The 138446-nt window shown below is 43.2% G+C and overlaps 1 protein-coding gene across 1 annotated transcript; it reads left to right on the top strand.

Moving 5' to 3' along the window:
* The first annotated feature begins 51216 nt into the window (after nucleotides 1-51216).
* Nucleotides 51217-125833, top strand: LOC149444173 (B2 bradykinin receptor-like). Its single transcript, XM_089654854.1, has 2 exons — nucleotides 51217-51336; nucleotides 124638-125833. The coding sequence occupies exon 2, from the start codon at nucleotides 124644-124646 to the stop codon at nucleotides 125751-125753; it is 1110 nt and encodes a 369-aa protein (XP_089510980.1). The 5' UTR covers nucleotides 51217-51336; nucleotides 124638-124643; the 3' UTR covers nucleotides 125754-125833.
* The last annotated feature ends 12613 nt before the right edge of the window (nucleotides 125834-138446 follow it).

The raw sequence follows: 138446 nt of genomic DNA, 5'->3' as shown, positions 1-138446 counted from the left end.
GGCTCTCTGCTCTGCCCCTCCAGTGTTTACTGGAGGGCTGGACTTTGGAGGGGGTGGGAGGGGCGTATCGATGAGAGGAGAGGCCAAATCAACTGCCGGTCCAGGAATCTGGGTGGATCCCAACATTAAAGTCAGGAACGCTCCGGGGCCTGGACTGGATGAGTGACCTGGGTCGCAGGAGTGCAGAACTAAGTGCATTTCTGTGACCCACAGGAGAAGTAGGGCCAAAGGAGCTTTGGCCCTACTGCTCCTTCGAGTTAAGATCAAAGACAGTATGGAAATTGCCAGGGGACCCCATCAAAATTTCACTTTGGGGCCTCATCATCCATGGTTACACCCCTGTCCTGAGTAGAGTGAGCAGGACAGGGGTGGATACTTCACCATCCAGACATCGATCAGAGCAGGACCCACAGTCAGTGACCTGTACTTTATATTACATGGATAACTCATTCAGACCTGCAAAAGGATTGTCTTTCAGCAGCAACTTCCTTTTCAGCTCTGTGAAGTCATGTGATTAAATACCACGTTCCACAAAGGAAGCCAGTGCTGGAAGTTATAAAAGGGTCTGTCCCTGTAAACCTTTAGAAACACCCACCTTTCACCATGGCCATCAATCAGTGATATGAATGTCATTGTTTTAGTAGTACATTTTCTTTAGCAAAAGAAAAAACACGGGAGGCGCCACCACCTAAGTGTAGTATTATAAATCCAGGAGAGATAATATTGAGAATTGTATTCATATTTATTCAGAAGGTAAAAGCATAAAACATCCTCTGGAGGACTGCAGAGCTCTGTAGGGTTGCGGTTGGGTTGGTAGAGCGAAGCCCGGAGGCACCTGGAAATACCATATGGACGTCCTTGTGAAAGCGCTGGTAGTTTCCGATGGTCAGAGCGGGTACAGTTGGAGTGAACCGCGCCTTCCTCGGGCAGTATGGAATATGCCATCTATGAAGAGCTGGTAGATGGTTTGATAAAGGGGTGGTCCTTGTTGCCTCGAAATGCATAAACATGCCCCCATGCCTCCCATTGAAAGTTCTCTGCATCTCCAGCCTACCTCCAGCTCTTCACTGGCCGAATGTTCTACACCCCCCTAGGAAGGCATGGTTCACTTCGGCTGTACCCAGCACTACTAGCGCTTTCACAAGCATGGTCCACATGCTTTTCCCAGGTGCCTCCGGGCTTCGCTCTACCGACCCAACCGCAACCCTGAAGAGCTCTGCAGTCCTCCAGTCGATGTTTTATGCTTTTACTTTCTGAATAAATATGAGTCAACTCTCAATGTTATCTCTCTTGGATTTATAATACTGCACTTAGGTGGTGACACCTCCTGTACTTTTGCTACAGAAATGAGTGTGCATCCAATCCTCTTCCAAGGAGCTGCAGCCATGTTATAGTGGAGCTGTTAGTGTCAGGGCTCCAGGTATGACCAGAGGTGTGTGGACTGACACAGGGAAACGCAGGCTTCAGATATGGTATAAACAATATAATTTATTAAGACTAACAATACAAAACGCAGTGCAAAACTAAACATAAACACAGTGCAAACAAACCAAACCACCCACCGATAACAATACATACAATACAAAGAGTAGTCAGGCGGGCCGGGTCAGTAGCAAACGGCAAACGGAGTATCAGGAACAGGCGGGAGAGTGGTCGGGGTCACAAGCTGGGTTTAGTAACTCACGGGCAGCGCGGTACAGAGGGTCGGGCAGAGAATGGTCAGGGTCACAAGCCAGGGATCAAGCAGGAAAAGTCAGCAGAGGTCAGGATCAGGATGGGTTGGCAACAAGTCAGACAGGAACAGGAATACAGGATACAAGGTACAGGGGCCCATGGAAAAACACACACCAAGGCCCTGACTGTGAGTTTGGCCTATCCTTAAATACAACCCCCGCAATCTGTTTTAGGTGTTTGGCTGATTGCAGGGGTGAGTCTCTGATTGCTGAGAGCACCCGCTGGCCAGCCCTGGTACTGCAGCCCATAAGGCAGGTGAGTCCCACCATTATTGTCAAGTCCATTCCTGACAGTTAGTGACCTATACATACATCACATGATTCTAATTTTATAGGAATTTTTCTCTATGGGTCTATCACTAGACCCTTCCATCCATATTGCCCATTTTGTCACCCCAGTCTACCTAGCACCATATAATTGTTTTAATTGAGTACATTTTCTTCAGCCCACAGAAATCTGTCCTTACCATCAAAGTGCCACATGGTAATATTCACCCCGAAGGCCAAAAACTTCCAAAAGGCCTGTTTTTTTGGGGTTTTTTGTATGCTTAAAGAAACCTTTAATCTATTTAAGGGTGATAAACTACCACTAGACAATGAAGTATGGCATCTAGAGGCAGAGCCAAACCGAGGAATGGGCAGAAGGGGATTGTAAAAAAGGGCAGAACCTGCAATCTATGTTGCTAAAGTCGTTCACAGCTCATGGGTGGGGATGCACCTCAGTCTTTTCACCTTGGATGCCGAAGAACCTGGAGCCCCCAAATCTCTGTTAAAGTAAGCCGTCAAGGTCCACTTAAACCACTTGCTGACCGATGTACGTATATAAACATCCTGGCAGCAAGTAGTTATTAGAATGTCATGGCTGGTCATGATCTTGGTATTGTTTTTTCAGCTGGCGATCAGTGATCTGGACCAATCAAATTTACAGCACTTTGCTGAAAATTTGCATATGATAATTGGCATAATAAATTGCAACAGCCACCATTTTATTCTCTGGGGCTTCTGCTTTCAGAACATATATAATGTTTGGGAGTTCTAAAAATGTTTCTACCAAAAAATGCTCCTGAATTAGAGTGCCCTACTCTGGAAGAAGGAGCACAGGGGGCACCTTTGGACAGCAGCGTTGTCAGTCTGGGGGGAGGGGAGTGTTAGAGGTACTAGCAGATTTAGACACGCTAACAAATTAAAGCCTAACCCCAGCTATTTTTTTATAAGCAGTTACAGCAACACATCCTTTTCCTTTTATATATAAATAAATAAACGCTGATCATTGTAAGCACCCCTGCCAGTAGCTTGTATCCTCTCTCTAACTGCTACATCTGCTTGTTCGTTTGAAAAACAACAGACTTGCTGAAAATAAGGGGAAAAAAGACTAATAAATAAAACGAATGCAGCTACCACATCTAAGAATTGGTAAGCTGCAATATAATAAACATTTTCTTTTGGGTTTATAGCCTCTTTAAAGGTGGTTGAAATGGATTAAAAATTGCTATATGTATAATCCCAGGACAGCAATAAAACTAGACAGGGCTTCTAACCTTTTCCAGTCTATCCATTTAAAAAAAAAAAAAAAGGTTTGGCTGGACATACACTTATAACTCTTCTTTGTGTTTTACATTTTGTAACCTAATTTATATTTTGCTGTTGATGTTGAATGCTTTATTTTTTTGTAAATAGTGTAATAGTTCCTTCTATCCTGCAGGTGGCGCTGGTGTTATTGATATCTCCATAGATGAATATTGTATAGATAATGTATAGTTGAACTGTCACAGTATTTATAATACAGTAATCATTATATTTGCTGCCCCTGATCTCTTTTAAACATCTTTTATCTCTGATTTACCATTGATTCCCAAATGTTCCTGGACTTGACCTTTTTTAAAAATGTACCCTACTGCATATTTATGATCCTTGGCATTATGGAGTTCAGTGGCATTATTTTAGGAAACGTATTTCATGCATTCAAAAATAAATGTAGTTATTTAAACATAATATCGTCTCTGTGCTTCATTTCTTATTAACCTGATGATCTTGTTACAATTTCTGCTATGGCTTACCATTAAAGTACGTCTCTCATTTACTTAGAATTTATTTTAACACAAAGTACAATGCTTGATCTATTTATTGGGTCATTCACCCAAAAGTAATGTTTAAATATAGGTTGGACCTAGTGGGTAAGTCATTCTTGGGTTCCCGTAGGTCATCTTGGATACTCCAACAGTGAGATCTCTCCATTCCTGTCCACCTTCAAGTTTGAGTTGTTCCTACTCAACATGGGCGTTGCATCAGGGGTCTCAGGGGTCACAATTGTGACCCTGCTCATGCTCCAGGGTGGCCTATGTTGTCTCCCTGTCACTATGACAGGCAGGCAAAGCAGAATCCAGAGCAAAGCGGAAGCTCTGAGCTTTTGGCTCCATTTTCAAGTCCTGACCCGGAGAGTAGTGGAGGAAGGACAGGGTGAGGCAAGCCCTGCTGGATGGGAAAGTGTCAGTGCTGACATTCTGGCGGGGATGGCCACCTGGCTGAGCGAAGGAAGAAGAGGAGAGCACCATCCAGGAGCTGGTACTGCTGTCATTGGGGGGTAAAAAGATACCGGTTGGATCCGTGCAGAGAACAGACACAAACCACCCCATCCCTCCCCACAACTCCTGCTGACACTCACACAAAAATTCTCACAAAATCCTCGTAACCCCTAACACCTCCTGAGGGGCCCCCGAGGGACTACGAGCTCCAGAGGCTGCAGATTTTACTGTGACAGTTTGAGCAGGATGAGCAGAGGAGGAGCTGGATGGGGAATCTGTCATTGTCAGCATAGAAGGGGGGGGGTAATGTGACATTACCAGAATGGTAATGTCACATTAATGTCAAGGGTTGGGAGTCAGTAATTCCCTGGGGGGGCCATATGTCATTACTAGGGAGGAGGGCACCTGAAGGTGGGGGTCATCTGTCATTACCTGGTGGGAAAGGAGGTCATCTGCCATTACATGGTGGGGGAGGGGGCAGGGGCGGACTGACAACTCATGAGGCGCCCAGGCAATAGGGAATCATGGGGCCCCTGTGTCCTTGCCCAAACTCAAAAAAGCCTATGAAAAAGGTAGCAGGGGCATCTCATGGGCCCCCTACTGACCCCGGGCCCTCGGGTGCCCGAGTTTCCAAATGGTCAGTCAGCCCTTGGGAGGGGGTATCTGTCATTACATGAAGGGGGATTGGGGAATCTGTCATTACCTGGTGGAAAAAGGAGGCCATCTGCCATTACATGGTGGGGGAGGGATATCTGTCAATACATGGTGGGGGAGGGGGTATCTTTCATTACATGAAGGGGGATGAGGTCATCTGCCATTACATGGTGGGAGAGGGGGTATCTGTCATTACATGGTGGGGGAGGGGGTATCTGTCATTACATGGTGGGGGAGGGGGTCATCTGCCATTACATGGTGGGGGAGGGGTATCTTTCATTACATGAAGGGAGATGGGGGTATCTCTCATTACCTGGTGGGGAAGGAGGTCATCTGCCATTACATGGTGGGAGAGGGGTATCTGTCATTACATGGTGGGGGATGAGGTATCTGTCATTACATGGTGGGGGAGGGGGTATCTGTCATTACATGGTGGGGGAGGAGGTATTTGTCTTTACATGAAGGGGGATGGGGGAATCTGTCATTACATGGTGGGGGAGGGGGTATCTTTTATTACATAAAGGGGGATGGGGTATCTTTTATTACATGAAGGGGTATGGGGGTATCTGTCATTACATGTTGGGGGAGGGGGTATATGTCATTACATGAAGGGGGGTGGGGGAATCTGTCATTACCTGTTGGGGAAGGAGGTCATCTGCCATTACATGGTGGGGGAGGGGGTATCTGTCATTACATGAAGAGGGATGGGGGAATCTGTCATTACCTGGTGGGGAAGGAGGTCATCTGTCATTCCCTGGTGGGGAAGGAGGTCATCTGCCATTACATGGTGGGGGAGGGGTATCTTTCATTACTTGAAGGAGGAGAGGGTATCTGTCATTACATGAAGGGGGATGGGGGAATCTGTCATTACCTGGTGGGGAAGGAGGTCATCTGCCATTAAATGGTGGGGGAGGGAGTATCTTTCATTACCTGGTGGGGGAGGGGGAATCTGTCCTTACCTGGTGGGAAAGATGGTCATCTGCCATTACATGGTGGGGGAGGGGATATCTGCAGTGGCACACTGTCTGGTCAGCCCCCCACTCAGCCCAGTACAGTACCCCCCTCCCGCCCCTGCTCAGCTCTGCATGTGCACACATGTGCATGTGCAGGCAGGCCTCACTGTGAGCTGCTGGGTGAAAGCGGTGGGCTTGTACGTATGTGGATCGGAAAGTCAGAGGGCCCGCTGAGTTTCCTCTTTTACATACAAACCTACTGCTTTCACCCGACAGCTCAGAGTGTGGCCTGTCTGCCCCCACCTTGTGTGCACGTGCAGATGACAGCAAGAGAGAGAAGAGAGAGACAGCCACCATACAGCTATCATATCTTGGCGTGCAGTGGGAGCATCTTGATGCATGGTGGAAGGCAGTGGGGGGCCCCAGGTCCACTTTTGCATCGGAGCCCACAAGCTTCAAGCTATGCCTCTGCTGCTCACCTTTGTTTGGTCCTCCTGTTACACTCTCCATAATATAAAATTGATCAAATCTAGCAGGCAGCGTTGGAGCCTTTCATTATGAGTATACAGTATCTCACAGAAGTGAGTACACCCCTCACATTTTTGTAAATATTTTATGCATTTTTAATGCGTTTTGTATTTTTTTTGCCATGTGAAAAATGCAAAACTCAGAGGAAATGTGTAAAAAATGCATAAATAAAATGCAAGTGCTGGACTATTTTGTGCTCTACACAAGACCAGCTACTTGCCCCCCCCCCCCCAAAAAAATTTTTTTTTTAAATAAATAAAAAATAAATTTTTAAAAACAGAAAATATTACATCAACAAAACATGAAATTGTCAAATGTCTTTTAATGTGCAAAAATAAGTGCCATGAAATACCACCAGCACCAATATTAACCCCTTGGCGCCGGCGCCTTCTGGCCCTTTAAGGGTTCCAGAAGCCGGGAGGTGGGGCAGGGTTTTAGAATCATGTGACCACCATGATTTGCTGTCACGCGGTCACATGATCGGGAAAGGTCCCGATCAAAAGAGGAGATCGGGACCTTTCTGAGAGTAGCGAACGTGAGTGCTGGGAGTGTGCAGGGAGTGTGCTCTCAGCACATATTTTGTTTTAAATAGAACGCAAATGTGCGGCCGCTCGGTGTCTAGGCCCAGATGCAGGGAGGCCACACATTTGCGTTCAGCCGGCGCCAAGAGTTTAAAGATAACGTCAGTGTCATGGGTGAACTGTATCTGTGGCTGGCAGTGGCAGAGTGACAGTTGCAGTGAGTGAAGGATGATGGGTCCACACTCTGACAGATCCCAGGCTGGAATTCCCCAGGCAATGGGGGGAGGTAAAATGCTGTGACAGCAGGCAGCCGAACTGAGCGATCAAACACAGTGACAGATCCAACACAACTCACCAGCACCAACACTGACACAGATCAGCAGGCACTAGGCTGTGGGATGGAGATGATGTCATCACTCACTGACACATTGCACATGTGATGGATGGCCGGCCGGGTCACGCTCACATAGACATGAGACATCAGTCAGACATTACCTTTGCACAGCTCCACCTCTGCTGTTGAATGGGAAGAGATGGGCTGGAATTGCACAGCCGGCAGCCAGCTGGCTTGCAGTAAGGGACTGAGTCTGAGAGGAACACTGGAAGGAGTGTCAGCTCAGCTGCTACACTGGCCCCAGACACCTGGCATCTTTCTCTGTCCTTTCTTCCTTCCCTCAGTCACCCCTCCTCTCAGCTGAAGGATCATTCATGGCGTGGCGGAATCCCACACAGAGAAAGTGCCAAGCTGTGCTGCGCCCAGGTGCCCCTATGTGGCAGTGCACCAAAGGCAGCCGCTTAGTTTACTTAGTGGAAGCACAGGCCCTGGTGGTTCTTTTGAAGTCTTTTGCACCAAAAATGCAATCTGCTGCAGGAAAAAAAAAGTCCCTGACCCTTTCCAAGAACCCCACAGGCCCAAAACGCACAGATGTGAACTAGAATCATAGCAAATCATGCTAAATGGACCGTGGTGCATTTCTACAAACCTGAAAAATGCATAGGTGTGAATCTAGGCTATACAAATACAATCATATATGAGAGAATGCTCATTTGATCATGCTGTGATACTGGTACAACCAGACAAATTGTGGTGCGGTGGGCTAAACTGAGCCAAAAAGTGCCCCCCCCTCATCTATTTAGTGCAAAACACAGGGGAGCCCCCCTTAAACAGAAGCTATCTACAGGTCTAACTTCCACCACAGATTCAATAAACAAGATTAGTCTTTATTTTAAGATAGAGGTTGGAGCCATGCAAACCATTCCTTTCTGCCCCTATGGCCAACTGTAGATCCAGAACGGCTGGTTTGTACTACACACAGGGGCGGACTGACCATTTGAAAACTGCCCGAAGGCCCAGGGTCAGTAGGGGGCCCCATGAGATGCCCCTGGTACGTTTTTCATATGCTTTTTTGAGTTTGGGCAAGGACACAGGGGCCCCATGATCCCCTATTGCCCGGGGGCCCCATGAGTTGTCACTCCACTCCTGACTACACATACAGTGTAATAACAAGCCATGGTTACCAGACACTGCACTAATGAGGGCCAACTAGTCTGAAACAGCTGTATGGAGTTTAGAATAAATGGCTCTATAATAATGACTGTGCAGGAGGTGTGTTGTACCTCTGCAGAGAGACAACTGCTTCCACAGTGAGAGCAAGGGTCCTTCTATGCAGCGTGCTGGCAGGGGATGGGTTTTTCTACTCAGGCTGTGGCCGCTTTCCAAAGAAAATTAACTGCGAGATTATTACCACCTTTTTATGCACCTTGTGTGTATTTAATTAATTTAAACTCAAGGTTCAGTTAGGCGTTAGTGGTTTTATAGAACTACACTTTCAGAAAAAATCTGTCTGGAGCTTTAACATACATACTATCTATCCTGGATTTGCTAGGACAGTCGCACATCATGGCCCTCCCGCCAATACTGTGTCCTGGGCCATGCTGCAGGATCACAGCATCAACCTTATTTGAGTTACTATATATATGTAGTAATTGAAAAAAGCATTAATGAGGGAATCAGGTTTGCAAGTGGGTTGAGCCCACACATTCAGAGGTGTTGTTGGGATGGACCCAGCCCATACAGTGGAAATAATAGGTGGTCTCTTAATTTTTTTGAGGTATGGTCTGGGCGGGACCAACCTCAAGAGTGGGCATGGAAATTGGGCATACCCAGGGGCGGACCGACCATTTGGAAACTCGGGCACTGCCCGAGGGCCCAGGGTCAGTAGGGGGCCCCATGAGATGCCCCTGGTACCTTTTTAATAGGCTTTTTTGAGTTTGGGCAAGGACACAGGGGCCCCATGATCCCCTATTGCCCGGGGGGCCCATGAGTTGTCAGTCCGCCCCTGGGCATACCCAACTGGAATGTGGGCAGGAAAAATTGTGAATGTGTAAGCAGGTTGCAGTTGAACTAGTTAGGTGCTACCCTGGATGAGAGGGTAACTGATTTTCTCTTGGCAGGCTTTTTGAATCTGGTCCACTGGCCTTGTACCTATAGAGAGGGACAATGATCTGGAGCTGAGTGAAGTTGTAGCTCCCTGCTACGCTGCTGCCTGCTGACACCTTACTAACGTCTGAGAGACTGCCATGTAGATGGCCATTGGGACCTGGGGTTCACCCTGAAGATGAGAGCCACTGGAGGATGCCACCTATGGACCTTTAAAATCATGGACTCTACCTTCGCAGGTATGCCAGCGCAGCTTACAGCCTAAGTTAGGATTAGGGATGTAGGGACAAGAACAGCTGTTGGGTCACTAGCATATTGGGGAAGAGACAGCACTTAAGAGTCATCCTGGTGCAGTATAGCAAGTGGTTACCATGAGTAATGGAAGTCTACAGTCAATAATGCAGCCTGCCCATAGTGTGTACCTGTTAGAGGTGGAATGGCCTTTAGCAGCAAGGGAGATGTTGTATATATATGTGATGTGTTATAGTCAGCATTCTTTTTGCCAGTGGTCTGTCTCCCAAAGCAACAGGAGTGGACTTGCACTGGAGGGATCCCCATTTTGTACAAAGGTACGGAAGTTCAAGAGTCAAGTCAAGTGCAGATATGGAGCCCATGCTAGGTGCATGGTGGAGCCCCATTCCACTGCTGGGGACGTAGTGGAAAATGCTGGATAGGTGGATGTGAACTAGGCTCAGTGTATCCCTCCTAATTGTAAATCTATAGTGAGGGTGTAGTTCAAGAGTCAAGTCAAGTGCAGATATGGAGCCCATGCTAGGTGCATGGTGGAGCCCCATTCCACTGCTGGGGACGTAGTGGAAAATGCTGGATAGGTGGATGTGAACTAGGCTCAGTGTATCCCTCCTAATTGTAAATCTATAGTGAGGGTATACATTGTTAGGGGGACCCAAGGGCCAACTGAAGAACAATTATGGTGCAAGTGTACACGGTGTATGGACATCTCTAAGAGTGGAGGCCTCTAAAGTTGAGCATTCCCTCATGGTGGCCTTGGCTTTGTTCCAGGGCACTGATAAAAATGAGACACAATAAAGGTACCCCATGTGTGAAGTAGAGATTCTGTTACAGGTGCCTAATATATCCCAGGAGAACCCACCCTGGGGTATGGCTAAAACCGTGTCGGCTGAAATGTGTGAACTTTTTGTATTTGCAATTTTTACACTGTGGTCTTCTAATAAATGCAAGATTTTAAAGCGTAACAATGGTAATGTAGATCCTTTTCTACCAGGCCTCTTTTTTTTTTATTCATCTTTTTATTTAGTAATTATACAAACATCGTTAAAACATTTTCTCATACAGCATATACTTTTCCCATTTTCCTGTATTAATAAACACTTCCACCAGTCCAACAGGTTAACAACCCCAGTCCCTACAAAAGGGGCTAACAGTGTCCCAAGATCCAGGGCCACAATGTTGATAAGTATGTTTTAAAATAATCTGCAGGTTATGCAAGAAAATTTTAACATTTGCCAGTAGGCACATAATAAATATCAGTTTTGTCTTGATATTTTCGTTAACATATCGGTGAGAAAAATCCGAAACAGAAAGTCCTTCCTTCTTATGTAAAAACTCAAAATGGATTTAATAATAAAATTGCAGACAATTACATGTAAAATATTATAATACAGAAAGTAATATAATGTCGAAAAATGTAGTAATATTCTTGAGATAGAAATTGTGTGTATAATTATTTGTGTACTTGTGTGGCTGTGGGCACATTAGCCCAGCTGGTAATCCCCTCCAAGCCTCGTGAAAATTCCTCCTAAAAGGTCTCTATAAGGAGAAATTCAGCCCCCACCTTCGCCTAAAAGTGGGCTGGTTCTCCTGCTTCTTATAGTCCCACAATAATATCTAGTGACAGATGTATTGAACAAACCTTCAGTCTTACTCCCCCTCCCCTAGGCCAGAGTCTGTTTTCTGAAATGTAATACTCAGGAGTGGACCTCTATTCAGAACTACACCGACATTCCATCAGTCAGGGGGGATGGAATGTGTTACATATATATATATATATATATATATATAAATATATATATACCAAAAGTATTCTTAATAGAAAGTTATATCTCATATAAATATCCTAATCAAGAAATACTACATTATACAACTTGTATGCTTAACGTATATGAAATAGATTCCTACACTTCTATTAGCCTTTCTAGAGGGAAACTGTAGTTCCTACCCACGGAGATGGGGGGGATGAAAGCTAGCCATATCATGACTAATTACTACCACATGTTGCTAAAGTGTGCAGAAAAAAACCAAGACATTATTATTATTATTATTACTACGAGTTTATATAGCGCCAAAGGGTTTGCTCAGCGCTGTACAAGACATATATTCACATACATATATATTCGCATTGACTATAAAAGTCTGTTCATCTTAAGTTTTCCAATCTAGAACAAATAGAAATATAACAACTCAATTATTCTATTAAGATGCAAACACATTCATACATATGTTAGTAATGTTAATAAGCAGATATTAGATTAGGGAAAGCTTCTAACAGCACAATGCACTTTTCAAGAGCCTGCTCAGGCTTTAATGAACAAGATAGGAAATTATATTACTGTCTTTACAAAGCTGTCTATTTTACTGACCTCTTTTCAATACCACATTTACCAGAATGTAGAGGTTACCCACATGGAACAAAAATATATTTGAAAAACAATTGTAGTATTTCAAATATATGTCAATATATTTGGGAAGAATATTTATAAAATATATTTCAAATATATATTTCTTCCATGTGGGTATGCTCCAAATCATATGAGCCTAACTTGTGGCTTTTTCCCTTGTAGGGACTCCATCATCCTATGGGATTTGTAGTTTTTCAAGAGCTAAAATAGGAGCAGCTGGACACTCTTAGAAAGGAAAACTGTGTACAAAATAAACCATGTAAGGAAATGTAAAGGAAGGAAATCCTTGCAGATAAAAATAATTCAAGGGTCAGGTACTGATGATTCAGCTAGGAAGTTGATTCAAGTGGCTGGAAGTCAGGCTAAGTACCTCCTTATAGTTAACCTGTGTGAGACTCTGACAGTATAACTCAACATTGCGGCTGGTAGATATAAGCTGTTAAATCAAACCTGTTTGATGGTGAAGTGCCCATCCAGAGCAGTCTGCTGCTGAAACCCTTATACAGATACTGGCATTCTCTGCTTGGACATTTGCATATAAATAATTGCACAGTCAACCACCCTCTTCAAGTATGAACAAATTTGTAGATTCACCCTGTAGCAATCGTGCGCACAAATATGGACGCGAACATCCATGTTTCTAAGGATCCTCCATCTTGTGTCATTCTCACTCCAAAATCAGCCCCCTTCCCGTTCTGTGGAGTGACATGTGGTCTGTGTGTGTGCTGAGTTCAGGAGTGCACAGGGCACAGCCGGATACCCTTGATGGTTGTAAACCCAATTAGCTGATGCCAGGGTGTCTGTCCCACTCTTGCTCTGAAGCTGATCTTAAAACTATCAACCTGTTAGTCACTGGACTTCAAAAGCATTCCGGGATAGCAGTAAAACATATATCCCATGTGAAAACACTTTTTCATACAATTTCGTAATTTCTCGTAGGTAATACATACAATAAAACAAGACATATATTCAGAGAGGTCATTTTAATACAAGTCACCTGATACCTTACACCCCTAGATTACGTCTACCCGAGAGCAGAAAGCGATATCTCCTTAACTGTCACAGCCAGATATGTCATGTGATGTCTGGACGTTCAGAATATCGTTCTGCATATTATCCTGCCAGTGGATAGGATGCTACATGTACCTAGGGAAGGTTATTGACCATGGTATAAATTGCGAGGGATTTAGTCATAGCCTGAGTTCCCCACCTAAACACCCCTCCCCAAATGAGGCGATTGGTTCTCTGCTTTAAGGAGACACCCTGCTGGGTTCCTAGAAAAAGGCTGTTATGCTTGGAGAAGTAAATTGAAGAGATCTCCCTTTTAACATCAGGAACCAACTTTGGGAGAAAAGGCACCCTTTTGTTCAGGACACTTAAACGCAGCTTAAACCAGGACTTGTGCAAGTATTCTACCTTCTTAAACTTATTTCTTTATCTCTCTGCTGTGTTATTGCTCTCTGTATTTATATATATATATTGGCTACATCTTTTTCTGTAAATATTTTTATTGAACCATTTTGACCTTTTTAATAATAAATCCTATTTTCTGAAAAGCGTTGAACTGTTTCTAAAGCTCTTTAATGCAAACTAAGAATCCCTGTCCCTGAAGAGCGCTACTGTGTGTTTTTAAACTTCTGCATACATCTAAGAAAAATTAATAATAGCGCCTATGGTCAAAATTATATAACTTACTAATAGTGTACCAGCTGCAAAAATTCACCATATATAAAGTGTACCAATAAATAAATAATTTGCGCTAGTAAATGTGTATAAAAAGAAATCATCAAATCATAAGTCCAGAAAAAAATATATATATGCCAATACCACAAAAAAAATTAAAAAAACTTTCAAGTGCAAAAAACTTTTGTGCAAAAAAAGTGTCTAAATATGAAAAATTTTCACCAAAAAACCTTGATAATATAATGGCAGATCATCCATAAATATATCTTCAGAAACGAAAACTCTGCAACACATCGATCCTCATCGATCGAAATAACAGGATGAAAAACTTTGTAGTTAATCGAAAATCCACTTCTCCAATAGATAAAGGACCACCTTCAAACGTATCCATGGGGGGAAATGCCAAGCACTCAAGAGAAACAGAAAGACTTCATGGTGCAATATTATAAAAACCAATTCCTTTATTAGGTACTCATTGCACTTACTCAAGAGGTGTCCCAGCCGACACCAGCATCAACAGCATAACAGCAATCACATAAACGAGCCTGGCTACTCAGCACATGCGCAGTAGCTGGCAGCCGAAAACGTAATGACGTCACATCAATCAAGCTCCGCCCTACGCGTTTCGTCACCGACATCCTCACGGAGCGGATAGATGTGAGACGTCTCAACCTCCTTAAATATTCACTCACAGGAAACGAACAGCTGACATCAATGGGGAATCAAGCAAAGCAAGCCGCCCCACAGATGACAGGAGTCCACAAAGGATATACAATGTATCCAATATATTTGCCATCACAAGCAAAAAAACTTTAAAACAAGAGAACAAAAATAGAATAAAAAGAAATTTGAATAAAACACTAATGATAAATAAATTAAATAAGTAAATACATTAACGGGCCAGCACCCTCTAAGACTGTGTTTCAAAAAGGGAACTTAAAGGGCCAGTAACACTTTCAACACAAATAAAGAGGAACTCTAGTAATAATACAAAAATAATGCAAAAATTGTACAAAAAACATACAATCTCCCATATATCATCTTTAAACAGTTACCTATATAAAAATATACTTAAAATAGCATAAAAATTAAAAATTAAAAATTTGTGAGAAAACAATTCAAATCTATATCCACATTTAACCCAAATGGTTGCAAGGAATTTAGTTCATAAATCCAAAACGTCTCTTTTTTGGAAATCTCATTAACCAAATCCGAGCCCCTCCAATGGGGTTTTACCATCTCGATCCCATAAAAGGTAAGTAAGCTCGGATCACAATTATGTACCAATTTGAAATGTTTGGATACACTATGTTTATCAAATCCTTTTACTATGTTTCTTATATGTTCGCCTATTCTTGTTTTTAAACATCTCCCAGTTCTCCCAATATATCTCAAATGACATGGACATTCTAAAACATAAATCACATGTGTAGAATTGCATGTAATCAGGGATTTAATATCATATTCTTTTTTGGAAAATGAAGAGCAGAATGACTTTCTTTTTTTATTATTACCAACTTTTACAGTCCTACAAACTTTACACTTCCTACAAGGAAAAAAAACATTTAAATTTGGAAACAGATCGAACTTTTTTGGGGGTTCGATGACATTGCGAGCCAGTTTCATCCTAAGAGACTTATTTTTCTTATAAATGAATTTAGGAGTTTTAGATAAGAATTTATTTAGTATATCATCTTTTAACAAAATGGGCCAATATTTTTTAAAAATTCGTTCAATATTTTTGTATTGCATATTATAGTTAGTAATAAATGGTACATTATTTTCAAATCCCAAATGAGCCTTTCTATTTCCAAGAAACGTCTCCCTATTTTTAATACCAATCGAATTTCTCTCTTTAATCAAAAAGGTCTTATCATACCCTTTCTCTATAAATCTTTCAATTAACACCTCAGATTGGTCGAAAAAATCTTTGTTAGCGCTACAATTTCTTTTTAATCTGGTAAACTGACTTTTTGGAGTGCTATATAACCAATTTGGATGATGTCCACTAGAAATAGGTATATAGCTGTTTTTGTCCACTTCCTTGAAGTAAGTTTTGGTACAAATTTGGCCATTATCTTTGTATAGGACCAGATCCAAAAAATTAATTTGCTCAAAATCACTCATAACAGTGAATCTCAATCCATAGCGGTTCATATTAATATATTCCATAAAGGAATCGAGCTTTTCTCTGGATCCATCCCATACCATTATAATGTCATCAATATACCTCTTGTATAGCGCCATCTCTGGCCATTTATTGAAAATACTTTCTTCCTCCCATTTATCCATTACCAGATTTGCCACACTGGGAGCATACTTAGCTCCCATGGCAACACCCTTACATTGCTGAAAAAAAGTGTTGTTGTACCAAAAGAAATTGTTATTCATCGCAAATTCAAGTAATTCAACAACAAATTTCCTCTGCGATCTTTTCAGGAGTGATTTATGTTTAAGGGCCCATTTTACTGCATTAATTCCATCATTTTGATCGATGTTAGTATATAAAGATTCTACATCTATAGTAACCAACATACAATTATCAACATTATGTAATTCTTTAAGGATGTTAATAAGATGTCCACCATCTCTCAGAAAAGCCCTATTTGTCATAACAATGTTTTTCAGAAAAGTATCAACATATTCACCAACTCTTGCAAATAAAGAATTTATCCCACTCACAATGGGTCTCCCCGGTGGGTTCTCCTTATTTTTGTGTATTTTTGGTAAATAGTATATAGTAGGTATTTTCGGATGTTTAATCAATAAATATTTTGCTTCTTTTTCAGTTAATACCCCCAACTTTTTTCCTTTGTTAATAATACACTTAAGTAGTAATTTAAGTTTCTCCGTGAGGATGTCGATGACGAAACGCGTAGGGAGGAGCTTTGTGGACTCCTGTCATCTGTGGGGCGGCTTGCTTTGCTTGATTCCCCATTGATGTCAGCTGTTCGTTTCCTGTGAGTGAATATTTAAGGAGGTTGAGACGTCTCGCATCTATCTGCTCCGTGAGGACGTCGGTGACGAAACGCGTAGGACGGAGCTTGATTGATGTGACGTCATTACGTTTTTGGCTGCCAGCTACTGCGCATGTGCTGAGTAGCCAGGCTCGTTTATGTGATTGCTGTTATGCTGTTGATGCTGGTGTCGGCTGGGACACCTCTTGAGTAAGTGCAATGAGTACCTAATAAAGGAATTGGTTTTTATAATATTGCACCATGAAGTCTTTCTGTTTCTCTTGAGTGCTTGGCATTTCCCCCCATGGATACGTTTGAAGGTGGTCCTTTATCTATTGGAGAAGTGGATTTTCGATTAACTACAAAGTTTTTCATCCTGTTATTTCGATCGATGAGGATCGATGTGTTGCAGAGTTTTCGTTTCTGAAGATATATTTATGGATGATCTGCCATTATATTATCAAGGTTTTTTGGTGAAAATTTTTCATATTTAGACACTTTTTTTGCACAAAAGTTTTTTGCACTTGAAAGTTTTTTTAATTTTTTTTGTGGTATTGGCATATATATATTTTTTTCTGGACTTATGATTTGATGATTTCTTTTTATACACATTTACTAGCGCAAATTATTTATTTATTGGTACACTTTATATATGGTGATTTTTTGCAGCTGGTACACTATTAGTAAGTTATATAATTTTGACCATAGGCGCTATTATTAATTTTTCTTATTTTTAGTAATTTCTCTTTTTAGAGGGATTTTATAATTGGCAGCCATGGATATTTTTGGATATATGGAAAAAAGAAAAGTTGATCTTAGTGAAGTTTTCAATCCCATGGGTATTTCAAATAGTATGAATTTAGAAGAAAATTTCAAAAGTTTAAAATATCTTTTGGAGAAGCAAATTAAAATATGGTGGGATGTGAATACTTTGGAACTCTATCTAAAAGAGAAAATTACTCCCAGGAGGTTGAGATGGGATATACCTGCCAATGATGGGATGGATGATAGAGAATTAGTAGATGAGTGGTTTCAGTTTTTTAACCATTGTGAAAGCAGTTTATTGGAATTAATTATAAAAAGGCGACAGGTTAAATTGAGGAAAGTAGACTTTAAAATTAAAGAGTTGAAGGATGTGATGTTACCTTTTGCAGATACCAATGATTATAAAGATCGATCAAAGAATTTACAGGATCATATTGTTAAAGTCGATAAGGATACAAAAAACAAAAAGGTTAAAAAATATAAAAGAGACACTGAAGATTATAGGAATAATAGAGTGTATAAATGGCAAGATAAGATCACTACAGATGGGTGTGACTCCCAACTTTCTACACCTGAAAAAATTATTATACCTAATTTAAAATCCCCAACGGTTAATCAAACCACTATATCTCCTTCTAAACAAAAAGTGACATTTCAAAATTCTGGCAATAGAACACCTGAAAATGTTCATGATAAATCACCTCATCAATATGAATATAATGGTAGACCTTCAAGAGGTTTTTCCAACTATAGAGGTCAAGGTGGATATAGGGGTAATGGATATAGGAGAGGAGGTTATCAAAACCAAAATTTTTTTCCATCGAGGGGGGGTTTTTCATACCATCACCGGGGGTGGAATATGGCACCAAGGGGTTACAGACCACAGGAGAAAGATTGGCGAGAACAAGGGAATTATGGCAGAGAAGAGGGAATAAGAAATACAGAGGCAAAAGAGGAGGAAGGAGACAAAAAGAGAATAATAGGGGCAGGAATCTATAACTTGAGTGATGTTACTTTTTCTGAAAGAGAAATTAAAGTTTTGGACCTTGGTTTGAAATATATACCTAGGACGAATTTAAATAAATTCGATGTTTTTATTGATTTGCAAAAATTTGTGAGAAAACTTAATATTAAAAAATTTTTTGAATTAAATAAATCTCAAGGAAACAATCCTACTTCATCTTCTCATGGTTTTCAAAATAGTGGTTTAAAAAATGCTTCTACATTTAACCCCAAGATTTCTGGTAATGCTTTTCTGGAGGTATTTAAAAATATGGTAGAAAATGAGATTAAGAGTATTAATGTTAAAAATTCGTACTGTATTCCACCAGATATAAAATTGGGTATTGAGGATCTTGAAAAGAGAAAGAATATAGTAATTAGAAGTGCTGATAAAGGGGGAAGTATTGTTGTTTTAAATAAGAATGACTATGAAAAAGAAATGAAGAGATTATTACAATCTGAAGACACATATAAAATTTTGCAAAAAAATCCCACTAAGAAACTTAAATTACTACTTAAGTGTATTATTAACAAAGGAAAAAAGTTGGGGGTATTAACTGAAAAAGAAGCAAAATATTTATTGATTAAACATCCGAAAATACCTACTATATACTATTTACCAAAAATACACAAAAATAAGGAGAACCCACCGGGGAGACCCATTGTGAGTGGGATAAATTCTTTATTTGCAAGAGTTGGTGAATATGTTGATACTTTTCTGAAAAACATTGTTATGACAAATAGGGCTTTTCTGAGAGATGGTGGACATCTTATTAACATCCTTAAAGAATTACATAATGTTGATAATTGTATGTTGGTTACTATAGATGTAGAATCTTTATATACTAACATCGATCAAAATGATGGAATTAATGCAGTAAAATGGGCCCTTAAACATAAATCACTCCTGAAAAGATCGCAGAGGAAATTTGTTGTTGAATTACTTGAATTTGCGATGAATAACAATTTCTTTTGGTACAACAACACTTTTTTTCAGCAATGTAAGGGTGTTGCCATGGGAGCTAAGTATGCTCCCAGTGTGGCAAATCTGGTAATGGATAAATGGGAGGAAGAAAGTATTTTCAATAAATGGCCAGAGATGGCGCTATACAAGAGGTATATTGATGACATTATAATGGTATGGGATGAATCCAGAGAAAAGCTCGATTCCTTTATGGAATATATTAATATGAACCGCTATGGATTGAGATTCACTGTTATGAGTGATTTTGAGCAAATTAATTTTTTGGATCTGGTCCTATACAAAGATAATGGCCAAATTTGTACCAAAACGTACTTCAAGGAAGTGGACAAAAACAGCTATATACCTATTTCTAGTGGACATCATCCAAATTGGTTATATAGCACTCCAAAAAGTCAGTTTACCAGATTAAAAAGAAATTGTAGCGCTAACAAAGATTTTTTCGACCAATCTGAGGTGTTAATTGAAAGATTTATAGAGAAAGGGTATGATAAGACCTTTTTGATTAAAGAGAGAAATTCGATTGGTATTAAAGATAGGGAGACGTTTCTTGGAAATAGAAAGGCTCATTTGGGATTTGAAAATAATGTACCCTTTATTACTAACTATAATATGCAATACAAAAATATTGAACGAATTTTTAAAAAATATTGGCCCATTTTGTTAAAAGATGATATACTAAATAAATTCTTATCTAAAACTCCTAAATTCATTTATAAGAAAAATAAGTCTCTTAGGATGAAACTGGCTCGCAATGTCATCGAACCCCCAAAAAAGTTCGATCTGTTTCCAAATTTAAATGTTTTTTTTCCTTGTAGGAAGTGTAAAGTTTGTAGGACTGTAAAAGTTGGTAATAATAAAAAAAGAAAGTCATTCTGCTCTTCATTTTCCAAAAAAGAATATGATATTAAATCCCTGATTACATGCAATTCTACACATGTGATTTATGTTTTAGAATGTCCATGTCATTTGAGATATATTGGGAGAACTGGGAGATGTTTAAAAACAAGAATAGGCGAACATATAAGAAACATAGTAAAAGGATTTGATAAACATAGTGTATCCAAACATTTCAAATTGGTACATAATTGTGATCCGAGCTTACTTACCTTTTATGGGATCGAGATGGTAAAACCCCATTGGAGGGGCTCGGATTTGGTTAATGAGATTTCCAAAAAAGAGACGTTTTGGATTTATGAACTAAATTCCTTGCAACCATTTGGGTTAAATGTCGATATAGATTTGAATTGTTTTCTCACAAATTTTTAATTTTTAATTTTTATGCTATTTTAAGTATATTTTTATATAGGTAACTGTTTAAAGATGATATATGGGAGATTGTATGTTTTTTGTACAATTTTTGCATTATTTTTGTATTATTACTAGAGTTCCTCTTTATTTGTGTTGAAAGTGTTACTGGCCCTTTAAGTTCCCTTTTTGAAACACAGTCTTAGAGGGTGCTGGCCCGTTAATGTATTTACTTATTTAATTTATTTATCATTAGTGTTTTATTCAAATTTCTTTTTATTCTATTTTTGTTCTCTTGTTTTAAAGTTTTTTTGCTTGTGATGGCAAATATATTGGATACATTGTATATCCTTTGTGGACTCCTGTCATCTGTGGGGCGGCTTGCTTTGCTTGATTCCCCATTGATGTCAGCTGTTCGTTTCCTGTGAGTGAATATTTAAGGAGGTTGAGACGTCTCACATCTATCCGCTCCGTGAGGACGTCGGTGACGAAACGCGTAGGGCGGAGCTTGATTGATGTGACGTCATTACGTTTTTGGCTGCCAGCTACTGCGCATGTGCTGAGTAGCCAGGCTCGTTTATGTGATTGCTGTTATGCTGTTGATGCTGGTGTCGGCTGGGACACCTCTTGAGTAAGTGCAATGAGTATCTAATAAAGGAATTGGTTTTTATAATATTGCACCATGAAGTCTTTCTGTTTCTCTTGAGTGCTTGGCATTTCCCCCCATGGATACGTTTGAAGGTGGTCCTTTATCTATTGGAGAAGTGGATTTTCGATTAACTACAAAGTTTTTCATCCTGTTATTTCGATCGATGAGGATCGATGTGTTGCAGAGTTTTCGTTTCTGAAGATATATTTATGGATGATCTGCCATTATATTATCAAGGTTTTTTGGTGAAAATTTTTCATATTTAGACACTTTTTTTGCACAAAAGTTTTTTGCACTTGAAAGTTTTTTTAATTTTTTTTGTGGTATTGGCATATATATATTTTTTTCTGGACTTATGATTTGATGATTTCTTTTTATACACATTTACTAGCGCAAATTATTTATTTATTGGTACACTTTATATATGGTGATTTTTTGCAGCTGGTACACTATTAGTAAGTTATATAATTTTGACCATAGGCGCTATTATTAATTTTTCTTATTTTTAGTAATTTCTCTTTTTAGAGGGATTTTATAATTGGCAGCCATGGATATTTTTGGATATATGGAAAAAAGAAAAGTTGATCTTAGTGAAGTTTTCAATCCCATGGGTATTTCAAATAGTATGAATTTAGAAGAAAATTTCAAAAGTTTAAAATATCTTTTGGAGAAGCAAATTAAAATATGGTGGGATGTGAATACTTTGGAACTCTATCTAAAAGAGAAAATTACTCCCAGGAGGTTGAGATGGGATATACCTGCCAATGATGGGATGGATGATAGAGAATTAGTAGATGAGTGGTTTCAGTTTTTTAACCATTGTGAAAGCAGTTTATTGGAATTAATTATAAAAAGGCGACAGGTTAAATTGAGGAAAGTAGACTTTAAAATTAAAGAGTTGAAGGATGTGATGTTACCTTTTGCAGATACCAATGATTATAAAGATCGATCAAAGAATTTACAGGATCATATTGTTAAAGTCGATAAGGATACAAAAAACAAAAAGGTTAAAAAATATAAAAGAGACACTGAAGATTATAGGAATAATAGAGTGTATAAATGGCAAGATAAGATCACTACAGATGGGTGTGACTCCCAACTTTCTACACCTGAAAAAATTATTATACCTAATTTAAAATCCCCAACGGTTAATCAAACCACTATATCTCCTCCTAAACAAAAAGTGACATTTCAAAATTCTGGCAATAGAACACCTGAAAATGTTCATGATAAATCACCTCATCAATATGAATATAATGGTAGACCTTCAAGAGGTTTTTCCAACTATAGAGGTCAAGGTGGATATAGGGGTTTCTTTTTATACACATTTACTAGCGCAAATTATTTATTTATTCTTCATACATCTGCCTGCGGTGACAGTGTGTATACAGACGCTTATTCAAACATCATAGTGTTACTGCTAAGATTGGTGAGTTTCCTTCTTCTCTGTACAAAAAGGCAGTGGTGGCAGTGTGAAGGGTTAATTGCGTAATTAACCTGACCCAGTAACAATCGCTCTCAGGCTGCAGCACATAGATTGTGGTCCAGTGAGCTTGAAAATCTTTGTGCAGGGTGCAGCTGAGCATGGCATTGTTACGCACATGACAGCGTGGTTTTAGATTGGCTAGTCCTTCAGTCACAAGTCGGTGAGAAGGGCTGGGGGTGTGACACCGCGCCCGTCACACACCCCCTGTAAGTTATTTCAGAGGGAAAGGATTAAGCATTCTTCTTATTGACAATTGAGGTAAAAATAATTACAGGATAAAACAACCAAAACACAGACAGATGGGTCTAATAGACTAAGTCTGGCCATAGATGGTTCGAATCTCAGGTGGTTCAGCAGAGATTGGCCAAAATTCGAACCATGTATGGCCAGGCTGAATGTACCCAACTTGATCGATCGGTCAACATGGGTACAACCAGCCTGTCGGATTTTCCATGCAACTATAGCTAGCGACTATTATAGCCCCTAGCAATAATCACTGTGTTCTCCCAGTGGGGATGGCTCTTTTAGCCGGGAGAACTTAATGGCTGTGGTTGCAGGAAAGAAAATCGCTTCATCTTTGGCTAGCTAATAGAATTTTCTAAAAAAAAAGATCTGTGAATGTCTTCACACAGCCCTTACAAATAATCTCCATAGCTTTGCCTAATATATATATTTCCTAGGAAGATCAGCTCCATTCAGTGGTCATAATGCTGTATTTTCCTAATTGAGGTATTTTAAGAAAATACTACACGATGGCCACTAGAGGGAGCTGACAATCATAGGAAAGAAACATATTAGGCAAATTATGGGAATTATTGAATGTGCGAATACTTGAGACATTCGCACAGCAAATCTTTTATTATTATTATACAGGATTTATATAGCGCCAACAGTTTGCTCAGCGCTTTACAATATAACGGGAGACAATACAGTAACAATACAGTTCAATACAAGAGGGATAGGAGGGCCCTGATCCTGGGAGCTTTTATACATAGAATAGTAGCCATGAACACCCAATACTAGCTAGCACTGTTCCTGATTTCAAGCATTGCTTGCAACCACATGGCCATTTCCTACCTCCCATGGGCTGATGACAAAGGACTCCAGTGATCAGAGGAACTCATCATCACACAAGCTAGGGGAAGCTACACAGAACATTTTTAACTGGTATCAAGAAAGCACAACATTAATTAAAGAGACCCTGTTGTCAGACTTTTTACAAAAATAATTCCCATTTGATTATATGTGCATTTACCATGTTTACCTGTAAAAGCTCCTCTTGTGTAGACATGCAAAAGCCCCGAGACTTCTTAGAAGCAATGTCAGCAGCCCCAGTAGACTCTGTTACTCAAGCCACACTCTGTTGTTCTCCCTTTCACTTTTCCCCAGGCAGCTACAACAAAAGGTTATGTAGGGAGGGGTATAGGAGCTGGGCCAGCACAAAGATCTTAGTTAGGCAATCCCAAACAGGAGAAGGCTATAAGAGGCAAGGAGGAAAGAGTCTGGCTAAGAAGTGGACTTTTCTAGAAGGTTCAAGCACATTGCAAGTGAATAAAATAATTTATGGATAGGAAAAACACTGAAATTAAACATTTCAATTTTTTTTTTGTGATTTTACCTACATTTTTCACTTATTGACAAAGTCTCTTTAATAATGGGTGGAGGTACACAAATATCAAGCCAAAGCTATAAAAATTGATGTGCCCAGAATCCATCTTTTACCAGCTGTGGGCAGTGGACATTCTACCCACACCCGAAAAAAAAAAAAAAACTTCACTGAATTACATGGTGTGTGCAGTATGTCCTGTCCTGCTGAGTTGCCCCCCTCCCCCTTCCTGGCATTTTTTTCCTATCTGTCAAAATGATATCTGGAAGTCACAATGTAAATACAAAAGCTGTTGAATAAAGGGGACCTTCTGACAGTGTTTGAAGTAGGCAGACAGATACATTTCTTTTTGAATTGAAAGTTTGTTCCTAACCCCTTATTAACCCTTTTTCACCCTAATCAACCCTAATTTACTCATACTCCCTTCTCTTAACTATTATTTTTCTGTTGACTTCCTTTTTTTTTTTTATTAATTCTATTTTATTGAGTTTTAAAAAATAACAGAGAAAAAATTCATTACAAAGCTACAAACAAGTTCCTGGCCTGGAACAACCGGAAGCATTTTCTTGGTGGTTGTCTCACGTATTCACACAGGTCCATCACTTTCTCACATCTCGCATCTTTCCTTATGGTCCCCCATCCAGGTGACCCATGGAGCACAGTCTGTGGAATTTTTCCACTACGTTCAACTCTGCCACAGGGTGACCTCTGTCCAATGCAATTCCACCTATCCTTTCCAAAAATCAGCTTTTGAACATACCTGCCAACACCCTCCTGGTGCCCCAAGCACTATCTCTATGATTTACTCTTCTCTGAATGCTATTGACCCTCCCTCTTCCACCTCCAAAAAGTCCAGTTGGGAATGAGATCTGAGAATCTCTATCAATCCTGAGGAGTGGAGTGAGGCTTGGCCTTCCATAGCAAAATGTTCTTTATACACAACCACTCTGGAAGCAGCACACAAACTCCTTTTAAGATGGTACTGGGTCCCAGCCGGTATTGCAGGTTTGAACCAATCTTACAGAGATAGGTACTTTAGAGGCTGCAGCCAAAGCAGTGATGTAGTTCATATCTGGTGGTCCTGCCCACATTTAATGGGGTTCTGCTCCAGGGTTTTTTGGCTCCTCTAAACCATATTTAATGTGCCCATTAATAAAGATGCTAAACTCGCTCTACTACATTGCTCAATTCAAGACCTATTCTCGTACCAGCAAAAAGCTTGCAACTTACCTGTTCATTGCCGCCAAACGCGCTATAGCTAGGTCCTGGATGAAACCTTCTGTCTCATTTGCAGCATAAAGAGCAATCTGACCTCCCTGATGATACATGATTCCCATGCTATATTTGTTAAAGTGTGGACCCCTTGGTGGTCATATGCTCTCCCCACCCATCACCCAGCCATCCTGGATAACCTATAGTTGATGTTATTTCTACCCAAGCCTACAGGAACCCACTATGCCCCTTTCCTCATTTCCCTTCCCTTTTTCTTTCCCTCTGTTGGCAATCGGTTTTCCATTTCACTCCTTCTGTCTCTTCATGGTATGTCCCTAGGCCCTCAGGCTTAGACAACTTACAGCTTACGGCGACAGTACAGTCGTCCATTTTGACATTTTGTATTATAAAACTGTTTAGATGCTACTTATGCCTTTTTGCCAAGCTTTTTGCTGTATGGGTGATCAGTTGGCATGTCATTCTTGTGTGCATCAATAAAAATGTTTGTACTGAAAGCTACAAACAAGTCCATCTACAAAGAAACAGAGAAAGCAACAAAAAAAATCCATACCCCTGTCAAGATTATGGATAGAAGACAATATACTACTTTCCTAGATCTTACACAAAATTAGTGGGCTGTATGAACTAAACACCATGTTGTAATCACAAAGAAAAAGTACCACCACAAAGCAAACATCAAGTCCCCAAACAACAGAGGACAAGTCCCATAGAAAGCCTCCAGAAGACCCAATGAAATTCAATGTAATTTGGAAAAGGAGACGCTTAGAGAAGGATCCTCATATGTTGAGCAATGCCCTACCTCGGAAGCAGGATGTAAAAGGAAGTCAAGTCGTAATTGCAGGATTGGGGTTCCCAAGCCATGGGGATCACATTTTATCAAATTTGGAAGGGAATCCTTTACTGATGTACGTGGCTGTATACAATGGAAGAGCATTGTTTACTATTACCTAGTCGGTGATGTAGGGCATTTTCAATGAAGAACAATTGCTCCCCTGGTGTAAATACGTAAAATACCAAGCAAGGTTCTGCTGACTCTTTCTTTTCTCTAAATCTTTTTTCCTAAGGTTAAAAAAATGGAGCTTCAGATACAGTGTGTATAAACGCTCTTCAGATCGGTTTCATTGGTTTTGCAGATATGTTACGTAAGGAGTACAGCTTGATGAAAAACAATTTGACACCACATCTTAAATTCAAAATGTTAACACAAAGAGAACAAGAAGAAAAGGAGGACATTTAAAAAATTACAAAAGATTTCTTTATCTATATTAAAGTATTAAAGGATGAGATAAAATTATTCCATGCAATCAATATATTATCCCTGAGGCGCTAATGCCTGCTTTGTCCCATCCTGCATATATATATATACCAACAGACTATAGCACATGCAAATTACGACAAAAAGGTATCAAAAAAAGATAGGGCAACAATGCAGGGTCATAATGATAGGTTATGACGTGTTTCACAGTTTTATGCTTCACAGGAGACCCTAATGCACCAAGGAATAAATAACAATTAATACAATTAAAAAGTAAGGTTGTTTGTCCTTTTCTTGGGGTTATGCAGAACACCTCAAAGCAGAGCTCCACCCAAAAGGGAAGTTCCGCTATAAGGCTTTTGTAAGGCAATTGTAAGTGGAAGTTGTTCTTCCCCTTGAAGTCTTCTGGGACATGTGACAGGTTCCAGAAGGCTAGGGGACCAATCACGTGCATGCACAGTGGGCACCCAGCTATGAAGCCGCAAGCTGGGTGACCACACTGTGCCAGGGACATAGGAACTCGGCTGGTGTGAGGACACCACAGGATCGAGAGGCAGGTAAGTGTCTGCTTTTTAAAAGTCAGCAGCCACATTTTTGTAGCTGCTGCCTTTAATTTTTTTTTTTTTTTTTACTAGATCTTCGCTTTAAAGTCCCTTTTTTCTCCTTGTTCTCTTTGTGTTAATATTCTTTTGAAGATCATCTTCAGATCAAAGGTTCCCATATTCTGCATATGATGTCATTTAAAGTAACCTGTCAGGTAAAAAAAAAATGTTCCCATGTAACCCCTTATTTCCTCTTTGTTTGCCCAAATCAATCCTAATTATCTCCTTCCCATTCTCTCTTTAGCTATTTTCATACTGATTTTTTGTTTTTGTTATGTTTCATTAATTGGTAATATTTTCTAGTGTTGAATTAAAAAAGCACAACATTGAAAAAGAAGCATATATATATATATATATATATATATATATATATACATATATTTTATTTATTTATTTGTATATTTGTAATTAAGTTTGCAATGCTTTGTCCCAGAATCAGAATTTTAGTTTTAAACAGGGCAAATTATACAATAAAATGTATTCATTTTATCTAAAATAATAATAATGGTTTTTTTTTCAAACTAACACTGATCAAGTTAGAAAAAAAGTGCTTATGACTTGCACATCTATTCTATGATTATTTTCCCTAAAATTGTTTCCATTATATTAATTTAGAGAATTGAATTGCTATGTACTGTCTATTGGTTGGAACACCATGAAGGAGTTATTGTTACATCTTTTTGTCCATGGATTGCAGAAAAATATTTTTTACAAAACAATATCACCAATGGAGTCTTGTTCTTCCTAGAAAAAAACATTATATATAATTATTTATATACTAAATTATGTTACATTATATATAAACACTTATACAAATGCTTTGTTATCTCCAGTAATGACAAAGTTACTGCAGAATAAACAGGCTCATAGCAGAAATGTGAAAGTGACTGTGGTCCACAGGGATGTACATACCAGATCTGGACTGATTAATTTAGTTGTTTTAGTAGTAGTGTCTCTGGATGGAATCTAATAATATGGCAATCTGGAGGCAGACCACCACATATTAGGATCAGGGGCGGACTGGCCATTTGGAAACTCGGGCACTGCCCGAGGGCCCGGGGTCAGTAGGGGGCCCCATGAGATGCCCCTGGTACCTTTTTCACAGGCTTTTTTGAGTTTGAGCAAGGACACAGGGGCCCCATGATCCCCTATTGCCCGGGGGCCCCATGAGTTGTCAGTCCGCCCCTGATTAGGATGTAACCATTTCACATGTATTTGTCAGCTCTGATCCTCACATCAGGATAAACAGAGCAATATGCCTTCCAGGAATTAAATACAACGCATTGTGACTGAAAGCATGACAGAATTTCCTCCCTACATTGTTCTCTGGTCTGTGTAAGAACCTGTGATCCTTAGATAAATATTTTAGAATATAGAACATTAACACATCCCCTGTTTCTGTGTGATTAAGCATTAATTTTTCTACAAAGTGATTGTTAGAAATGTGTGTACATGTCAACCAAGGAGCCAGCGTGTTTGTGGACGGTGAAGACAATAAAAAATGTCCAGAGCCACTGCCAGCTTATGAATACTCTCTGTCTACATTCCACCTGGTAGAAGCACTAAACAATGGGGGGACAGGGTGAAATATAATTCAGATTGTGTTTATAGATGGGAAATCATTAGTTAAATACAGTATAGAGCAATGGTTAAAAGGTCAGTCCAACCAAAAAGTGATGTTATTGTGCTGGGTACATGTTGGAGAGCTGAATCACAGTCTGGATTGTGCTTGATTGTTCTTCTTTCTTCATAGATTGCCTAAAGGTGGATAGAGTAGGAGATAGACAAACAGATTGGGGTAGGGAGTTCCGTAGGAAGGGAAGGGCTCTGGAGAAGTCCTGGAGGAGAGCATAGGAGAAAGTGTTGAAGGAGCTAGAAAGCAGGAAGTCTTAGGAGGAGTGAAGGCTGGTAATATAGCTCTGGGCAAAGTTATGGATTTCTTGCCTCTCGGGGGATCAGGAAGGAATTCTTTTCCCAGCAGGAGCAAATTGGATCATGCTTTGCTGGGTTTTTTTGGCCTTCCTCTGGATCAATTGTGGGTGTAGGATTATAACTTTTTTTTTTCTATGGTTGAACTGGATGAACTTTTGTCTTTTTTCAGCCAGACTAACAATGTAACTATGTAGCTTTGTGTACTGTTGAGTGTATTTTAAATTTTATTTGTTGGGCAATCGTAAGCCAGTGGAGGAGATTGACACTGATTGGTCAGTGAAGTGGATGAATCTGGCAGCAGCTTTAATGATAGACTGAAGTGGGGATAGCTTGTGCAGAGGTAGGCCAATGAGGAGGAGTTACAGATTGCTGGTGCCATGCAGGTCTCCTGCAGGTCTGTCAGTATATTTACTTGCCCGTACGAGATGTACGAGCAAGCAGATATAATGACAGGAAGATTCAATTAAACTCTTACCGTCTGGCCCATGTAGATAAACAGCCAGAAGGGAGTGCTGCCAATGCAGGTGGACATTTCTAAATGTCCTCCTGCATCCATTGCCTGTGCACGCTCCCTGGGAGAGCACAGCACTGTGATTGGTGCCCGCTGTGTCCGGAGATCACTGTATGGGACCTCTGTGTGAGGTCCTGATTCATGTGATCACTGATTGGCCAATCAGTGATAACATGAATAGTATTAAACAAGATGTCACTTCCTGACATCATTGCTTACTATGTGTGAAATCTGTGAATGATCACAGAGGTCACATGGTACAAGGCTATTCACAACAGCCTTGTACCATGTGACAAGCTGTGACCAATCACAGCTCTCACAATATTTCTCAATGGCTGCAGCCAGAGAGAAGGTGAAATGATTGCTTTTACAGCCTTTATGGGTGTAAAAGCAATCAGTGTAGCTGAATAAATTGTGGCCAAGATTTATGAAGAAAGATTATTTATTTGCAAAATATTATAAGAAAAACACTTTTTTTTCCAAATTTTTGGACTTTTTAATTTATATGGCAAATAAAATAAAAATCCCAGTGGTGAATAAATACCACCAAAATAAAGTTTTATCTGTCTCAAAAAACATGCTAAAAAAAAAATCATATGGGTACAGTGTTGCATGACCGCGCAATTGTCAAAGTGTGATAGCGCTGAAAGCTGAAAATTGTCCTGGACTGGAAGGGGGTGAAAGTGTCCGGACTGGAAGTGGTTAATTTCATTGATAACTACAAGCCACCAGCCACTAAGGTTGTAATTTCTTATTCACAGAGGAGTGATGCGTCTGTGTGAGCTGAGCCCATCACGGCCATGTTTTTTAACATTTGACAGCTGGAGGGGAGGGGGGGGGAGATCCCCCCATAGCTGTTAAAGTGAGTAAGTGTCAGGAAATAGGGGCCGGTGCTTTCATAACATCTTCCACCCTAACTATGGGTGTAACATGTAATGAAAGGTATACTTATCCATTAAGCATTTTGTGCAGTTCTTGAACAAATGTTGATTTTTCAATTTCATGGATGGCAGATTGAATAAGGAATACGTAAAGTGCAGTGATTTTCACATCCGAGAATCCAGAGTTAAAATAGTTTGATTGCGTTAATAGCACACTTTCCAGCAAGTCAGGAAACAACAGTACAGACCGTCCGACAGGAGGAAAATCCAGAGGTGACAGACAATTCACACAGCATGCAAGTATTGAAAAAGATAAAATCCGGAATTACATGGGAAATGACTTATGACAAAATGCTAAGTTACATGTGGAGGAGGGATCAGGGGCGGACTGACCATTTGGAAACTCGGGCACTGCCCGAGGGCCTGGGATCAGTAGGGGGCCCCATGAGATGCCCCTGGTACCTTTTTCATAGACTTTTTTGAGTTTGGGCAAGGACGCAGGGGCCCCATGATCCCCTATTGCCCGGGGGCCCCATGAGTTGTCAGTCCGCCCCTGGGAGGGATACAGGTTGGAGACCTTATTATTATTAAACAGGATTTATATGGCGCCAACAGTTTGCTCAGCGCTTTACAATATAAAGGGAGACAATACAGCAACAATACAGTTCAATACAAGAGGGATAGGAAGGCCCTGATCCTTGGAGCTTACAATCTAGGAGACCTGATTTTTTTTCTTGCTGTAAGTAAGAAACATTCACAGGTCTTGTTCCTTTTCTAGTCTGTAATTGGACAGTGAAGGAGAAGCAGAACAACGATGAGCCCATCTCTCTGTCACTTGGTTCTCTCCTCCTATCAGCATGCTTCCTGCACTGCAGCACAATTGATTGTTTCCTTTTGCTGCTCCCCCCCAGTATGAGCCCTGCTGTACAGGGACTGCAAGTGGCTGAGGTCAACTTCAGATATTTACACTAAGAGAGAACACTCATTTATGATGTATTAATGATTACAGACCTACATTATATAGTTACGGGAGCGGATGGCACTTTGTAGGAGGGGGATTCAAGGGGCATCAGGGCTGGGTGGCAGAGGGAAGGGAGGAGTGAGAGGAGCTGGGGGACTAGCCATCAGGCTCCGGGAAGGGAGCCAGGTGAGTGATATAGGCAGCACTGGTGAAGCAGAGAAATGGTTTCATTCAGGAGAGCTGTGATGGTGAGTCTCTCTCTCTCTCCTGGGAAGGGCTTGGGAGACGACCAGATTTTTGTGTTGCCTAGGGCAGAACAAAACCAAAATATACCACTGGAGTCATTGGCATAGGAGGTGGGGTTTTTCAGATTGCAATGAAGGCCAGACCCAGAGGTGGAAGCGGTCCTGTTGTATGACCATCTAGTTCCTTACCACTGCCAACTTGCTGCTGTTGTGCCACCATCATCACAACCACCATCATCGCCACCACTACCACCACCATCATCACAACCACCATCATCACCACCACTACCACCATCATCACAACCACCATCACCACCACCATCATCACCACTACCATCATCACAACCACCACCACCATCATCACAACCACCATCATCACCACCACTATCACCGCCACCACCATCACCACAACCACCATCATCACCACCACTATTACCATCATCACAACCGCCACCACCATCATCACAACTACCATCATCACCACCACTACCACCGCCACCATCATCACCACCACTGAGCTTGCAGGCTCTGTAATATCAGCAGATGAAGTGGGGACAGCAGAAGAAGGTAAGGATCAGAGCAGACAGGATCAAACATCCTTTTCACACAATGCAGAGGATTAGCCTCTTAGGTTCCACAGTGAGTATAACAAGCATGCTTTACTACATATACAGACTGATTTCACTGTTGTGGGTTTAGTAACACTTTAATTAAGTTTCCCCCTTCTCCCTTACATCTTTTTACTGAGTATTTTTCACCTCTCCCAGAGATCACAGCAACCCCCCTAACAATGGAATTATCTGTTGTTTTTTCCAGAAGGACAGAGCCATCTTTGTTCAGACATCATCCAGGGTCACTGTCCTTTTCCTGGACTGAGATATTGGCTCAGATCAGCCCCTGCTGTAGCTACTCTCCTTGTGACTTGCTACAAAGCTGCAATCTGATCACTGAGGGAGAGGAGACTGAGGAAATGCTTCTTCCTACATGCAACTCGCTGACATCTTCTCAGTCTAGGCAAAGCAACTGACTGGAGTTCAGAGATAGCTTTTAATAAAACATTTTAATTCTACTTTTTCTGTATATTGTGCCATGTCAGTAATTCATCCATGCAGATTTGTGAAGTCACTGAAAGCTCCACCTGGCATTCACTACAGGTACACATTAGGTGAGAGAGGTTGTCGAAGGCTAGGTTCACACCTATGCGGTTTGCGTTTGATCCATTTCTGCAGTGCGTTTTTGCTGCGTTTTTCCATTTTTTTCTTTTTTCAACTTGTTGCTGGGTGGAATAAAATGCAACAAAAATGCACTACATGCTTTTCTGCAGCGTCTCCACTGAAGTCTATAGAACCAAAAATGCAACTTTTTGACTTTAAATCAGTCCCTGACCCTTTCCAAAAAACGCACCGGGTGAAAATGCAGAGATGTGAACCTGTCCCATAGGAAATCATGTTAAATGGACTGTACTGCGTTTGTGCAAAATGCAAAACACAGCAGAAAACACGTAGGTGTGAACCTAGGTGAAAAGTTAGAAAGTCAGGCGTTTCCATATATCTGTCCTAATTTCTGATCACACAATAAAATGGTCTTGTTAACACAGGACTCTTTCCACATTCTGTCAGGAAACACTTGTGGCTTTGGATGACCTTCAGGTGGAAATTCTCAAAGTTTTACTGTATAATAAAGTGCAAATCCCTACTACAGTGTTATGTCCGCTGCACTGCAAATAAATAGCTGCCCTCTGGCGGTTGCAATCTTCATATTAATCATCGTGATAAAACGTGATACGACCGGCATGAAATATTGGAAAGTCAATGTCCAGCACAGCTGAATTCCAAGCAGATATAAAAAAGATACAAATCAGCTAGGGTTGCACTGATACCGAGTACGTGTACAAGTATTCGTTCTCATGCAAATGCTCCTGATACCAAAACCGATACCTTTGCAGTGTGATTTGAGCCCTTTCATTTTGTATGCACTGCAGAGAATTGCAAGCGATTAGAACAAGAATGCTGTACGATTCCTATGCGAATTGCATGCGGTGTCCTGCATAGCTCCTGTGCAAATCCAGGCGTGGCATAGTGACTTTGAGCCTGACTTCACACAGGAGCAGTGCGGGAAATCTCCCTGCGTGACGGGTTCCACCAGCTCTGGATCCCGATCCCACTGTGGACATCAGCGGCTGCGGCTTGGGCTACTCTTGCTTCTCCCAAGGCTCTCTCCCCCCCCAGCCTCCAGCAGCTCTCCCCCCCAGCAGCTCACTCCCACCGAGCCTCCAGCGGCTCTCTCCCCCCCATCCTCCAGCGGCACTCTCCCCCCAGCCTCTAGTGACTCTCTCCCCCCCCCCCTGCCTCCAGCGGCTCTCCACTACCCAACCTCCGGCGGCTCTCTCCTCCCCAGCCTCTGGTGGTTCTCTCCCCCAAAGCCTCCGGCAGCTCACTTTCCCCAGCCTCCAATGGCTCTCTCCCCCCCAGTCTCTAGCAGCACTCTCCCCCCAGCCTCCAATGGCTCTCTCCTCCCAGCCTCTAGCAGCTCTCTCACCCCCAGCCTCAAGAAGTTCTCACCCCCCAGCCTCCAGCAGCTCTCTCACCCCAAACCTTTAGCGGTTCTCTCCCCCCAGCCTCTAGTGGCTCTCCCCCCCAGCCTCCAATGGCTCTTTCCCTCCTAGCCTCCAATGGCTCTCTTCCCCCCAGCCTCCAATGGCTCTCTTCCCCCCAGCCTCCAATGGCTCTCTCCCCCCCAGCCTCCAGCGGCTCTCTCCCCCACAGCCTCCAGCGGCTTTCTCTCCCCCACAGCCTCCAGCGGCTTTCTCTCCCCCACAGCCTCCAGCGGCTTTCTCTCCCCCACAGCCTCCAGCGGCTTTCTCTCCCCCACAGCCTCCAGCGGCTTTCTCTCCCCCCAGCCTCCAGCGGCTCTCTCTCCCCCCAGCCTCCAGCAGTTCCAATAGGGTTGCCACCTCATCCCTTTAAATCCAAACACATATTAATTACACAGGTTCTGAGGATAATTTAATGCACATAAGGTACTGGGTGAGTTTAATTATCACCTTAATCAGCCACAGAACCTGAGTAATAAATATGAGTTCGGTTTTAAAGGGATGAGGTGGCAACCCTAAGGCTGGCCATACATTTTATAATCTTCTTGAGAATTTTTCTTTAGATTTACCAAAAACCATATAATATGAGGTCAAACCTGAACAACACTTTCAATTGTATTCAATTAGGCAGACCCTTGCACTATATAGTTGAAGGTAAATCTAAAGGAAATCGGGCAGAAATTGGACAGAAAATTGTATAGTGTATGGCCAGCCTAAGTTCCAGTCATCCACTAGACACCCTTCCCACCCCCACTGTACCAAATTGCGTATCCCTGTTTGCTGATCCGCTGCTTCATAGATCGGGGGATTTGAAATACCCCCAGCTTTCTCTCCATTCCTTGCAGTACTGACAATACAGGCTAGGCGGCTTCTGATTGGTCAGCACCATCACATGTAAGCTCAGACTGGAAGAGGGAGAAGCAGCACAAGGAGTCAATTGGTTGTACTGCAGAGCTCATGTGCAGGCAAGCAGCATGCTGATAGGAGGAGACAGCAGAGTGACAGAGAGATGAGCTCATCAGTCTGCTGCTTCTCCTCTCACAGTCCAGTCACAAGCTGGGGGAGGGACAAAACCTGAAAGTTTTATGTAACTGCAGCAGAGAAGAAATCAGGTCTCCTGCTCTGGTAGACTGGTCTGTGTGACTGAGCTGTGTGAATCTCAGAACTGAAAGGACAGAAACACCAATCCAGAAATACAAAACAGGTAAATCAGTGTCTCTACATATATTCCATCTGTATATTCATCTTCATACAAATATCCAAGAAATAAATATTTACTGAAAATTGATGGTTGTTCTTCATAAAAAGTAAAATCATTCACACAATTATAAAGCAGTTGTACGCAGCCATTCCTTGGTTTTATCATTTATCTTTTGGTTTGCTCCCAAAGCTGTTTTATCCCCACAGGGTGACTTCTAATGGAATAATGAGAACAGTGTATAGTAAACAACTCATTTCACTGGGTGTACAACAATTTATGTGGATGATAAGAAGGCTACTGAATTATTCATAGCGATTATTAAATGCATGATGTACCGAAACTAGAAAATCGCTCCCATTCATTGGATCCTGCCGCTGTGAAGGTTGGAAGTTGCCTAGGAAAAGTTTTTTTAGGCTCCGTTCACACCAATGCATGCATTTGCATTTTGCAGAAACGCACTTGTAACGGAATCAGACCCCGACTGCACTTGGTTACTTCCGTTAGGATACCGCCTCTCCATCCGAACACCGACAACAGACACCACAGCCGACCATACAAGACTAGATGACACCAGTCTCAAAGTAAACCAGGAAGTAGACTAGTTTATTTGAACACAGATACAAGATATATACACTCAGGGGACAACCCCCCCTCCCTGCATAATGACACAGGGTGGGGCAATCTACATTTAGTAACAAGAGACACACCAACAGACAGTCCCATTGGGGGGGAGGGCTGCTGGAGACACACCCCCCCACCAAGCCAATACACAAACACATAATGTCAGGGCTCCGGGAATGACCAGAGGTGTGTGGACCGACACAGGGAAACACAGACTTCAGGTATAGCGTGTAAACAAGATAATTTATTAAGGACAACACAAACATAAACACAGTGCAACAAACCAAACCCAAAACTAACACAAATACATACAACAAGGTGAAACAAACCCAAACCTAAACTGATATATATATATGTATATATATGTGGAGCACAACGTAGTCAGGCGGGCCGGGTCGGTAGCTAACGGGCAAACAGGGTACCAGGAGCAAGCGGAAGAGTGGTCAGGAATAGCCGAGGTCAGGACAGGCGGAGTTTGTTCAGAGTCAGGTTCAGAGTCAGGATCAGGCAGGAAGCAGACAGGGTACAGGGGCTCATGGGAAACATACACCAAGGCACTGATCACAGGCCTGGTCCTGCTTAAATACACCTCCTGCAATCAGCCTCAGGTGATGGCCTGATTGCAGGAGTGAGATTCTGGCTGCTGAGAGCACCCGCTGGCCAGCCTTGGCACTGCAGCCCACAAGGCAGGTGAGTCCCACCACCATTGGCGAGTCCATTCCTGACACATACATCCCATAATAGTTTGCTCCCAAGCAAGACACACAATAGAACAATGGGATGCAACCACATGGCATTAAATAATCAACAAACCCCCCACCCAATTATTAGGACAGATCGCCCTATACCCCTAACAGGCACAGGGTGACTTACACATAATAGTGATATGGGGAGCTGAGACAGGGGTCTCCCCACCTCTCCAAAGTGAGCTGGGTTCCATGGGCCCCCCCACCCAAAGTGACTCCCGTCACAGCACTACAGTTCATTTAACATAGATCTAAACCTGATCACTAAAATCGCATCTAAGCTTTAAATTATTAATGTCATTTCAGGAGATTAAAGTGATTTTTTTAAGGCTCTGTTCACACCAAGGAGTTTTTTAGTGTTTTTTGCAGAAACTCACTACAGTCCATTTACCATGGTTTCCTATGGAACAGGTTCACATCTATGCTTTTTTGAGCTGCTGCGTTTTTTGGAAAGGGTCAGGGACTTTTATAAAAGCAAAAAGCAGTGTTTTTGCTACAATGGAGTTCAATGGAGAAGCTGCTGAAATGCATGGTAGTGTGTGTTTGCCACTTTTTTGCTGCATTTTGCATTTTAATTCTGCTCAGCAACAAAAAGAATTCTACTTTAACAAAAAAAAAAAAAAAAGCTGAACAAAACAAGGGGAAAAAAAACAGCTGTGTGAATCAGAACATTATCATCTTGGTCAATGGCGTTGTCTTTAGGAAACAATGTCTGCACCATGGGGTGGACATGGTTGGCCAAAATTTGTACAAAGTCGCTGGCAGTAACTCTTTCAAAGTGATGATGGGGCCTGCAGAATACCAAGATATGGCTGCCCAAATCATGATTGCGCCACCACCATACTTTACCATTGGTGCAAGACAGTCCTGGTGGTAAGGTTGGGAGGGTGTGCGCCACACATAAACACGTCCGGTGGTTGGGAAGAGTGTGAAGCTTGATTCATCGGACCGAATTATTCTTCCATTGATCTATAGTCCACAATTTATGGGTGTTGCACCACTCTCTCCTCTTCTGAGCATGAATATTGGTCATTAATGGTTTGGCAATTACAGCTCCCCCCCCCCCCCCCACTCACCTTTGTTACTGTACCTCGCAACACGGCAAATAAATTGGCAACTTCAGTCAGAAGCACCAGCTAAGCGACACCAACAGTTTGTCCTCTTTGAAGCTCAGTAAGCTCTGACATGACTCCGTATTACTAGCAGAGCACGCAGTGAATGATGAAAGTGAGGCTTCCCACCTGTTAGCTAGGTGTCTCATCACACAGCAGAAACAAAAGAATGTTACATCACTTCCGCTTTCAATGCACAACATGTAGTCAGTTTCACACGTCGCAAGTCATGTAGTTTTTCCATATTATTACCTAACCCCTGTAAAGCATAGAGACATGGATGGATGGGGGAGTTTGTTTTGAATATTAAAAATGAGTCCTATACAAGCAATACTGGACTATGTACACAAGTGATCTGGCTGTTTCTTGTCCCTGCAAAGCAGGGATAAATAACAGGCAAATGTCTTAGTAGAAACAGCACATTTAACACATATTTCACTTGTTAGGCACACATTTAACGGTTTGATTGCCCCTTGGTGTTAATCCCCTCCCAGCCAGTGTCATTAGTACAGTGACTGATACAGTGATTCATGTTAATACTGTACACTGTGTCAGTTAGTGCACCTCCCAGCCAGCGTCAGCTAGCACCAGATTGCCGGCCACACTATCACAGTCCCACTAAAAGACGCTGATCACCACCATTACCAGTATAACATCATAGCTGCGTAAATTTTAGTATAGATACCATAGTTTGTAAAAGCTATAACTTTCACACAAACTAATTAATACACACATTGGATTTTTTTTTATTACCAAAGGCATGTAGCAGAATACATTTTAGTCAAAATTGTTGAAAAAATTTGATTTTTTTTTATTTTTTAGTGAATATATTTTATATCAAAGTAGTTGTTTTAATGTTTGATTTACATAAAAAAAATAGAAAAATATGATTCAAATTTCATTTGCATACAGTGTTGCATGACCAAGCAATTGCCTTTTAGTACAGCTCTGAAAAGCAAAAAATACCCTGGTCATGAGAGGAGTTAAACGTTCTGGAGGTCAAGTGGATAAAAAGGATAAGATTCTGTTCTGAACATATGTGCAGGTAAGGCTCCATGAACAATGGGCTTAAAAAAACCCGCCAGTTTTTTTGGCAGAGGTTCCGCCATTTGGAGGCCTACAGTCCCCCAACAGCCACCATGTAGGGAGATTGGACCATGCTGTATTTTTTGTGATGTGCCTTTTATTCTTTTGTGAGTATACTACTTTTTATTCAATAAATCTCATTTTTAGAAGGTAATGCACTAGGCCCTTGCACCCTCTGCTTGTTTCTTTGCAACAAAGTAAGGGGTGCTCATAGATTTGGTGTGATTGTTGGGTCTGCTATGCAGAAAACAAAGAAATATACACTCACCGGCCACTTTATTAGGTCCACCTGTTCAATTGCTTGGTAACACAAATTGCTAATCAGCCAATCACATGGCAGCAATTCCATGCATTTAAGCATCTAGACGTGGTGAAAAGGACTTGCTGAATTTCAAACGGAGCATCAGAAAGGGGATTTAAGTGACTTTGAATGTGGCTGTTGCTGCCAGACGAGCTGGTCTGAGTATTTCAAAAACTACTGATCTACTGGGATTTTCCCACACAACCATCTCTAGGGTTACAGAGAATGGTCCAAAAAAGAGAAAATATCCAGCGGCATTTGTGTGGAGGAAAATTCCTTGTTGATGTCAGAGGAGAATGGGCAGACTGGTTCGAGATGATAGCTAGGCAACAGTAACTCATGTCAATATGGACCAGGGGCGGACTGACAATTCATGGGGCCCCCGGGCAATAGGGGATCATGGGGCCCCTGTGTCTTTGCCCTAACTCAAAAAAGCCTATGAAAAAGGTACCAGGGGCATTTCATGGGGCCCCCTACTGACCCCGGGCCCTCGGGCAGTGCCCGAGTTTCCAAATGGTCAGTCCGCCCCTGATATGGACCAAAACCTCTGTGAAATGTTTCCAACACCTTGTGCCACCTATGCCACCAAGAATGAAGGCAGTTCTGAAGGCAAAAGGGGGTCCAACCCGGGACTAGCAAGGTGGACCTAATAAAGTGGCCAGTGAGGAAATCAGGAAAGGACAACAGGGACACCCTAGCCGGAATCTTGGGGCTTCAGTGCCTATAGTTGCGCATGGGTAGCAGTAAGCTTATAAGGGTGGGCATATTGAATCCACGTAGTCCACGTTTTAACAAAAATTCTCATGAATGACTAGGAGAATGTTGGTGAGCTTTGATTAAATCAAATTTTATATTTATTGCTGAAATCTGCCTGCTCTCTCCCTCAGAAATATAGGTCTATCCAAAAAGGCTTAACTGCCTCCCACCCACCATATAAGGTAATGACGGGCGCACGGTGGTTCTCTTATTCCGGGAGGATGTCATATAAAGTCCTCCCACTCCAATCACGCATGCACGCCCCTGGGGGTGCGCAGAGATCGGTGGTGCGCTGTGTCCCTGGGACACAGTGGATCACCGATCAGCGGAAAGAGCCGATGACTTTGGCTCGGTCATGTGATCAGCTGTGTCCAATCACAGCTGATCACGTAAATAAGGAAATGCTGGTTATCGGCATTTCTCTCCTCACGAGCTGTCCCGCTGACAGAGGAGAGCCGGTAATCAGCATTCCGCGGAGGGGACATCTACACTGATCATCAGGGCACTGATGATCAGTGTAGCCCCATCAGTCCCACCTGTCAATGTCCATCAATGCCACCTGTCAGTGCCGATCAATGCCACCTGTCAGTGCCCATCAGTGCACATCAATGCCACATATCAGTGCCCATCTGAGCTGCCTCTCAGTGCCAACTATCAGTGTCACCTATCAGTACCAGTCAGTGCCGCCCATGAGTGCTGCCAATCAGTGCCGCCTATCAGTGCCAGTCAGTGCCGCCTATCAGTGCCATATATGAGTACTGCCTTTCAGTGCCCATCAGTGATGCCTATCAACGCCCATCAGTGCCACCTGCCAGTCCCCTTCCAGTCCAGGCCAATTTTCAGCTTTCAGCGCTATCACACTTTGAATGACAATTGCGCGGTCATGCAACAGTGTACCCTAACTAATTTTTTTGCATTTTTTGGAGACAGATAAAACGTTAGTTTGGTGGTATTTATTCATCACTGGGATTTTTATTTTTTTGCTATATAAATGAAAAAGTCCAAAACTTTTTTAAAGTGTTTTTCATATACAATTTTGCAAATAAATAATCTTTTTTCATAAGTCTTGGCCAAAATGTATTCAGTTATTTTTTTAGTACAAAACAAAATAATAACCCAAATTAGTTTATAACCATAAATTATAATTTTTCACATTTTTTTTTTTACATTTTTATTTCTTTTATATATTATTATTTATGTTTTTTAACATACTGTCACCCTAGCAGTACAGGGTCACCATGGGGACACTGTACTACTGGTGGGGTGTGATGAAGATTTTTTTTTCTTTTTTTACACTAATTGCTTTTACACCTATAAAGGCTGTAAAAGCAATAATTTCTTTTTCTCTCTGGCTGCATTCTTGCAGCCATTGAGAAATACTGTGAGAGCTGTGATTGGTCACAGCTTGTCACATGGTGCAAGGCTGTTGTGAATAGCCTTGTGCCATGTGACCTCTGTGATCAATCACAGATTTCACACATAGTAAGCAATGATGTCAGAAGTGACATCTTGCTTACTACTGTTCATGTGATCACTGATTGGCCAATCAGTGATGACATAATCGGGACCTCACACAGAGGTCCCGGACACAGCGGGCACCATGCGCTCCCAGGGAGCGCGCACAGGCAATGGATGCGGGGGGACGTTTAAAAAACGTCTACCCGCTTTACAGCGCTACGTAGATAAACAGCTGGACGGGGTTAATTCAATTGGCCAGAATTATCTATTATTCTGGCCAATTAAATGATTTAACGCCCAAATGCTTGATTCAGCTAAACGCGTCTAAACACTTTAAACGCGTTTACAAACGTTAAACGTTTTTTTTCTGCCAAAATGCAGCTGCCAGGAGGAACAGCAACTAGGAGAGATAGAGAAATGTCCAATGTGCCTAAAAGCTGTGCTGAGATTCTTTATATGGTGTCTCCCTTCTATATGGGAGGAAATAACCCCATAGTCATGTACACGGGACACTTCTGAACGATGGAAACTGACTGCTAGAAAACGGAGGTTAAAAAATGCCTGTTTAGCCGCGTTTGCATACCGCGTTTATGAGCGTTTTGTGTTTAGAAGTGTTTTTTTAAAGATAATCTCAGGAGACCTTCCAAAATGCCCAGAATGCACTGAAAAACAGTACAAAATTAACTATTTCATACATTTTGAGAGAAAGAGAGAGAGCAGAAGCAGAGAGAGCAGTATGTGTTGAGATTAGCTGTCTTTTTTTTGTAGTGTTTGGATGTGTTCCGGCTCATTTCTGTGCAGAAATTATCGCAGCCGTGTCTAACATATTTTCTCAAAGTATGGTGTACCGGGTCCATTTGAGTACCGGAAAAATGCTTTGCATGCATTTTTCATGATGAAACAAGGCTCTGGACAGCATCTGGAAATGGAAGAGTTAAAAAAAATTTCCAAACGCAAACGCTTATAAATGCGTTTACAAGCGTTTGGCATTTGAAACGCCGATAAAATCTACTCCCGAACGCAAATTTGGTGCGTTAAAAAAAAAACAACTGTAAACTCAACTGCCTGTAAATGACTGTAAACGACGATGTGTACATGGCAGGGGCGGACTGACCATTCGGGCACTCAGGCACTGAACGAGGGCCTGGGGTCAGTAGGGGGCCCCATGAGATGCCCCTGGTACCTTTCATAGGCTTTTTTGAGTATGGTTTGAGTGTGGGTGAGGACGCAGGGGCCCCATGATCCCCTTTTGCCCGGGGGCCCCATGAGTTATCAGTCTGCCCCTGGTATATGAACACACAGGAAAACATTAGGGAGAATTCAGGGGCTGCTAAAAAATAAAAAAACACAGAAAAGCTCCTAAATGTGAGTTTATCAGCTGCAGTGTACATGGAGCCTAACAGTGTAGCAGTTCATGAGAACACGCAGCTCATTAACTCTACAAAAGTTTATCCAAAAAAAGGTCTTCACGTAATTATGTGATTCAGTAAGCTAAAACATTTTGGATTTGTAAACCATTTCTAGGATTTATGATTACAGGAAAGTCAAACAGTCAAATATTACAACTATTCCGCCTCTGCATTCCATACGGAGGAGAAATTTATAACAGATGACAAAATATCATAATCAGCGCCACAGTCCAGCCGACAATCCTGTGTCCAGCTATAGAGCTGCGATGACAAATGCTGACAGCTTTACTAAACACAATCTGATGGGAAACTCTGAGCAAAGCTGGAAACTTCCAGGATAGATAGTTAAATAACCAGCAGTTCTGGTGCTCATCCATATAGCTGAATCTTGCTGTCAACCCCGGCGCGTGATTGGACGCTGGAACATAATGCATTTAATTAGTCAACTGCTGCACATCCAATTACTCTCTTGGACATAAAATATAAATATATACGCTACTGTGCAAAAGTTTTAGGCAGGTGTGAAAAAATGCTGTAAATGAAAATGATTCTAAGGGCTTTTTTTTGTTTTGTTTTTTTAATAACAAACATGTCTATACCAGGAGCGGACTGACCATTTGGAAATATGGCACTGCCCGAGGGCCTGGGGTCAGTAGGGGGCCCCATGAGACGACCCTGGTACCTTTTTCATAGGGTTTTTTGAGTTTGGGCAAGGACACAGGGGCCCCATGATCCCCTATTGCCCAGGGGCCCCATGAGTTGTCAGTCTGCCCCTGGTCTATACTTACCTGCTGTGTGTAGTGGTTTTGCACAGAGCAGCCTGGATCCTCCTCTTCTCGGGTCCCCCACTGCCACTTCTGGTCCCTACCTCCTGTCGGATTCCCCCATAGCAAGCAGCTTTCTATGTGGACACCCGCTGCTCCGTGTGTCCATTCACATGGAGCCTCCCCCTCTCTTTTCTCAAAAATCTGAATATATTTAAAAATACATATATATATTTTTAAGATATATTATTCAGATTTTTTTGAACATATAAAAAAGTCATTTAACATATATTTTTACATATATTAGTAAATGCATTCCAAAAATGTAGATTTGTATTTTTAAAGACCTACAGTATACTTGAAAATGTATTTTTAAAAATATTTTTCATATATTTTGTAATAAAAATGCATTTTAACATGCAGTACATATATATATATATTCACATACATTTATTGAAATATATTTTGAAATACCGTATTTTTTTCGCTCCATAAGATGCACTTTTTTCCCCCAAAAAAAGGGGGAAAATGTCAGAGCGTCTTATGGAGCGAATGTAAAGAGGCCAGTCCGGTATTTCTGCCGCCACCATGTCAGAATACCGGGCCGGCCGCTCAGCTGTTCTCTCCTGCAGGACCTTACCTGTTCCTCACTCCAGCGCTGCAGTCTTCCCGCGGCGGCTTCTGTGACAGCCGGGTGCCCACTGCACATGCGTGAGAAGCACTGCGCTTTGTCAATGGTCCGGTGTCTTCTGAGACACATGACAGGTCCCAGAAGGCTCCGGGCCATTCACAAAGCACAGCGCTTCCCACGCATGCGCAGTGGGCACCTGGCTGTCACAGAAGCCGGCCCGGGAAGAAGAAGGAAGGACAACTGCGTGGAAGTGGGAGTGGGTACCTGTCAAATTCAGGTACCCGTTCCCCCTCCCTCCCCAAAGGTCCGCAGTCTCTGGTAATCTCCTTTACTGTCTGCAGTCTCTGGTCATCCCCTGCACTGTCTGCAGTCTCTGGTCATTCCCTGTACTATGTCCGCAGTCTCTGGTCATTCCCTGTACTGTGTCCGCAGTCTGTGGTCATCTCCTTTACTGTGTCCGCAGTCTCTGGTCATCTCCTGTACTGTGTCCGCACTCTCTGGTCATCCCCTGTACTATGTCCGCAGTGTCTGGTCATCCCCTGTACTGTGTCCGCAGTCTCTGGTCATCTCCTGTACTATGTCCGCAGTCTCTGGTCATCTCCTGTACTATGTCCGCAGTCTCTGGTCATCTCCTGTACTGTGTCCGCAGTCTCTGGTCATCTCCTGTGCTGTGTCCGCAGTCTCTGGTCATCTCCTATACTGTGTCCGCAGTCTCTGGTCATCTCCTGTACTGTGTCTGCAGTCTCTGGTTATCTCCTGTACCGTGTCCGCAGTCTCTGGTCATATCCTGTACTGTGTCCACAGTCTCTGGTCATATTCTGTACTGTGTCCGCAGTCTCTGGTCATCTCCTGTACTGTGTCCGCAGTCTCTGGTCATCTCCTGTACTGTGTCCGCAGTCTCTGGTCATCTCCTGTACTGTGTCCGCAGTCTCTGGTCATCTCCTGTACTGTGTCCGCAGTCTCTGGTCATATCCTGTACTGTGTCCACAGTCTCTGGTCATCTCCTGTACTGTGTCCGCAGTCTCTGGTCATCTCCTGTACCGTGTCCGCAGTCTCTGGTCATATCCTGTACTGTGTCCACAGTCTCTGGTCATATTCTGTACTGTGTCCACAGTCTCTGGTCATCTCCTGTACTGTGTCCGCAGTCTCTGGTCATCTCCTGTACTGTGTCCGCAGTCTCTGGTCATCTCCTGTACTGTGTCCGCAGTCTCTGGTCATCCCCTGTACTGTGTCTGCAGTCTCTGGTCATATCCTGTACTGTGTGTGCAGTCCATTGGTTCAGAATATTTTTTTTCTTGTTTTTCTCCTCGGAAACCTAGGTGCGTCTTATGGTCAGGTGCGTCTTATGGAGCGAAAAATACGGTATATTGAATACGGCCAAAATTGTAGTATTTCAAATATATGTCAATATATTTGGGAAGACTATTTTTAAAATATATTTCAAATATATTTTTCTTCCATGTGGGACTGGCTTCCATGGCCACTAGTTAGGGATCACTGCGTGGGGGAATGCGCCCCTTCGGATCAATAATCCTCAGAAATGTATGAATGCTGGACGGAACGTTTGTTACGCCAGGATGCCTTCTAAATCTCAGCTCAGTGCTGGAGTTTCACAAACTACAGTTGTGCAAGGTAGTACTGAGCTCTGTTTATGACCTGGGGAGAGAAGTAAGTGGAGCCGGGACCGGGGTCTAAATGGTTCACGTCCCAAATATTCAGAAAATGTGCAATCTCAGGACTTACAGTGTGGGAGTCATGACACCAGAAGCTCCATCATTAATTACAGAGCTACAATCAATCTTATCAATGAATTCCCTATGTTAAATCGCCACGCTACATTATTTAATTGCATTTTTTTTAGTCTTTCTGTTACAGGGTGGCTATGTTTGTTCTCCATGGTCCCACTGTATGTAGGAATGTAGCTGCCCTCTCTTGCTCGCTACTTAGAGGGACTATGGACCAGGGGCGGACTGACCATTTGGAAACTCTGGCATTGCCCGAGGGCCCGGGGTCAGTAGGGGGCCCCATGAGATGACCCTGGTACCTTTTTCATAGGCTTTTTTGAGTTTGGGCAAGGACACAGGGGCCCCATGAGCCCCTGCTATGGACTATGGGATGTGTAGTGTGCCTAGAGCAGTACACATGACCACAACTATTGTGCACAGCTTGTTCCAAACAAACAGAAGTGTGGAGGAAAGGGAGAGGTCTGGGAGGATGTCACAAAGAGGCAGAAAAATACAGCAAGAAACAATTCAACAGAATATATTACAGGGTCAATAAGTGGTGGATATTGTTTATTGTCACTTTAACCTCTTAAGGACTGCCCTATAGCAGATATACTGCTACAGGGTGGCACTTGTGTGCAGGGTCACATATATACGTCATTCTGCATTTCCAGGTAGGACGCCCTACCTGCGCCGCCATTCGCCATCTGTTGTGATGTCAATCACCCAGTCCCGGCCGGTAATTACCTGCCGGCACCCGGTGATTACCGAGCATCTCTGACGGGGAGGAAGATTGTTTTGTTTACAAACAATCTTCCTCCCTGTCAGCTTGAGCACACTGCTTGGGATGGTTGTGCACAGTACAGCCATCCTGATCAGTGTGCTTACAGTGAAGCACACACTCCCCGCCCCCTAGTAAAACACTCCCAGCACACAGGTAACCCTTTGATCGCTCCTCACATTAACCCTTTCCTGCCCAGTACCATTAATAAAGTGTCAGTGCTTTTTTTTTAGCATGGATCACTGTATTGGTGTCACTGGGGTGTCAGTGACACCAAGTTAGTTCCCCCCAGTGTCAGAATGTCCGCCGCAGTCCTGCTACAAGTCGCTGATCGCCACCATTATGAGTAGGAAAAAAAAATCCCATTATCTAGACCACCATTTGTAAACGCTATAACGTTCACGTAAACCAATTAATTTACACGTATTGGAATTTTTTTTTAGCAAAGACAAGGAGCAGGATACATTTTGACCTAAATTTCTGATGAAATTTGATTTTTATTATTTTTTTACTGGACATGTTTAATAGCAAAAAGTCCAAAATATTGGGGTTTTTTTTTTCAAAATTGTCGGTCTTTTTTTTTTATAGTGCAAAAAAAAAAATGCACAGGTGATAAATTACCACAGAAAGAAAGCTCAATTCATGGGAAAAAAATTATGTAAATGTAATTTGGGTGCAGCGTTGCATGACTGTGCAATTGTCACTTAACCCCCCTGGCGGTATTCCTGAGTGTAGCTCGAGGTTAACTTACAGTACCAAAAGCGGTAACCCCCCCGAGCTACACTCGGGAATACACTGCAGCGTTGCTCCAGAATCCCTGTTTCACTTACCTTGTCCTTCGCTCCCGCGATGTCCCCCCTGCAGTGTCCCTGGCCATCTCCTCCGGCCGATGTCGGCATCTGTCTTCCGGGTTTCGGTCCCTGCGACGTCGGGGTGTACGGGGGACGGAAGTTTAAAAATGTTAGAAAGTGACATTCACTAAATACACTAAAATCACATAGTAAAACATTCCTGTATCAAACCATTTCACATACATTTTGTCCCGAGTGCTTTGTCCGGCGCCCTGCCTGCATTATTACTGTTCTTTCTGCCTGGAAACTGAGAAACGTCCATGGCGTCCAAAAAGCGTCCCTTTATGTCAAAAGCGGTTTTAGACCGGCTAGAGAACAGCGATAGTAAATCAGAACCACTTGCAGAATTGAGTGATAATGATTTGTGGGGGAAATTCCTCATCAGACACTGAAAACGATTCTGCGACTTTGCTCAGTGATGTGCGAACTTGGCGCTCTATTTCAAATTTCAGTGTTTTTGGTTTGATTATATTATTGAATTAAATTTATTATTATTATATTATTATTTTTTATGATTATTTACTATATTATAATTTATTATTTTGTGATTCAAGTTATATAATACCCGGGATGTTTACTAGACTCTTAGTAAGCAACAGTGGAGTATAGTTCCTTTCCCTGACACCTATAATTGGGCACTACTCCTCCTACTGACACCAATGATGGGACACTATTCCTTCTACTGACACCAACAATGGGGCACTATTCCTTCCACTGATACCACCAACGGGGCACTATTTCTTCCATTGATACCACCAATGGGGCACTATTCCTTTTATTGATACCAACAATGGGGCACTATTCCTTCCACTGATACCACCAACGGGGCACTATTTCTTCCATTGATACCACCAATGGGGCACTATTCCTTCCACTGATACCACCAACGGGGCACTATTTCTTCCATTGATACCAACAATGGGGTACTATTCCTTCCACTGATACCACCAACGGGGCACTATTCCTTCCATTGATACCACCAATGGGGCACTATTCCTTCCACTGATACCACCAACGGGGCCCTATTCCTTCCATTGATACTAACAATGGGGCACTATTCCTTCCATTGATACCACCAACGGGGCACTATTCCTTCCATTGATACCACCAATGGGGCACTATTCCTTCCATTGATACTAACAACGGGGCACTATTCCTTCCATTGATACTAACAATGGGGCACTATTCCTTCCATTGATACCACCAACGGGGCACTATTCCTTCCATTGATACCACCAACGGGGCACTATTCCTTCCATTGATACCAACAATGGGGCACTATTCCTTCCACTGATACCACCAACGGGGCACTATTTCTTCCATTGATACTAACAATGGGGCACTATTCCTTCCATTGATACCACCAACGGGGCACTATTCCTTCCATTGATACCACCAATGGGGCACTATTCCTTCCATTGATACTACCAATGGGGCACTATTCCTTCCACTGATACCACCAACGGGGCACTATTTCTTCCATTGATACCAACAATGGGGCACTATTCCTTCCACTGATACCACCAACGGGGCACTATTCCTTCCATTGCTACCACCAACGGGGCACTATTCCTTCCATTGATACCACCAACGGGGCACTATTCCTTCCATTGATACTAACAATGGGGCACTATTCCTTCCATTGATACCACCAACGGGGCACTATTCCTTCCATTGATACCACCAATGGGGCACTATTCCTCTTACTGAAACCATCAATGGGGCACTATTCCTCCCCGTAATACTGAAAAGAGGGCACTGTTTACTCCCACTGACACCAAGACATTTTCTACCCCCTCCCGACCACAGTCCAGCCCTGCTAAAGCTTGTGGAACAGTAAACTGGCCCTTTGTTTAGAAAGTTTGGAGTCCCCTGCCCCATGAGGTTGTAAAGATGGGGATGTGTCTCATCCTTCCACTCAGGTATCAGATTACACTCAGCTCCCCTATCTGAGCTGTGCATGTGATGTCAGCTCCCCACGCCCTGCCTTTGATCTGTGTACATTGAATGGCTTTAGAGGAGAGTGGGCTGCAGATAAACAGGTAAAACTTATGTAGGAAGATTTTGTATCACCCACGATCAGATACTTCACTGAGGATATGTATTACAACCACTCTAACTGACGTCCTCTAAGGCACTCAAATCCTGTTGCATATAAAAGGAAAACTGTTACCAGTTTTAGAGGGCAAAATACAGCCGCTCAAATCCTTTCTACAACAAAGTCCAGAGGTTGTCATGGTTTGTTTTAACACTCTGAATGCCATGACATGGTACACCATCAAAAGGATTCATACAATATTACTTATTTATTTCAGGTACTTATATAGCGCCGTAAATTTACGCAGCGCTTTACATATATATTGTACATTCACATCAATGCCTAACCCTCAAGGGGCGTACAATCTAAGGTCCCTAACTCATATTCATATACTAGGGTCAATTTAGACAGGATCCAATTTACCCACCAGCATGTCTTTAGAGTGTGGAAGGAAACCCATGCAGGCACAGGGAGAACATGCAAACTCCAGGCAGGTGGTGCCATGGTTGGGATTCAAACCAACGACCCTAGTACTGCCAGGCGGACGTGCTAACCATTTAGCCACTGTGCTGCCAGATATAAAATGCATTCAGGAATCAGCACATATATTGCGAAAGCAGGGGCGGACTGACAACTCATGGGGCCCCTGGGCAATAGGGGATCATGGGGCCCCTGTGTCCTTGCCCAAACTCAAACATGCCTATGAAAAAGGTACCAGGGGCATCTCATGGGGCCCCCTACTGACCCCGGGCCCTCGGGCAGTGCCCGGGTTTTCAAATGGTCAGTCCGCCCCTGTGCGAAAGTCAACCCAAAAATCATCTTTAGCTAAACAGCAATAAAAAAAAAAAAAAAAAACCTTCGCTCACCAAAGTTGCATTTTTTTCCCCTTTAAATAACCAAACATTTATCCAGAACTTTTGCTTTCCTTATAAGGAATTTATTGTGGAACTTTAAAAAAAAAAACAAAAAAACATTGAGTAAATCCAGCAATTCTTGTTAATGAAAAAAAGGTGGTGCTGGGTACGCTCAGGACCTGTTAACCGGAAGGGCTGGGACGTGTTACGATTCTTTGGAGAGGGGATTGCGGTATCTTGTTCAGCTCAGCTGTGTTGTGATCCCTCCTCTATACAGCAGCCAGGAGACTGATAATAATAACAGCTCACTACAGGATCTCACATACATCTCCAGCAGCAAACATATGCAGGACTCCTAGGCATTTCCTTAGAGGAAGACGCTCCGGAATCTGACCGCCGTCAAGGTATCGTAAACTAATTCCAGGAATTATACCTTCTCTGTAGCTTCATTTACTAAAATGGATTGCATTTTTTAAAAAATGATTTCTTAGTTGCAGGATTTGTCTCCATTGTAGCTAACTGTAGCGGCAATGTAGCCTGCCATTGTGCAACTTGAAAATGCAAATTTCCTGGCTGTCTGGAAGGTCCAGTGGAATCGGTGCTTTCTAAGTCACTTACTTGGAAGACATTCGTAGATTAGGAATTGTCCTGCTCTACATGCTGACACCTAAAACCAAAAATGTCAGATATTACAGCTTACCAATCATTAGATGTGGTGGCTGCATTTGTTTTCTTTTTTATAGGCTTTTTTCCCCCAGGTATTCTGGCCAGTAACACACCTCCTTTGTTAGAGTGCCTCCGCTCTGAAGGAAGGGGCACAGGTCAGCCGTATTGGACAGCAGTATTGTTAATCTGGGGGGAGGGGAGTGTTAGATATACTAGCAGATTTAGATACACTAAACTAAACCAAAACTAAAAACTAAACCAAATTCCAGATAATACTTTATAAGCAGCGACAGACTTACTGGCCAGTTGACCAGGTGAAAATAAAAGAAAGAAAGCCAAATAAAGAAAACTAATGCAGCCATCACATCTAAGAATCAGTAAGCTGCAATCTAATAAATGATTGCTTTTGGGTTTAATAGCTCTTTAAGAGAGATTTATTTATTTCAGGTACTTATATAGCGCTGTCAATTTACGCAGCTCTTTACATATATATTGTGCATTCACATCAGTTCCTAACCCTCAATGGGCGTACAATCTAAGGTCCCTAACTCACATTCATACATACATATACTAGGGCCAAGTTAGACAGGAGCCAATTAACCTCCCAGCATGTCTTTGGAGTGTGGGAGGAAACCGGAGGAAACCCACGCAGACACAGGGAGAACATGCAAACTCCAGGCAGGTGGTGCTGTGGTTGGAAGATCTTTTTTTTTTCTTGAGGGTGTTTTCACACTTGTGTTTTGTGGCAAAAGATGCAAAATTGCATGCTGCCATAACAAATGGTAATACACATACCCTTTCTGCTGTGAATGGCACCCAAACGCATTGTACAGTAGATCCCAATGCCCATCACACTGCAGTGCACTATAACATGTGTACCGTGCATTGCGGTGCACTAATGATCGACTTCTTTCGAACAGGGACTGCCAAACACTGATCAAAATTCAGCCAGCCCCGGCTGAACCAGATAGATTTCGATCCATCTATGGCCAGCTTTACTTGATGCTCTGCTCCCCTGGAAGATGGCACTTCCCTAGACTCCAGGAGTGGACTGTCCTTCAGCCCCAGTAAGTCCAATGTAGGGCTATGGTCTTGATGATGACAAAGGACATTAGACTGCCGGAATGCAGGGGAGAAGAGGCTGCCAGGACCAGAGGAGACTGCAGGAATGGAGGATTGGGTAACTAAAACCGCTTTATTTGGAGCAACCCCAACTTCAAGGGAGGACTTTTAGATTTCTGGGAGTTCAGCTTTAAAAGTAAAATAGATTGTTAACTCCTTTAGTTAAATTAGTTGTCTGTCTTTGAACCCTATCCTAAACAATTACATTCTTTTTTACAATATGGTACTCAAAACTGGACCCATATTTTCATTGATAAGGCCTTACAAGTGGACATTTGGCCTGGGAGGCAACCACACTCAATGGACCCTTTCATGGTGGGGACAGCTTCCAGTGGGCCAAAAGTCCATGGTGAAATGTAAGTATTGTCTTAGTGAACATGGTTTACAGTAACATACTTTTTCAAATACATAGGAATTAATTGAAAACCTATGCAGAAATCTAGTCAAGGGTTTATGGGATTATTATTATTATACAGACATTATATAGTGCTGACAGTTTACACAGCGGTTTACAACATAAGGGCAGGCAGTACAATTACAAAAGAATTTATTACAGTAGGAATCAGAGGGCCCTGCTCATTAGAGGGAGGGTCACTAGATACAAGAGGTTATAACTGTGATGGATGAGCTAATGGAGAAAGTGGAAATACAGTTGTTAGGTGGGAGCAGGGTAGGCCTCTCCGAAGAGAAGGGTTTTCAGTAGGAGATAGTCGGACAGATTGGGCTAGGTAGGGAGCTCTAGAAGATGGCAGAGGCTCGGGAGAAGTCCTGGAGATGAGCATGGGAGGAGGTGATGAGGGAGCAAGCGAGCAGGAGGTCTTAGGAGGAACGAAGAGGACAATTAGGTTGGTATTTTGAGACCAGGTTGGTGATGTAGCTGGGGGCCAAGTTATGGATGGCTTTGTAAGTTCTCTTTAGTATTTTGAATTTTATTAGTTGGTTGAGTGGCAGCCAGTAGAGGGATTGGAAGAGAGGGGTAGCAGAAACTGAATGGCTGGTAAGGTAGATGAGTCTGGTAGCAGCATTCATGATGGAATGAAGGGGGGATAGCCTATGTAAAGGTAATCCAATGAGGGGGGAGTTGCAATAGTTGAGGTGAGAGATGGCCAGGGAGTGGGCTAGGAGCTTTGTGGTTTCATTGGTTAGGAAAGGGCGTTTTATGGAGATGTTGCAGAGGTTGAGGCGGCATGCTTTGGACATTGATTGGATGTGGGATCCAAAGGATAGTTCAGAGTTCAGGATTACACCTAGTATTTTGGCATGCGGGGATGTGATAGTTGGGCTGTTGATCTTGACAAAGAAGCCATGGGAAAGGTCATCTGGGGGAGGACATATTATGAGCTCGGTTTTGAGTATATTGAGTTTGAGGAAGTGGTGTGACATCCAATCTGATATATCTGTTAGTAAATTAGAGAGGAAACTGATGGAGAGAGCTGAGGGGTAAAGAGATAGATTTGGGTGTCATCAGCGTAGAAATGGTATTGGAAGCCGTGGGATGGACTCACTGATGGCAAATAGATACTGAAAAGGCTAAGGTAAGCTTCTAGTCATCAACAAGTTTAATGCAACCCAGTTGCCATGTTAAATCAAACATAAACCATGGATAGGCTGTATACTAAAATCAATATTTACCTGTCTGCAGATAGGAAGGTAAATCGTCCTTTTCTTCAAGAGATACTGGTGGGTTCAAGTGACAGCATGTCCACCACCACGCGTTGTGCTTCCTCCTGCCAGCCACTAAGACCGTACAGAATTTGCAACATAGCAACTGGCAGGTGGGACCACATCACATGGTGAGAGATACACTATCCAACCAGGGGCGGACTGACCATTTGGAAACTCGGGCACTGCCCGAGGGCCCAGGGTCAGTAGGAGGCCCCATGAGATGTCCCTGGTACCTTTTTTCATAGGCTTTTTTGAGTTTGGGCAAGGACACAGGGGCCCCATGATCCCCTATTGCCCGGGGGCCCCATGAGTTGTCAGTCCACCCCTGTAGCCAACACACCTAAAAGTATTGGCAAAGGTATTTCTTGAACAAAAATAATTGATTTGCCACCCACTGGACAGGTAAGTATCAGTCTTCCTATTTCATGGCCTATGTTTTTCAACGTGGTCACAGAGTTGCCTTAAACTCCCAGTGGGACACTGGTTAGAATGAAGGTGGACTTCCCCTCCAACAACACAGGCATTGGACGGTCTTCTGCATCCAGCACCCTTGTCAATCCAGGTATGTAAGAACATACTTAATCAGTAGAATATTTTATCATGTCTGCAGACATTATTATTGCTACTAATATTTCACATGATTGGAGATCAATAAAAAAAATTGTATAAAAAAATTGCCCAGGTTGCATAGTGTGATGGTTTGTCCACCTAATGCAGTGCCTAGGTACTACTGTATTAAGTCTAGTCCACACGATGAAAAAAATCGGACAAAAAAAAGTTTTGGGGGTGATCGACCCATAATCTGCTCATTAGTACATAGTTTTTGAGAGCCGATCATTACAGTTCATGTGAAATTATTCAAACACAAACCTTTTTCTTGTAAGATAGCAGAACAAATGATTTTCGTTTAATCAGTATTTGTCCGTAAAAAAAATGAGTGACCAAGGCCATGCATGCTCAAAAATGAAAGAATACGCTACAATAAAATACAATAAATGTTATATGCGGGAAGTTTTATTCTGTTTTATGAGAATTTTCATAACTCTAGTAACCTATTCGTTTTCGATACGGGACTAGCATGCAAAAAAACTGGACAATCATTCGCACAACATTCTCATCGTGTGTATGAGGCTTTAGGTATAGATAACCGGCGATAAACAGCAAGTCAGAGGAACCATAATTTATAGATGTTTTGTACACAACCCTTACATTAGTACATACAATACATCATTGGTTCATATAGTGAACTAGGTGTAGAGCTATTCACCCTGAGATCATCGCAGAGGACAAGGGGGCACTCTTTACATCTGGAGGAAAAGAAATGTAATCTCCAAACACGGAAAGGTTTCTTCACAGTAAGAGCTGTGAGGATGTGGAATAGACTCCCTCAAGAGTTGGTTCTGGCCAGCTCAGTGGATTGCTTTAAAAAAAAGTCCTGGATTGTTTCTTGGATACACAGAATATAACTGGATACTAACATTTATAGGTAAAGTTGATCCAGGGAATATCCAATTGCCTCTCGGGGGATCAGGAAGAGATTTTTTTTCCCTGCAGGAGCAAATTGGATCATGCTTTGCTGGATTTTTTTTGCCTTCCTCTGGATCAACTGTGGGTGTAGGATTATAACTTTTTTTTTTAATGGTTGAACTGGATGGACTTTTGTCTTTTTTTAGCCAGACTGAATATGTAACTATGATATCCTAATTTTTTCTTTCAAGTGTTTTTTGGACCATATTTTGTCATTGAAGAAATGTTGGTGGAATAGGAGATATCTGTTTCTAAATTAATAATTTTTGAGCTAAACATAAACATAGGACCATCAATCTAGACATCGGGGGCAACATATCTTCAGATATAATACTTAAAAGTGCAATCTTGGGATCCATAGATAGACTAATATGGCCAATGACACTACTAAACAACTCGTTCACTCCCTTATTATCTCACGCCTGGACTACTGCAACTCCCTTCTCACCGGCCTACCTCATTACAGGCTATCCCCGCTTTAGTCCATCCTGAACTCAGCGGCCAGACTCATCCACCTTACCAACCGCTCCGCATCTGCCACCCCCCCTCTGTCATTCCCTCCACTGGCTCCCGATTGCCCAACGCATTCAATTCAAACTACTAACACAGACATACAAAGCCATTCATAACGCTGCCCCAAACTACCTCACCGACCTGATACCCAAATACCACCGAACCCGTACTCTTCGCTCCTCACAATACCTCCTACTTTCTAGCTCCTTGGTCTCCTCCTCCCACGCCCGACTGCAGGACTTCTCCAGGACTTCCCCATCCTCTGGAACGCTATACCCCAATCCATCAGACTGTCATCTACCCTCCTCACCTTTAGGCACACCCTGAAAACCCATTTCTTCAGGGAAGCCTACCCCAACCTCACCTAACAGCCGATCTCCTCCACTCCTCCTACCACTCCACCACTTCCTCCTGTACCACTATCCCCTCCCTCCTAGATTGTAAGCTCCAAAGAGCAGGGCCCTCGACCCCCTCGTGTATTGTTTTGTTACTGTATTGTCTCATGTTCTGTCCCCCACTATATTGTACAGCGCTGAGCAAACCTTTTGACGCTATATAAATACTGTATAATAATAATAATAATGTCATTAATCATGTCAAATATAGAGGCCAATTACCAAAATAGTTTTGGGCATCTCCAAAGCATATGTATCAGAGTACCCACATTGCTCATACACCTAGAACAATTATGGTGCATGCCCCTACCGATGTGACTTCAGTGTGGTGATAAACTCTATGTACTATAATCAATTGAACAACATACTTAATCAGGAGAATATTTTAGAATATCTTCAGGCATAAATATTGGTACCAATTATTCTTTATCACCCTGCATTCACACTTGAGCAATTTGTAGCTTGAAGCCCGAAGCTCCAAAAAACAAATTGTTCTCTATGGTGCCTGTTCATGCAATCAGGTGTGAACAGGCACCATAGAGAACAATTGATTTTTTTAAATTTGAGTGTTCTTGGAGCTTCGAGCGTCAAGCTACAAATCTCTCAAGTGTGAATGCAGCAAGCATGAGGCTTGGTTCACACCCAGTGTGACTTGATAGATCAAAGTCGCATGACAAGTCGCCCCCTATTGCTGGCTATGGAACTGATCAAATCGACTCTGATTTGCACAGAAATGGAAAATGTTTCCTGCGCTTTTTTTGCGATTTCATGTGCGACTTGCATTGACATCTGTGCATGTAATCGCACAGATATCACATGATCTGCGGCTTTGACATCGCGTTGAAGTAGCACAATTTTAATGACGCATACGGTGTGAATCGGGGCTGAAGATCAGTAAAAAAAAATGTGCAAAAAAAAAAAAATTCCCCAAGTTGCACAGTATGATGGTTTGCCCGCCATATGCAATGCATAGTTACTATTACACAATCTTCCATACTGTGCACTAATATGTTTCCATGTACAGCCAGGTTTTGTCTCCAAGTGAAATTACATATTTCTGCTGAGTCTTTGAGTTTCTAGATTAATGTTGCAATGCGGCCCAAAATGAACTTTGGGGGGGTGGTGGCAAGTGGGGGATCTCTTGGCTCTTCATACTTACTTGCAGCTGCACCGCTGATCTTTTGACTGTTTTGAAGAGAAATTGCTGGATGAAAGTTTTCTGCAGTAGACACAGTTCTAGGAGTGTCTGATCTATGTGTGTACATACAGTTAGGCCAGGTTCATAGATGTGCGGCTGTGCGGGCCGCGAATTGCGTGGGCACAAGAGCCCATTCATTTCAATTGACTCCTGTGCCCCGGGACAGGCAGGGAAAAAGTCTCTGCACTACATGGGAAATCGCAGCCTGCACAGGAACCAAGGTTCTCAGTACGGCTGCGATTTCCAGTGCGGGTGGCATGCAATTAAAATTAATGGCACCCGCCTGTGGGTCCCAAATTACTCTGTCTGGGTGGTGCGACTGCAGGTATTTGTGAAGGTCCCGCAGCAGCACCACCCGGAAAGATGTGAACCAAGTCTGAGTGTATATTGTAAGATGGGAGCAGGGCTGTGCATAAGGGGGTACCACTGGTCCTCCTGTATGGGGCCCAGACCAGCAGGGGGGCACAGGCTGCAGGTGAATCAGATGTGGGCAGGGAAGGTGATTGGCAAAGCAGGGGGGAGCAATTACTGGAACTGATCCCCTGTATGGCTCTCTCTAAAGCACCCTCCCAGTACACCATACATTTCCCCATGCTGCCCAAGCCTCCCTGTGTGCCCTCCCAACCCCCCGCAGTGCTGCCAGCTTCCCCCCTCTACTTCCCACCGGCAGCAGAAAGCACACAGTAGGATTCTTCAGGATGGGGAGTGGAGTAGGGTTCGGTGAATATGTCACATTTACCAGCCCCTTCCTTTCCTGAATGAACACAGTGGTGATAAGTACCGATCACTCACTGTGTTCATTCATAACTGAAGCTTAGTAAATTGTGTTTATTTGGGGGTTCTGTTACATTGGCTGTACGGGGCCCAGTCGTTTCTAATGGCAGCCCTGGGTGGGAGTGTCAAATACCTGGTCCTCCTCTACCATCTGGCTCCATTTTCCGGCCCCTACGACAGTGCAGGATGCTCTGATGTAGGGGCTGGTAGATGGAACCCCAGAGCTCAGCTGGGGCCCAGGCATTGAACACATGCAGAGGTGTGCCTGATACAGAAAATCAGGGCTTTTTTTCAGCGGGAACGTTGGGGAACACAATTCCAGCACCTCCAGCACTGAGTGTATCTAATGGCAAAGGGTGCTGGGGTGTTGCTGGAGGGTCTATTGATGATGGCTGCTCGGAGATCTATTGCCACTAATGGGAAACTAGTTTTGCATGAGGTCTATTATTGCTGGGGGTCGGTTATTGCTGGGAGGGATCCTCTATTGAGGGGGGGTCTATTGTTGCTGGCTGCTGGAGGGCCTATTGAGGCTGGCTGCTGGGAGATCTGTTGTTGCTATTGGGGGTCTATAATTACTGGGGTGGTATTTAGTTCTGGGGGGTCCATTGTTGCTAACGGGTCTATTGTGTGGGGGAACAATTGTTGCTGGCTGCAGGGGATCTACTGTACTTTACTGCTTTTCTTGTTATCATGAACACATTACATGCAAATTACTTAGCACCACCAAATGATACTTGGTTCTGTATTCTGTAAAAGGGGTGGGACCGGGAGGTAAGTAGGGGGTGGGACCAAGGGACAGTGCTTGGCGGTGGGTAGGGGGCGGAGACAAGTGGTGACTCAAAAGGTGGGGAGTTCCTGCACCTATTCTCTCAGGAAAAAGCCCTGCAGAAAATACGTTGGCCAGAGGTTTCTCTTTTTCTTTCCAACTGTGAAGCTAGGTGGTGCGGACAACCATACAGGTAAGTGTTATTTGTAAACAGCATCAGGGTCATGTAAAAGAATACTGAATGGTGCAGGTTTTTAGGGGTCTAAACAGATGGTGAAGGATGTTTTTTTCACATTATGAGTCCTGGATTTCATATTATCAGTGTTCCCCCTTACCTTAGGGTTTCTACTCCTCCTTTACACCAGTAACTCCCCTACAGACTTTTTTCAGTAGATGGCAGAGCAGTCTCTCTGTGACATGGAACTGTCCAGCACTGACCTCTATAAAAGGAAATTGTCCAGTGCCGGCCAAGGGCACCGAAGGCAGGATCCTCATCTCCAGTTCCTCCTTGCAATCTATTTCAAATTGGTGGAAAAACCTCCAATTGCCGTGATGCCACCATGCAGTCAGCACCCTGACCAATGGACTTGAGCTGAGCCAAGCCGGCCCGAGATGTAGATGGAAAGATGTAAACTGAAGGGAGCAGGAAACAGCATTATACAGACTGCCAGTGTTCCAAACTCAGCCAATCAGAAATTGGCTGATATCAGAGCTGCAAATAAGCAATGTTCCCATCCACTGAAAATTAAAAATGGGAGCAAGGCACCCTATCTTTTCAAAAACACTGTAATGGAGTCAGTGACTGCCCTAGAGGAGGGGGGGTTTAGAATCCCCCCCCATACCCTTAGCTACGCCCCATTGCTTGGCCCAATGCTTTCTGTGCACACCCTGATCTTTTGGGGCAGCTGGCCTGTGCCTCTATTAATGTAGGGTCCTGGAGCGGCAGCTCTAGTAGCCTCTACATTAATCCAGTCCTGATCGTCCTAACGGAGGCATAGACATCAATAAACACCCAACAGGTGCTCCAATCCTTCTCCATCTATCCAAAATTCAAAAAAAAAGTGTTTGGTATACTTTAATGCAAGTAGTTGGATTTGACCTGGTGTCAGCTTCTTGTAGTCTACTGTACAGCTAAGAAGGCAAAGCAGCTCAAGGAGCAATCAGGTGTCCTGCAATGCAATATGCATGCTGATAGGAGGAAAATGCAGAGTGCCAAAGAGATGAGCGCATTAGTGTGCTGCTACTCCAGTCACTTTCCAGCCAACTGGAGGAGGGACATGTAAGAGAAAATGAAACTGCAGCAGAGGAAGATCATGTCACCTTCTCCTGCTTCCATCACCCCCCCCCCCCCCCCCAATCATCATATTTCTCCATCTCCTGATCTCGCCCATCATCAGATCTCTTCATCTCCTGAGATCCCCCCCATCATCAAATCTCTCCATCACCTGAGATCCCCCAACATCATCAGATTTCTTTCCCCCTCCTGAGATCCCCCCCATCAACAGATCTCTCCATCTCCTGAGATCCCTCCATCATCGGACCTCTCCATCTCCTGAGATCCCCCCAACATCAGATCTCTCCATCTCCTGAGAACCCCCCCCCCCAATCATCAGATCTCTCCATCCCCTGAGAACCCCCCCCCCCCCATCATCAGATCTCTCCATCTCTTGAGACCCCCCCCCCATCATCAGATCTCTCCATCTCCTCAGATCCCCCCCATCATCAGATCTCTCCATCTCCTGAGATCCCCCCATCATCAGATCTCTCCATCTCCTCAGATCCCCCCATCATCAGATCTCTCCATCTCCTGAGATCCCCCCATCATCAGATCTCTCCATCTCCTGAGATTCCCCCATCATCAGATCTTTCCATCTCCTGAGATCTCCCCATCATCAGATCTCTCCATCTCCTGAGATCCCCCCATCATCAGATCTTTCCATCTCCTGAGATCCCCCCATCATCAGATCTCTCCATCTCCTGAGATCCCCCCATCATCAGATCTCTCCATCTCCTGAGATCCCCCCATCATCAGATCTTTCCATCTCCTGAGATCCCCCCCATCATCAGATCTCTACATGTCCTGAGATCCCCCCTCCCCCCCATCAGATCTCTCCATCTCCTGAGATCCCCCCCATCATCAGATCTCTACATGTCCTGAGATCCCCCCCCCCCATCAGATCTCTCCATCTCCTGATCTCCCTCATCATCAGATCTCTCCATCTCCTGATCTTCCTCATCATCAGATCTCTCCATCTCCTGATCTCCCTCATCATCAGATCTCTCCATCTCCTGATTCCCCCCCTATCATCAGGCTGTGATGTGTGGAGGAGCTGTGAAAATCGTAGGCCTGGATGGACAGGAATAAAAATCCTTTAGCAGGTAATACAGCTCCCAGATATGTATTTATTTTTTTTATTTACCATAGCTGATTCTCTGGGTTTCTGCTTTAAAAATAAGAAACTTTCCCCTTTATTTTCATTCCTTCACGTGCTAAACCAAAAAAATGAATTCTTGTAAAATGAATTCTTGTAAAATTCTTTCCAGCTAGGTCAACACAGCCTAAAATATAGAGAAGGATTTGGGTGTGCTTCCCGGGGTTTCTATAAACAAACCACTATGAAAACACAGCAGGTCTGTGTTACGGAAAACGTAATGAATCCCCTCGCTCGTATTCTGGGTAGAAGTGCCTTTCCTGTCGATTCCCCTTGTTACGTCTGCACAGCTGCCTTCTCCATCATCTCTTCCCTGCCTGTTTTTGGAAGCCGAACAAATGGGAGAAAAACAGGAGGGAGAGTCAACAGCAAGACTTCCGTAGAGGACATCAGGAAAAATCCAAACTCTATTAAGCACATAGCAACAAGTTACATAGTTACATAGTTAGTCTGGCTGAAAAAAGACAAAAGTCCATCCAGTTCAACCATTAAAAAAAAAAAAGTTATAATCCTACACCCACAGTTGATCCAGAGGAAGGCAAATAACCCAGAAAAGCATGATCCAATTTGCTTCTGCAGGGAAAAAATTCCTTCCTGATCCCCCGAGAGGCAATCGGATATTCCCTGGATCTACTTTACCTATAAATGTTATATCCAGTTATATTCTGTGTATCTAAAAAGGAATCCAGGACTTTTTTAAAGCAATCCACTGAGCTGGCCAGAATCAATTCTTGAGGGAGTCTATTCCACATTTTCACAGCTCTCACTGTGAAGAAACCTTTCCGTGTTTGGAGATTAAATTTCTTTTCCTCCAGACGTAAAGAGCCCCCCTTGTCCTCTGTGATGACCTCAGGGGGAATAGCTCTACACCGAGTTCACTATATGAATCAATGATGTATTTATACATGGAGATCATATCCCCCCTTATGTATTATACATGGAGATCATATCCCCCCTTATGTATTTATACATGGAGATCATATCCCCCCTTATGTATTATACATGGAGATCATATCCCCCCTTATGTATTATACATGGAGATCATATCCCCCCTTATGTATTATACATGGAGATCATATCCCCCCTTATGTATTATACATGGAGATCATATCCCCCCTTATGTATTATACATGGAGATCATATCCCCCCCCCCCCTTATGTATTATACATGGAGATCATATCCCCCCTTAATCTCCTCATCTCAGTAGAGAATAAATTCAGTTCCTCTAATCTTTCCTCATAGCTGATCTCCTCCATGCCTCTTATCAGTTTGGTTGCCCTTCTCTGTACTTTCTCCAGTTCCCCAATGTTCTTTTTGTGAATTGGTGCCCAAAACTGAACTGCATATTCCAGATGAGGTCTTACTAATGATTTGTACCAGGGGGAATATCTCTCTCTAGAGTCTATACCTCTATTAATAGAAGAGAGGATTTTGCTCACTGTAGAACCCGCAGCTTGGCATTGCTGTCATTATTAAGCTTGTTATCTACAAGTGACGTAACAATACCTATGGCAGTCCATGCGGCTACTATAGGGCTTGGAAAAAGAGGGGGTCCCCAATAGGGAGGGAGTTATACTGTGAGGCCTTCAGTGTAGAAGGGCTGAAGTCAGACCTCAATATTACAGAACACCCCCCCCCCCCCTCCTCTGTGCAGTACAAAGTAATTCTTTATCTGTTATAGCCTGTAGATTTATTGCCCTCTTAATTAAGTGAACACTGTATGCCTAATGCAGTCATAAATCCCAGAGTTTCATCTCTACTAACGTCTTATAGGACTGATGATATTTGTAATTCTACAAAAACAGTTAAAGGGATTGTTCATGGTTGGGGGGCAGTAAAACTCTGCAGCTGAGTGGCGCCTTTACCCCACTTCTACTGCTACCCCCTTTAGCTGCAGAGGCAGCATAGCAAAGCATAGCAGCCACAGCAGGAATTATACCCCCTGTCGCTTTAAGTGGCAGGAAATATATCCCCTGATGTTTTAAAGTATATGTGAACCCTCACCTTGTAAAACAACCCATTCCATTTCAAATAGAAAAAAAATGCAAAACATTTGTGTTTACATATAAAAAAAAAGTTATAAATACTTTTTTCCCCTTTTTTATAAGTGGTCACGTACCCTCTGTTAGCAGCTGCATAAGGAACTCAGATATCTGGGGGAGAAGAACCAGCAGCACACCGGTCTTCCCAGTGAATGGTTGTGCTGGAGTGGGGTTGTTGAGGGGCTTGTCTGCATAAGTCTGATCACTGCAGGGGAACACATGGAGTTCCCAGCACAGCTAGAAAACTGACCATGCTGACAGCAGCCTGACAAAATCTATGGCTTTGTTCACACCTATGCAGTTTGCTTTTGTCCGTTTTGCAGTGCTTTTCGCAGTTTGTTTTGCGTTTTTCTGCACTCGTTTTTGACACGTTTTGTTCAGCTCTTTTTTTTTTTTTGTTAATGGAAATTTTTTGTTGCTGGGCAGAATAAAAATGCAAAACTCTGCAAAAACGGGGCAAAAACGCACCACCATGCATTTCAGCAGCTTCTCCATTGAACTCTGTTGTAGCAAAAATGCAGCTTTTTGCTTTTAAAAAAGTCTGGTTGGTATGTTCCATAGGAAACCATGTTAGATGGACTGTAGTGCGTTTCTGCAAAAAGCACTAAAAACGCATTGGTGTGAACAGAGCCTTAAACCCTGGTCAATCCGATCCCAACTTTGAAATCGTGCAACTTACAGGGAAGTCGTACGATTTCAAAGTTGGATGACATGCTGATCTGAGGTCCGATTTACAAGACGTGACACAGATGTCTATACAAATCGCAGCAAAAGTAGTGCATGTACTACTTTAGAAATCGTTGCGGCCATGCGATTTGCAAGTCATACAAATCGCATGCCAAGGCGCACCTGGTGTGACTGGGGTCTTCGATTGAACTCTGATTGGTGGCTGTGGTATACAGCACTTGTATTTGCATTGCCACTTTGCATTGCCTTATTAAATGAGCTTCAGAAGATTTTTATGCTTTAGCAGCGATGGTAGAGTGAAAAACCTCGCGCTGAAAACCACAAGACACATTTTGTTTGGCTATAGTCTTTCCTGCTGTGTCACTGATTACTCATCAGCTCTAAACCTTTTATATAGTTTGGTGTCAAGAAGTGGCTACTTGTCAAAGTTTTCCCTGTAGAGTATATCATTTGTCAAAGCTTTTAATTTTGTTTTGAGTATTTTAATATGTGGGTAGGTGCAGCGTGGTGCGTTTTTGGGGTAAAAATAACCAAAAACAGTTGATATTATTTAGTCTGCGTGACAGCTATAGAGCCTACAAACTATGGGATATATTTGAAAATTGATCAGTTGAGATCCTAAAATGCTGGACGCTGGTATGGCATATGGCAGTGATCAGTATGCTAGTATGGCATATGGCAGTGATTAGGATGCTGGTATGGGGTATGGTGGAGATCAGGATGCTGGTATGGCATATGGCAGTGGTCAGGATGCTGGTATGGGGTATGGCGGAGATCAAGATGCTGGTATGGGGCATGGCGGTGATCAGGATACTGGTATGGGGCATGGGGGTGATAAGGATGCTGGTATGGGGTATGGCAGTGATCAGGATGCTGGTATGGGGTATGGCAGTGATCAGGATGCTGGTATGGCATATGGCAGTGATCAGTATGCTAGTATGGCATATGGCAGTGATCAGGATGCTGGTATGGGGTATGGTGGAGATCAGGATGCTGGTATGGGGTATGGTGGTGATCAAGATGCTCGTATGGCATATGGCAGTGATCAGGATGTTAGTATGGGGTATGGCAGTGATTGGGATGCTGGTTTGGGGTATGGCGGTGATCAGGATGCTGGTATGGGGCATGGAGGTGATCAGGATACTGGTATGGGGCATGGGGGTGATAAGGATGCTGGTATGGGGTATGGCAGTGATCAGGATGCTGGTATGGCATATGGCAGTGATCAGGATGCTGGTATGGGGTATGGTGGTGATCAAGATGCTCGTATGGCATATGGTAGTGATCGGGATGTTAGTATGGGGTATGGCAGTGATAGGGATGCTGGTATGGGGTATGGCAATGATTGGGATGCTGGTTTGGGGTATGGTGGTGATCAGGATGCTGGTATGGGGCATGGGGGTGATCAGGGTGTTGGTTTGGGGTATGGCATATGGGGTGATCAGAATGCTGGTATGGGGCATGGCGGTGATCAGAACGCTGGTATGGGGCATGGCGGTGATCAGAACGCTGGTATGGTGCATGGCGGTGATCAGAATGCTGGTATGGGGTATGGCAGTGATCAAAATGCTGGTTTGGGGCATGGAGGTGATCAGGACGCTGGTATGGGGCATGGAGGATGATCAGGACGCTGGTATGGGGCATGGAGGTGATCAGGACGCTGGTATGGGGCATGGAGGTGATCAGGACGCTGGTATGGGGTATGGAGGTGATCAGGACGCTGGTATGGGGCATGGAGGTGATCAGGACGCTGGTATGGGGTATGGCGGTGATCAGGATGCTGGTATGGTGCATGGTGGAGATCAGGATGCTGGTATGGGGTATGGCGGTGATCAGAATGCTGGTATGGTGTATGGTGGAGATCAGGATGCTGGTATGGTGCATGATGGAGATCAGGATGCTGGTATGGGGCATGGTGGTGATCAGAATGCTGGTATGGTGCATGGTGGTGATCAGAATGCTGGTATGGTGCATGGTGGTGATCAGAATGCTGGTATGGGGCATGGCGGTGATCAGAATGCTGGTATGGGGCATGGCGGTGATCAGAATGCTGGTATGGGGCATGGCGGTGATCAGGATTCTGGTATGGTGTTTGGTGGAGAATAGGATGCTGGTATAGCGGAGATCAGGATGCTGGTATGGTGTATGGAGGTAATCATGGTGCTGTAATGGCATATGGCAGTGATCAGGGTGTTGGTTTAGGGCATGGCGGTGATCAGGATGCTGATATGGGGTATGGAGGTGATTAGAGCGCTGGTTTGGTATATGGAGGTGATCAGGGTGTTGGTTTGGGGCATGGCAGTGATCAGGACACTGGTTTGGGGCATGGGGGTGTTTTGTGTACACTGGGACAGTTGACAGGGCCTGCCTGCATTATTTATTATGTAAATACTGGGGCAGTGATCAGGGACACAGGGGCACTAAGCTGATGGCCTGATAAAGGAGCATGCATGTTCTGAACACGTGCCACGCCCACTGCTGCTGTACCTGGAGCTGACATCACTCCCGCCTGCCCTGAGGATCCACACGGACCAGGAAGTACTGGGAACCACCAGCAAAGCCAAAGACAGTGCTTTGGAGACTTGCCTGCAGCAGGACCGGCGAGGAGTTGCACAGTGACTGACACCAGTTTGACAAGAGCTCATTTGACTACTACTATTGTGATTTGCCAATTTTGTGGAAATAAATGATTTGCTTATATTGCTGCACTTAGATGGCGCTGCTTCTCTCTGTTTTATGAGTGTACAAGTAACCTGACAGGCTGCTGTACACTCGCACACTGCAGGATTGCTTCCTTCTGCTCTCACACTGACAGCAGAGAGAAGTGATCTTTACTGTTCCAGTGTTTACTATGTGAGTGCTATGATTGGTCACAGCAGTCACATGGTAAAACACCATGTAATTGCCTGAACACAGCTGTAATGCAAATCTGGGCAACACACCGATCACCGGGCTCCAGGGTGCGCGCTCTCTGAGCCGTGCAGGTGCCATTGATGCGGACTGATATACAGAAACGTTAGCCCGCATCGGTTCTGCTTCCCGGCCGCCGTCTATGTAGAATGGGAGGACGGGAAGAGGTTACACAAAGTGGGAGCTTATCACCTAAACCTGCAGTAAACAATAGTTGATGCCAGGAAGCCTATAGTAGAAAATAACATTTCTTACCCCACATATGCTGGAATTTCCCCCCTGCACATAACACTTTGCTTCTGGATTCCACTATGCACAGTATGCTAAGGGGTCCCAGAAACAGTCCCTCCAGCCCTAATTGCATGGAAAGGGGAGCTGGTATAAATCATGGCCAGCCAGGTACCCAGGGAGGTGATATAACCCTCTTGGGGAGAAGATGCCGTGTAACCCAAAGTGGGGGGTCTCCTTAGTCCTGGGTCCATAGTCGGTGGGAAGGGGGCCCTCCAAGAGCCCAAGTTACGACGGTTTCTGTGACAGTCCCTGTTAACACCCATCCAATTTAACCCCTTGGTACCGGCGCATCCCAGCCCTTCAAGGGGTTCCAGAAGCCGGGAGGTGGGCGGGGTTTTAGGGTCATGTGACCGCCAGGATTCGCTGTCACGGCGTTCACATGATCGGGAAAGGTCCCGATCAAAAGAGGAGATCGGGACCTTTCCATCAGTACCGAACGTGTGTGCTGGGAGCGCGCAGGGTGTGAGCTCTCAGCACATATTTTTTTTTAATTGAACGCAAATGTGCATCTAGGCCCAGACGCGGGGAGCCCATACATTTGCGTTCGGCCGGCGCCAAGAGGTTAATGTAAATTGCCTGACGGGGACAGTGCACAAGAGGATTTTCATTCTTTTTCTATGGGGTGCAATCACGCCTGTGTTGCAGTACATATGCTTTTTCTGGTGCCTCAACACTCGCTCTTGGCCCCTTCACTGCCAATGTATAAAAAAATTCATGAAAAACAGATGAAAAAGGGGGTCACTCTTCACGGTGCTGCAATGGTGTCCATTGGACATTGTTGTGGCGTAGCCCCATTTATTTCTATGGGCTGCATTGGAAGGCAGGATCATCTGCTAAATGCAAAATGAAAAACATTTGTTGCTGCTCTGCAAAGCATTGTGTAGCAGATGCAGAAATGTGCATTTGACCATCCAGTGGCCATTGTTGGGTCTTTACAGGCGGCTGAGGTGGTTTAAAAATGTGCCTCAACCACTTGGATTTACCGCCCCAACATGTTCATGTGTCAGGAGCCTATAGGATAGGTGCAGGAGTGTGTAGGTGTAAAAGAGGTTACATTTAGGCCTCATGCACACAGGACATTTTAAAACGCTCCTCCTCTTGGCAGCAGCGCCAAAAAAAAATCGCCTGGCGCTTGTCAAAGTGTCTAACACCTTTACAAGCTTTTAGGTGCATTTACAAGTGTCAAGTGCTCGGGCATTAATTCATTTTGTTGGTCATAATAATAATTTATTCTGGCCATTGAAATTAATTAATGCTCAGGTGTTAAACGCGCCTAGCGTTAGAGCGCGTTTAGCCGCGTTTACAAGCGTCAAGCGCTTGGGCATTAATTCATTTTGTTGGTCAGACATAGGATGACATGATGGTCACATAGGATGACATGAAGGGCTGTTTGGAAGTAGTAAAAAAAAAACACCTGACACCCCTAAAAGTGGCTGCAAAAATTCCCTGTGTGAATGAGACCTTCAGGTAACGGATGAGAGAGACAATAAAAGGTCAGGAAGACACGTTATAACTTTTCCAGTCATGTATAGCAAGCCTGACATTGAATAGATTGCAATACGGTCCATCTAGCACTTTTTCTGCATTGTATCAAACATTGTGGTATAAACTGGAATTCGGCCAGAGATGAGGGAACCAGGCTGGCTGTTATTTCCCGGAGGGTTTTGGGTCGAGGTCAGGAAATAATCACAATCTCTACATTATGAGGCTACCATAGAGGACGCAGCAGGGGACATGGCAGCCGCATGCCGCAACATCGGAGATAATATGTAACATCTGTGTGTGTCGTTCCACGTGGCTCCAAAACTTCATCTGTCTACATACTAAACACACTGCTGGGACAAAACCATAAAACTTAAAAGTAGAACTACACTGTATCTGAGCTCCACAAAACAAAAATGCTATTTAATTCCTTTTTTATATTCAAAGCAAACACCCTCATCCATCCATGTCTCAATTTTTTATTTTGCTGAGAAATCACTTTCAAAAACACCCTCCTAGCATTGCTGGCTGTGGCCATCTTGAGTAAGGGCGGATGATTCATGTAGCTTTGATTGGTCAGACACACAAGATGACATGATGGACACATAGGATGACATGATGGACATGGACACACAGGATGACATGGACACATAGGATGACATGATGGACATGATGGACACATAGGATGACATGATGGACATGATGGACACACAGGATGACATGATGGACACACAGGATGACATGATGGACACACAGGATGACATGATGGACATGATGGACACACAGGATGACATGATGGACACATAGGACGACATGATGGACACACAGGATGACATGATGGACATGATGGACACACAGGATGACATGATGGACACATAGGATGACATGATGGACACACAGGATGACATGATGGACACACAGGATGACATGATGGACATGATGGACACATAGGATGACATGATGGACACACAAGATGACATGATGGACATGATGGACACACAGGATGACATGAAGGGCTGTTTGAAAGTAGTACAAAAAACCACCTGACGCCCCTAAAAGTGGCTGCAAAAATGCCTTGTGTGAATGAGACCTTCAGGTAACGGATGAGAGAGACAATAAAAGGTCAGGAAGACACGTTATAACTTTTCCGGTCTTGTATACGAAGCCTAACATTAGATTGCAATACGGGCCATCTCTCCATTTTTTATTTTGCTGAGAAATCACTTCGAAAAACACCCCCTTAGCCATCTTGAGTAAGGGCAGATGATTCATGTAGCAGTGACTGGTCAGACACACAGGCATCCATTATCCTGGAATCCATCTGCCCTTAGTTCAGGCATACAAACAGAAAGGCGTGCTTAGCTAAGAAAACCCCTCCTCTTTTGGCTTATGCAGCCATGGTGATACTTTACTTCAGTAGACCTGGCATATAACACCAGAAAGATCTTTTCCCTATGGGATTTGGATGCCAAGCAGACTGACCATTCGAGCACTCGGGCTCTGCCCGAGGGCCCGGGGTCAGTAGGGGACCCCATGAAATGCCCCTGGTACCTTTTTTATAGGCTTTTTTTGAGTGTGGGCAAGGACACAGGGGCCCCAAGATCCCCTATTGCCTGGGGGCCCCATGAGTTGTCAGTCCGTCCCTGATGCCAAGTCATCATTTATTCACTTTAAGTGCTCCTTGACACTTTTTGCACTCCCATATCATCTGCAACAATATTGGCGATCAGGCAACCTTTTTTGGTCACCTTATGGTGGTTGTGGTAGGGCCCATCCAGGAGACAAACGGAGCGGTGGTTGTTTCTCTCTCTTTCCACTTCTGTCGTGAGAGGATTATGGCATCATTGGCTACATTCACTTAATTAATGGTGTTAACTCATTGGCGGTCTTTTCTATACTCTCCGTCCCTGAATGGGGCCATGCGTCATGTTTTCTGAGCACTTCTGAAGAAGACATTATGATTGGTCTCAAAACGCGTCCAGTGCAAATACAAGCATGGCTCATATTTGCCTATTCATTGTATAATCACGTCTGATGATACCGCCATACTTTGTAACTATATAACTCTTATAAGATTGTATAAATAAAATACAGTTCTCTTTTAAATTGTTATTTGTTAGAATTGTGTGCCTTAAAAGTCCCACCAACAAGAGGGCTTCCCCGCTGTATTTTCTAGGGATGGTGGCACTTCTTGTATCACACCCATTCCTTTCTTCCCCTCCTCCCCAGAAGACTCCTGGGATGTAGGACATCATTTGCCTAGGCAAGAAACCAGGAAGAAACGTAACAAAAAAAAAAGTTTGAAACAAGTAAATATGATATTTTACCCTGCCTATTTATTAATGCTAGCAACAGAAGGATTACAAATGTTGATTGAGAGAGTGAAATTCCACTTTAAGCTCTAAACATTTAAAGTAAAAAAAAATACATGAAAATAATTAGATTAATGAGTCATATAAGCTGATACAAAGGTTTAGAGTCCAAAATATGTATATTGGATACACTGGATTCGACATATCGGTAGTTTGTAGTCCATGGTTGAAGAAAGTAATTCAAGTTAATGTGGAGCACAGTAGTTCCAGTGAAGCTGCTGTCAGCAAAAATAGGGTGCCCCATATTTAGGGGATCCAAAATGTAAAGTGATTCTAAAGGTTCGGGTTTTTTTTAACAAACATGTCATACTTACCTGCTCTGTGTAATGGTTTTGCACAGAGCAGCCCCAATCCTTTTGTTCTAGGGTCACATGCCGACATTCCTGACCAGTGCCCCCAATAGCAAGCCGCTTGCTATGAGGCCACTGACGCATGCTCCCCAAGACACATGGAGCTGTGGCTTGGCCCCCCTGCTCTCTCCTCATTGGCTCACTGGCCATGATTGAGAGCTGTGTGAGCCAATGGCTCAGCCAATGTGGAGAGAGAGACCCCGGACAGCTTAGGCTCCCTTGCATGGCGCTGGATCAAGAGAGGGCACAGGTGAGTGTAAGGGGGGGACTGTAGGGGGAGCAGCACATAGAAGGTTTTTACCTTCATGCATAGAATGCACAATTACAACCACTTTAAGATCCACCTCTATAGAGAGCAACAGATCAAAAATCTAAGAGACCAAAATATTTTAATAATAATGTTTGCTCATAACAAGAAGACATATTTCAGGGGATATAGACACTCCACCTTCATCAGGGCTTACACCCTTTCAGCATTTACAAGCTATGAGAAAGGGAGACTGTCTAAACCTCCAAAACACAATAGATATCCTACAATATGTCTTCTGGTTATGAGCCAACACTAATATTAAATTTTTAATATTAGATTTTGGTTTCTCAGCCTTTTTTCAGTCACATACCCTTTAAAAGTGTGCAAAATCTCAAGGCGCCTGAGTCTAAAAAACATAACTACTACTCATCTATAGGAAATCTGAGCCTTGGATCATGCACACAACCACCTTGATGAAATTAACTGCATGTCAGAACCCTCCCCCCATCACATCAGCGCCCCCTTCATATCAGAAACCCCCCATCACATGAGAGCCCCTCTTCAAGTCAGACACCCCCCCTTCACATCAGAGATCTTCCCATCACATCAGAGCTCCCCCCATCACATCAGAACTCCCCCTATCATATCAGAACTCCTCCCTTCACATCAGAGATCCCCCCCCATCACATCAGAACTCCCCCTATCATATCAGAACTCCCCCCTTCACATCAGAGATCCCCCCCCATCACATCAGAGCTCCTTCTGCACATCAGAGGGCCCCCATCACGTCAGAGATCCCCTCATCACATCAGAGCTCCTTATTCACATCAGAGGGCCCCCATCACGTCAGAGATCCCCTCATCACATCAAAGACCCACCTTCACAACATAATCCCCGACTTCACATCAGAGGTCCCCCATCACATCACAGCTCCCCTTTAAATGAGAGGCCCCCCTTCATGTCAGAGGTCCCTCATCACATCAGAGCCCCCCAACTTCACATTACAGTCCCACCTTTAATTCAGAGGTCCCCCATGACCACAGAATGACATTCTTATTAGACGTGTTTTATCAAGTCAACAACTTGTACAGGTTACGTGCGCATGGATAGACATGCTACTAGCAAATGTTATCACACCACCTCAAAAAGTGTTTTTTAGTGCAGATAACTGAACAAAGATGGCTGCCACCTATGTATGGGAGAACAGGTCCACATTTGCAGATTGCCAGAACAGGAAACGATTACATTAGAACAACCCAATCTAATTAGCACATTGGCCAGTGCGAACAGTTTAGACATTATTAATGTTGTAATCTCCTTACAGAGATCTTACTTGGGGGGGACTCTGAGCTCAGTTGACTATAGATTGTACCACGTGGTACCTCTTATGGTAAGCCATGATGACCACTCAGTGCTTAAGGGCTAATACGTAATGTTCGGTTTCACACAACATCTGGGTTCTGTCATTAGCACTAGTGAAACCATGGTGCATTAGCAGTAGAGGCCTAATGTGATCTACTCTGGGGCTTGATATTAGGAGGTTGTAATTGGGATAATTAATTACATAAGAGCCTGGAGGATAGTTGGATTTCAGCTGCTTTCACTGTTATCTTCATCCACCTGGGGAATGGATCCATTTGTTAGGCTTCTGGGAGACATTTGTTATAAGAGCCTCTCCATCATCAAGAAGATTCATCCAGACTTAAAGCTAAACACCAGACAGATGTAAAAGATACATATTAATGCAGTAATTACTCAATACAGCTTTTATCAACCAGGGTGCCACCTGGGCTCTTTGGTGGTTCCATGGTAAAATGCCTAACAATTGCTCAAATTGCCAATAACCCATTGGGTGGATGAAGCCTGACTTCTTTTGTTACACAAAGCCACAGGTTTTCATTGGTCAGCATTGCAACCTTGGGCACTGTGTAGGACAGCCATCGCCAACCGGACACCATCGGTTGACAAGGATCAAGTCCAGCACCTGCACAGGATCCTTGTTGTCCTTCCCTTGCTCCTTCCACCAGCACTGGGTACATGTTAGATGCATGAGGAAGAAGAGAAACTCTGGAATACTAGTCGGTGCCAGTTTTCAAAGGTGTATTTGCTTTGTAAAAATGAATCATCTCTAAGCCTAGGTGCATACCATTGCGTGCATTTAAATGGGCTGTTGTACCCTGAGAAAAGTCCCAGGACGTTTTACAAAAATGTGCCTCATGGTACCACATGGTGTTGCAGCACCATGCAGTTTTGCGCACATTAAATTGTGCCACGTTTTCCAATGAGTGGTGTGCCATTAAGGATTAATGGCACCAAGGGTAACTGATAAAGAGCAGTGTGGTTTGCCTAAGGCTTGGGAACACGCACAATTATGCATGTGTTCTTGCCTTGTACATACAGGGCTTTTTTTCACAGAGAATAAGTGCAGGTACTCCCTCCTTCAGAGTCACCACTTGTCTCTGCGCCCTACCCACCTCTGAGCACCGTGTCTTTGTTCCATCCTCTACCCACCTCTGAGCACCGTGTCTTTGTTCCATCCTCTACCCACCTCTGAGCACCGTGTCTTTGTTCAATCCTCTACCCACCTCTGAGCATCGTGTCTTTGTTCCATCCGCTACCCACCTCTGAGCACCGTGTCTTTGTTCAGTCCTCTACCCACCTCTGAGCATCGTGTCTTTGTTCTACCCCCTACCCACCTCTGAGCACCGTGTCTTTGTTCAGTCCTCTACCCACCTCTGAGCATCGTGTCTTTGTTCCACCCACTACCCACCTCTGAGCACCGTGTCTTTGTTCTACCCCCTACCCACCTCTGAGCACCTTGTCTTTGTTCAGTCCTCTACCCACCTCTGAGCATCGTGTCTTTGTTCCACCCACTACCACCTCTGAGCACTGTGTCTTTGTTCTACCCCCTACCCACCTCTGAGCACCGTGTCTTTGTTCCACCCACTACCCACCTCTGAGCACCGTGTCTTTGTTCCATCCTCTACCCACCTCTGAGCACCGTGTCTTTGTTCCATCCTCTACCCACCTCTGAGCATCGTGTCTTTGTTCCATCCACTACCCACCTCTGAGCACCGTGTCTTTGTTCTACCCCCTACCCACCTCTGAGCACCATGTCTTTGTTCCACCCACTACCCACCTCTGAGCACCGTGTCTTTGTTCAATCCTCTACCCACCTCTGAGCACCGTGTCTTTGTTCCATCCACTACCCACCTCTGAGCACTGTGTCTTTGTTCTACCCCCTACCCACCTCTGAGCACCGTGTCTTTGTTCCATCCTCTACCCACCTCTGAGCACCGTGTCTTTGTTCCATCCTCTACCCACCTCTGAGCACCGTGTCTTTGTTCTACCCCCTACCCACCTCTGAGCACCGCGTCTTTGTTCCATCCTCTACCCACCTCTGAGCACCGTGTCTTTGTTCCATCCTCTACCCACCTCTGAGCACCGTGTCTTTGTTCTACCCCCTACCCACCTCTGAGCACTGTGTCTTTGTTCCATCCTCTACCCACCTCTGAGCACCGTGTCTTTGTTCTACCCCCTACCCACCTCTGAGCACTGTCTTTGTTCCATCCTCTACCCACCTCTGAGCACCGTGTCTTTGTTCTACCCCCTACCCACCTCTGAGCACTGTGTCTTTGTTCCATCCTCTACCCACCTCTGAGCACCGTGTCTTTGTTCTACCCCCTACCCACCTCTGAGCACTGTCTTTGTTCCATCCTCTACCCACCTCTGAGCACCGTGTCTTTGTTCCATCCTCTACCCACCTCTGAGCACCATGTCTTTGTTCTACCACCTACCCACCTCTGAGCACCGTGTCTTTGTTCCATCCTCTACTCACCTCTGAGCATCGTGTCTTTGTTCCATCATCTACCCACCTCTGAGCACCGTGTCTTTGTTCCACCCCTTACCCACCTCTAAACACTGTGTCTTAGTTCCATGCCCCCACCCACCTCTGAGCACCGTGTCTTTGTTCCACCCCCTACCCACATCAGAGCACTGTGTCTTTGTCCCACCCCCTACCCACCTCAGAGCACCATGTCTTTGTTCCACCCCCTACCCACCTCAGAGCACCGTGTCTTTGTTCCACCCCCTACCCACCTCAGAGCACCGTGTCTTTGTTCCATCCTCTACCCACCTCTGAGCATTGTGTCTTTGTTTCGCCCCTTACCCACCTCTAAACACTGTGTCTTTGTACCACCCCCTACCCACCTCTGAGCACCGTGTCTTTGTTCGGACCCCTACCCACCTCCCAGTTCACATTATTAGTTCAGTTATTGCACTTCTTTACTGTATAGGGAAGGCACAACCAAAATAATTCTTTTGGTTAATGTAAAGTGATTGTGGGAACACTGTCATTTGGTTGAAGCCACCCGCTATTGTTACTAGCACTTTAGTTAGGGAACAAAGATTTTAAGGTTTTTCAGTAGGTTGCACGGGATAACGCATTATTATTTTAGTCCTATCCAGCAATATGACTCTCCCCCCAGCAACAATAAACCAACTGCAACAAAATATATATACTAGCAGCCAGCATCAATAGACCTTCTAGCAGCCAGAATTAATTGAGGCATCCCTCAACAGTAGATCGCTGCCAGCAAAAACTGACCCCCCACAACAATAGATTCTCCCCAGCAACAATAGATCTCTCAACAGCCAGAAACAATAACAGCACCCTCCAGAACACCCCACTACCTCTTGTCATTACAAATATTCACAGCTAGAGGTGCCGTAACTGCATTCCCCCACATTCCTGCTGAAAAAAACGCCCTGCATACAAATGTGAACCTAGGCTTATGTTGGGTGTCCTATATGTGTGGATGCTACTGAATTATGAAAGACTATTAGTTTAGTTTTGTTACATTTTAGAATATGGTGCCTCCATATTGTGCATAATTTAAAAGGGTGCCTTGACTAAAATAGGCTGAGAAGCACTGCATTACCTCTTCTCACCCAGCCCTGGTGTCCCATTAATAAAGTCTGTATGCCTGAGGGGCGGGAAAGATCAGCCAATCACGTGACCACTTTGACTGGCTGTCGCAATGGTCACATGATTTGGAGCCAGTCCTGCCAACTCTCGATCATCAGTACGGACAGAGAGCTGTCTTTGACAGTTCAGATACTGTGCTGAGAGTGCACAGTGAGCGTGGTCTCAGCACAGAAAGCTCTGTCATTCACGGATACATTAGTGTGGCATATGGTATTAAAGCCCACCTCTTTGCCACCTCACATATTAGGCCATGTTGAGTTTATCTCTGTGACCAACATAATACAGACCTTTCCTAGCGCCCTTTCCAGCTAGCCGGTTGAAAATGTTCTGATTGGCCCCTTTGACATAATTCAAAAAGACTGACTTTCTGGCGGGGGGGGGGGGGGGGGAGGAAACCCACCGCTTGAATTTTAGCCAATGCAACAGGATGTGGCTGAAATTCAAACCATGTATGGACACCTTCACTCTAAACGAGCCTTTCTCAACCTTTTTACCCCAAAAGAACCCATAAAATAATATTTAGGTATTGAGAAACCCTGCTTAAACTAGTTCATTGAAGTTCAGTGGAAAAAATGCCCCTTACATTGGTGGTCAGTGGGAAGAATGTCCCTTACATTGGTGGGCAGTTGGAAGAATGCTCCATACATTGGTGGTCAGTGGGAAGAATGTTCCTTACATTGGTGGTCAATAGGAAGAATGCTCCTTACTCTGGTGGTCAGTAGGAAGAATGTCCCTTACATTGGTGATCAGTGGGAATAATGCTCCGTACATTGGTGGTTAGTAGGATGTATGTCCTTTATATTGGTGGGCATTGGGAAGAATGCTCCGTACATTGGTGGTCAGTGGGAAGAATGTTCCTTACATAGGTGGTCAGTGGGAAGCATGCCCCTTACTTTAATGGACAGTGGGAAGAATGCTCTTTACATTGATGGGCAGGGGGAAGAATGTCCTTTACATTGATGGCCAGTGGGAGTAATGCTCCTTACATTGGTGGTCAGTATGATGAATGTCCTTTATATTGGTGGTCAGTGGGAAGAATGCTCCTTAAATTGGTGGGCAGTGGGAAGAATGCTCCTTACATTGGTGAGCAGTGGGAAGAACACCCCCTTACAGATGTGTGATGCATCTGGTGCTGCCAAGTGGTATTGGCTCTGGAACCATGCAAGCTCCATCAAATGGAAATGAACCATAGATTGAAGAACCCCTAGCAATCTCTGGAGGAACCCTAGTTGAGAATGGCTGCCTCCATGTTGGAGCATATGTATAATGGATACATTGAGGGCAGTTATGTGTGAAGGTAGCCAATTCCTTCTTAAAGGCACAGGGACACACCAGAAGCCCAGCACAGCCCAATGGCAGCTGAAGCGTCCGATGTGTCCCAGCTGCAAATCCAAATATCTCTATGACTGTACAGATATCTGAACACGTATTTGTCCTTTTATGGCCATTCTGAGATGTTGGTACTATTGTCGCCTTGTATATTTTCTTTATGATGTTTAGCTTCCATCTGGTAAACAGGACAATTTTATTTGAATATTAGTAAATAATTACATAATTGGTTGTGGATGCCAGATCTGTGTTTGAAATATCGTTCACCCATTTGAGCCAAAAACATGTGCTCACTGTTAGGCTCTGGAAGGAAAGAGAATATTTTTCATTTAGAATAAACATTGGAGGCCCCTGTGTCCTACATCTCTACTTCAATGGAGCCGATTGTTTTATGAGATTAATTCATCTCGCTTGGCTAAAGAGCTCCAGCCAAAACTTTCTTTTCTTGGTTTGAGATAAAGTGCAGAAGGGTCAGATGCCTTGTCAAGTTGTATCTATTGCAGTCTGTTTCTCTGTAACTTGAACTTCTTGTTTTCCATTCTTCAAGTCTTGTAACATCTAAATCTATTTAATTTGTATCTGGTTAGAGAGGCCGTACATCATTGTTGATAGAGCTAATGGAGATTAAACAGTCAGAATGGAATATGTGTGACCAGCTTTAGGGGTCCAGGTTGAAGTCCAACTACACCCAAAGATTTTTTTAATGGATAGACCCAATGTCGGGTCTAGATTTGATGTCTGTGTACCACGTCTATATTGGGGTGTCATGGGGAGTTGTCCTATTCACTTTCCTATGGTGAAGACAGAGGGGAAAAGCTGGCCTCTTTCGATGGACTCTTGATGCTTCAGTCACTAGTAGCCCTGGGTGACCCCTTCAGAATCTCAGAGTATGATCTTGCCTCCTCTGTCTATATTTGTGTAGTACTCTTCTAGTTAGGTGTGAGGAAAATTTATTTTTGGGGCACTACTGTAGTAGTGGAGCTGTCTTTGTATTTTGCCTACGCTGGGTTCTACAGCTGCAGGCTTGCCTGTCTCCCCGTCTTTCGGGAAATCTCTGGAACATAGTTGGCAGAGATGGTAAAGTCTGAGCTGGCCTTTTTTACAGCCTCAGCCAATCCCTGGTTGGGAAAGTGACCGGCAGGGGGCTAAGAAAGGTATATATAGGAGAGAGCAGAGAGTAGCAGGGTCCTTCGCCTCTGGAGATTGACCCAGCCTGGAAGTGCTGTTAAACCTTCCAAGGCTTAGGAGGAGCCTTAAGAGGTTCTGGAAGATTCTAGCTCACCAAGGAGAAGAAGAATTACACACACAAAGTCGTAGGAACATCAGAGCAATATCTAAAGAGTATCTTCCTGGGATACCTAGAGTCACAGTCAGCTGAAGCGAAGCAGGCCTTCAGATTGCCTGGGTGACAGTGAGAAGGCCACAGAGAATCCTGAGAGAGAGAGACTGTTGCCTGTACACAGGGCTGGGACAAGGGTTGGGCAGGAGGGGCGGCTGCCCTGGGCACAGTGGTATCATGTGAGGTTACCACCTACAAGCTGACAGGAGTAGTGATAGCAGCTTCACTACTCCTGTCAGTTTAGCTGGGAGACAACCCAGATCTGGAGAGGAAGGATGGGTTGTGTTCTCTCTCCACTCCAGCTCCTCCTCCTGGCACTGCAGCTCACCTGGATAAGCACTGCCAGATTGCCACTGTGCAGTGTTTGTTTTTCCTTTGTGGAATACCACAAGTTATTCATCGTCTGCCCCCCAGAGGAGTTTTATTTAATGTGAGGTTCCATCAATGGGACACAAACGCTTGAAATGAGGTTGGGTATCAACCCTATAAACCAGGGGTCTCCAAACTTTATAAATGAAGGGCCAGTTTACTGTCCTTCAGACTTTAGGGGGGCCAGGCTGTGGCCAGTGGGAGAAGAAAATGTCTTGGTATCAGTGGGAGTAATCAATGCCTCATCATTGGTATTAACGGGAGATATAGTGCCCCATCACAGGTATCAGTAGGAGGAATAAGGCCCTATCATTGGTTTCAGTGGGAGGAATAATGCCCCATTATTTGTTGTCAGTGGAAGGAATAGTGCCCTATCATTGGTGTCAGTGGGAGAAATAGTACCTCATCATTGGTGTCAGTGGGAGAAATAGTGCCCTATCATTGGTGTCAGTGGGAGAAATAGTGCCCCATCATTGGTATCAGTAGGAGAAATAGAGCCCCATCATTGGTATCAGTGGGAGGAATAGTGCCCCATCATTGGTGTCAGTGGGAGGAATAGTGCCCCATCATTGATATCAGTGGGAGAAATAGTGCCCCATCATTAGTATCAGTGGGAGGAATAGTGCCCCATCATTGGTATCAGTGGGAGGAATTGTGCCCCATCATTGGTATCAGTGGGAGGAATAGTGCCCCATCATTGGTATCAGTGGGAGGAATAGTGCCCCATCATTGGTATCAGTGGGAGGAATAGTGCCCCATCATTGGTGTCAGTGAGAGGAATAGTGCCCCATCATTGGTATCAGTGGGAGGAATAATGCCCCATCATTGGTATCAATGGGAGGAATAGTGCCCCATCATTGGTATCAGTGGGAGGAATAGTGCCCCATCATTGGTATCAGTGGGAGGAATAGTGCCCCATCATTGGTATCAGTGGGAGAAATAGCACCCTATCGTTAGAATCAGTAGGAGGAATAGTGCCCTATCATTAGTGTCAGTGGAAGGAATAGTGCCCCTTTATTGGTGTCAGTGGTAGGAACTATGCCCCTCTGTTGCTGATTGGGGGAATAATGCCCCAAGGGCCTGATAAAAGCAAACAAAGAGCCGCATCCTGCCCCCAGGCCGCAGTTTGGAGACCGCTGCTATAAACACTTCTTAGAATCGAAATGGGGTACATGCCTTTCAAAAAGGTTGTATGATTTTTTTTTTAAGAAAAATAAAGAATCAATATTATACAAAAAAGAAAAGTCCTTGTTCATGCATACATTCTGAGGCTCCATGAACACACTAGCTTTTTTTTAAGCTCAAAAAATGCTGGATAGAAATATCCTTTTTTAGTGGCTTTTTAGTAGAGTTTAGGAGCGTTTAGAAATGTTAGCATGTTATTAGTGTTTTTACAGTACACATAGAAAAAAAGTTAGAAAAAAAGCAGCACTTTAGTAGCGTTTAGGAGCGTTCAGACTTTTTTTTTTCCTGCTGGCTAATTACTTCCAAAACCATACAAAAGTTGTTTTTTTTTGCTGCACCTAGAAGCCGAAGCTTGAAAAACGCTTCTAGTCTACAATAATCTGCATGGACACATAGGATCAGGGGCGGACTGACCATTTGGAAACTCGGGCACTTCCCGAGGGCCCGGGGTCAGTAGGGGGCCCCATGAGATGCCCCTGGTTCCTTTTTCATAGGCTTTTTTGAGTTTGGGCAAGGACACAGGGGCCCCATGATCCCCTATTGCCCGGGGGGCCCCATGAGTTGTCAGTCCGCCCCTGCATAGGATAACACCATTTGCTCCCAGGGGCAGAAAAAAAAACGCTTATAGCTAGCTGCTAGGAGCTTAAAAACAAGCTAGCGTGCATGGAGCCTGAATATGTGGTTTTCCATCTTCTTAGATTTTTTTTTTCTGGATTCTGGGCATTCAGTCAATTTAGCATCCTCTACGTTATCTACATACACAAGTGAGGCTGTAGTGGGTGCCTAAGGTACCACACCCTTATCACAGAATCAGAGAAATTTAGCTCTGAATATTAAATGCCACTATTAAAGCTTGACAATTTTTCCTTCAATCTAGGAGCCAGCTAAAAGAGTCAGGAGACAGTTTTTTTTTCTGTGTAGCATGGGTTGTCAGTGCCTGGGGCCACGTTTGGGTGACAAGCTTCACGCGATGCGATTTGCTGCGTGACAATCACAGCAAATCTTTTTCAGTCTATCCTGAACTCAGCGGCCAGACTCATCCACCTTATCAACCGCTCCGCATCCGCCACCCCCCTCTGTCATTCCCTCTGCTGGCTCCACCCCCTCTGTCATTCCCTCCGCTGGCTCCACCCCCTCTGTCATTCCCTCCACTGGCTCCCGATTGCCCAACGCATTAAATTTAAACTACTAACATTGACATACAAAGCCATTCATAACGCCGCCCCAAACTACCTCACCGACCTGATACCCAAATACCACCCAACCCGTAATCTACGCTCCTCACAAGACCTCCTACTTTCTAGTTCCCTGGTCTCCTCCTCCGACGCTCAACTGCAGGACTTCTCCAGGACTTCCCCCATCCTCTGGAACTCACTACTCCAATCCATCAGACTGTCACCTACCCTCCTCACCTTTAGGCACACCCTGAAAACCCATCTCTTCAGGGAAGCCTACCCCAACCTCACCTAACAGCCGATCTCCTCCACTCCTCCTACCACTCCATCCCCCACAGCCACTTCCTCCTGTACCACTACCCCCTCCCTCCTAGATTGTAAGCTCCAAGGAGCAGGACCCTCGAACCCCTCGTGTATTGTATTGTTACTGTATTGTCTCATGTTCTGTCCCCCACTATAATGTACAGCGCTGAGCAAACTTTTTGGCGCTATATAAACACTGTATAATAATAATAATGTTTTATGTGCCCATTGAAAATAATGGCACTTGAACCTCTGTTTTGTAATCACAGCGAGTCTGCTGTGATCCCAAAATGCTCAGGTGTGAATGGAGGCACCCTGGTTCACACATATGCAATTCCAGATGCGTTTTCAAACTCACAGATTCGCATGACAAGCTAGATATTATGTGTTCCTATTGAAGTGGTTGACACAGATGCAGTCCACGTGCATTGTGTTTTGAGTGCCATTACGAAAAGGGTCCTGTGCGAGTTTGTAGCGGTGCGTTCCAGAGTCACAAGTGATATGGTAAAGTGGCATGCGGAGATAAGCGTTCACATAGGATTGCTATTGACAGCAGTTTTTGCATTTAAGTCAATAGGAGGAGTTTTTGTATTGAAGTCAATGGGAATGTGATTTTGCATTGATTTTGCATTGAAGTCAATAGAATGCGATTTTGCATTGAAATTTGCATTGGAGCCTTATACTTCTAACTCTGCATCTTTTTTTAAAACAATACCTACCATGAAGGCCCTTGTTCAGGCATTCCTGTTATAGAGCTTGTCTTTACATACACTTTAACCACTTCAAGTCCACGACATTTTCACCCCCTTCCTGTCAAGGCCAATTTTCAGCTTTAAGTGCTATCACACTTTGAATGACAATTACGCGGTCATGGAACACTGTACCCATATGAATTTTTAAGCATTTTTTTTGAGACAGGTAAAATTTATTTTGGGGGTATTTATTCACTACTGGGATTTTTATATTTTTTGCTATATAAATGAAAAAGTCCAAAAATTTTGAAAAAAAAGTATTTTTCTTATACAATTTTGCAAATAAATGATCTTTCTTCATAAATCTTGGCCAAAATGTATTCAGTTATTTTTTTAGTAAAAAAAAAAACAACCCAAATTAGTTTATAACCAAAAAATATAATTTTTCAAAAAAAAGTTTTACATTTTTATATATTATTATTTCTGTTTGGGTTTTTTAACATACTGTCACCCTAGCACAGGGGTCTGCAACCTTTAAGACATAAAGAGCCACTTGGACCCGTTTCCGAGAGGGAAAAAAAGACTGGGAGCCGCAAAACCATTGCAACATTTAAAACAAATCCGACACTGCATATATTGCAAAAAGCGCTCTGGTCATGAAGGGGGTTTAAGGGCCCAGTAAGCAAAGGGTTAATCAGGGCCACAGTGTATCATCATAATCACAATCATAGCCTTAGGTCAGTGGTGGGCAACCTTTTTTTTCAACTGAGCCAAATCTCGCCAAAACCACGATTAAAATTTATTTTGAGAGCCACATTTTTAAAACTGAAAATACATCCCCCATATAGTAATTCATCCCCCATAGTAATTCATCCCCCCTATAGTAATTCATCCCCCATATAGTAATTCATCCCCCATAGTAATTCATCCCCCCTATACTAATTCATCCCCCATATAGTAATTCATCCCCCATATAGTAATTCATCCCCCCTATAGTTATTCATCCCCCATAGTAATTCATTCCCATATTGTGTCAATTCACTTACCTGTACTCCGCGCGTTCCTCTCGCCGTGTTCCCGCGCAGTTGTGGTCTTCAGGGCGGACTGTGAGAGGAGAGGAGTTCGTCACGCTGCCCCGCCTACATCCTGACAGCCAATGTTTGCCACGCTCCGCGGGCCGGATTATAAGGTCCGCCGGGCCGTAGTTTGCCCATTGCTAGGCTAGCTGCAGAGTCCTGACTTTTGGGGCGGCCGCCCGAGAGGAGGGAGGGGAGCGGGCGCCCGGCACACAGAAGAGCTGCATTAACCTCCCTGGCGGTATGATTCCTTCCGATTTTTTGTGCTGAAAGCGGTACCATTTTTTCGCATGGAAATAGTTTTTTATTGTAGGCTGTAATTTTTAGGAAAATTTCCCCACAAATCATTATCACTCAATTCTGCAAGTGGTTCTGATTTACTATCGCTGTTCTCTAGCCGGTCTAACCGCTTTTGACCTAAAGGGACGCTTTTTGGACGCCATGGACTTTTCTAAGTTTCCAGGCAGAAAGAACAGACAAAATGCAGGCAGGGCGCCGGACAAAGCACTAGGGACAATATGTATGTGAAATGGGATGAAACAGCAATGTTTTACTATTGAAAATTGAAAGAAAAAAAAAAGACATTTTTTAAATTTTTTAAATTTCCCGCCGCCGGCGGCGCCCGTACGTCCCGACGTCACGGGGACCGGAACACAGAAGCCGGATGCCGGCATCGGCCGGAGGAGATGGCCGGGGACGCTGCAGGGGACACATCGCGGGAACGAAGGACAAGGTAAGTGCTGCAGGGACCCCCAGAGCAGCGCCGCATGGTAAGCCTGAGTGTAGCTCGTGGTATAGAAATTCTACCACGAGCTACACTCGGGAAAACCGCCAGGGAGGTTAAAAGAGCCGCGGCTTGCCGACCACTGAGCTACGGCAACCCTATTGCCTGTCACCTGGTGGGCAGTGTGCTCCGGAGCCGCAGCAAAGGTGAAAAAGAGCCGCATGCGGCTCTGGAGCCGCGGGTTGCCGACACCCGCCCTAGCAGTACAGTGTTACCATAGTGGGGGGGTGATGAAGATTTGTTTTTTTTTTTGTTTGTTTTTTTACACTGATTGTTTTTGCATCCATAAAGGCTGTAAAAGCAATCATTTCTCCTTCTCTCTGGCTGCATTCTTGCAGCCATTGAGAAATACTGTGAGAGCTGTGATTGGTCACAGCTTGTCACATGGTACAAGGCTGTTGTGAATAGACTTGTACCATGTGACCTCTGTGATCATTTACAGATTTCACACGTAGTAAGCAATGATGTCAGAAGTGACATCTTGCTTACTACTACTCATGTGATGACTGATTGGCCAATCAGTGATCACATGATCAGGACCTCACGCAGAGGTCCCGTCCAGCGATCGGTGTTCCGCTGTGTCCGGAAGACACAGTGGGCACCGGATACCGATGCTGCACGCTCCCAGGGAGCGCGCACAGGCTGTAAATGCCAGCGCCGTTTATAAACGGCAACCCGCTCCGGCACTGCTCCCGTCCGTCTGTTTATGTACATGGGCCGGATGGGAAGTGGTTAATGTAGAAATACCCCAAGTTTACCGCACCTTTTATTTTATTATTTATTGTATAATATTCCGTTTTATATTATATTTTACATCATATTATTTATATTACCGGTATATTATATTCCTTTTTTTTATTTTGAGAGGCCTCTTTAGGTGAAAGAATGGAAAAAATCTGACACTTTCCAGAAAAACGACCTTTTAGATGACCCATCCTAACATGTAGCAGGCTGAGCACTGGATTTCATCATGTGTATACAATCGATGTTTCCATAGTGGACTGATCAAAACCAGACAGAGTGCGGAAAAATACCTTACAGAGGGAATGATAAATCCTCCGTTACATCCAGATATCCTGGAATTTACTATTTAGATAGATTTTAAAAGAATGCCATGCTGGAAGAGAGAGAGATATCATTCCCCCGGTACAAATCATTAGTAATACCTCATCTGGAATATGCAGTTCAGTTTTGGGCACCAATTCACAAAAAGAACATTGGGGAACTGGAGAAAGTACAGAGAAGGGCAACCAAACTGATAAGAGGCATGGAGGAGATCAGCTATGAGGAAAGATTAGAGGAACTGAATTTATTCTCTCTTGAGAAGAGGAGATTAAGGGGGGATATGATCACCATGTATAATACATAAGGGGGGATATGATCACCATGTATAATACATAAGGGGGATATGATCTCCATGTATAATAAATAAGGGGGGATATGATCTCCATGTATAATACATAAGGGGGATATGATCTCCATGTATAATACATAAGGGGGGATATGATCTCCATGTATAATACATAAGGAGGGGATATGATCTCCATGTATAATACATAAGGGGGGATATGATCTCCATGTATAATACATAAGGGGGGATATGATCTCCATGTATAATACATAAGGAGGGATATGGTCTCCATGTATAATACATAAGGGGGATATGATCTCCATGTATAATACATAAGGGGGGATATGATCACCATGTATAATACATAAGGGGGATATGATCTCCATGTATAATACATAAGGGGGGATATGATCTCCATGTATAATACATAAGGGGGATATGATCTCCATGTATAATACATAAGGGGGGATATGATCTCCATGTATAATACATAAGGGGAGGATATGATCTCCATGTATAATACATAAGGGGGGATATGATCTCCATGTATAATACATAAGGGGGGATATGATCTCCATGTATAATACATAAGGAGGGATATGGTCTCCATGTATAATACATAAGGGGGGATATGATCTCCATGTATAATACATAAGGAGGGATATGGTCTCCATGTATAATACATAAGGGGGGATATGATCTCCATGTATAATACATAAGGGGGGATATGATCTCCATGTATAATACATAAGGGGGGATATGATCACCATGTATAATACATAAGGGGGATATGATCTCCATGTATAATACATAAGGGGGGATATGATCTCCATGTATAAATACATAAGGGGGGGTATGATCTCCATGTATAATACATAAGGGGGGGATATGATCTCCATGTATAATACATAAGGGGAGATATGATCTCCATGTATAATACATAAGGGGGGATATGATCTCCATGTATAATACATAAGGGGGGATATGATCTCCATGTATAATACATAAGGGGGGGTATGATCTCCATGTATAATACATAAGGGGGGATATGATCACCATGTATAATACATAAGGGGGATATGATCTCCATTTATACATAAGGGGGGATATGATCTCCATGTATAATACATAAGGGGGGGGGATATGATCACCGTGTATAATACATAAGGGGGGGGGGATATGATCTCCGTGTATAATACATAAGGGGGGGATATGATCTCCGTGTATAATACATAAGGGGGGGGGGATATGATCTCCGTGTATAATACATAAGGGGGGGATATGATCACCATGTATAATACATAAGGGGGATATGATCTCCATGTATAATACATAAGGGGGGATATGATCTCCGTGTATAATACATAAGGGGGGGGGGATATGATCTCCATGTATAATACATAAGGGGGATATGATCTCCATGTATAATACATAAGGGGGGATATGATCACCATGTATAATACATAAGGGGGGATATGATCTCCATGTATAATACATAAGGGGGGATATGATCTCCATGTATAATACATAAGGGGGATATGATCTCCATGTATAATACATAAGGGGGGATATGATCTCCATGTATAATACATAAGGGGGGATATGATATCCATGTATAATACATAAGGGGGATATGATCTCCATGTATAATACATAAGGGGGGATATGATCACCATGTATAATACATAAGGGGGGGATATGATCTCCATGTAGAATACATAAGGGGGGATTTGATCTCCATGTATAATACATAAGGGGGGATTTGATCTCCATGTATAATACATAAGGGGGGATATGATCTCCATGTATAATACATAAGGGGGGGATATGATCTCCATGTAGAATACATAAGGGGGGATTTGATCTCCATGTATAATACATAAGGGGGGATTTGATCTCCATGTATAATACATAAGGGGGGATATGATCTCCATGTATAATACATAAGAGGGGATATGATCTCCATGTATAATACATAAGGGGGGATATGATCTCCATGTATAATACATAAGGGGGATATGATCTCCATGTATAATACATAAGGGGGGATATGATCACCATGTATAATACATAAGGGGGGATATGATCTCCATGTATAATACATAAGGGGGGATATGATCACCATGTATAATACATAAGGGGGGATATGATCTCCATGTATAATACATAAGGGGGGATATGATCTCCATGTATAATACATAAGGGGGGATATGATCACCATGTATAATACATAAGGGGGGATATGATCTCCATGTATAATACATAAGGGGGGATATGATCTCCATGTATAATACATAAGGGGGGATATGATCTCCATGTATAATACATAAGGGGGATATGATCTCCATGTATAATACATAAGGGGGGATATGATCACCATGTATAATACATAAGGGGGGATATGATCTCCATGTATAATACATAAGGGGGGATATGATCTCCATGTATAATACATAAGGGGGGATATGATCTCCATGTATAATACATAAGGGGGATATGATCTCCATGTATAATACATAAGGGGGATTTGATCTCCATGTATAATACATAAGGGGGGATTTGATCTCCATGTATAATACATAAGGGGGATATGATCTCCATGTATAATACATAAGGGGGATATGATCTCCATGTATAATACATAAGGGGGATATGATCTCCATGTATAATACATAAGGGGGGATATGATCTCCATGTATAAATACATCAGTGGTTCATATAGTGAACTCAGTGTAGAGTTATTCCCCCTGAGGTCATCAGAGAGGACAAGGGGGCGCTCTTTATATTTGGAGGAAAAGAAATGTAATCTCCAAACACGGAAAGGTTTCTTCACAGTGAGAGCTGTGAAAATGTGGAATAGACTCCCTCAAGAGTTGGTTCTGGCCAGCTCAGTGGATTGCTTTAAAAAGTCCTGGATTCTTTCTTAGATACACAGAATATAACTGGATATAACATTTATAGGTAAAGTTGATCCAGGGAATATCCGATGGCCTCTCGGGGGATCAGGAAGGAATTTTTTTTCCCTGCAGGAGCAAATTGGATCATGCTTTTCTGGGGTTTTTTTTGCCTTCTTCTGAATCAACTGTCAACTGTGGGTATAGGACTATAACTTTTTTTTAAAATTATTTTAATGGTTGAACTGGATGGACTTTTGTCTTTTTTCAGCCAGACTAACTATGTAACTATGTAACTATGAAAGAATTACTTTAACCCTTTCCATACTACTGGGACAAAAAAAGTATGCAGATTAGGAGTTCTGAATGTATCTTTATGCATACGTGCAGTGCCAGGACAAGACCATCCAGCACCCAGGGCAAAAATGCCAAGCTGCGCTCCCCCCACTCATCATCATGTGCAAGCCTTTCGTTTGTCAAGCAGTGCCCCCATCATTGCAAAAAGCAGTTGTGCCCAGGGCAGCCGCCCCTTCTGCCGACCCCTAGTCCCATCCCCGTGTACGTGTTTTGGGAAATTTGATGGCAGGGGAGCAATGATGGTAAGAGTAGGCACCTTATTAATACTTGTGTTTGTGCTCCTAGTGGCAAACAGTCGGATTCTAATAGTCTTGTTCCCAGTGGTCTCCAAACTGTGGCCCGGGGGCCGGATGTGGCCCTTTGCTTGCCCTTATCAGGCCCTTCATGGGGACACCAATGATGGGGTACTATTCCTCCCCCTGACACCAATGATGGGGCACTATTCATCTCACTGACACCAATGATGGGGCACTATTCCTCTTACTGACACAAATGATGGGGCACTATTCCTCCCACTGACACCAATGATGGGGCACTATTCCTCTTACTGACACAAATGATGGGGCACTATTCCTCCCACTGACACCAACGATGGGGCACTATTCCTCCCACTGACACCAACGATGGGGCACTATTCCTCCCACTGACACCAATGATGGGGCACTATTCCTCCCACTGATACCAATGATGGGGCACTATTCCTCCCACTGACACCAATGATGGGGCACTATTCCTCCCACTGACACCAATGATGGGGCACTATTCCTCCCACTGACACCAATGATGGAGTACTATTCCTCCCACTGATACCAATGATGGGGCACTATTCCTCCCACTGACACCAATGATGGGGCACTATTCCTCCCACTGACACCAATGATGGGGCACTATTCCTCCCAATGACACCAATGATGAGGCACTATTCCTCCCACTGATACCAATGATGGGGCACTATTCCTCCCACTGACACCAATGATGGGGCACTATTCCTCCCAATGACACCAATGATGAGGCACTATTCCTCCCACTGACACCAATGATGGGGCACTATTCCTCCCACTGACACCAATGATGGGGCACTATTCCTCCCACTGACACCAATGATGGGGCACTATCCTCCCACTGACACCAATGATGGGGCACTATTCCTCCCACTGACACCAATGATGGGGCACTATTCCTCCCAATGACACCAATGATGGAGCACTATTCCTCCCACTGATACCAATGATGGGGCACTATTCCTCCCACTGACACCAATGATGGGGCACTATTCCTCCCACTGACACCAATGATGGGGCACTATTCCTCCCAATGACACCAATGATGAGGCACTATTCCTCCCACTGATACCAATGATGGGGCACTATTCCTCCCACTGACACCAATGTTATTGAACTATTCCTCTCGATCACACCAATAGTATGGAACTATTCTTCCCACTGACACTAATAATGGGGGACTATTCCTCCCACTAATCACAATGATGAGGCGTTGTTTATTCCCATTGACGCCAGGACATTTTATACTTACACTGGCCCCCTCAAAGTTTGAAGGACAGTAAACTGGCCCTTTGTTCAGAAAGTTTGGAGTCCCCTGTCCTAGAGTATGTGAGAGAAGGACATGGCATCAATGCCTGGTGAGGTACTTAGAAGAGCACGGAGTTGTGATATTGAATGCCACAGGAGGGTTATGTGAGAGTATAGAATTTCTCTCCTTTTTATGTTTTTGATTTGAAATGTAACCTGAGATCATTCTTAAAACTCTTGGACTAAAACCAACTTGTACTTAAAGCAGAACTAAACTACATCTGTGCACCATAAACCAACAACGGCATTTAATTTATTTTTAATGTTCAAAACAAAAACTCACCCATCCATCGCCATACTTTATTTTGTTGAGAAATCATTAAAGAAAAAAACACCTGCTAGCATTTCTAGTAGGGTTGGGCTTGATGTTCGACTCAGACATCGGCTGTTTGTGTGTTCAGCAAACACACAAACGGTTAGGGCATTAGGGCATTATTGTGATTGGCCAAAGCAATGCACCTGACCACAGGTCAAGTGCAATGCTTTGGCCAATCACAGTGCATGATGATGTCACAAGAAGGTGGGGTGAACCCACCCCCTTGTGACATCATCACAGTATTTAAGAACTGTCAGGCTGGCGCAGTGGTCAGACGGCGGGAGCCAGCATCAAGAGCAGAGCGTTTCTTTTTTCGGGTCGGCGGTGGTGGCATCGTGATTGACGGTGGATCTACTTCGAGGGGCTTTTTTTCATTTTTGTTTTTAATAAAGTACTTGCCAAAGACTGTCTCCTGTCATTTTTTACACTACACTTTTTGTGAATGAGCAGCGGTACCATGTTCCCCATACTCATTCACATAGGGGGGGGCCATGATCTTGTTAAAGGGGGTTTCCAGATTCCAATAAGCCCCCCCGCCAACAGACCCCCGCGACCACCGGCCACGGTTGCGGGGAAGAGGTCCTTGTCCCCATCAACATGGGAACAAGGTGCTTTGGGGGCAGCCCCACTCTGCACCCCTCATATTGAGGGCATGTGGCCTGGTATGGTTCATGAGGGGGGTGCTTGCTCATCTTCCCCCTTTACTGACCTGCAAGGCTGAATGCTCAGATAGGGGTATGGTATGGATTTTGGGGAGGGACCCCCCCCCCACGCCGCCCCGCCCCCCCCCCCCACGCCGTTTTTTCCCCCCCCCACGCCGTTTTCCCCCCCACGCCGTTTTTTTTTTTAAATTTGAATTGCCGGGCAATGCTGGCAATTTTTTTTTTTTACATTCAGCTGTCTGCGGGGAACCCCACTGACAGCTGAAACAGTAAAGAACGTTTCACTACTAAAATACCGCATGACTTAAAAATATATAATTAATGTGGTATGTTAGTAGCTGTGCAGTATCTTACCGCATACCCAGAGTGAATTGTCCCTGTTTGAAGTTCACAGCCGAACTTACATTAAGTTTGAATGTTTGACTACAAACCGCACAGGGGGGTGTTTGGACCATCACTAATTTCTAGCTGTAGCCGTCTCGAATAAGGGCAGATGATTCAAGTAGCATTTACTTCCTGGAATCCCTTTGCCCTTAACTCAGGCAGGCAAGCAGGAGGGTGTGCTTAGCTGAGAAAGCCCCTCCTTCGGATGAAAGAAAAAAATGCCCAAGAAGACTCCTGGGATGTTTGACATCATTATGGCCTAAGCCAGAAACCAGGAAGCAACTAAAGAAATGTAAAAAAAAAAAAAAGAAAGTTTAACATATGTAAATATAATACACTTTCCTATCTAGTTTAGTTCCACTTTAAAGCTGAATTCCAGGAAACAACATCTTTGAAAAAGTGAAGGCATTCTACGAGTTAAGTCCAATGAGATGCCTGCTACTTCCTCGGTTCATCTCTATTATTTAGATCAGACGGGTTTATTGTACTCCAACAGCAGAGCTCCGTCGCTGGACTCAGCTGGTCTCTCGCACCCCAAGTTTAGTTGGTGCAGCTCAATTGGCAATCCATGTGCATTCAAAAAGTGCTCCCAAAGAAAGACCCAAAGAAAAAAGAAACTCTACATGTTTTGCTCCAAAAAACAGAGCTTCGTCAGAAGTATAAAGAATTAAAATACCGTATTTTTCGCTCCATAAGACGCACTTTTTTCCCCCAAAAAAAGGGGGGAAAATGTCAGTGCGTCTTATGGAGCGAATATGGAGCAGCCGGTCCAGTATTTCCACCGCCGCCGTATCAGAATACCGGGCCGGCCGCTCAGCTCTGCAGTGGGACCTTACCTGTTCCTCTATCCAGCGGCGCGTTGTCTTCCCGGCTTCTGTAGTGTGCGTGACAGCCGGGTCCCAAGTGCGCATGCGCAAGAAGCAGTGCTCTTTGTGAATGGTAAGGCGGTACCTGGGACACATGACAGATCCCAGAAGCCGCCGGACCAATCACAAAGCGCAGCGCTTCTCGCTCATGCGCACTGGGCATCCAGCTGTCCGCCGAGCGCCCACACTACAGAAGCCGGGTAGACAGCACGCGGCTGGATAGAGAAACAGGTAAGGTCAAAGAACAACTCAAAGTCAAATTCAGGTACCCGCTCCCCCTCCCTCCCCAAAGGTCAGCAGTCATGTCCTGTACTGTCCGCAGTCTCTGGTCATCTCCTGTACCATGTCCGCAGTCTCTGGTCATCTCCTGTACCGTGTCCGCAGTCTCTGGTCATCCCCTGTACTGTGTCCGCAGTCTCTGGTCATCTCCTGTACCGTGTCCGCAGTCTCTGGTCATCTCCTGTACTGTCCGCAGTCTCTGGTCATCTCCTGTACTGTGTCCGCAGTCTCTGGTCATCTCCTGTACTGTGTCCGCAGTCTCTGGTCATCTCCTGTACTGTGTCCGCATTCTCTGGTCATCTCCTGTACTGTGTCCGCAGTCTCTGGTCATCTCCTGTACTGTGTCCGCAGTCTCTGGTCATCTCCTGTACTGTCCACAGTCTCTGGTCATCTCCTGTACTGTGTCCGCAGTCTCTGGTCATCTCCTGTACTGTCCGCAGTCTCTGGTCATCTCCTCTACTATGTCCGCAGTCTCTGGTCATCTCCTGTACTGTCCGCAGTCTCTGGTCATCTCCTCTACTATGTCCGCAGTCTCTGGTCATCTCCTGTACTATGTCCGCAGTCTCTGGTCATCCCATGTACTGTGTCCGCAGTCTCTGGTCATCTCCTGTACTGTGTCCGCAGTCTCTGGTCATCTCCTCTACTATGTCCGCAGTCTCTGGTCATCCCTGTGCTGTCTGCAGTCTCTGGTCATCTCTTGTACTGTGTCCGCAGTCTCTGGTCATCTCCTGTACTGTGTCCGCAGTCTCTGGTCATCTCCTGTACTGTGTCTGCAGTCTCTGGTCATCTCCTGTACTATGTCCGCAGTCTCTGGTCATCTCCTGTACTGTGTCCGCAGTCTCTGGTCATCTCCTGTACTGTGTCCGCAGTCTCTGGTCATCTCCTGTACTATGTCCGCAGTTTCTGTTCATCTCCTCTACTATGTCCGCAGTCTCTGATCATCTCCTGTACTATGTCCGCAGTCTCTGGTCATCTCCTGTACTGTGTCCGCAGTCTCTGGTCATCTCCTGTACTATGTCTGCAGTCCATTGGTTCAGAATTTTTTTTCCTGTTTTCTGCCTCTAAAACCTGGGTGCGTCTTATGGTCAGGTGCGTCTTATGGAGCAAAAAATACGGTAGGTCACATAGTGGCTGGAAGTTGTGCTCAGCTGCACATGGTGGCAAAATGGCACCTATCATTTGTTTCACCTCTATAAATAGAGATGGCCATTAAAATGGCCCCCGCACATGCTCAGTTCCTCAACAGACACCATCTTGTGGACAAAAAAAAGCTGATAGGTTTATGATCAAACTACAGTGCCTCTTTGTATGGTGTCACTTCATCTAAAACAGCACGGTATTTGATTTGGTCTGGTGTTATTAACCATTTGGATGTAAGGTTAATGATTGCAATGGTATCCAGTCATACTGTTGTGCGCAGTACATTCCACTCCAATAGGCATTCATTACAGCTGAGTACATTTTTTATATATTTGAATAAAGGTTATATATTTTAGATTCATCAATTGGCCAGATTGTGGGTAGGGAAACGCACCCTCGTCCAGTCTAGATTTGTTATTTGCCAAAGATGATGATTTACAATTAGGGCTTAGTGCAATAGTTATTCTGGAGTTCAGCTTTAAGACATGGGCCACTGGAAGTGCATGTTTATAGCATCTGCTTCTTTCTTTAGTTTTGGACCTCACAATATGCAGATTGGGAGTATGATCGTTCCTACTCAGTGACTCAGAATGTGCTGAAGCCAGAAACAGCCTGGAAACTGGCTGCATCAGCAATGGCAAAATCGGTATTTCCAATTTCTGTATTATGGGTTTCCCTTAAAGTTGACCTAGCAGGAACAGATATATTTTTTCATGTGAAATTCATGGATGCTAAGTAATGTGTCAATGTGCTACTTCGAGGTGTTTGCTGCTCACAAAAATATCACAGTACTCCCCCTTACAATGCCTTCACCAGCTTTACTTTCTAGAAGGGCCACCCCATCTTTGTTCAGGCATCATCCAGTATTACCATCTACTTCCCAGACTGACTTGCCAGCTCAGTGATGATATAAACATGTAATTCTGGCAGCCTCTCACCTTTGTGAATTGCAGCAAAGTTATAATGTGACAATGTGATCACTTGGGAAGGGGAGGCAGAGGTAATGCGTCCTCCTGACTTCAGCAGACTTATGACATTATCTCAGCCTAGAGAAAGTCACTGGACTGGAGCTCAAGGATGGGTTTTTAGAGTTAAGAAGTAGGGTTTTAAAAAAAAACCCAAAATCTATACAATGTTTGTGACAAGTTGGGAATTTATTCATTCAGAGGTTACTGAATGGTTCACTTTAAGTGTGAGCCAGCTTGCTATGCTCCAGCTATATGCGTTCAGATGTTAAAGACCTGCTGTACGGGAGCAAGGAGCTACAAAAGCTTAGTCCAGCCATTCTCAACCAGAGTTCCTCCAGAGATTTGCTAGGGATACCTTAAGGTGCAGCTGATTGACCTTTTATTCAAGATGCCTACATAGTTCCGTGTCCACTACCACTTGCTAGTGCCAACGCTATGGCATTCTTCCAACTAACCATCAATGTAAGGAACATTCTTCCCACTAACCATCAACGTAAGGGACATTCTTCTCACTGACCTCGAATGTAAGGAACACTCTTACCAGTGACCATCAATAAAAGAGACACTCTTCCCAGTGACCATCAATAAAAGGGACACTCTTCACAGTGATTATCAATCTAAGGGACTTTCTTCTCACTGACCATCAATATAAGGGACTTTCTTCTCACTGACCATCTATGTAAGGAACATTCTTCCCACTGATCATCAATGTAAGGAACATTCTTCCCACCGACCATCAATATATGGGACATTCTTCCCATCGACCATCAATATAAGGGACATTCTTCCCACCGACCATCTATATAAGGGACATTTTTCCCACCGATCATCAATATAAAGGGACTGTCTTCCCAACGACCATCAATATAAGGGACTGTCTTCCCACCGACCATCAATATAAGAGACTGTCTTCCAACCGACCATCAATATAAGGGACTGCCTCCCCACGGACCATCAATATAAGGAACTTTCTTCCCAGTAAAAATAAATATAAGGAACATTCTTCCCAGTGACCATAAATATAATGGACATTCTTCCCACTGACCACCAATGTAAGGGACATTCTTCCCACTGACCACCAATGTAAGGAACATTCTTCCCACTGACCACCAATGTAAGGGACATTCTTCCCACTGACCTCCAATGTAAGGGGCATTCTTCCACTGACCTCCAATGTAAGGGGCATTCTTCCCACTGGTGATCAGTGGGAAGAATGTCCCTTACATTGGTGGTCAGTGGGAAGAATGCCCCTTACATTGGAGGTCAGTGGGAAGAATGTCCTTTACATTGGTGGTCAGTGGGAAGAATGCTCCTTACATTGGTGATCAGTGGGAAGAATGTCCCTTACATTGGTGGTCAGTGGGAAGAATGTCCTTTACATTGGTGGTCAGTGGGAAGAATGCTCCTTACATTGGTGATCAGTGGGAAGAATGTCCCTTACATTGGTGGTCAATGTAAGGAGCATTCTTCCCACTGACCACCAATGTAAAGGACATTCTTCCCACTGACCACCAATGTAAGGGACATTCTTCCCACTGATCACCAATGTAAGGAGCATTCTTCCCACTGACCACCAATGTAAAGGACATTCTTCCCACTGACCTCCAATGTAAGGGACATTCTTTCCACTGACCTTCAATGTAAGGGACATTCTTCCCACTGATCTCCAATGTAAGGGGCATTCTTCCCACTGACCACCAATGTAAGGGACATTCTTCCCACTGACCCCCAATGTAAGGAGCATTCTTCCCACTGATCACCAATGTAAGGAGCATTCTTCCCACTGACCCCCAATGTAAGGGGCATTCTTCCCACTGACCCCCAATGTAAGGGGCATTCTTCCCACTGACCCCCAATGTAAGGGGCATTCTTCCCACTGATCACCAGTAAATTGGTTTAACAGCTCTACCCTGAGACCTGAAAATCATTTCAGAAGTTCCTCTAGGGTAGTATGGGTATCTTTATAGTGCCGCGCTCCTGTTTGTGTATCTATAAATCTATATCCAATCTGTTCTCATTCTGATTGGTAAATAACTAAATAAATCAAATATAAATCATTGTGATAAGTGATAGTCCATAGACTGATATATCTGGATGATTACCAATATATTATTAGTACATTCAATAAATAAATGGTAATAAACATATGAGTGTAATTACTGCCACTCTAAATTATATGTGATCAATCAAACCCTAATTGTGCAAAAAAAGCATATTTAAATGTGCACGTGCATAAGTTCATAAACAAATACAGTCTTTAGAAAGTGCAAAAAGTGCAGGTGATTCCTTAATTCCAGGTGTCTTGTGGTCTCCCTATGTGCTCACCTTTATATTTGCCTGAATAAATTCAGGCAAATAGACTTTTTGATCCTTCCAGGATCAGTGGGTTAGTATTCATGTGTTATATATTCCAAGGTATAGATGTAGGTGCTCCTGTTCTCTCCTCCTTCTTCTTATTCAGCTGCTCATACACCGATAATAAGACCAGCCTTATCTCCTAATTCCCCTCCAGGGGTCACCTCCTTCTCATATCCTCCTTCCACCAGTGTGGAGTTTGAGGGTCAGATGTGGAAGAAAAGAAAGGAAACCATAGTGTCTTATCCTTTTAGAATATTGAAATTTATTTCTGCCTGTAGTGGTATTACAACAGCAATATGCGGTTCCTTGGTGGTCCAGGGCAGCATAGATATCACAGTTAACAGTAAGTAATCCTCTACCACTGCTCTCCCTCCTTGCCTGCCTCTGCCTTCGCTGGAATCGCCGAGCCTCTCCGATGCAACGTCGTGACGTCAGAGAAAGTCCGTCATCCTGTGTGAACAAATATTGTTTTTTTAACAAACTGTATTGCTGCTGTGCATCTGTGCACTGCACAGAACATATTGCTGCACTAAACATCTACATTGCAAAATCTGGTGTTTGTTAATCATCTCTGTAAAGATTCCAAGAGTTCCAAGTGCATAGCAGGTGTATCATATCTGCTGATGGGGGGCGTACGTAGACTTATTGTAAACTATATCCATAGAAAACTATGAAACACTCATGGAATAATTTCACAGTCCATGTTCTCTAGGCTTCCAGAGGACGATGACAATATTTAAATCCCTACTGGATTGCCAATTGAGCTACACCAGGTGAAATCCATTGGAATCATTCAGTGGCGTGACTGAGTTCTGCAAGTCAGGTGAAATGCATAATTTTAAGATTTTATGGGAGTATACCTTTAAAGGGAATGTGTTATGTGTTATGCACACACTTTATTAGGTACACCTGTTCAATTGCTTGGTAACACAAATTGCTAATCAGTCAATCACATGGCAGCAACTCAATGCATTTAGGCATCTAGATGTGGTGAAATCGACTTGCTGAAGTTCAAACTGATCATCAGTATGGGGAAGAAAGGAGATTTAAGTGACTTTGAATGTGGTATGGTTGTTACTTGTTGGTGTCAGATCAGCAGTTTTTTTAAATACTCAGACCTGCCCATCTACTGGGATTTTCACATAGAACCATCTCTAGGGTTTACAGAGAATGGTCCAAAAAAGAGAAAATATCCAGTGAGCTGCAGTTATGTGGATGAAAATGTCTTGTTGATGTCAGAGGAGAATGAGCAGACTGGGTGCTGCGACATTCAGATGGTAGGGTCAGAATTTGGCATAAACAACATGAAAGCATGGATCCAACCTGCCTTGTATCAGTGGTTCAGGCTAGTGGTGTAATGGTGTGGGGGATATCTTCTTGGCAGTAGCAAGGTGTAGCTAATAAAGTGGCCGGTGAGAATATATTTTCTATATCTTGTTGAAGCCTACAAGATAAAAAGTTTAAATATATATTTTAATACCTAGCCAAGCAAATTTACACCAGCTGGAGCTCTAGACTTCTCTAGACTCTCAGACGCTGGAGCTCTAGACCTCTAGATTTCTAGACTCTGGAGCTCTAGACTTCTAGGCTCCTCTAGACTCTGGAGCTCTGGACTCCTCTGGACTCTAAGACTCTCGAGCTCTAGACTCCTCGACTCTGGAGCTCTAGACTCCTCTTTACAACTTTACCAAGCTAACCTTAACTGCTCAGCTGAAAAATAACCCTGTTTACAGGACAGAATAGCTGGAGTTCAGACTATACACATAACTGAGCTCTAGACTCCTCTAGACTCTGGAGCTCTAGACTCCTCTACTCTGGAGCTTTAGACTGCTCTAGACTTTGGAGCTCTAGACTCCTCTTCACAACTTTACCAAGCTAACCTTAACTGCTCAGCTGAAAAATAACCCTGTTTACAGAACAGAATAGCTGGAGTTCAGACTATACACATAATTGAGCAAGGTCACTGATCAACAGATAAATATATGGTGTTTTTCTGTGTTGTCTATATACAAGCTAGGTATTGACACCTTTATATTGTACTTTATCTTCATTTGACAGTTTAAATTCACCAACTAGACTCTATAATACAAGAAGATTGGAGTCACACTCCATAGTCAGCTCATCCTAATATTTTATTTCAAAATCAATAAAGCAGTTGCAAACATATAATTTCCCCCAGGAAACCTCACACCCCACGCGTTGGGCAGTGTGGTTTCGTGGGCGGAGATTACATGTATGCAGCCACTTTATTACTATTGGAATAAATTATGAAGACAAGCTGACTACGGCCTGCATCTTCTTGTATTTGTATGTTGGAGTGGAGATGGACTACAAGAGCCAGCAACCGGATGATCCATGAATGTGAAGGGCTAGAGTTGCTGTGGAATTGGGTGTGCCGTCACCACTGAACTACAGCATATAATCCACCACCCAACTTTATCTACAAGTAACAGTATTACCCCCTTTTACAACATATTTATCTACAAGTATTATGGCTTTTTATTTTTGTTTAATTCAATTTTATTTTGATCTTCTATATGCTACTTACATATTACTTACATTGAGAGGAATTTACTAAACTGGAGCAGATAGAATTTGTAGCTGTGGATTTCAACCAATCAGCTTCTAGCTCTCATTTTGAAAACCTAACTGAACAGGCTGAAGCTAGAACCTGATTGGTATCCATGCTCAGATGCTCCAGTACAAAAAAAGGTCCAAAAAACAGCCACTGCCCCAGTCTATAACTGGCCTTCACAGCAGTAGGCCTTCAGCTGCTCCAGTGGTACTTATATTCCCTCCTAGGAGCAGCACAGCGGCTAAATGGTTAGCACTTCCACCTGGCAGTACTAGGGTTGCTGGTTCAAATCCAAACCCCGGCACCACCTGCCTGGAGTTTACATGTTCTCCCTGTGACTGCGTGGGTTTCCTCCCACACTCCAAAGACATGTTGGTAGGTTAATTGTCTCCTGTCTAAATTGGCCCTAGCAGGGGTGGACTGACAACTCATGGGGCCCCTGGGCAATAGGGGATCATGGGGCCCCTGTGTCCTTGCCCAAACTCAAAAAAGCCTATGAAAAAGGTACCAGGGGCATCTCATGGGGCCCCCTACTGACCCTGGGCCCTCGGGCAGTGCCTGAGTTTCTAAATGGTCAGTCTGTCCCTGGGCCCTAGTATGTATATGAATGTGAGAGTTAGGGACCGATGTGAATGTACAATATATATGTAGAGTGCTGTGTAAATTGCCAGCGCTATATAAGTACCTGAAATAAATAAATACATTTGTATAAGGCCTTGTGCACACTAGGCTCTTCTGAATGCCTTTCTCCTCAAAGGAGAAAAGCAGAGTTAAAAACGCACCTAAAATTGCATCTTACAAATGCATTTAGACGCATTCAGGTGCATCAAGCATTTGGGCGTTCATTCATTTAATTTGCCAGAATAATAATTTATTCTGGCTATTGAAATGAATGAATGCTTAAATACTAAATGCTCCTAATGTTTAGACATGTTTAGATGTGTTCAGGCACACTCAGATGCATTCAGGTACATGTAGATTTCTGCCCCTAAATATTGTGCTTTTAAATGCCTATCTGTGCATAGACACAAAGGATAACATAGAGGGGCATTTAGGGGCAGATGAAGAAAAACGTAGCTGTAGTGTGCGTGAGGCCTTATGTGTATATTTATTAGTCTTGATGAAGGGGCTGGAAATTCCAGAAATGCGTAGACTTTCCGTAAAATATCATCAACCTTTGCATACACCTAAAAGTATGACTTTGTGATCTTGTTCTTGGATTAGTTGTACTAACCCTCAACAAGGAGTGAGGCTCTTGCATTATACACTAAATTGCCAAAAGTATTGGTTGGCCTGCCTGTACACACACATACAGTCATGGCCGAAATTGTTGGCACCCTTGATATTTTTCCTGAAAATCAAGTATTTCACACAAAAAAGGTATTGCATTAACACATGTTTTGCTATACACATGTTTATTCCCTTTGTATGTATTGGAACAAATATAAAACAGAGGCAGAAAAGCAAATATGACATAATGTCACACAAAACCCCAAAAATGGGCTGGACAAAAGTATTGGCACCCTTAACTTAATATTTGGTTGCACACCCTTTGGAAAACATAACTGAAATCAGTCGCTTCCTATAACCATCAATAAGCTTCTGACACCTCTCACCCGGAATTTTGGACCACTCTTCCTTTGCAAACAGCTCCAGGTCTCTCTTATTGGAAGGACACCTTTTCCCAACAGCAATTTTAAGATCTCTCCACAGGTGTTCAATGGGATTTAGATCTGGGCTCATTGCTGGCCACTTCAGAACTCTCCAGCGCTTCTTTGCCATCCATTTCTGAGTGCTTTTTGACGTATGTTTGGGGTCATTGTCCTGCTGGAAGACCCAGGATCTTGGACGCAAACCCAGCTTTCTGACACTGGGCCCTACAGTGCGACCCAAAATCCTTTGGTAATCCTCAGATTTCATGATGCCTTGCACACAGTCAAGGCACCCAGTGCCAGAGGCAGCAAAACAACCCCAAAACATCATTGAACCTCCACCATATTTTACCGTAGGTACTGTGTTTTGTTCTTTGTAGGCCTCATTCCGTTTTCGGTAAACAGTAGAATGATGTGCTTTACCGAAAAGCTCTATCTTGGTCTCATCTGTCCACAAGACGTTTTCCCAGAAGGCTTTTGGCTTACTCAAGTACATTTTGGCAAACTGTAGTCTTGCTTTTTTATGTCTCTGTGTCAGCAGTGGGGTCCTCCTGGGTCTCCTGCCATAGCGTTTCATTTCATTTAAATGTCGACGGATAGTTCGCGCTGACACTGATGCTCCCTGAGCCTGCAGGACAGCTTGAATGTCTTTGGAACATGTTTGGGGCTGCTTATCCACCATCCGGACTATTCTGCGTTGCAATCTTTCATCAATTTTCCTCATCCGTCCACGACCAGGGAGATTAGCTACAGTGCCATGGGTTGCAAACTTCTTGATAATGTTGCGCACTGTGGACAAAGGCAAATCTAGTTCTCTGGAGATGGACTTGTAACCTTGAGATTGTTGATATTTTGCCACAATTTTGGTTCTCAGGTCCTCAGACAGTTCTCGTCTCCTCTTTCTGTTGTCCATGCTTAGTGTGGCACAGACAGACACACAATGCAAAGGTTAAGTGAACGTCTCTCCTTTTTATCTGCTTTCAGGTGTGATTTCTATATTGCCCACACCTGTTACTTGCCCCAGGTGAGTTTACAGGAGCATCACATGCTTGTAACATTCTTATTTATCCGCAGTTGTGAAAGGGTGCCAATACTTTTGTCCAGCCCATTTTTGGAGGTTTGTGTGACATTATGTCGAATTTGCTTTCTTTCCTCCCTTTTTTTGTTTTGTCCCAATACACACAAAGGGAATAAACATGTGTATAGCAAAACATGTGTTAATGCAATACGTTTCGTGAGAAATACATGATTTCCTGGAGAAATATCAAGGGTGCCAACAATTTCGGCCATGACTGTACGTAGATTTTATTGGCATTCCAGTTTTAGTCCGTAGGGTTCAATATTGAGTTGGTCTGCCCTTTGCAGCTATAACAGCTTCAACCCACAAGGTTTAGGAGGGTGTCTATGGGAAGGTTGGACCATTCTTCCACAAATGCATTTGTGAGGTCAGGCACTGATGTCGGGGGAGGAGGCCTGGCTCGCAGTCTCCGCTCTAATTCATCCCAAAGGTGTTCTGTGGGGTTGAGGTCAGGACTCTGTGCAGGCCAGTCAAGTTCCTCCACCCCAAACTGGCTCCTCCATGTCTTTATGGATCTTGCTTTGTGCACTGGTATGCAGTCATGTTGGAACAGGAAGGGGCCATCCCCAAACTCTTCCCACAAAGTTGGGAGCATGAAATTGTCCAAAATGTCTTGGTATGCTGACACCTTAAGAGTCCCCTTCAGTGGAACTAGGGGGCCAAGCCCAACCCCTGAAAAACAACCCCACACCATAATCCCCCCTCCACCAAACTTTACACTTAGCACAATGCAGTCAAACAAGTGCTGTTCTCCTGACAATCATCAAACCCAGACACGACCATTGGATTGCCAGACAGAAAAGTGTGATTGGTCACTCCAGAGAACACGTCTCCACTGCTCTAGAGTCCAGTGGCAGCGTGCTTTACACCACTGCATCCAACGCTTTGCATTGCACTTGGTAATGTTAGGCTTGGATGCAGCTGCTCGGCCATGGAAACCCATTCCATGAAGCTCTCTACGCACTGTTGTTGTGCTAATCTGAAGACCACACCAAGTTTGGAGGTCTTTAGCTATTGACTCTGCAGACAGTTGGCAACTTCTGCACACTGTGCACTTCAGCATGTGCTGACCCCGCTCTGTCATGTGACGTGGCCTACCACTTGGTGGCTGAGTTGCTGTTGTTCCCAGTTGCTTCCACTTAGTGGGTTTATAACAAACAGTTGAGCGTGGAATATTTAGTAGCCAGGAAATGTCCCGGATGGACTTATTGCCCAGGTGACAACCTATCACGGGACCACGCTTGGAGTCACTGAGCTCCTGAGAGCGACCCATTCTTTCACCAATGTTTGTAGAAGCAGTCTGAATGCCTAGGTGCTTGATTGTATATACCTGAACCTAGATTCAGGGGAGAGGGCGTCCCAATAATTTTTGGCAATATAGTGTATATTTCTTTATACAAGAAAGCCCTACTCCATAGAAGCCATAGGGGGTTATTTACTAAACTGGAGAGTGAAACATCTGGTGCAGCTCTGCAGAGACATGAATCAGCTTCCAGGTTTTATTGTCAAAGCTGAATTGAACAAGTTAGAAGCTGATTGGCTATCATGTACTGCTGCACCAGATTCTGAGTGCTCTAGTTTTGGTAAATCTCCCCTATAGTCCCCATATACTGTACCGATGATAGGCGAGAAGTCTGAGAAAGCTGTATACAGTGTGGACAAAATGACTATGATATTAGGCTGCAAGCGTGTTCAAAATCAGCACTTCTGGATGTATAATTTGTCCAGGGGTATAAAAGACTGATTTGTATGCCACTACTTACATAAATCCTTTATTTGTAGGATTTGTGATGAAAATGAAAAATGTAGATATATTTTCTTTTTTAAGAAACCTGTGCTTTACGTTGGTTCAATGAAGAGCTGTTTGGTTCCTTTTAGCCCAGCTCACCATAACCTCTGTGGTTACACTAACTCAATTAGAGAGAGACAGTCTGAAAGGAAACAGCTATTGCTGTGACCTCTTTTTGTAAAATCCAGCTTACTTTGCAAAACCTTTCACATGGGTACATCCTATATTTATATGGTTTTTTTTGTAAAATAAAGCCATCATACAAATAAAAAATTTATAAAACATAAGTTTAATAGCTTATGATCTTTGAGCTATGATCAATTAAAATAATACTACCCCATAACACTTTCCCTATGATAAGAGTGCTGATATCCCAACAAATTCTGAGCTTTCTGTAATATTTACATTCACCAGCCACTTTATTAGGAACACCTTGCTAGTCCCAGGTTGGACCCCCTTTTGCCTTCAGAACTGCCTCCATTCTTGGTGGCATAGATTCAACAAGGTGTTGGAAACATTCCTCAGAGATTTTGCTCCATATTGATATGATAGAATCACGCAGTTGTTGGAGATTTGTCAGCTGCACATCCATGATGCGAATCTCCCGTTCCACCACATCCCAAAGGTACTCTATTGGATGGAGATCTGGTGACTGTGGAGGCCATTGGAGTGCAGTGATCTCATTGTCATGTTCCACAAACCAGTTGGAGATGATATGAGCTTTGTGACACGGTGCATTATCCTGCTGGAAGGAGCCATCAGAAGATGGGGACACTGGAGTCATAAAGGGATGGACATGGTCAGCAACAATACTCAGGTAGGCCGTGGCATTTAAACTATGCTCAATTGGTACTAAGGGGCCCAAAGTGTGCCAAGAAAATATCCCGCACACCATGACACCACCAGCCTCAACTGTTGATACAAGGCAGGATGGATCCATGCTTTCATGTTGTTTACGCCAAATTCTGACCCTACCATCTGAATGTTGCAGCTGAAATTGAGACTCATCAGACCAGGCAACGTTTTTCCAATCTTCTATTGTCCAATGTTGGTGATTCTGTGCGAATTGTAGCCTCTGTTTCCCATTCTTAGCTGACATAAGCGGCACCCAGTGTGGTCTTCTGCTGCTGTAGCCCATCTGCTTCAATGTTTGATGTGTTGTGTGTTCAGAGATGGTATTCTGCATACCTTGGTTGTAATGAGTGGTTATTTGAGTTACTGTTGCCTATCTATCATCTCAAATTAGTCTGCTCATTCTCCTCTGACTTCTGACATCAACAAGGCATTTTCATCCATACAGCTGTCACTCCCTGGATATTTTCTTTTTTTTGCTAGCCATTCTCTGTGAGCCCTAGAGATGGCGGTGCGTGAAAATCCCAATAGATCTGCAGTTGTTGAAATATTTAGACCAGCCCGTCTGACACCAACAACCACCACACTTTCAAAGTCACTTAAATCCCCTTTCTTTCCCATTCTGATGCACGGTTTGACCTTCAGCAAGTCGTCTTCACCACATCTAGATGCCTAAATGCATTGAGTTGCTGCCATGTGATTGGCTGATTAGCAATTTGTGTTACCAAGCAATTGAACAGGTGTACCTAATAAAGTGGCCGGTGAGTGTACTGTACATACATACTAAAATAGAATTCCTTAATCCGGTCTGTCACACTGATGTCTGCTCTTTTTTAGTAGTCTTAACATTTCTCCCAGCAGAAGCTTCTACAAAACTGACTTCATACCCTAAACTTGCAATTTTATCATCCAAACTGCTGTGTGTCAGAGCTCTGAAAGTAGTGCGGTCGCTGACCGAGCGTTTGAATCAACTCTTAAACTTTCACTGGGAATTCCAGATGTACATTGTGTAATCGGTTTCCACAGACTGAAAACAAACACTCAGACCTAATGCGGCACGCTAACTCATTACCGATATCGTTCACAAAACCATTCATAGGTCACACAGGAGTCTGCTCACTTGTGGTGGGAGAACACGGATGGGTGAATATTTCAGGATGTAATCAGCAACGGTTACACAACACAATAGGTGGTTAAATCTGGTTATGCACTCAAAACAGGAAGGAACATGGAAATGTATAACCTTCTGGGAATGTACTCAACTGGACAAAACTAGAGTAGAAAAGTGGATTCAATCCCCAACTGGATGAGAGTTAGATTGCTAAAGCGCAGTACAGTACTTTTTTTTTTTATTATAAAATACTGTTTTCACCTTTTTCCTATTTTGTTATACACTATATTGCCAAAAGTCTTGGGACGCCTCTCCAAATCATGTGATTCAGGTGTTCCAGTCCCCTCCATGGCCACAGGTGTATAACATCAAGCTAAACTGAAAATTCTTCCTGCGCCAAAGAAACTACTACAGGATCTACCCTGCTGCTGTGCAATGTGATAAAACACACAAAATGTAACAATTATAAATAAACAGCGCAAACATAGACCTCTAAATATAATCAATCTATAAAGTGCATAATAATACTAAATATATCATAAATAATATTAATAGTGAAAGTCCAGCATAATAATAGACACCAAAAGTTCGTGAATCACAAAAAATTTGTGTAAAGATAAGAAATCCAAAAATTCTTCAGATACAAAGAAAACTTCCACCTTCCACCCGTGCAAACCAACATCAATTACACTCACCAGATTTTGGTGAATGAAACGCCTTTTAGGGATTTAAAGGGATCCTAAGCCCTCTTTCGTATCCACTCTATAGGATTCCTCACCATCAGAATAGGCTCCACCATTCAACCAGGGAGAAAAAAAATCTCAGATAGTGTGATATTGATTTCAACCACTTTAAAAAAGGCACATTTATTGAAACAACCTCTTCCAGATGGAAAATGAGTGATATACAGCCTCCTCAGGAATCTCACATCACAGCTCCAGGGTACAGCAGAAGCTCCACAGAGAAAACCATGCACAGATCCCAAAAGATGGCCGCTGGAACGCACCGCTCAGCGTGCGTTCCACTCACCGGAATTAACGTCAGACGTACAGGGTATAGACCGGAAATGCGTCAACGCGTTTCGCCCCTCCCATCGGGCATTCTCGCAGAAGTCACCAACTGTCTGCAGAGTCAATAGCAAAAGACCTCCAAACTTCATGTGGCCTTCAGATGAGCCCAACAACAGTGTGTAGAGATCTTCATGGAATGGGTTTCCATGGCCGAGCAGCTACATCCAAGCCTTACATCACCAAGTGCAATGCAAAGCGGCGGATGCTGTGGTGTAAAGCATGCCGCCACTGGACTCTAGAGCAGTGGAGACGTGTTCTCTGGAGTGATCAATCACTGAGTGGATACAGACCTGTCATCCATTTGCTCTGCTCTGCTCTGATCAGCAAACAGATCCCGTGCTGAGCAAATCAGAGTCCTCCCTGTGTGAAAAGGGGCCAAAGGGGCATTTAGAGGCAAAAAGAAAGCCCTTAAAAGTGTCATTATGTCACCCGCTGTTCATGAGGCCATAAGCTTCAACACTCCTCTGTACATTGCGATCCGTACTCTCATTTATTGGTCTACTTTAGAACTTTAACCACTTCCCGACCGCGTTATAGCCAAAAGACGGCTACAGCGCGGTCAACTAGTAATGGGAGGACGTCAACGGATGTCCTACCAAAACCGCATACACTGCGCACGTTCTGTGATTGCTGTGTCCTTCAGACACAGCTGATCACATGACTAAGGGATGGGCCAATCATAGCCACTTTTACCATGTGACCAGCTGTGTCCAATCACAGCTGATCACCGGGTAAATAGGAAATGCTGGGTATCGGCTATCTTCCTCACACTGACAGCATGTGAAGAGAGCCGGTAAGTAGCATTTTTCAGGGGGACATCTACACTGATCATCAGAGCACTGATCATCAGTGTCCTGGTGATCAGTGTAGCCCCATCAGTGTGGCCAATAGTGCCCATCTGTGCTGGCAATCAGTGCCCATCAGTGCTGCCTATCAATGCCACCTAACAGTGCCCATCAGTGCCACCTATCAGTGACTCTCCATCAGTGCCGCCTAACAGTGCCCATCAGTGCCACCTATCAGTGACTCCCCATCAGTGCTGCCTATCAATGCCACCCATCAGTGACTCCCCATCAGTGCCTCCTAACAGTGCCCATCAGTGCCGCCTATCAGTGACTCCCCATCAGTGCTGCCTATCAATGCCACCCATCAGTGACTCCCCATCAGTGCCTCCTAACAGTGCCCATCAGTGCCGCCTATCAGAGACTTCTCATCAGTGCTGCTTAACAGTGCTACCCATCAGTGACTCCTCATCAGTGCAGCCTATCAGTGCCCATCAGTGAAGGAGAAAAATTACTTATTTACAAAACTTTATAACAGAAACGAAGTTTTTTTTTTTTTTTTTTTGGTCTTTTTTAGTTTGTTTAGTGAAAAATAAAAACCCCAGTGGTGATCAAATACCACCAGTCCAATATGGACTTACACAATTTACTTATTTCATTTTTTTTTTTTATTATTACATTTATGCTTTAACAACTTGCTGTCTGGGTCATTTGTAAAAATATTTCTCACACATGTTAAAATCAGCATTTTGTGAAAGAAAATGACCTAGAACCCCCAAACATTATATATTTTCTGAAAGCAGAGGCCCTGGAGAATAAAATGGTGGCCATTGCAATTTTTCATGTCACAGAATATTCGTGCAGCTATTTATCAAATGTAAATTTCAGTAAAAAAAAAAAAAACACATTAAAATGAATTTTAGTGCACACAAACACAGTATAATATGCATTGGTTTGGTCAAATATAAATTATTTCCTTCTAAATTTAGTAAAGAAAACCTCTCCAGATATAATCTTCATCCATGTTTCCTTCTTTATTCTGCAAGCGACTTTCTTCTCTATCCAGGGGTGGACTGACAACTCATGGGGCCCTCGGGCAGTAGGGGATCATGGGGCCCCTGTGTCCTTGCCCAAACTCAAAAAAGCCTATGAAAAAGGTACCAGGGGCATCTCACGGGGCCCCCTACTGACCCCAGGCCCTCGGGCAGTACCCGAGTTTCCAAATGGTCAGTCCGCCCCTGTCTCTATCCATCATATAACACAGAGCAGCACCAAATCCCTTCATTACAGAATTCCCTGTATTTACAAGCAGGAACACAGACCAACCCTTGTGAGTTTGGGTCCGACGCACGCACACATATAATTGCACATTCCGTCCGCGTCTTCCAATAAATGAATGTTTTCATTGCTTTTCCTGTGTTCCCATAAAAAGCCTTTTTAACACATGTGGTATGACAACTACAGAGGGGGGTTTTGTAGCCTGTTAAAGTGAACCTGTCACTGACGTTTCCTCTTCATATGAATGAACAGGGCACTTGCCAGCATCACAGGAGATACTAATAGGAGAAGAGGTGATTAGAGAATATGTAAACCCGACATTTCATATTCCTGATATGTGCCTGCTGTATCATGTACTTGTATGAAAAAGTCTCCTCTTCTCTTTGTATTGCTTCCTTTGTGTGAAATCCCAGGTGTTCCTGCCAGTCCCTCTGCTTTCCTATTAAAAACTGACCACACTAGGCATGAGATCATAGAGTGGTCAGTTTTCTATCTGTACTGGGAACTCCAATGATCAGACTTGTCCTGGCATGCCCCTTTCACGGCCATTCACTGGGGAGGCCAGTGTACTGCTGTTTCTCCACCCTCACCTCTCTACGCAGCCAAAAATAGAGGGAATGTTATCACTTATATAAAAAAATGAAAAGTATTTAATATTTTTTTTTATTTTTTTTTTTTATCTCTAGAAATGTTTTGCCCTTCATTTCTGTTTGAAACTGTATGGGTGGTTTAACAGGGTGAGGGTTTACATATACTGTACTTTAAGAGGGGATATGGTCACAATTTACAAATATATCCAATGTGACTCAAGGAACTGTAGTAAAGTCATCACTCCAAGGTCCTTGAAGAGGACAAACAGCCGCAATATGAGGTTAGAAGAAAGGAGATTTTTTTTTTTTTTTACTTATTATATCTTTTATTAATTTTTTTAATTACAAAAAATTATTATACCAAAACAATTCAAACATACGCAAATTTCCACATAAATCAACCTTTTCCCTTACCCTCCCACCATCCTTCCACCCCCCCATTTATTTCCCCTGTCCATATACCATATTTGTCACTTCTAGTCCTCCTATATTTTTCTTTCTATATTGATGTCCCTTTTATCATACCTTCACTCTCTTTCCTTCTCATAACCCCCCCCCCCAGCTACTCGATCATACACTTCCTGTTCTTATCATCTTATACTCCCTACCACTTCCAAATAACTTGGATATTTTAAAATCGTACCATCTACTCTCGTTTTTCTAAATGTTTCCATATTATTATACAGGATTTATATAGCTTCCTCCATATGTTATAACTCCTCCATCCTGTTTATATATTCAACTCTATTTATCCAATCTTTTTATTTCTGTGGGCTCTGGGGCTTGCCAGAACCTGGGAATAAGACCCTTGGCCGTACTAATTCAATGATATAATACACTATTTTTATATAGTTTCACTGAAGTCTCATCATTATGAAATACACAAACCCACTACCCGAGGAGGTTTAACCTTAGATAGAGGAAAGGGTTCTTTACTATTAGAGCAGTATAAATGTGGAACCCCCTTCCCCAGACGTTGTATTACCTGAGGTGGATTAGTCTTAGCTGTGGGGTCTTTACTCTTACAGCAGTACAAATGCGGAAACCCCTTCCCCTAGTGCAGTGGTTGTCAACCTGTGGGTCGCGACCCCTTTGGGGGTCGAACGACCCTTTCACAGGGGTCCCCTAAGACCATCAGAAAACACATATTTCCGATGTGTAAAGAGCAGCTACTGTGTAGAAAGCAGCTGCTGTGTTGAAAGCAGCTACTCTGTTAAAAGCAGCTACTGTGTTGAAAGCAGCAGTATTGGAGGTAAAAGGACACTCATGAATTATAATTACTGGGTAAATAATTTTATGGTTGGGGGTCACCACAACATGAGGAGCTGTATTAAAGGGTCACGGCCTTAGGAAGGTTGAGAACCACTGCCCTAGTGGTACTAGTTAAAAGTGTCAACGGATTTAAAAAAATGATATGCCCTGCTCAGGCAGCAGAATACACAGGGCTAGGGGAATTGTTAGAGAATACAAATCTTACACATTTACAAACACCTAGGTTCAACTTGATGAACCAATTCATTTCAGTTCATTTATTGAACCTTGGTAACAATGCATCGTTTTTTTGTTAAAGTAAAGAAAGTAAATCTAGGAAAGTAAAGATAGAAAAATTAAATTTTTGTTGAAAATAAAAAAACAAACATTCACTCTAGGTGATCTATGGGTTTCTGAAAAAAAAATGCAGAATTATATCTTTCTCTGTCTGGAAGAAATTGCTGATTCCCCTATCATTTGTCAAAGTAAACACTGCCTGGGTGACCTAAATCAGCCAAAATCACATGATCTCTGGCTATCAGGGTGCAAGTTCACACAATTTGCATTTTATTGCTTCAATATTTTTATTTATATATTTATATAATAAATATTTCTTTTGCAAATAAACACTTTATACAGGTGGCACTGATGACGTTGAATTTACAGAGCACTATGGGTTTCCAAAACAGGAGTCTGGCAGCAGCTGCTTCCTTTTAGACTGTCTCTTTCTAAGTGAAATTCTATTTGGAACTGAAGGGGGAAAGAAACAAAAGGGGAGATTGACTTCCCTGACTTATTCAGCTATGTGTAGAGTCTTAGCTTCACTGCTCAGATCTGTGAGCAGCACATGTTTTTCAGCAAAGAAGACTAGTGTGGAAAACTTTTGAAAAGGAATCTACAGCTCCATCTACTGATTCGAAAACCATAAATATTATATATTATATGTTAGTATTCATGTGCTAAAAAAAAATATACATAACACTATGGGGAAATTTACTAAAACTGGTGCACACGGAATCTGATGAAGCTGTGCATGGTAACAAATCAGCTTCCAGGTTTTATTGTCAAAGTGTAATTTTCCTAATTTATTCTATTCTTTTCTATTCAATTACCCTAATTTTAATTCTATTTTTTTATTCTGTTCTCTTCTGTTTTCCACTATTCTTTTCTATGCTGTTCCTTTATTTTCTATTCTATTCTGTTTTACTCTAGACTTTTGTATTTTATTTTCGATTCTGTTCTTTTCTATTCTAATGTTTTATTTCCTAATCTATTTAATTCTATTCTGTTTTACTCTACTCTTTTGCATTATTTTATTTCATATTCTGTTCTTTTCTATTTCATTTTTTAATTTCCTAATCTATTTTATCCTGTTCTGTTTTACTCTATTCTATTCTGTTTTACTCTATTCTTTACTATTTTGTTCTAGTCTGTTCTATTCTGTTCTATTTTTTTTCAAAATTCGAATTTTGGAAGACGCCTACATTCTTTCTATTTTATTCTATTCAAATCTATTCTATCCTCCTCCCACACTTGCCTCCAGGACATCTCCAGAGCCTCTCCCATCCTCTGGAACTCCCTACCCTAGTATGTCTGGTCAACCCCCACACTGTCTGCCTTTAGGCAATTTTTGAAAACTCACTTATTCAGGGAAGCCTACCCCACATCCGCCTAAGAATTGTACTTGAGTCATCTCCATCAGATCATTCCCCGCAGCTATCGCCTTTTGTAATAGATTGTAAGCTCCGTGAGCAGGGCCCTCCTATTCCTTCTGTGCTGGAATGTATTGTAATTGTATTGTCTCCCCTTTATATTGTAAAGTGCTGAGCAAACTGTTGGCTCTATATAAATCCTGTATAATAATAATAATAATAATATTCAATTTTTTCCCTTTATTTTCTATTATATGGTATTCTTTTATTTTCTATTCTATTCAGGGGCGGACTGACAACTCATGGGGCCCCCGGGCAATAGGGGATCATGGGGCCCCTGTGTCCTTGCCCAAACTCAATAAAGCTTATGAAAAAGGTACCAGGGGCATCTCATGGGGCCCTCTACTGACCCCGGGCCCTCGGGCAGTGCCTGATTTTCCAAATGGTCAGTCCGCCCCTGATTCTATTCCATTTTATTCCATTCTATTCTTTTTAAAATTCATATTTAGGAAGATGGCTATATTCTAACACTATTACACACGGGGTTATTTACTAAACCTGCATGGTGCAAAATCTGCTGCAGCTGTGCACAGAAACCAATCAGATTCCAGAACTTATTGTCAAAGCTTAAATGAACAAGCTGAAGTTAGAAGCTGATTGGCTGCCATGCACAGCTGCTCCAGTTTTTGAGAGCTCCACTTTTAGTAAATCTCCCCCTATATCTTTCATTTAAAGAAAGCTGTAAAGTTGCATTGTTCCCATATGTCGCAGTATTGGCAGAGCAGTCAGGAAGCTGGTGGCGCAGAGGTCAAGCACAACACTCAATAGAACAATGACACGTTCTGTGCGACCTTGGCTACAACCTTTCGCCTTCCTGTGACCTGATCTGCGAATACAACAAGTAAAACATACTATGTCCATATTCTAATTTTTATTATCTTTTTACATCTTGGTGATTAAAGCTTGGGTCACTGGGAAGCTGAATTCACTTCAATGGGCTGCCCTACCCGCAGAAATACAGGGAAATAAGTCCCCAACCCTATTTTTAAAAGTGTGCCACACCAAACCACATGATAATGCAGAACCATGTGGTCTGTCGCATGCTAAAGCGCACCATGGTTAATGATGCGTGGATTGCCATTAAGAGGATTAATTCCACCCCTGCGCAACTGCTAAAGTGCAGCACGTTTCTCTGTGAGTTGATTTCATGTGCGTTCCCCACCCGCAGAGATGTGAAGCTAGCCTAAATGAGTGACTAGGCTGTGACTTCAAAATTGTCCTGCCTACAGACAACAAAGCATGTACTTAAAGTAATATGGTGAAACCTTTGTAATTGCTACATAAACTACTTTCTGGTTTCATCGCTTTGATTCTTGCAGCTTAAAGTGTTACTAAACCCAGGACTCTGCATTCACTATATCCGGTCTCCCCGGACCCCGCATTCCCTATATCTGGTCTCCCCGGGCCCCGCATTCCCTATATCTGGTCTCCCTGGACCCTGCATTCACTATATCTGGTCTCCCCGGACCCTGCATTCACTATATCCGGTCTCCCCGGACCCCGCATTCGCTATATCTGGTCTCCCCGGACCCCGCATTCGCTATATCTTGTCTCCCCGGACCCCGCATTCGCTATATCTTGTCTCCCCGGACCCCGCATTCGCTATATCCGGTCTCCCCGGACCCCGCATTCGCTATATCCGGTCTCCCCGGACCCTGCATTCACTATATCCAGTCTCCCAGGATCCTGCATTCACTATATCCAGTCTCCCAGGATCCTGCATTCACTATATCTGGTCTCCCAGGACCCTGCATTTGCTATATCTGGTCTCCCAGGACCCCGCATTCGCTATATCTGGTCTCCCCGGACCCCGCATTCACTATATCTGGTCTCCCAGGACCCCGCAAGAAAAAAAAACCTCTCTAGCAATACACACCAGAGACCCATTCATGACAGTTAAATATTGCCTTTAACAGTGAGCATCACAAAAAAAAACAAAACCTTAATCTCCCCCCCCCCTCAGAGTAGTAAAGTGTCACTATGGCGACACATGACTACTCTGATGGAGTATGTAAAAAAATGTTTAAAAAAAACTGAATAATGTATTTAATATATATATATCTACCTGATCACTGCCACACCAGTCATATGATGACTCTATATTGCACTGGTGACTGTATGTTTAAAGAAATTGAGAAAAAGCCCAAATTTTATTTAATTTCCTCATTTTCCAAAAAAATTATTACAAAAAAATGACAATTTCAAAAAAACTCACCTTTTACTAAACAGCTTGGACCGTCTACTTTCCAAAAAGGGGTCATTTGGGGGGTATTAGTACTGTCCCGGCGTTTTTAGGAATAGTGTGAATGGGCCATAAACAAGTAGTGCTGTTATACATAAAAAGTCAGATTTGTTTGGATTTCATTTGTTTCAGTCACCAAACAATGAAAGTGGTGGGCCAGGTACAGTCAGGCTGGAAGGAAAAGCAGAGCCTGTCAGAATATCTGAACAACAGCTGCAATTGATTGGAAGCAGCCACTGTTGGGCCAACAATTTTCCACAGGTCTCCTTCGATTTTTTTAGTTGAGGGATATAAGGCAGGAGGAGCCAACAGGGCCACCCATGAAGCATATTTCAGTTGGCCATCAAGGTATGGCCAGCTATAGAGTAGGTCTTTAGAGGGTAAATTACTGTCAGGCTCACTGTAGGGGGGTTGGGTAAAGTGTTGGGTTTGGGGAGGTAAGTTTTAGTGTCTTCCTTTAGTTAGCACACATGTTGCCACAATGCATGGTGACCATAGATGTCATTTGTCCAGATTTGTCAGGACAATCCTACATCTTGGCCCTCTGTTCCATTGATGCCATGTCCTGGGCCATGTCCTGGGATCACAGTATCAATCTTATTTGAATCACTGCACATGTGCCATAAAAAGGGCATTTATTGTGGGAATTAGAGCTGCGAGTAAGCACCTCCCACATATTCAGGGGGTCTGAGAGGGATCAACATGTAAAATGGGGGTGATAGAGGGTCACTGTGTATTTTTAGAGGGGTCCAGGCAGGAACAACCCATGAAGTAGGTGGATGAAATGAAGACAGTATCCCAGGATCCTGGACCATAATGTTGGTAAGTACGATGGTAACGTGTTATGCGTGTTGGTGCGATGTGGTTCCCCAGCACACCAGAAGGTGTAGACCACACAGCAGCATTTTTGGTTTAATAATGTTTACCACAATTAAAAGGTAGGTCCATTTCTGACTGGACATCAATTTTTAAAAAGGTTTCACTTAACATTGCTATTGTAATAAATGGAATGACATGATAAACCGCAGTTTACACCATAATGGGAATTCCAAGCTTTTTATTACAACCACAGGTGAGAGCTGTCCTTTAATGACTCATAAATGAGGATGAGAAACAGTTATAACAAATCTAAGCATGTGCAGAGGAATATACAGATTCTAATGGACTGCAAGGGCCTTAGAAACGATTTTCAGATATTCAGTGACCAGAATACACAAAAAATAATTGATGTGACAGAGATGGTAACAGTAATACAAATGTATCTGTAAAATCTGCTCGAGATTCAGGGCCCACTCCTGCCAATCCAGGGTCACCCTTGTCTTGTCACCCACTGCACTGCCCTTGGCTCTGCCCTCTACCTATCTCTCAGCACTGCCCTTGTCTCTGCCCTCTACCTACCTCCCAGCATTGTTCTTGTCTCTGCTCTCTATCTACATCCCAGCACTACCCTTGTCTCCGCCCTCTATCTCCCAGCACTGCCCTTGTCTCCGCCCTCTACCTACCTCCCAGCACTGCCCTTGTCTGTACCCTCTATCTACCTCCCAGCACTGCCCTTGTCTCCGCCCTCTACCTACCTCCCAGCACTGCCCTTGTCTCCGCCCTCTACCTACCTCCCAGCACTGCCCTTGTCTCCGCCCTCTACCTACCTCCCAGCACTGCCCTTGTCTCCGCCCTCTACCTACCTCCCAGCACTGCCCTTGTCTCCGCCCTCTATCTACCTCCCAGCACTGCCCTTGTTTCTGTCCTCTACCAATCTCTCAGCACTGCCCTTGTCTCCGCCCTCTACCTACCTCCCAGCACTGCCCTTGTCTCCGCCCTCTACCTACCTCCCAGCACTGCCCTTGTCTCCGCTCTCTGCCTACCTCCCAGCACTACCCTTGTCTCCGCCCTCTACCTACCTCCCAGCACTACCCTTGTCTCCGCCCTCTACCTACCTTACAGCATTGCCTTTGTCTATGCCCTCTACCTACTTTACAGCACTGCCCTTGTTTCCAACCTCTACCTACCTCTCAGCACTACCCTTGTTTTTGCCATCTATCTACCTCCAGCACTGCCTATGTCACCACCCTCTACCTACCTCCCAGCACTGCCTTTGTCTCCGCCCTCTACCTACCTTACAGCATTGCCTTTGTCTCTGACCTTTACCTACTTTACAGCACTGCCCTTGTCTCCGCCCTCTACCTACCTTACAGCATTGCCTTTGTCTTTGCCCTCTACCTACCTACCAGCAGCACCATCCCTAAAAAGCCATTTCAAATGACAAAGGGGCGAGTGCAGCACACCATGCCAATTGGGGAGGTTGACCATATTGCATGAAGAGTGAGAGGGGCTTAAGAGGGCATGGTTATAGAATGTCTGAGTCTAACATGAACAACACTCAGCACAATAAATACATTAAAATTCAATACAATTATGTGCTTTTGGGCCTACCTTAAAGAGGATCTTTAGAAAATAGTCAGCAACTGTTGACACAATAAACACCTTGCTCAAAATCATTGATCGTCATTGCCTAGCTGTAATAATAAGGAACCCCTGTCCACAATTGGGGTCCCCTATTCACATCAACATGCCCTTTCACATCCAAAAGATCCTTTCACATTTGGATCCCCTCCCCGTGCACATGTGGAGACTCCCATTCATGTCAGAGTCCCCCCTTCACATCTGTAGTACCCCTTTTTCATCTGGATCCTCATCACATCAAAATCCTCAGCTCCCCCCTCACATTTGGAGCCATGGTTTTTGAAGTTACAATTAAATGTTAAAGGTTGTATGAGATTTTAGTGATTGGGTTTACATATACTAAGGGGTAAACACACAAGGCCCGCTGATAGAGACCACTCTGCTTTACTTTTATTATAGAGAACTACAGCTTGGCCATGCTGACCAGAAAGTCAATTTAAAAAATTGACTAAGCTGGGTGGAAAGTTTTCAGATGAACAATGTCTGCATCCTATCAGGCGCCCCAGCTGTCTGAATACAATAGCCTGCAGTGGTGACTTTTCCATCTACAGTGAAGGATCACCGAATGAGAGAAAATCAAGATGTGTGGAGCTACTGTACATTATTAGGCAGCTGTGACATTGAAGACAATGGACTTCTTATCCTATCTCAGAGAAATACATTTAAACACTGTGGTAGCAAATAAAAGAAAAAAACAGAAATATGGCAAGCGGAGCTCTACCCAAAAGGGGACGTTGCACTTTAAGGCTTTGTCCCCCGCTCCCCATTAAAGATTGGCACCTTGTGGGGGGGGGGAAGGTACCCGAATTTGACAGGTACCCACTCCCACTTACGCTGCGATTGCCTAGGCAATCAGAAGCGGAAGTTGTCCTCCCCCCTCCTTCCCCATAGTCTTCTGGGACACATGACAGGTCCCAGAAGACTACATGACCATTCACAAAGCGCAGCGCTACTTGTGCATGCGCAGTGGGCACCCGGCTGTGAAGCCGCAAGCTGTCACAGCCGGGTGCCCACACTGAAGATGCCGACGCCAAGGAGACAGCATGGTCGGTCAACCCAGCTGGTATGAGGATACTGTGGGATTGTGGGACAGGCGAGTGTTCATTTTTTGAAAGTCAGCAGCTACAACTTTTGTAGCTGCTGACTTTTATTTTTTTTTAATTCTGACTGGACTGCCGCTTTAAGCGCCCCTTCAGCAGTGGCAGAATCAGTTTGCCTTCAGGCTCTCTCTCTCTCTCTCTCTCTCTCTCTCTAATTGAAACCTCTGAAAAGCTGGCAGGGGGAGTAATCAGACCTCTGGCTCAAACAACCATCTGTGTTTGTTTTAGCTTGAGCTACTGAGCTAATGTAACAGATTTTATTTTCAACAGAATTGCTAAGAAAAGATTGTGAAAAGGAGCCACAAGTTACTGGCTGTATACATAAGATTTCATATTTACCCAACTAAAATAACATATTTTTTAAATATTTTTAGACCTGAGTATAATACATACAAAATTATATATATATATATATATATATATATATATATATATATATACACATACATACACACACACACACACAAACACACACACTTTACAGTACATAAATGTAGCAGATGACAGTCCAGTAGAAATTCCTTCAAAACCAACACCTGATTGTTATTATAGGTCCTTTCACATAAACTGTGCTGCTGTCCTTTATATAGAGAGGCTATTTAACCTAAACTCCCCACTGATAATGTGATTTCCAAGTGTGATCATTGTTTGCTGTGGATGTCCGTTTTTCGTTTGTCCCAGAGTACATTGGCTGATGTTCAATCCAAAAAATAGCTGGATTTCCATTTCCTCTGTGTGACACTAAGAAAGCTTGGCTGATATTATTATTATTATTATACAGGATTTATATAGCACCAACAGTTTCCTCAGTGCTTTACAATATAACGGGAGACAATACAGCAACAATACAGTTCAATACAAGAGGGTTAGGAGGGCCCTGATCCTTGGAGCTTACAATCTAGGAGGGAGGGGCTAATGGTACAAAAGGTAGTAACTGGGGGGGATGGACTGGTAGGAGGAGTAGAAGATTTCATTATTAGCTGAGGGCAGGATAGGCTTCCCTGAAGAGATAGGTTTTCAGAGATCGCCTAAAAGTGAGCAGAGTAGACGATAGTCTGATAAATTGGGGTAGAGAGCAGGAGGTCGTGCGAGGAGCAGAGAGTACAGTTTGGGTGATATTTGCAGACAAGATTGGTGATGTAATTGGGGGCAGAGTTATAAATGGCTTTATGTTATTGTTAATGTTTTGGATTTTATCCATTGGGCCAGTGGAGGGATTGGCAGAGAGGGGTGGAGGACACTGAGTGGAGACCAGTGGAGGGATTGGCAGAGAGGGATAGAGGACACTGAGTGAAGACCAGTGGAGGGATTGGCAGAGAGGGATGGAGGAGACTGAGTGGAGACCAGTGGAGGGATTGGCAGAGAGTTATGGAGGACATTGATTGGAGACCAGTGGAGGGATTGGCAGAGAGGGATGGAGAACACTGAATGGAGGCCAGTGGAGGGACTGGCAGAGAGGGATGGAGGACACTGAGTGGAGACCAGTGGAGGGATGGAGGACACTGAGTGGAGACCAGTGGAGGGATTGGCAGAGAGGGATGGAGGACACTGAGTGGAGACCAGTGGAGGGATGGAGGACACTGAGTGGAGACCAGTGGAGGGATTGGCAGAGAGGGATGGCAGATATGGAACGGTTAGTAAGGTGGATAAGTCTGGCAGCAGCATTCATGATAGACTGAAGAGGGGATAGCCTGCGATGAGGTCAGCCAATGAGGGAGTTACAATAGTCAAGGTGAGATATAACAAGGGAGTGAATAAGTTGCTTAGTGGTTTCCGAGGTTAGGAACGGGCGTATCTTGGAGATGTTGCGGAGGTGAAGTCTACAAGATTTGGACAGCGATTGGATTTGGGGCTGAAAGGACAGATGGGAGTCTAAGATTGTAGTCTCATTCAAAGAATGCTGTGAAGGAGTGCCACGACTGGGTAGGCGGAGCCTTACACAGCTGTGTTTTTTTTTTAAATTTGACAGCTGGAGGGGGTGATCCTCCGTTAGCTGTCAAAACGGAGATCGGAGGGGAGGGGGGGGGGGGGCGATCAGATCGTAACATGAATATGGGTGTAACATGTAACATGTTGCAAAAGGTGAACTTTTCCTCTAACCACTTCAATACCAGGCACTTTTTTTTTTTTTTTTTTTTTTTTTAGAGATGCACTTTATGCACATAGATTTATGTGATATTTACACAAACGTCATCCCTGTGAACTGGAATATGTGGAAATGTGGTTATTTTAATTGCCATTTTTTTGTTTTTTTGCTGGAATTATTAATGTATAAATAATTCAGTATCATTGCTACATCCTGATTTTGAAAACAGAACATGTTTGTCATTTCTACATACTTATCTTCTGAGCAATGTGAAGTTTGATCAGACATCATAAAATGTGTTTTTCCTCGATGTCAGGAAGGGAATTTATGTTGATTACATCAATGCTGATTATTGTTCATATTGTCCTTTTTAAAATAAGATTTAATATCTATCAGTGTATATATGGAGTGTGTTGAGATAGGTGTGTGTGTGTTTTTTCACTTTTTATAATCCTCTGATGCATCTCAGTGCTGCTGATCTCTTTGCCAGATCCTGTCTAATGACTGCATGGTATTTCTCAGGGTGGGTTTCCTGATGGCGACATCAGTGGACCATGACTGTGTAATGTGTGTTGACCCACATAGTTTAAAAATATTCTTCCCAAATATATGAACATATTTGAAATACTACAATTTTGACCATATTAAATATATATATATATATATATATATATACACACACAATATTGAAATGTGTTTTTTATATATTACAAATATATTACAGTATATTTGAAAATGTATTTTTAAAAATATATTTATGTCTTTAAAAATACATTTAATCTACATTTTTGGAATGCTTTTACAAATATATGATGACTTTTTTATATGTTAGAAAAAAATCTGAAGAATGTATTTAAAAAAATATATATTTTTCATATATTTTGTAATAAATAAAAAACGCATTTCAGCATACAGTATGTGTGTATATATGTGTATGCATATGTGGGGCAGAAAAAGTGCCCAGCCACGTCCACAGCGTTCAGGATGATCTCCGATTTATGTGATCACCATGAGAGCCAATCACGCTGGAAATATGATTGGAAAGCTGCTTCGCCTCCTGGCATTAAAACCCACTTAAAGGTCCACTGTCAGCCGACAGGAAAGGGTTAGTAACATGGGAAATTACGTTTGAAGTTACATTTTACATGTTAATGTTCATATGAGATTTTAAGCCTTCTTTACTATATTCAAAGAGAGAAAAATAAAATTTTGCCTGGAGTTCTACTTTTACGCTGATCCCTGTGCAGATATATAAAGATCAAAGGGAATCTCCAAGGTTCCCAATTCATGGAAACATGGACAGATGTTTTATTGCCTTTTCATCTCAGTTAGAGACCTTCCCATCCACAGCACATCTGAGGCGGCCACACACCATACAGCCTAGTTGTACAATCTGCATGCTGATGATGTCGCTGGGCTCAGAAAATAGTATTCGGCCAAGGGGCGGACTGACAACTCATGGGGCCCCTGGGCAATAGGGGACCATGGGGCCCTTGTGTCCTTTCCCACACTCAAACCACACCCAAAAAAGCCTATGAAAAAGGTACCAGAGGCATCTCATGGGGGCCCCCTTCTGATTCCGGGTCCTTGGGCAGTGCCCGAGTTCCCAAATGGTCAGTCCGCCCCTGATTCGGCCAGAAAAGCAATGCAACTGGTCCCTGCCTGGAGTCTCTCTATGTTACTATGACTCCCCGACTCTATATGATACTCCCTATGATTAAGCCCGTTAGGGTGAAACATGCCAGAAAGGGGTGGTCTCCATGAGGGAACAAGTTGCATTGCTTGTATGGTTGAATACCATTTTCTGAGCCCAGTGGCATCATTGGTGTGTGGCCTTTATTCTTCAGAAGTGCATTTCCATGGAGCACAGATGAGCTTCAAGATCAGCACTTGACCAGTTTACGGCATCAACGCTTGGAGCAGTGGTTCTTCTACAATTCACTGATTGTGCAATCTGCTGTACCAACAACTATCAACAACTTTGTAGTGGGCAGGGACAATCTGACCAAATCAAAATTAAATGGCTTTCTAGCTAGGTCCTTATTACATAACTTTTGATAAATCTAAAGAAGGTTGTACAGAGAGATTCTTCAACCAGGCTGTAATGTGTGTGGCCACTTTACATTAGTCTCATACAAAGACAGTATATGATTGATAGGCACACCAACAGAGACACAATGGATGCAAAAATGTTGATCAATCCATTCATGTTTAACTTTTTTTTTCCACAGGAAAAAATGGGACTCAGCATCGACAACCTAACGATGATGACAACAGTTCCTTTCTCCAATGTAAGCCAGCAGAATAACACCTTTCCAGAGATAAGGAACTGCTTAGTACCAGAGGGATTTGAATGGCTCTATACCTACCAGCCAACATACATGTGGTTAATCTTTGCCTTGGGCTTCGTGGAAAACGCGTTTGTCATCGCAGTCTTCCTGCTTCATAACAGCCGCTGCACTGTGGCGGAGATTTACCTGGGTAATATGGCCGCTGCGGATCTCATCTTTGTCAGTAGCCTTCCGTTCTGGGCCATTTATATTTCTAACAAGTTCAATTGGCCCTTCGGTAGCTTCCTCTGTGTCACTGTAAATTCTTTGATTCAGCTGAATCTCTATGGTAGCATCTACTTTCTGATGATGGTCAGCATTGATCGCTATCTGGCCCTGGTGAAGACCATGTCCTTTGGTAGGATGAGAAGAGCTGGTTGTGCCAAGATTAACTGTGCCATCATCTGGCTTTGCGCAGTGATAGCCAGTTTGCCCAAAGTCATATTCCGGAAGGTAATGTTTCTTCCTGGGTTTAATACCACCTCTTGCGTCATATTACCCCCACACGAGAGCTGGAACATTGCCTCAAATATTCTCATGAACCTTTTTGGCGGCTTCATCCCAGCAGTCGTTATTGGGTTCTGCACCTTCCAGATTATAAAAGTCCTGAGGAACAACACCATGAAGCAATTCAAAGAAATCAACAATGAGAAGAAGGCCACATGGTTGGTCTTCTCTGTACTCTTAGTCTTTGTGCTATGCTGGCTTCCGTTCCATGTCATTACCTTCTTCGATACATTGGAATTGTGCAGATTCATCCATTCCTGTAGCTGGGCCCAAGCCATTGAGATTGGAAACCAAATATCGACCTACATTGGCTTCAGCAATAGCTGTATCAACCCACTCCTCTATGTCATTGTTGGCAATCATTTCCGAAAAAAAGCCAAAGAAGTCTTCAGGCAGTTTCTAGCTAAATTCAGACCACCAAGAAGAGCATCCTTGCCAGTAAGCTACTCTGGAATCACAGTACGGACTTCGATCTCCATGGGGCAACAGAAACTTATTTTAAAGCAGTAAAACTTACTGGTGGGCTAAAACGTACTGAGTTTACACTCTGCTGTGGAAAACATGGTTTCTGAATAAGCTTACATTATTTATTTTGTGTCATTTTGTTTTTGGTTTTTTTGCATGGCGTTATCTTTATCTTTTGTATATACTGTAGAGATGAGTTGTTCCTGATGTTTTTCACACTGTCTACTTCCACCAGATGTTTTACTGCCATACTTGGAAAGATAAAGAAAACTCTTCACTGGTGGAAAAATGCAGTTTGAAGATTTGCAGGAGTGGGACTGCAGTATAAACACATTTAAAGAAATAATTCTAGCTTCTGGGATTTCTCACATCTGTTGTTGTAATTTAATGGCAAATAGTGCTCATGCGCGTATGGATATGTGTCCAATATATTAATTAATATATCTGCTACAAATCAAACAAAACTAAAATAATTGCAGAAGTCTTGAGGGTGTACAACCAAAAATAAAATAATTAAAAAAAAAATATATATATATACACACACACACACAGTGGGGCAAAAAAGTATTTAGTCAGCCACCAATTGTGCAAGTTCTCCCACTTAAAAAGATGAGAGAGGCCTGTAATTGGCATCATAGGTAGACCTCAACTATAAGAGACAATATGAGAAAAAAAAATCCAGACAATCACATTGGCTGATTTGGAAAGAATTTATTTGCAAATTATGGTGGAAAATAAGTATTTGGTCACCTACAAACAAGCAAGATTTCTGGCTCTCACAGACCTGTACCTTCTTCTTTAAGAGGCTCCTCTGTCCTGCACTCATTACCTGTATCAATGGCACCTGTTTGAACTTGTTATCAGTATAAAAGACACCTGTCCACAACCTCAAACAGTCACACTCCAAACTCCACTATGGTGAAGACCAAAGAGCTGTCGAAGGACACCAGAAACAAAATTGTAGACCTGCACCAGGCTGGGAAGACTGAATCTGCAATAGGCAAGCAGCTTGGTGTGAACAAATCAACAGTGGGAGCAATAATTAGAAAATGGAAGACATACAAGACCACTGATAATCTCCCCCGATCTGGGACTCCACGCAAGATCTCACCCCATGGGGTCAAAATGATCACAAGAACGGTGAGCAAAAATCCCAGGAGCACACGGGGGGACCTAGTGAATGACCTGCAGAGAGCTGGGACCAACGTAACAAAGGCTACCATCAGTAACACACTACGCCACCAGGGACTCAGATCCTGCAGTGCCAGACGTGTCCCCCTGCTTAAGCCAGTACATGTCCGGGCCCATCTGAAGTTTGCTAGAGAGCATTTGGATGATCCAGAAGAGGATCGGGAGAATGGTCTGATGAAACCAAAATAGAACTGTTTGGTAGAAACACAACTCGTCGTGTTTGGAGGAGAGAGAATGCTGAGTTGCATCCAAAGAACACCATACCTACTGTGAAGCATGGGGGTGGCAACATCATGATTTGGGGCTGTTTCTCCGCAAAGGGACCAGGACGACTGATCCATGTACAGGACAGAATGAATGGGGCCTTGTATCGTGAGATTTTGAGTGCAAACCTCCTTCCAACAGCAAGGGCATTACAGATGAAGCGTGGCTGGGTCTTCCAACATGACAATGATCCCAAACATACCGCTCGGGCAACGAAGGAGTGGCTTCGTAAGAAGCATTTCAAGGTCCTGGAGTGGCCTAGGCAGTCTCCAGATCTCAACCCCATAGAAAACCTTTGGAGGGAGTTGAAAGTCCGTGTTGCCCAGCGACAGCCCCAAAACATCACTGCTCTAGAGGAGATCTGCATGGAGGAATGGGCCAACATACCAACAACAGTGTGTGCCAACCTTGTGAAGACTTACAGGAAACGTTTGACCTCTGTCATTGCCAACATAGGATATATAACAAAGTATTGAGATGAACTTTTGATATTGACCAAATACTTATTTTCCACCATAATTTGCAAATAAATTCTTTCCAAATCGGCCAATGTGATTGTCTGGATTTGTTTTCTCATTTTGTCTCTCATAGTTGAGGTCTACCTATGATGCCAATTACAGGCCTCTCTCATCTTTTTAAGTGGGAGAACTTGCACAATTGGTGGCGGAATAAATACTTTTTTGCCCCACTGTGTGTATATATATATATACACATACATATACATATACATATACACACACACACATACATATTACATATGTGCATAACCTCTATACAATCTCAAAAATTCACAACATGTTTTGCGATTGGTTATAATCCCACATCTGCAAATCAAACATTGTATATGTGCATAATCCCTACACTATCACAAATTTCAAAACATGATTTGCCATTAAAGTCCCAAAGTGCAAAATAGGTGCCAGTGCTTGTGTTCCTCCTTGAGTACAGTGCTTCACTTATTCAACTTACTCATAGTGCTCCATACATCAGTGCTCAGAGTGCCCCACATGGAATAAAACTCACCCTCTGTAGATGACCATCTATTTCTAGAGTGGTCTACGGTACTTGTAGGGCATTTCCCAATGAAGTTGATTAATGTCTCCAGGTCCTGCAGTTTCGGAGTAGATGTATCCTCCAGGGATCACTGAACCCTGCACTGTACATTGGGACCGCCACAGAGACCAAACCCTGCACTGTACTCCAAGACTCGCACCGGACCCTGCACTGTACATGGAGGACAGAGGCTCTGTGTGTGATCCCCAGAGGAATATATGTCCCGCCAAAACTTTTCTAGTTTTGGATCAAATGGGGAGGGATTAAAACTCATACTGTGATCATTGGAGATATTTCCCTCTCTCTTACTATAAACAGCATAGATGCAAACTGTTCTTGGATTTGCTGGAACAGTCCTGCATCTAAATGATCTGTCCCGATGATGCTGTGCCCTGAAATCACATCATCACCCTTAATTGAGTTACCGAGCATGGTCAATATCTCGAAAGGACTGGGGTGAATATGTTGGCAAGTACACTACTGTGCCAAGGTTTTAGGCTGTTGTGAAAAAATGCTGTAAATGAAGAATGCTTTAAAAAATAGAAGAAGTATTAAAATGTTACTAAACCCCAGACCCTGCATTCACTATATCCGGTCTCCCCGGACCCTGCATTCACTATATCCGGTCTCCCCGGACCCTGCATTCACTATATCCGGTCTCCCCGGACCCTGCATTCACTATATCCGGTCTCCCAGGACCCTGCATTCACTATATCTGGTCTCCCCGGACCCTGCATTCACTATATTCGGTCTCCCAGGACCCTGCATTCACTATATCTGGTCTCCCCGGATCCTGCAATCACTATATCTGGCCTCCCACAGTATGCAGAACATGGAAAAGCAATTATGTTAGTAAATATAAACTGCTAAATACATTTTCTCCTCAGCAGTTTGAGCAGTCTTGTGACTTTAGCCGAGCACTGGTTAAAGTTTTCAGGAGAAGTTTTGTTTCTACTCTAGGAGGATGCATAACCCCTGACCCTCTCTCTGGCCCTGTGCTGACTGGCCTTGTGCTGATCACATGCACTCTCCCAAGAAAAAGAAAAACACTTTCTAGTTATACACACTAAGCTGAGCATGTGCATGTGGCTACAGGTTCAGTCTGTCTTATCAGGTGGACATTTTACATTTGAAAAAGAGAAGGAACAGAGAAGTCAGGATCAAATGGCCTTTTTACACAATGCAAAGGATTTACCCTTTAGGTTCCGCAGTGAGTATAGCAAGCACGCTTTACTGCATATACAGACTGAGTTTACTGTTGTGGGTTTAGTAACACTTTAATAGTTTATTTCCTAAATTAACAAAATGAAAAGTAAATGAACAGAAGAGAAATCTAAATAAAATCAATATTTGGTGTAACCACCCTTTGGCTTTAAACCAGCATCAATTCTCCTAGGTACACTTGCACACAGTTCTTGAAGGAACTCGGCAGGTAGGTTGTTCCAAACATCCTGGAGAACTAAGCACAGTTCTTCTGTGGATGTAGGCTGACTCATATTATTCTGTCCCTTCATGTAATCCCAGACAGACTCCATGAAGTTGAGATCAGGGCTCTGCTTTATGCTGAAGGTAGTTCTTAATGTCACTGGCTATATGTTTGGGGTCATTGTCCTGCTGCAAAATAAATTTGGGGCCAATCACACACCACTCTGATAGAATGGCATGATGGATAGGTATCTGCCTGTGTTTCTCAGCATTGAGGACACCATTGATCCTGACCAAATCTCCAACTCCATTTGCAGAAATGCAGCCCCAAACTTGCAAGGAACCTTCACCATGCTTCACTGTTGCCTGCCGACGCTTATTATTGTCCCGCTCTCCAGCCCTTCTGCAAATGACCTGCCTCCTACTTCAGCCAAAATACTTCAAATTTTGACTCATTAGGCCAGAACACCTGCTGCTATTTTTCTGCATCCCAATTCCTATGTTTTAGTTCATAGCTCAGTCATCTAGCCTTGTTGCCACATTGGAGGTATGTCTTTTTGTCCACAATTCTTCCATGAAGGCCACTTCTTGCCAGACTTCTCCAGACAGTAGATGGGTGTACCTGGATCCCATTGGTTTGCGCCAGTCCTGTGCTGATGACACTGCTGGACATCTTTCAATGTCAAAGGGAAGTAAGCATGATGTGTCTTTCATCTGCTGCATTAGGTTTCCTTGGCCAACCACTGTGTCTACGGTCCTCAAAGTTGTCCGTATCTTTGTGGTTCTTCAAAAGAGCTTGAACAGCACATCTTGAAACCCCAGCCTGCTTTGAAATCTTTGCCTGGGAGAGACCTTGCTAATGCAGTATAACTACCTTGTGTCTTGTTGCTGTGTTCACTCTTGAAATGGTGTATGACCTGTGACATGAAACCGTCTTCCACAACTTCTCCTTATTAGCAGAGTTTGACTGTTCCTCATTCAGTTTTATGCCTCCCGCACAGCTGTTTCTGTTTCAGTTAGTGACTGTTTCAACCTACATATGACATTGATGATCATTAGCACCGGCTTGGTACAATTGGTTAATCATACACCTGACTCTAATCATCCAAAATCACTGACTTTGTGCAAGTGCAAGAATTGATGTTGGTTTGAAGCCAACAGGGAGCCACACCAAATAATGATTTGATTTAGATTTTTCTTCTGTTCTCTCAGTTTGCATTTTGAATATTGATAAAAAATAAACAATTAAAATATATATATTTTCTATACTTTACAGCATTTCTTCCTGCCTAAAACTTTTGTACAGTACTGTATATCATGGTGAAAATGGTTCCATCAGACGGAAAATGGAGGGGAACCCTGCAACAGGGTTACAGAGAGCAATACAAAGTTGACAAGGGTTCTAGTCCTCCCCAACTCTAGCAGTAAAAAAGCATTTTTATTTCTGTGTTACTGTTGAAGATCTTCACTTATTTCCTGTCAGGTAAAACCATTGTCAGCAGGACAGCAGGAAATCTATCTACAGCTAGCCATACACTATACAATCTGGTTGCACAATATTTTTTAGCCTTACCAATACCATGTAATTTGAGGAGAAACCTAAACAATTCATTGCGTTTGTAACAAATTAGGTAGGCCCTTGCACTGCACTGCATAGTCGATGGTGGATCTAAAGGAAATTGTGCAAAGAGATTGTATGTTTTATGGTTACCTAAGCAGAGCACAAGGCAGCAGGTTTCATAATCCTTTGCCATGCCATCCAAAATTAAGAACATAAAAGTTTGTCTGGACATACACTTCAAGAAAATTGGAACCATAAAGGGGATATGCCCCACGACAACTGAATTCCTTGTGCTGGTCTCTGCTTCAGTTTATTTAAAATCCAAAGGGCTGATTTATGAAGTTACATGTCAGCATAGTATTTCATGTGATATTGATGGCAATAATATTGGCAATCTAATATATTTATTAATCTTGCGTCTATGTATAGTTTTTGAAATGATTTGTATATGGAGATTGATATTCAGAGCCATTATGCATGCATGGTGTATAGGGACATGCAGCACAAAGAATGGAAAAACCCCATACTCATCCAAACTACATCCAGCTAGCATTTGTTGGTGGTGTGCAAAAACAAAAACACCAATTACATGAACAAAAAAAGATCATGTGAAAAATGCACACAAAAAAAGTGCACTTAAAAGTGTGTCTCTAGTCCTTCTCCAGAAAAAGTAGGACATTATCATGACCCCCCGGGGTGCAAGGGACCTGAGAAGGGCAAAGCTAACACTTGGTCACCCTAGCCAAAATGCCTGGCGGACCACTTTCCTCACAGTCAGCCAAAGCCAATCATCGAGTACTAGGTGAGGGAACCTCCCAAAGAGAAATCCCCCACTTCAGGGGAAGACGTTCCCTAATGGCCACACATCCCCTCCCCTAGACTTCAGGGTAGACCCAAGGACCCATCCCTCCTCCATCCAAGTAAAAAAAAGCACAGGCAAAAGTGCAAAGTGACAAACAGGTGGAGAGAAAAAAAATAATATAAATAAATACGTGCCATTGCACCCACCATGCAATTTATTAGGAACACTATAGAAGAGCCTTTATGAAGAGAAGACACTCATATGTCTCATTCCATCACATATCGCAATATCAGAGGATTGTTACCGATTTGAGGATAGTGGGTGGAGTTGTGCAAATTATTCCTTTATACCCCAAAGGCCAACTGTACATCCAGAATTGGTGTATAATACAGATACATTTATAGGGTCTTTTATTCCAAATTGCATACGGCTGTTTTTGGCTTGTTGGCCATCATCAGTGCAGTGTGTGAAGACCACGACTTCTATAACGTAAGGCTTGGGACTCAACGAGAAAGTATAACAAAGGATGTTATGGTGAGAAGGGACCAAAGGAACCAAAAAACCCTCCAAATAGACTTTGTTGATTATGACCAGTAGGCCAATAAATGCCTCTAGAATATTGGGCTCTATCTGCTTTATACACCAGTAGTTCTGGATGCACAGTTGGCCTTTGGTGTATAAAGGGATAATTTTCCTGGCTCCAGCTACTATCCTACCAGTGAGGAATAATCACCATATGTGATGGAATGGGACATCTGAATACTTTCGGTTCTATGAGGTCTCTACTGAGCTACACATTGGCTCAGTGAGGGGCTTTTTGGTTCCTTTAGTCCCTTCTCGCCTTAACCTGGATTATAGTTTCTCATTAGAATCACTATACTAATATTGGGTAGGACCCCCTTTGCTTTCAAAACAGCCTCAATTCTTTGCGGCATTCCACAAACATTCCCTTGAAATTCTGGTTCATAAAGAAATGGTTACATCAATTTATTTCTGCCAATTTGTCAGCTGCCCATTCATGCTGCATAGTTCCCATTTTACCACATACCAAAGGTATTATATTGGATTCAAATCCAGTGTTAGGTCTTCCGAAATCTGTGTGCCTTAGCAAAAAAAAAAATCCAGATTTATCATTTCTGGCTGCATTTTTTCCAAGTCTTTGGCTGGCCAGTTTTGGCTAACTTTCTGTTTTTGGTGGACCTGAGTGAAACCCAATATGGTCTTCTTCTGTGGTAGTCCACTTGCCTCAAGGTTTGATGTGTTGTGCATTCTGAGATGCTTTTCTTCTCACCATAGTTGTAAAAAGTGGGTTTTCTGTCAGCTCACACTAGTCTTGCTCTTCATGACTTTTCCATCCACAGAACTGCCACTTACTGGATGTTTTTTGTATTTTACACTATACTGAGTAAACTCTACACCAAGGGCATCCATCCTGCGGACCAATACGCCTATGAATCCAGCCCAACACAAAACCATAAACCTACTTTAAAATTTTGGTTTATTTTGAAAATTTTTGTAAAAATACAATTTACATTTAGCAAACACATGCGGCCGAAAAATGTGACAGTGACTCTTTATTAGACTTTTATACGTTTTATCTTCCCAAAGAAAAACTCTTCACCATCATGCCTCATTCAGATCATCCATATTGTTGAGCATCTATTTTCAAGGATGAAGCACAGGAAGGGCAAAATTAGAACCAAAATATCTGAGGAGTACCTTGAGAATTCATTGAGAATTGCTACTCCATCCATCCAACTAGATATTGATGGGTTAGTTTATCAAAAACAGCGTCAATTGCGTTAAATATCGCACAAGTTTATGTTGCTTTCTTTTACTTTTGTAATAAAAGAAAAAATTACAAAAAAATTAAAAAAGTTATTACTCAGATAGGTACATTGTTTATATCAGTGATCGGTAACTTTGGTGATCTGCCCAGCTTTTTCTGCTCATCAGCTATTCTTGTTGTTAGTGCATTTTATGTGTGGCCCAAGGCAATTCCTATTCTTCAAATGTGGCCCAGGAAAGTCAAAAGGTTTGACACCTCTAATCTAGAGACTGCTATATGTGAAAATCCCAGGAGATCATCAAGTACAGAAATCCTCAAATCTGCCCGTCTGGCAAAAAGAATCATGTTAGAGTCAAAAACCACTGACATTTACCCAAATTCTGGTGTTCGATGTGAACATTTACTGAAGCTCCTGCCTTGTATCTTCATGATTTTATGTATTGTTTGCTGCCATCTGATTGGCTGATTAGATGATTGTATGAATAAGCAGATGTACACATGTTCCTATTAATTTGCTTGGTAAGTATTTATGGATGACAGTTCTCACAGGGCTTTAGCTTGTGTTGCAAAAATAAATATAATTTTTAAAACCAGTTCAGGAGTGTTGTATTGTGTTTGTGAACATTGGCACAGATTTTGCTGTGTTTAGCTGTATTTTCCTGCATGTTTCAAATGTTCTTTCTTGAAAATAAAAAACGAACATACATTACTGGCTGTATATGGTGTGCTGTTAGAATTGTGAAATATGTACCATTTTCTAGCATGCATTCAAATTAACCACTGTAAGACCTGGTAGGATGGGAGAGCCCGGAAAGACACCAGAGGGTGGCAGGAGGGGGGGGGGGGGGGGCCCTCTACCGCTTGTAAAAGCAATTAGCTGCTAGGATTGCTTTTACACAAAAGAGCATGACTGTCCAAAAAAAACAATACCGGGCTGATCCCTGTAGCTGCAGGCTGATGCCCGATCCCAGTATACCAATTGAAATCCTCAACGTACAGAGCATCCAGAAAGTATTCACAGTGCTTATCTTTTGCCACATTTTGTTATGTTACAGCCTTATTCCTAAATGGATTCAATTTATTTTTCCCCTCAACATTCTACAAACAATACCCTATAATGTTTGCAATTTATTAAAAATGAAATATACATAAGTACATATATACAGCCTTTGCTCCGTACTTTGTTGAAGCCCCTTTAGCACCAATTACAGCCTCAAGTTGTTTGGAGTATGAAGCTACAAGCTTGGCACACCTATTTTTGGGCAATTTCTCCCATTCTTCTTTGCAGTACCTCTCAAGCTCCATCAGGTTGGATGGGGAGTGTTGGTGTACAGCCATTTTCAGATCTCTCCAGAGATGTTCAGTCGAGTTCAAGTCTGGGCTCTGGCTGGGCCACTCCAGGACATTCAAAGAGTTGGCCCTTAGCCACTCCTTTCTTATGTGGGCTGTGTGCTTAGGGTCGTTGTCCTGTTGAAAGATGAACCGTCGCCCCAGTCTAAGGTCCAGAGAGCTCTAGAACAGGTTTTCATCAAGGATGTCTCTGTACATTGCTGCATTCATCTTTCCTTCAATCCTGACTAGTCTCCCAGTTCCTGTCGCTGAAAAACATCTCCACAGCATGATGCTGCTGCCACCACCATGCTTCACTGTAGGGATGGTATTGGCCAGGTGGTAAGCGGTGCCTGGTTTCCTCCAGACATGATGCTTGGCATTCAGGCCAAAGAGTTCAATCTTTTTTTTCCTCAGACCACAGAGTTTTGTTTCTCATGGTCTGAGAGTCCCTCAGGTGCCTTTTAGAAAACTCCAGGCAGGCTGCCTTTTACTGAGGAGTGGCTTCCGTCTTGCCACTCTACCATAGGCCTCATTGGTGGAGTGCTGCAGAGATGGTTGCTCTTCTGAAAGGTTCTTCTCTCTCCACAGAGAAAGGCTGGAGCTCTTTAAGAATGACCCTTGGGTGCTTGGTTACCTTCCTGGCCAAGGCCCTTCTCCCTCGATTGCTCATTTTGGCCGGGCTGCACTGCAGTGTTAAGAATTGGCCTGGTTAAAGCCCAACACCAGAAATTAGAAAAAAAATCTCCCCCTGTAGTGGGATCCTCCACAGTACAAGGGTTAAATGTTTGTTGTGTGTGTCTAGGGGTGCCAGAATAAAGAGCAAATAGTTTTCCTATTCCATGCTCCAGTAGGCTCCCTCCAGCGGTGGGACAGGCCCCTGGCAGCCTCCTCTCCAAGGAGCTCTTGGATGCAGTCAGACACTTGCCCCCACCACAAACCGTACAGGGATAATATCCCTGCATAGTACATGATGATTCTGTGGGACTTTCCACAGACCAAAGTTTCAGGGAGTAGAGGGCAGCACTTTAGCCAGTCAAAGATAGGAACAAAGTAAGTAACAATGTCTGTTCCTGTACCCCCTAGAAATAAGCATTTAACCCTTGCAGTGGGGGGGGGGGGATATCTCACCTACAAGGGTAGATATTTTCCAATTCTAATTTTTACATAATTATCATATCATATAATGGCACGCCAATATTTTTTTTGGTAGTGGACTGTGCTGCACCAAAGCCTGAAGGGAGTTACATTGGCTGCCATTGCTGATCTCCAACTGAAAATACTTGCTGGGTGGTTGTTGTACTGGCCTTCTGGCATCAGTACTTTATGAACTGCAAATACAAAGGTATGTAGGCAATGAGGTTTGTTTTGGTGTCTATTAAAGGTTCTTGCAGTAAACCCAAGGAAGCTTAGATCTCTGCAGTGTATTAATGTGCTTTTACTAAACAAAAAAAAAAAAATATTTACATACAAACTATCACATATTTTAGGAATACAATACAAGACTCCAGGCCTCAAAATTCACACTCGCCTGCACGCATTTCGTGAGTGGAAAGACCGTGGGGGTGAGTACAATGTGTAGCGCTGGGCTGACGCTGCTCAACGGGTCTCTCTGAGGCGGATCAGTTTCCAGTATGGCCGTCGGAGCAGGGGGTGGGAGCAAGCGGTCAGCAGACCCGTGACTGAGGAGCCGGAAGAGGGACACAGCTCACCACCAATCAGCATAAATGCAAGGCAAGAATGGGAGGACATCATATGAATAAATTACAAATGTATTTAAATAAAAATCTGTACTTAAAGTAAGTTTGCCATTGTAGAAATACAGAAACTGCCATTGCTGGCCTTCTACCTAAAATGAAAGTTGCCTAGAAATTATGCCACCCCCCTGATTGAAAATTTCCAGATCACTAAAGTGAAAAAGTCAGAGAATAGTTAAAAGTCTTTATCTGCTCGATTATTCTAGGTAATGATTCAATATATGAAAACAAGAGAGAGAATAATAGCCATGGCTTTCCTAAGGAAAGGTCAGCAGCATCAGCCTCCATGTTTCTCTTATCACTTGTTAACCATGTAAACTCTGGAAGGTTTTACCTCCTTCATGACCAGGTATTGTTTTGCTATTTAGAACTGTGCTGCTTTAACTGGTAATTCCACAGTCATGCAACGCTGTACCCAAATCAAAATTTTAATTTTTTTCCACACAAATAGAGATTTCTTTTGGTGGTAACTGCTCACCACTGGGATTTTTATTTATTTATTATATAAATGAAAAAAGACTAAAAATTGTGAAAATAAAAGATGATTCTTTTACTTTGATCATTTTAATTTTTTAATTGCATATGTATAATAGCACAAATATCATCATAAATTTAGGCCAAAATGTATTCTGCTATATATCTTTGGTAAAAAGAAAATCCCAATAAGTTTATATTGATTGGTTTGTATAAAGCTTATAATGCCTACAAACTATGGTATATATACTGGAATTTTTATCTTTTTTTTTTTTAATCGTGGTGATTCACTGATCCAGTTGCTGGGGGCACTTGGCACTGATCAAGCTGCATTGATAACACTGTTCAACAAATTTTAATTTTTTGCCAGTTTTGGAAACAAAAGGATCCATTTCTTAATGAATTTCACATTCTGAGTTCAAATATAACAATGAAATTTGTCAATTGGCTCTAGTTTTTCTGTAAACGGAAAGTTTTCTACTATAGGCGTAATGACTACATAATGCACAATAATTATATAGATAGATGTCTTTCCACAAATATAAAGCAAGTGATATTGACTACATAACAAAGCCTAAATGGCAGAATATATTGCATAGGATTACCAAGAAAAATTATAGCCATAAGCTAAGTTGAATCATTTTAATACTTAGGATTCTCACTAGTTTTGTCTTCAGTTTGTGTCGGTTTTGCTTCTCTTGGCTTTTCTCTTGTATTCGAGGAAAGGGCTATCTCTTACAACTGCACGTGACTACACGCTTCAGGTTCTTCCTCACTTGACTCAACCACAAAGGCTTCTGGTGCTTTAGGAATTGGTAGCCCCTCTCCATGAGGAACTGGACGTATTGCCGATGGAATATTTGGATAGTGCACAGATAACTTTTTCTTCTTATTTAGCCCTTTTACAATTGGAGGCACCATACAAAAGTAACAATTACTAACATGATCTGTTGGCTCTCTCCAAATCATTGGCACAGTGAAAGGCATAGATGCCTTTTTTCTATTCAACCATTGCTCCAGTGCCGTCCCACAAGAATTGCAGCATATATGTGGTGCCCAGCTCTTGTCCTGGTCTCCTATCTTGCAGCCAAAA

The sequence above is a fragment of the Staurois parvus genome, unplaced genomic scaffold (genome assembly GCF_062004578.1).
Source record: "Staurois parvus isolate SC_StPar_1 unplaced genomic scaffold, SC_StPar_1.0 ptg000811l, whole genome shotgun sequence".
Lineage (NCBI taxonomy): Eukaryota > Metazoa > Chordata > Amphibia > Anura > Ranidae > Staurois > Staurois parvus.
This window is presented reverse-complemented; position numbering and strand designations above follow the sequence as displayed.

Excerpts from the sequence above, each read along its gene's own strand:
- LOC149444173 (XM_089654854.1), top strand. The coding sequence starts at position 124,644 with ATGGGACTCAGCATCGACAACCTAACGATGATGACAACAGTTCCTTTC.